Raw genomic sequence first — 139,228 nt, forward strand, 5'->3', positions numbered from 1 at the left:
AAGATGAAAAGAAACAGCCAACCAAAGTTTGGGACTGGAATAGGTCTCTTTCATCACTGAGATGACAGAGTTTGTCTGAATGAAAATCAGTGCCTCTAAGTCAGCATCAAATCTGAATGCAGAGTGGAAAAGTCCCAGGGTTGTAAAAGCAAAAGCTGTCTCTAGAAATGTATTTGTAGGGAGCTCACCAGAGATGGGGATGGGTACTGATGTAACAGGATGGTAACGGGATGATCCTTAAGGTCCCTTCCAACCCAAACCCTTGGCTGACCCCTCCTTCCCCCTCCCAGAAGGAAGAAGGCATGCACTGAAGGTGAGGAGGGCTCCTACTGGATTAATGAATAAATTGACTAATTAATTAATTTTTAATTTAACTGATCCTATACAACTTCAGTGATGCTGAGGAGGAGATGCCACAGCGTGAGTCCCTGGGTTTGGTGACACCTGGCTCCTGAGGGTGCTGCTGGGTCTGCAGAGCCATTCTGTGATTCTAAGGTACCATTGAGGGGACAAAGTGTCATCAAATGCCAACACATCCAGGTCTGGGTGCCTGAGGAATCTCAGCCAGGTAAAGTACTTCAATAGAGAGTACTTAAATAAAATACTCTCAGGAAAGACCAGAGCCAAGAGAAAGGGTAGGTTTCATTTCAAAAGGCTTTTGATAACCTTTAATGTTTTTTGTTGTTGTTGTTTCAGGAAGCCTTTTTTAGTGTCCCAGTTTCCTGATCTCTAGCTAAGAGAACGCTACGTGTCAGAATAAAACAAATCCTTTGGGGTAACTTCTAATCTCATGGGAAATTTTTTTTTTCTTTTTCCTTTTTTTTTTTTTACTTCAGAGCATTAAGAATTACAAAATAATTATTTGGAACTTGGAAAAATCTTGAAATCAGAAATTTCAAGAGGTACATTTTCTCCTCGGACCTTGCCTACGACAACTGCCAACAAATGTGTTCATGCCCCAATATAAACCATGGAAATTTTTTTTTTTTTTTTTGCCATTGAAATGTTGTGGTGCATCAGCCATGCTCAAATGCTAAACTATTCACCTTTCAGCTGCTTAGGTAACCCAAACCACTGACGCATTTAAGGTAGACAATTTAGGGTCAGGCTGGTTGAACCTGACCTTCCGCTGCCTTGTAGGCTTTCAAAAACGTATTTTGCTTCTAAAATTGGCAATTTAACTGACCCACTTTGAAAGGATATTTCAGTAAATTGCATTAGAGAAAACCCCTTCTGAGGGGACCATTTCCTTTAACCTGCACATCTCTAACCTGAAGAGGGAAACTGAAATATACATTTAATTTCTGAAACATCAGCATCTTTAAAACAAGCGGATGTAGGTCACGGGTATCCCAGAACCCGCAAACTAAATTCTACCCTTTTTTGTATCCTCCTTTGGATGGCACAAGGTGAGTAAAATTTGGACTTAGATATAAATATTAAGCAAATATAAAAAAAAAATCTGTACCTTCTCCACATCATTTTTATTGAAAAACCCACTAAAATTAGACCTGGGAATTGTTCTGATCAGCAGCTCAAGGATGTTACACTGAGAGTCACTTCATGGGGCACATCTGAGCTTCTTGAAACCCACTGTCAGAGCAAAATGATGGAAGTGTTTCCTAAAAAAAGAAATATCAGAGAATAAACTTGATGTTATAGAATCCTAGAATCATAGAATGATTTGGGTTGGAAAGGATCTTGAATATAATCCAGTTCCACTCTCTGCCATGGGCAGGGACACCTTCCACTATCCCAGGTTTTCCCAGCCCTTTCCAACCTGGCCTTGGACACTTCCAGGGATCCAGGGGCAGCCACAGCTCCTCTGGGTTGCCTGTGTCTAATGTCATTTTGCATCTCTCAGCCTTCAAAAAGTTTCTCTGGAACCCCTCTCTCCTCTCCCTAACTTAGGAACTGGAAGTGTAATCACACTTCCCAAACTCCTTTCCTTAGGAACAAAACACTGCCCACATAGCATGAGAGAAGGAAAAACTGAAAAGGTGGCAAGCTCAAAACAAAGTTCACTCATTTTTTTCGCTATGTGGAGAGTGACTGACCTTTGGGAGCTCACTATCACCAAGCATTCTGATCCACACTGAGATATCACACCTGAGGTTTAGCTGTGAATAGAAGTAGCCAGTTCAGAGGAGAATTGAGCTTGAGCAGGGACATTGCTCCTCAGACATCAAGAAAAATATGAGAATATGAGAAGAAGAATATAAGAGAGCAATTTGATGGTGGCCAGCTGTCCAACATCTGCCCAATCTGGGGTGAAAATACACCAGACCGACCGAGGACTGAACAGATCCAAACCTGTGCCAGCGACATTTGGGTTTGATCCCTACGGCATCCCAATTTAAAATCAAATACTTTGCACCACAGACTTGCAACGTTTGTGGTTTTGTCACCATTTGAGTGACATGGCTGAAGGAATGACATCATCTACAGATCTAAGATATATCCTCTATTCCACCTGTGTTAATGGAACCTATACGCATGCACTTCTTAATTTAGGTTATGGTCAGAAACCACAATTAAAGTTGGGGGAAAAAAACACCTACTCCAAATTATTTAGCACAGCCCAGAAACTCTTATAAAAGGTCCAGCAGCAGATGTGCCCAGACACCTTCAGCTCAGCAGAGCCCAGGACAAGCATCAGAAGCAATAAGAGAAGGAAGGAAGGAAGATGTCTCCAACTTTTTGCGCTTCTCTGGTAAGAACTTGAATTCTGAGTTTATTTTCCCCCAGTTTGACAGAGACGTATTTAAATCGTAATAGATGGAATAGGGATCTGCACCCACCTTTAAAATGCTTGTTTAAATCATTAATAATTAAAAAATTAAAATGTGAGAATGCTCATGGGGCAGCAATGAGACTGCACATCAGTGACATGGAGCTCTCGCAGCATTTTCTGAGGCAAGAAATTGAAAACTCAGAGTGTCTTTCTTTCTGTTATACCCTTTCTGCTTTCTTCTGTATTATATTCTTTTCTATAATTTAACATTACAACCAAATTACAACTGGGTGTAAAAATAACTGTCAGCACTGTGAAAATCAGTTAATGAGAAGAAAAGTGGATGTGATGTACAGCACATTTCTCCATAATTACTCCAACCTGCAGTAGGGCCTTTAACCACCAGTTAGGCTGACTGTGGATGAATTTCACACCTGTCTTGCATCCTAAATGTACCAATTCTCTCCAGCTCAGACCCCTGCTCCTCGTGCTGCTGGCCGTGCTGTCAGCCAGCAGTCCTGCCCAGGGGAAGGTGATCAAGCCTGGGCTCAAGCCAGAGAATCTCTTCAAGCAAGCATCTGCTGGATGCCTGACCCAAAAAGACTCACAATTCCCCCAAACTGTGAGAGTCAACCTCAGCATCAGCAGCACGAACCAGGACACCAGAACCAGTCCAGATGTCAGCAGCCGTTCTCTGGCTCCATGGGATTACAGGTATGATCCCTGTCCCTATGGCCTGGAAAAACACTGGATGCCCTGGCCAGGAAAAATGCTTTCATCTCTATTTTCAGTGCTTCACAGTTGAGACATTTTTGGAAATATGAGGGTATCCATGGCTGTATAATCCTCTTTGAAAGAGAACCAGTACAGAAAGCAGCACAAAAAAACCTGCATGATGTAGGCAATATACAGAAGGCAAAACAAACTACTTTTATAATTTACTAATTAATTTGTATACTGGGGCAAGCTTTGTCTTCTAAAGCATTCTTTATGTAAAATATCATTAAAAAAACACCTCAGAGAGTTAATAATGCACCAAATTCAACAGTGGTTTAACACCAGCATTTCACGTTTTGGGGAGCAACTGAAGGATTTAGGGTCTGTTAGTTGGAGTAACACATCAGAAAGCTCAAATAATTTCTGATAAGTCTTTCAAAGTCAGTGCCAGCTCAAAGCAAGTCCTTTGAAAGGCAGTTGCATGCAGCCACACATCCAAAAATATCCGATATTTAGTTACTCACATTTTATTTTGGAAAAACCTGCAGTCTTGGAGAATCTGCTGCCCCCCCACAGGCAGGATGCACAGGTTCCCAAGCAGGGAGCCCAGAGTCATCCAGAATACCCTGCCTTTGGGTTCAAACATTCCCTTTGCTGCCAACCCCCAGGATCGACGAGGACCACGACCGCTTCCCGCGGCTGATCGCGGACGCCGAGTGCCGCCACCGCCGCTGCGTCACCCCCGAGGGGCAGCTGGACCACGGCCTCAACTCCGTGCCCATCACGCAGGAGATCCTGGTCCTGCGCAGGGAGCAGAGGGGCTGCCAGCAGTCCTACAGGCTGGAGAAGAAAAAAATCACCGTGGGCTGCACCTGTGTCACCCCCTTGGTCCAGCACCAGGCCTGAAGGGAGCTGGAGGTGCAAGAGCGAGGAGCCACGGGGAGCTTCCTTGCGTGGAAAGGGCCTCCAAAAAGCTGAATCAAGCCATAAAATTTGTCAAGGATACATCAGAATATATTGAGAATTAGGCATCTTGGGTAAAAAATAATGTTTTCCCCCCAAAATCTTGAGCTCCACAAATTCAGAATACGGACACCTTCATGTGCCAGGCTGAAAAGTATTGGGAACTCTACCCATCCTTAGTTTACACTTTTAAATGTCTATTTATGTAAATGTATTTATGCTGGTGGAAAACATGGTAATAATGTATTATCCTAATATATATTTTTTAAATTATTAAGGTAATTTTTATTTATCTTTGTGTAATAAAAAGAAATCAGTGAAAATCTCTTTGGTATTCTCCTTTCTTTCTAAAGAAGTGTTCCTGATAAAGAAGGAAGGATTTCTTCCTGAGTGCAAGAAATCACTCTATCATGACCATAAAAGAGATTTACATGATGTTATATCCTCCAATTCTCTTGATAACATCTACCTCTGCAGCAGTAGAATGTATAGCTCATGGGGGGAAAAATAGGGAAAACACCATTTTACCAATAGAAAAGCTAAGATACCTGGAGGAAAATTATTTATAAAGTGGTATCAAAGAGATTCACATTAAAGACTGACAAGAAAAAAAAAAAAAAAAAAAAACAAAAAAAAAACAAAAAAACAAATTTCTGCTGGGTAATTACCCAGTAATCCACCTAATTATCCAATTGGAAAAGGATTTGTAAAGATGAGTTCAACACAACACTTTGAATGCTTCTTTGGGGGGAAAGAAACTCCCTCCCCTAAAACAGCGAGTTTTAGGAGAAAGATTTCCACTGCTGAGCTTCACCTTCACTCCAAAATCACCTGTGAATCTCAGCCCAGCCCCTTTTCCATGGAGCAGAGACACCACCTGGGTACACTGGGGGAAGCTCACAAGAGTCAGGCGGGTGACTGAAGCAATTAACCACATCTGGCAGATCGCAGTCATGATTGTTCTCTGTGTTCGTGCCTGTCCAACACGTTTTCAGCACTTCAAAAGTGGAGCACCCTGACGCAGCACTTGAGCCGCGGCGGATGGCGCTTGCGTGGGTGGGTGTCTGGCACAGCAGGTGGGTTTATTTAAAGCACACTCGGGTTAAAAGTGCCCCAGTGAACATGTTCCCTGGTTCAGAGGGCAAGGCTGGCTGGTTAAGACGCGGATGTTTTGTTTGCTGCTGTCTCAGGGAGGTGTGGCCCTGCTGAGGGGCCAGCAAGTGCAACAGCAAATACAGAACTTGTAGAGGAACAGAGCTCAGGGCTGAGAGTCTCTAACCAGAGGGAAGCTCCTCTCAGGTGAAAGCATCTTCTCCAGATCCAGCTCTGATCATCCCAACTTTTGCTACTGGGAATTACTCCCTCTAGCTGTTCCAGTGAGCCCAAACCCTCCCTAACCTGCTCCAGCTGGGTTAGCCTGTAACCTAAACCCACAGCACAGCCACACCATTCCCTGACCTGGCAGATAAACACTGGGCCAAGGAAACATTGATTAACTCAGGCTGATCCCAGTACCTGCAATCACAGCAGTGGACTCCTGTCCACACCTTCAGTTACCTTCAAACATTTATATAACTTTGCCTAAACAGAGGAATCTAGGAGTGTGTGTGATCCTAACTTAGGTAGTTTCTGATCTTATCTCCAGTTATTCTTCCTTAAGCTCTCCTGCAGGTCCTGAAGTTTAACCCAGCTGACTGTCCCACAAGTTATTAAGCAAGAATGGACTTCAAAAAAAAAAAAAAAAAAAACAAAAAGCATCAAGGAACACTCATCCTTCAAGGTTTTCAAAGATTGATATAAATATTAGTCCAGGAACATTGAAACAGAACTGACTTCCTTGTTGTTTAGATAATCTCTTAACATCCTACCACTCCTAGAAGGAGTTTTTGTCAAATGATCTGCAATTAGCCCAAGTAACTTCCAACAGTTAAAATGACAGAAAGTCCAACCTTTTCTTCCCTGGAAGTCATGTGCCACTAGCTGGAGTTGGCACATGTGTAGTGGGGACTGGAAAATGCTGAGAGAGCTTTGCTGAGGTGGAAAACCTCAGAAACAGGTCAGAAAGAGATGACACAGCTGGAGCATGGAAAAGCCAACAGCTTTTTGCTGACAAACTTCACAGATCAGCATCATCATCATGGAATAGAATGGGCTGGAGGGACCTTAAAGATCATTTAATTCCAACCCCCCTGCCATGGGCAGGGACACCTTCCACTACCCCAGGTTACTCCAAGCCCTGTCCAACCTGGCCTTATGGAAGATACACTCCCTTGCAAAAATCCAGCATGATTTTTGTTGAACCATTTACCAACCCAGCTAAATCTGAGCCTTAGGACAGAATCACTTTTATTTATTTGGACAACTCTGTGCTCACACCTACAGGCTGCTTGGGTGCTCTACATGCTCCTGCAGAAGCATTTAATAGGTTAATTAATAAACTGGATATATAGGGCCAAAGGACTGTCTTCTTTCCTACTGCAAGGAACTCCTGGCACCATGAGCCAAGAGATTTTCCTTCCTGATTTCCTTCCTTGCTGTGTTCAGTTGGAAAGGTGCAGAATAATCCCAAACCATTGCATCCTGACAAGGCTGACCTCATCAGTGTCCTTATCCTTCTACAATCAATAATGACACAATGAGACACCAAAGAGAGTAGAGCTCCTCTTTCACGCATGCACAGCTCTTATCAGTTTGAGGTTCAACAGGTAAAGATTGTTCCTCCTTGTTTTCAAGAGTTTCAGTGCAAATTTCTGCTAATTTGATGCTCTTCAGTGATATTGTCATTGGAGGGAGCGGGGCGGAATTGCTGCAAAACCCTCTCCAACATTAAAGTTTCCAGTCCAGCACTGCTCCCCATCTCAGCTTCATGTCAGTTTGCAAAACCTGAGCAGCAGTGTCTTGGCAACCTGTGAGTGAAACCCAGCAGAAAGGGAAGTTTGAAATTGGATTTTTGCAGATAATCACGCTCATCATTGCCAGTTATCAAAGCAATCTGGATGGAAACCAGATTCTTCTAAAAGGTGCTGCAGATTCAGCTGTAATGAGGGCCAAGAACATAAGTTTCAGAAGTCTGAAATAAAAAGCCACCCTTAAAAATTATAGGGTCACGTTAGAGGGGAGATAAACCATCTCTATTCATTTACCAGAACTGGGAATCTTGATCATGATATAAATATACTGTGCTTACTAAGAATGCAGATAAACAGAAACATGATGGTTTGTACTGATTTTACTCACTCATAGAAAGCTGTGCCCAGAAAACAGCATTTTGTCAGTCTATGAGCCCCAAAGTGCGTCAAACATATTTTTAATATTTTGTTGAAGTTATAGGAAAAGGTAGAAAAGCTGAGCCACTTTTCTTAAGGAAGAATAAATAAACAATTACACCAAAAGCAAGAAGGGATTTCTCTGAAGAGGTAAGGGTCTGAACCTCCTCCCCTATCTAGCCCTGGAAGTATGGGGAATAGTTAGAAAATATGAAAAATGTTTTTAATCCTAGAATATCCTGAGTTGGAAGGGACACAGAAGGATCACTGAAGTCCAGCTCCTGGAACTCCTCTTTGTGAGCAGCAAAGGCAGAAAGTGTAGTCTGTGTCTAGTGCTGAGCCTGGCTGGCATCTTCTCAGCTCCTGACAGCCAGCACCAGCCCATGCCATCCCCACCAACATCTCTGGCTTTGCTGAGTGGTACCAGACAATCACACACATTTTAAGCAGGTTTGGGATTTTTTTCGTCACTGCCTTGCCACAGTGCTGTAGGAAATGCAGAATCAGCCCACTCATTCTTCTTGAGCACGAGGTTAAAAATAATATCAAAGCAGGAAAAGGGAGAAGGAGATGGAAACAAAAGGAGATTGTGGCATTATAGAATGGTTTGGGTTTGACATTAAAGATCATCTCATCTCATCCTCCCTCCCATGGGCAGGGACGTCTTCCACTATCCCAGGTTGCTCCAAGCCCCATCCAAACTGGCCTGGACACTTCCAGGGATGGAACAGCCACAGCTTCTCTCTGCCACTGCCTCACCACCCTCACAGGGAAGGTCAAGGAAAGTCTCCTGTTTTGGAGGTGATGGTGGCACAGGAGCCACCAGGTTTCTGGTCTGGTCTCTCGGGCCATCTCCAGAACCTGCAGCTGATACAGAAACTCATCCTATCATCTGTACCCATCATGTTGGCACCAACCCACAGATCCCCACAGGACTGATCAGAAAATTGCCCCTCCAGAGCATTTCTGGACTGATCAGAAAATTGCTCATTACTTTAAAATTTTGCCTGTAATGTCAAACTCCCAATAAACCACGTCGACTTTCCAGCCGTTAACCCTCTGCCTTACCAAACAGATAATTCTTGGTTTTTTCCAACCTTTTCACTTGCAACCTTTCCATTCTTTACATATTTAATTTTGTAACACTTTCCAAAGCAGCGATTTTTGTGGAATAGGTTGCCATGGCCTGCAGTCCCTTTGAACACTCCCAGGAGCACCTGCCTGTGGTCAGGAGTCCAAAGAGGCCTGAGATACTTTTTAGTCAACATGTCCACAGGTCACAGCACAGGTCTGGGAGGAGGCATCTACCTGTGCTGGGTCACTGCTGTGCCCCCCAGCCCGTGGTAATGCAGGGGGCTCTGCCCATCCAACATCCCACAGGAGCTGCCACCCCAGGATCAGCTGCCAGAACACACAGCCAAGGGGAGCAGTGAGCTAAAAAACAAATGTAGGAGGTTAGGGAGAGGAAATCAGAAGAGAAAAGGAATGGGAAAGGCCACGAGGCTCAGATACCAACCTGTGACTGGAGGCTGCTTAGCCCAGCAGGTTACAAGACGACAAGGTGGCACTGCTGCTACACCTCCAGCTGTGTCTTCTCCTCCTCCTGGTAAAACAGCCCACCCCCTGGAGGATGCTCCAAGCCCCATTGCAGAGCCAGAGATGCCCAGCTAGGCACCCAGGGTCTGGGGCCACTGCTGCAAAGGGAACAAACCAAACCAAGCCTTTAGCAAAGGCTGTGAATTGCACTTGCTCTCGGTGCTGATATGACTGTGCTGTTTATAAGAAGCTAAAATTTGTTTGCCATGTTCGCTGATTCATAGAATCACAGGGTGGTTTATGTTGGAAGGGACCTTAAAGATCATCTAGTTCCAACCCCCAAATTAATAGATTGCTGGCAGCAAAAACCAGTGCCCAAAAAACAACCAGGCTTGTATTTACAAGCTGCTGCACTCTAAGAATGATGCCATTAGGAGGAAACAAACCCCACATACAAGCAATGCCTCCCTGAGTGGTGTGTGTGGTTTGCAGCTGAGAGCTCTGCCTGCAAAACCTCATAACCCATGGGTGAAACTTCTTTAATTAGCCATATATTTTGTATTTTCCTAATTAGCCACTTCATTATCCATCCAGTTAGGGCCACTCTTAGGGTAAGCTGGTGGGTGTTTAGGAGCATCAGCGCAGGATGATGCCACGAACCCAGTGTCAAAGTAATTATGACTGAGAGGAGAGATGTAGGGTGGTTTTCTCCCTGAAAAAACAAGTGAGGGCAGCCCCAGGAGGCAGGTTTGTGGAGAGAAGTAGGTCAGGAGTAAGAAGAAGGTTGCAATTTCCTGGTCAGCGGTTACCGAGAGAGGAGAGCAGGAGACGCCTCCCTGGGCTGGCTCTGCACCACAAGAAGAGCTCAGTGGTCATAACGAAACAGCTGCTGCCACAAACTGGGGCAGATGCTCCTAACTGAGTGAGAAGGGCACCCACGGATGGTTGGAGAGGCTCCCAGTGACCCACGGGGCACAGAACACACCTGACTCAACAAAGAGCACCAGAGGATGTGAGAGCCTGGATGAGAGATGCGGGAATTCAAAACGCAGTTTGCTGTATCCAACGTGTTACAACAGCCCAGGGTGGTGGGTGACAGAGCCACACCTACAGCTGGCAGCTCCAGCTGCAGACAAGCCTGAAGACCCTTTAATTTTTGTTACAATGCATTATATACTTTCCTTTGCTGAGCATCTTAATACTGAAGAACCAATCCATACCTCTACTCCTACCTATAGCCTATCATAACTGCTATAATTACCATATTCATGTTATTATTCTCCAATCACAAAAAGTTAGTATGGTACCCTTTAAGATAAAAGTTGCTTTTCCGTTTTCTTGCAGCGGAAAATTCTGAGATCTTTTTTCTACTTGCAACATTGGCAGTCTTGTTTGCCTGTGGGATCTTTATGCTCGGTAAAAACATCCTCTGTTTGTGGTGGGTTTATCCTTTGCTCTAAGCCATAAAAACCCCTTCTAAGTAAAATACCCTTTGCCTTCCTAGTTATCCAGTAAGACTGGCTCAGCAATTCTTTTCTTCTATATCAAAACTTGCTTTCATTTCTATTCCTTCTTCAGATTCTACATTCAAAAAAATCTTTCTGCCAAGCATGCCTATCTGTTAAACTTTCTTGTCAAACTTTCATCCATCCCAACAAGAGGAGACATCATAGAATTGTAGAATCACAAAATTGTGGAATGTTTGGGGTTGGAAGAGAACTCAAAGACCATCTCATTCCATCCCCTGCCACCTTCTGCTATCCCAGGTGGCTCAAAGCCCTGCCCAACCTGGCCTGGATTCATTTAGACCCAATAACTCACCTCCCACCCTGGGGAGGAAACCCAGGGTCTACCTGCACCAGGTGGATCTGATTTAAAGTGGTTTCTGTGCAGTCAAAATGAAATACTAGAATGTTTGCATGGGTTTGTCCTGATTTAAATGTAAAAGGAAATGGAGGCTTAAAACCTCCTGCAACAGAAACCAAACTCAGAGGTCTGAGAGCCTGGCTCAGATCTGGATGAAAGAGGAGCAATATCTAAAAAAGCAACATTGCAGTAATTTGATAAAATAGTAGATAGTTATAGGATCATGGAACATCCTGAGGGACACACAAGGATCACCCAGTCCAGCTCCTGAGCAGTGAGCTGTGCCAGGCTGTGCTCCTTGTGCAGCTCAGGGAGGGACAGGGCAATTCCTCATTTCCTAAGGCAGGACACCTCAGCCCAGCAGCAAACCAGGCCCTGCAGGTCCAGCTCCTGGCTCCTGGATGTGAGGAATCCTCATCCACCACTTCAATCCCATCCAGCACCTGTGAATTACCTGGCTGGGGAGCAGTGAGATGAAGCCATCTGGCATCTCCCTGCATTCCTGCTCAGCCAACCATTCTGCTGGGGGAGGAGAGGGCTGTTTATAGGGGTTGTTTATAAAGCTTGCCTGGAGGAGGATAGGACAGAGCTTTCCCATCCCAAATTCTGGCTGCAGCCCTGGAATGTGACATCTCCTGTCTCTTTTCCCACCATCCCTGGACACCATCCCAGAGGTCTAAAAAACCTCATTCCATTGCCACCACTGCCTGCAGAACCTCCCTTCACTGCTTTCAGCCTCTTCTTCGTGTCTTTTCATCTATTTAGGCTGCAAGTTCTTTTCTGCTCCCTCTTACTCATCTCACTGCACAGGAAAATACCCGATCTGTGCCAAAATCTCTCAGTGCTACTGCAGCACAAACCCCTTCTCTGTGTCTGTTGTCATTCTGAACTACCATGAAAAACCATTTTTTTAAATAAAATATTATTTTTATTCAGCAGATAAATTATTGAATAAATACAGATTAAATTTATCAATATTTTTATACTCTGAGCACACACAGAATCATAAATAGAGCCATAAATAGAAGACATAAATAGAAATATAGATATCTGTTGGTTCTTTACCATTTTAGCACTCAACAAGTGGAATCAATTGCCTCCCAAAATGTTTTGAAATAAATCAATTGCAGCAGTAACATAAACCCAGACTGTGGTGACAACCAGGCCTGGTGGCACCAATGTCTGACTGACACCAGGAATATCGCAGTGAGCAGGGATGGCCAGAGAAGGGAAATGGGATAGGGATGAAGAAGGGAGGGAGGAAGGTGCGGGATGAGGAATGTTTTGTGGCAGTGCTGGTGGGCATGTATTCAATTAGGGCAATTTACTGCCAAGGACAATTTTGGAAACTATAATTAGTTTGATTCACCAAACTGATATAAACCACAAGGGAAAAATAAATTTTTAAAAAGCACTGCTTTCCCCTCTCACTGCTTGGGGCCACAAACAAAACTCTTCCTCCCCTCCACCACCAGCTACCAACGATCCCCATCCTGAAATCCATAAATGAACAACAGCAAGAATCACGAGTTTCAGGAGACAATTTGAAAGGGGAATGACGACTTGAATTCCTGGAGTGCGAAGCGGGCAGCTGTGGGATTCCACCAGAGGGATTTTTATGGGATTTACTCCCTCTTTCCAACGCTGCCTGCCCTGATGGCTGCTGCTAGGACTGGTGCTGGATGACGGGGGTGACACAGGTGCAGCCCACAGTGATGATTCTCTTCTCCAGGCGATAGGAGGGGACGCAGCCGTGCTGCTCCCGCCGCAGCACCAGGATCTGCTGCTGGATGGGCACTGAGTTGAGGCTGTGGTCCTCCTGCCCCAGGGGGGTCACGCAGCCCAACAGGCGGCACTGGGCATCGGCAATCACCCGCGGGAAGCGGTCGGGATCCTCGTCCAGCCTGGGAACAGGGACACAAAACTGATTTAAGCGCCTGTGTTACACTGTTATATTTTTCTGGAAAAATTTCTTCGCCAGGATTTTTTTCTCCTGGGAAGCTGAGAAGCCTCAGAGAAAAAGGAAAATAATATTGTCCTGGATTGTCAAGCAATTGTATTCTATTTGCCATCTATATGGCAGGTGTCTTCTGTTAAGTGGGCAGTTTTCCTTATCTCTTCCACAACTGGGGAGACATCTGATAACAGCTATTGAATGTCACTGCATGACTGATAAGGACTACACCATCCTATTGGGACATGCTCTGCCCAGAGGGGAGAGCCAAGCATTCCTACCCAGATATAATCTGGAGATTCTGGAATACCAACACAGCTTCTCCATTGGATTTCCCAGAGGAACACTTGCTCTCTTCCCCTGGATCGTCAGAGGAAGACTGCACCCTGCTCCAGCAGAACCACACCTGACACTCCAGGAGGGCTGCAGCCACATTTCCAATGGGACTGCTACCAACACCCTGACCAACAGGGTGTCAGGTTGTGTCCTGACTCTGTCAGTGTTGTTTTGGTTTACTGCATTGTTTGTCTTTTTATTTTCTTCCCTATTAAAGAACTGTTATTTCCTGCTCCCATATTTTTTGCCTGAGAGCCCCTTAATCTAAAATTTATAGCAATTTAGAGGGACGGGGGGTTTACATTTTCTACTTCAGGGGAGGCTCCTGCCCTCCTTAGCAAACACCTGTCTTTTGAAACCAAGACAAATATTATCTCATTTGCTTCTCATGTGTTTTGCTGCTTTGGAATTTGTTTGGAGATTGTTTATCCAACATGTGAATTGTTTTGACTTAATAGCCAATCATGGTTCAGCTGTGTCAAGGCTCTGGAGAGTCTCAAGTTTTTCATTAGCATCTTGTTAAGCCTTCTGCAAATATCCTTTGTCTATTCTTTAGTATTGTTTTAGTATAATATATAATATAATATAATATACCATAATATAATATATACCATAATATAATATATACCATAAAATAATATATTAGCCTTCTAAAAACATAAAGTCAAATTCATCTTTCCTCCCCACGACAGGGAACCCCAAAAATACCACACACTTGGACATCGTGGTTTGGTAGGATCTTCTAGTTTAAATCTCCATCATCCTATTTAACCTGTGCTTTCTCACTGTGAGACACAAAGGATTTCCTTATCCCCAGTGGTTTCACAATGATTTCCTAGAAAAGGAATATTGCTAGAATACTGCTGTACCATTCTTTAGAAGCTGATGAATGGAGTGGAGCTGGGTTAAATAATACAGAACTCACAACTGGCCTATTCATTTTTGTTTGGTTTTAATTTCTGCATTTGGATGTTTCTTTCTGTTAGGAAAATATGAAATGTCAATGTACTCACATCATTCTTTTCCTAGAAGAATAATTAATTTCATTATTATTTCAACCCCATGCAGCACTACCAGCTTGCGGCAGAGGGGTTAGAAAGGTACTCAGAGGAGCTGGGGAAGGGTCTGGAGTACCAAAAGTAGCTGAAGGAGGTGGGAAAGGGGCTCAGCCTGGAGAAAAGGAGGATCAGGAGGGACCTTCTGGCTCTGCACAACTCCCTGACAGGAGGGGACAGCCAGGGGGGTCAGGCTCTGCTCCCAGAGAACAAGGGACAAGAGGAAATGGCCTCAAGTTGCTCCAGGGGAGGTTTAGATTGGATATTAAGAAACATTTCTTCCCTGAAAGGGCTGTTAAGGCCTGGCACAGCTGCCCAGGGAGGTGTTGGAATCACCATCCCTGGAGGGCTTTAAAAGTCATGTGTGTGTGGCACTTGGGGACATGGGTCAGTGGTGGCCTTGGCAGTGCTGGGGAATGGTTGGACTCAAAGATCTCAGAGGGCTTTTCCAGCCTCAATGATTATATGACTGATAAAGACTGACAAGATGGTTAAAAACCATTCCAGTTATAGCCCCTTGCACTGCAAACAGTTTCTCTTGAAGAAATCTCAGCCAGCATCAGAACCATATTCAAGGTTCTGGGCATACAATGAGAATGAACCACAGTCACCACAAAAAACCATTTGTGGTGTGGCACAGCCCTCACGATTTAGAGAACACCAGAACAGTTACCTGTAATCCCAAGGAGCAAGAGACCGGTTCCTGACATCATGGACCATCCCAAAGGCTTGATCTGAGTTGCTGATCCGAATGTCAACGTTCACTGTTGTGGGGAATTTTGGATCCTTTTGGTTTGGGCAGCCTTCCCTCAGCCTGGCAGAGGCACCAGCCTTTCTGTGGGGTGAGCTCCTCACAGTGAGGGCTAAAAGCAGCACCAAAACCAGTGATCTGAACTGGGAGGGAGAAAGGTGTCATTAGTCCTGCCCAGTCAGGAAAGAGAGAGCACAAAGAGCCAAGTCTTGGTTAGACTGGACCATCTTCATACTTGTGTTTGTGTGAAATAGGCCGAGATGAGCAAATAGCAAAATGATGTTAATAAAACTCATCATAACTGATGCTAAACTCTGATTTAAATTCTGGTTCGTGGTTGATTCTGCACAAGGAAGAGCATCTGCCCAACAAGCTATGAGGATCCTACTCTGTGGTCACACAGCACCACCTTTTTATCTAAAAATTGGAGCAAGGACTCAGCTGACCCCTGTGCCTAAGCTTAAAACCTTGCCCAGCCATGGCTTTCTCAGGACAGTAAAAACTGGCCACCCACAGCCATCTGCTGGAAATAGCCCTTTTCCCAAGAAAATCTGGGATTCTGGGGCCATTTCCAGCAGGCAGAGTTTTAGTAAATAATAGAATCATGGAATATCCTAAACAGAAAGGGAAACACAAGGATCATTAAGCCCAGTTCCTAAAAAGAAGGCAAAATAAATGCAGGGCTTTTAAGAAAATCACAGAAGCTGACAGTGCTGCAAATGCTACCCAGGCTGAAATTCAAATGCATCCACAGTGAAATTTCAGCAGTTTTGATAACATGTTGTCTGCAAAAAGGACTCTGCCAATCCCACATCAGCAGTGCTGATGAGTGAGAGATAAATAAATAATGAGTGACAGATAAATAAATAAATAAGTCCATCACACCCTTGTCACTCCAGCACCAAGCAGCTGCATCAGACACACCCAGCATCCCATTCAGCTCCCAGCAAGACTGAAAGGGTTTCCTGCACAAATCAGGAGATCTGCACCCTGCTTTTCTCTCTTGCAGCAAATACATCTTATCCTCTCTTTTAGATATAGGTACTTACCCCAGCAGAGCTGCTGAAAGCCATGGTAACCTCCCTGCTGCTCTGGGTGGATGTTAGGGACACAGGACAAGAGAATTCTCCTTCTCTGAGACCCTTTCCACCCTGCTTGTGTCTCAAAACCAGTTGTGCTCTCCATTTTATAGCAAAGCTGAGGCACTGCCACCCTTTCCATTGCAGCACAGCTGGCTTACCTGACCCGAGGTTAGGAGCTGATATTGCAATTTTTAGCCCACTTCCTCCCATCTACCTCCAAAAAAGGGAAGGGCAAATACTACTACCAGCATCCCAAATCAGCCAATAGCATTTATTTAGGCAGATCAAGAGATAAGGAAAGAAAAAAAAAACCAAATTGTTTAGGCAGGTGGTTTTTTTTTTCACTCCTTTCCACCCCCTTCTTTCTAATAATAGAGTTCTTTCACCACAAACTCATGTGGATGCACTTCCACGTGCCTCAAACAAGCCCAACAGCAGAGATCAGAGAGCTGCCAAGTCAGGCACCCAGCAGGGGTCTCAAAATGAGGGCAGGACATGGAACTTCACCATTTAACCTCCCTTCAACTGCACAATCCACACCCAGACCGTTTTAGGGATCTCTGTGTCCAGCAGGGAGTGGGCAGGGGAAGAATAAGTGCCATGGGGAATTCCTGCTGGGGGATATCAGGGCACCAGGAGCTGGGATGCCTTCCCTGCTGTGGTGGCACATTGTGGAGAATTCTGAACACTCTTACATGCCCTGTTAGGGCCCTGACCACCTTCGCTGGCCTTGACCACCACCAGGAGCCCCATTCTGGCTCAGCTTTGACTCCCAGTCCCTGCCTGAGCTGTGCTGTTGGAATATTGGTCTTCTATCCTTTCTCTGGCCCTGTAAATTGGTGAACCTTGGAGCAGCGTTTCTGCTGTTGGGCTCCTTGGACATGCATGGTGGGGAATGGAGCTGGAGCACAAGGAGGGGCCCAGATTTATGGAATAATCTGGAGCTAGTCCACTTTGATATCTTTAGTGTGGGAACCTAGGAAATTCCTCTGACTGCCCTGGAGGACTTGAGACCCTGGCAGGGGGCTCAGAGACCTTGGCATGGAGTCAAAAACGCCTGTGCCTTTGATTTTAACCCATGGAAACAATTACCAACTTTGTGCAAGGAGTTACAAGCCACAAGAGCTTGAACGGAATGATAGTGAATTATCACAGGGTGAAAAAGCAGAATTTTGGTGTTTTTAGAATGGGGGTTCAGGAGGCAAGATGGAGGAATCTGGGCATGTCCTGTCTTTCTCCTTCTTCTTCTTCTTAGCCTCCATCTTCTGCTGTGATGTTGGCACTTTTAGATTGGTTTAGAGTAGAGAGGAACTGTCTAACATAGGTAATAGGTATTGGGAAATTATTGTAAATAAAGTAGATGTAGTTTTTAGTATAAAAGATAACACTGCCCCGAGGGCGGTCAGTGTGCCATGAGCCAACCTGCCAGACAGACCTTAGCAGGCCAGAGAAAGAATGTTGTAGATAAGAAACAATAAACAACCTTGAGAACGAGAACAGAAGAATCCTGACTCTTTCTTTGGCTGCTGGGCTGGAAAAAGAGACTCTCTGACACATCTTGGGGTCATCATGACCACAGAGACCCCTGAGACTTCAGCACTCCCATGCACAGTGTCTTACTGATCACCTTTATCCTTCCCTTTGCACACTTTGCTCCTGCACATCCAAAAAGTCTTGCACAATCCCAAAACACTCTAATAAGTCCCATGGCCCTGTAGCCAGCAAAGTGGTGTGAGGAAAGCCTCTCCTGACTTGTCTGGTGGGACTCATGTGAGATATGGTGGGATTTGGGTTGACCATCATCCTTGAACAGCCCTGAAAGAGCTGGGTCAGAAGCTTCATTTGAATTCCTCCACCTGGTCCTGTTCCTTTGTGTTCAGGGAAGATTTAATCCCTCTCAATCACACAATCCTTACTTAATAATTAATAGGAGAGGCAGGCATGGAAATGGAAGTGGAAACAGGATTCTGCAGCCTGTGAGCCAGAAAGGAGCAGCCACCAACTGGAAAGTTGTTGCATGTGGCGTCTCCCTGGAGCACCAGCAGGTCTCTTTGGGAGTAAAAGCTGTTTTTATGGCAGAAAAAAAAAACAACCCACATCACAACTTGATGAAGCTTATTTGTGGAGAAAAGCCCTGAGAGAAACCTTTCCCAAAGCTATGTAACCAAGCTGGAAGCAAAGGACTAAAGTGTAGGACTCTTCATACAAATTCATCTGAAGTCATCCAGGAAATCAACAGATTCATGACATTTTCAGTCCTACCAAAAAGAAATCACAAACCTCTCACAAATTCACAAAACTTTCCAAGGAAAAGAGACTGATGATGCCTGCTCTGTCACCTCCCTTGAATCACAGCAGCAGAAATCTCCAGTGACTGATGATTTACATCTCTGCAGGATGTTGTCATGACTTTGTGGTCTGGTTCAACTGACAGCTCAGAGCCCAGCCACTCTCCTCCTGTACGTTTATCACATTTCAGGTTACCCAATCCACCTGAGGCAACACCACTGCTGTGACACATTCTGTTCCTATTCTGACTGTCCCAAATATTCACCAGCGCATCTACTGAGATGCGACACAGAGCATGGAGGAGCAAGAGAGGGTAGAATTACCAGAAATCCACTTTTTTTAGCCCAGAAGCTGACCTCCTTTTTTCCCCCCTGAGCGTTCACCCTGAAAGGAAAGGGCACTGCCATGAAAATGGGTTGGATTGTGCAGGAACGGGGTGGAGTGGAAATGGTTACGTGTGATGAAGCAATGATGTTGTCACACCCAACACCAGGTTGTGAACCCCCACCACCACTTTCCACTCACTTCTTGTGTCTTCAGCACCTTCTAACTTCAGCAGGGATTCCCTCTTTGACCAGAATTTCCTATAACTGAACTTGTCTTGACGAGTTGAAGTTCGCTAAAAAAAAATTTTGTCAAAAAGAGGCCACCAAACATGAATCATCACAAGGGAGGAAAAACACTTTTATTCCTAGAATCACAGAATTACTCTGGTGGGAAGGGACATTAAAGATCATAGAGTTCCAATCCCCTGCCATGGGCAGGGGCACCTTCCAGTATCCCAGGCTGCTCCAAACCATGGCCTTGGACACTTCCAGGGATCCAGGGGCAGCCACAGCTTCTCTGGGCACCCTGTGCCAGGGCCTCCCCACCCTCACAGGGAAGATTTTTTTCCTTATATATAGGAATATAAAGTTATCTCAAAAAGCTTTTCCCTCTCACACATTAAGGGCTTGGAGCAGGGGTGGGGACTTGGAGATAAAAGAGTATTTTAATTCCACTTACAAGAACTCTTCTACTCGAGTTCCTATAAGGAAACAGCACTGCAGGATATGTTACACACTTAGGCTTAGGTTTTCATGGATGAATCACAGAATAACATGGGTTGGAAAGAACCTTACAGACCATCCAGTCCCACCCCCTGCCATAGGCAGGGGCACTTTCCACAAGACCAGGTGCTCAGAGGAGCTTCCACAGCTGAAATCACAGCCACTGAAATCTCCAGATGACAGGGCCAAATAAAAATTTCAGCCTGTACTTCCAGCAGATTGCTCCTGCCTCTCAAGCCACCTTGGGCAATTTTTCCCCCTGTCAACAAAGATTTCTCTCCCAATTGCAAAGGATGTACCGAGGTGGGCACCACCACACGGGGATGGGAGTCACCCACAGCCTACAGCCAGCCCCTGGCTACAGGATAGGGAGTTACCCAGATTTCTCTACCCTGGAGCTCCTCCTGGTGTCCTCTCACGGGAAATTCAGTATTGGTTCCCCAGCCGTAAGGGCAGGGAAAACACAAAACCATGGAATTACGGAATGGGCAGGGACACCTTCCACTAGTCCAGGTTGCTCCAAGGTCCATCCAACCTGGCCTTGGACACTTCCAGGGATCCAGGGGCCTCACCACCCTCATAGGAAAAAAATTCTTCCCAATATCCCATCTATCCCTGCCCCCTGGCAGTGAGAAGCCATTTCCCCTTGTCCTGTCCCTCCATCCATTGTCCCAAGTCCCTCTCCAGCTGTTCTGGAGGCCCTTTAGCCACTGGAAGGGGCTCTTAAGTCTCTCCAGGCTGAACAATCCCAGCTCTGCCATCCCATCTCCAGAGAAGAGGATCTGTGTTTAACTTTTACCAGTTTTTGCAGTTTTGAGCCAGACCTTGCCTGAAGGTCCAAGGCTGCTCTGTACAGCACAATACACCCACCCAGAGATCTACAGGCTGCAAACATGCCAACTCCCCTCCAACCCTGCTGTCATGGCTGTGTTGCATGAGAGGAGCTCCAAAATCTGGCATTTAGAGCTCACCAGGCAGCTGAAGTCCCTCCACAGCAGCACAAATCCCACCTGTGTAAGTGCAGCTGTAGCCCCACAAGTGGGAATCCTACATCCCCCCAAACAGCCAGTCATGGGGTGAACAGTGGAGACATTTTTATAACACAAATAAAGATTTATGGCACCCAGAAAGAAGGGAGCTGTGCAAGTGTCTGGAGATAGGCAGTGACAACAGCAAGCCTGTTCAGGGGTTTCTCCAAAGCTCAAACTCACAAAGACAAAAAGAAAAAGAAACTAAAGAAAAACCCAAACCTTCAGCAGCTCTGGACCACGTTCGGCCAGAACTGGTCTGATTGTGTGCTCAGCTTTTCTTGAAAGTTTGCCATCCCCAGGACACGATCCCAGGCTAAAGGCAGGAGCAGGAGGAGATAGAATCCATCTGTGCCAGGGACACATTCCCTGGGCAGCTCTGAGACCTTCCAGGTTCCTTCCCTGGGGACAAAACCCCCATCAGGGGTGTGAAATCTGGAAATTCAAGCTGACCCATGGGCAGTGGAACTACATCTGGCCCTCCATTGCCAGGAATTATCCTCCACAAGATGGGTGGGAAGGGCAGAACCAACAGGACAGACTTTAGGCACCTTTCCCTGTGAGACAAGCAGATCTAAGCTATATAATAGGGGCAAAATGGGAAAAAAAAAAGGGGGAAATAAAGGTTTCACTAACAGTGGAGTTCTCATATTGCTTTTCATTACCACTACTGAATGCTGGATTCTTAAATCCAGATTTTTTTTATTTAAAAGCGGGAACTCTTTAACACCAAAGCTAAAAACAATACATTAAAAACACTGAGAATTTGCTCCTAGGTTTTTCCTTTCGTCTCCTTGCAGAAACCTCTTCCCAAATACTCCACTCTGAATTCAGCAAGAACTTCCAGAGCTCCTGGCCAGAAATGCACAGCAAGGAAATGCACAGCCTTCAGCTCCCCAAAATCCAGCTCAGCCACATGAAGCATTCAAACACAAAGAGTCTCCAGGCTGAGAGTCCATGAAAAACTTGGGCTCCTCCACCCAGAGGCTCAGATTAAGAAGATAATGTCATCAGACACCATGATCTGGTTGTCATCCTGCATGTGGGCCAGGGCCACCTTCACCTCGGCGGCCGAGAAGGGCTCGGGGTTGTCGCGGTTGATGGATTCCATCACGTTCTTCAGGCCCACAGACTGGGCATGGGAGGCTTTGAACACCTCCAGGAGAGCAGCCTTGAATGCCTTCAACCTGGTCAAAGGAGGAGGAATCACCCTTGGAGATTGGAGAATAGACACAAATCCTTCCACTTGTTCCCAGCCCAGGATGCCTCAGCCCTTCCCCATTCCAGCAGCAGCACTCAGTAGGAAAGGCAAAAGCTGGAGCTGGGAGCATCACAGATGCATCTCCAGCATGGGACAACAGCCTGGAAACACTGGGGGAGGTGGGACACAAAGGGACAGCCCCCACTCACCTTGGCTCAGACAATTCCACCTTCTTCCCTTCACCATCTCCTGAGGATTCAGGTGTTTTCGGAGGGTGTGCCTGAACTGGAGCAGAAGGAAGAGTTACCTTCACCCTGTGCCTGTTAACCAAGTACCCAGTGAGCAAAAATACTGGACTCAGGATGGGGGGTGATGCCAAACTGCCTCCCAACACTGTTATTTATGCTGTGGTTTGGAGGTGGATGGAAAAAATTAATCAGCAATAGAATCACAAAATGGTTTGGGCGGGAAGGGACTTTAAAGATCATCCAGGTCCAACCCCTGCCATGGGCAGGGACACCTTCCACTATCCCAGGTTGCTCCAAGCCCCATCCCACCTGGCCTTGGACACTTCCATGGATTCAGGGGCAGCCACAGCTTCTTTGGGAACCTGTGCCAGGGCCTCACCACCCTCACAGCCAAGATTTCTTTCCTAATAGCCCATCTATAACCCTGTCCCATACGGATCTGTGGCTCTGAATGGTACTGTACCACACCAGGGACCACAGGTGACAGCAGCATTGCTGCTCCCCAGGCTGTGCAGACCCAGCAGCACCCTCAGGAGGAGCCAGGTGTCACCAAACCCAGGGACTCACCCTGTGGCATCTCCTCCTCAGCATCACTGAAGTCGTACGGGTCGTAGGAGCCCTCCTCACCTTCCGTGCGCGCCTTCTTCCTTCTGGGAGGGGAAAAGAGAGGTCAGCCAAGGGTTTGGGTTGGAAGGGACCTTAAGGATCATCCTGTTCCACCCTCTGCCATGGGCAGGGACACCTTCCACTATCCCAGGTTGCTCCAAGTCCTGTCCAGCCTGGCCTTGGACACTGTCAGGGATCCAGGGGCAGCCACAGCTTCTCTGGGCACCCTGTGCCAGTGCTACCCAGCCAGCTCTTTATCCATTAAATAATGAGGTTCCTCTACTACAAATGGGGTGGGACAGATCACCTGGGTGAGCAAAACATGGAGTATTTCTCCATGGCAATCCCAGAAGAGGCTGGTGACCTTTGCACCACGTCCCTCCCACTCCCTTGCTCTGGCTCCTACCTCCTTGTCCTGCGCTCCTCCTTGTCCTGTGACTCCTGATCTTCCTCTTTCTCAGTCTCTGAGTCATCCTCCGCTGCCTTCCTGCGCTTTTTCTCCTTCTCCAGCACCTGTGTGGCAAAGGCAGGATGGACTCAGACCTCATTTTCACTCAAGCTGCTTTTAAGGACCAACTCCAAGCACCCAAAATCCCAAAGTGATGGCTTGATCCCACACTGTGTCCAGGGAAGTTCACACCAGCAGCCCAGGGTGCTCAGCTTGCACCAAGCCCAACCTTTTCCAATCTCAGGATCCCCTGGGAACAGAGGGACACTTTCCCCCCACCTTTTTGAAGTAGGCAAACTGCACCAGCTCCAGAGCTGCCTCAGCATCCTGCATATCCACAGTCTTGTTCATCCTGGCCTTGGCGTGGGCTGTGGAGAGGCGGATCAGGGTCTCCAGGGTCCGGGCTGTGATGGGGGAGGTCTGGGGAGACAGAGAGAGGTGTCTGTGTGACCCTCACAAGGCCAAGGTGGAAAAGACCCATAAGAAGAGAGGCCTGTGCCTCAGTTTCCCTCCTCCTGGCCCAAGAAGGAGCTGCTCCCAGGGCTCACCCTGGCCACATCTGAGTTCATCTGGCTCTGGCTGCGCAGGCGGGAATACTCCTCAGCGATGTAGCTCGCCGCCTCCTCGGTCAGCACGGGCTTGATCATCTTTGCTACATGGATGTACTTCCTCATGAACTCCATGCTGACAACCTTCTCCCTGCAGGAATGCATGTATATCCATATTATCCACAGTGGGGATGGGCTTCCCATCCATTTATACCCCCTCCAGGTGTGTAGGGAATTCAGCTCCAGATGTTCCCCACCTGCCTGGCACAAGAGATCAAGCAAGGTTCCCTTAGCATCCTACCCATGGATCAGCTGGAGCATTGCTGGCACTGTCTGGACACTCAGGCCAAACCCATGAGCCCACAGTGCTGGACACCCTCAGGGAGCTGCAGGGGATGAAGGACTCACTTGCGGCGGTTGGGCCCGTGCAGGAGGTCATCGTGTTTCTCATAGACCTGCAGCTCCTGCTCCTCCTCCTGCATGAAGTCAGGGTCATCCGTAGCCAGCATCTCCACGGCACTGCCTAGGGGCATGGCTGGAAGGGGGAATGAACAGGATTTTACCCTCTGAAGCAAGAGCTGCCACCGAGGGGCTCATCCTTTGGCTGAGGAGGGGCGGGACTCACCATCCCCATCCTGCTCGTTGGGGTTGCGGTAGCGGTGCATCCGCAGGACGTGGTCCGAGATCTCCTTGTCCTGCTCAGGGTCCATCTGGTCCAGCACGATGAAGAGTAGGTCAAAACGGGAGAGCAGGGAGTCCTGCAGGCCAATGTTCTCCATGGGAGTCTTGTACTGGTCATACTGGGGAAGGACAGCATGAAGGGTTACACGAGAGCCTCATGGGTGAGCCCTGGCTGCCAGGGAGATTGGGAGGACCTCCTTAGACCAGGCCTAAAAGGATGGATGGATGGATGGATGGATGGATGGATGGATGGATGGATGGATGGATGGATGGATGGATGGATGGATGGCCACTTTCCCCTCCTACAAGGCTCTTATTTCCAAGGAAAACAAGTATTTTTTTAGATCCCTGATCAGACACCAAGACTGAGGCTCATCACCAGCATAGGGTCCACTAGGCTGCCCAAACACCCAAAACATGGTGAGAAACCCCAGGAGCTCCTCTCTCCTTCAGCAAAGCCATGACCACAACAGACACCAAACCAACAAGGTCTTTGCTGTGCCACGCATCCAAGTCACTTGTTTGGGAGTATAGGAATGTGCCCCCTGTTGACAGAGTGACAAAACTGTCCTTTGTCCCCTCAAAAAGAAAAGAAGGCCAGAAGTTTCTCTCCTCAATTAGGTAAAAAAGACACTTCATAGGACCTTAGGGACTTCACCTCAAACTTAAAGAGAGCTAACTGGACAGAAGCCAAAAAGTCCTGCCTAGGCAATTAACTAGAAAAAGAAGATAACAAAGAAACTAATCGCTTTTGTGAAGTGTTTTACCAGGAGCAAAGACCTCCTGCACCTGGTTTGCTTTTTCTCTGTTTTGTTATTTTGCTTTTTATTAAACCTTTTTGTTTCTAATGCTGCAACAGAAGCCATCCTGCTGATTTTTATGCCTCCAAGGGTAGCTGAGCTATCTTGGGTGTGTTATGGACCTCCAAGAGCTTATGAGACCTAGCTCAAGGAGGCCATTATAACATGGTGGATCTTTTGGAATTGACCAGCTGCCTCCTCCCTTCTCCAGGGAAGGGTAACAGCAGCACTCACCCGGCCGTAGACGGGGTTGGCGGCAGCCAGGACGCTGCAGCGGGAGTTGAGGCGGGCCTGGATGCCAGCCTTGGCGATGGTGACCCTTCCCTGCTCCATCACCTCGTGGATGGCCGTGCGGTCGATGTCGGACATCTTGTCGAACTCGTCGATGCACACCACGCCCCGGTCGGCCAACACCATGGCTCCCGCTTCCAGCCGCCGCTCCCCTGGGATGGGACGGGGGAAAAACAGGGTCAGCCACCCCCCACTGGCCCTACACATCTCCTGCCCTGCCGCACTCATCACCCCGGGGATGAGGGTGAACCTCAAGGAGCTGCAGAGTCCTTCTGGGTTGCTCTGTGACCCAACTCTACAGCGGAGAATGCTTAGGGAAAGGATCAGGGTTAGGAATGTGTTCCCATGAGGAAGGCTGCTGCTAGCCTGTGGGAGTACCAGTCGTTGGTTTCTCGGGGTCTGGATTGAAGGCACTTGAGACACTAATTCGTGTTCAGACACAAGTGTTTAATATTTCTTATCTGTAAAACAGTTTCATTACTGTGAGTTCAGCAGCTTTTCATTAGAAGGCACAAAATGGCCAACAATCTCTTGTTACAAGGTCTTTTAAGACTGAACTATCCATTTAAGAACTGACGCCTGGATTATTTTCCCTTTTAACCCAATAACTGATCCCAAAGAGCCCACAATGTGGATTTTTCTGTCCAATTACAAAATTCCACCCAAATCCATGAAGAAGAAGGAAGCATGAAGAAGAAGCATGAAGAAGAAACCCAGGATGACACCCTGTGCCCTCCATCTTGCTTCCATCCACAACATTCTAAAATTACCAAAACCTCACCAAGTGATACACCTACACTGCTCTCTATAATCTATTTCACACTTTTGTGGATTCCAGTCTATCTTGAAGTCTAGGAAACTTTCTCCATGAATGAGGGTCAAAGTCAGTGCTCCACTGGGGGTCAGGGCACCCCAGAGCAGACAGAGAAATATTCCCAGTGCCCTGGGTTTCCACACTAGCCCTCAGATGTGGCACCAAGTGGAAGAAGGGTAAAGAAAACCACCACCTAAGAGAGGTGGAAAAAAATATCCCAAAACACGGGATCCCATGATCCTGAATGATCATTAACATAAAGCTTCTGGTGGAGCAGGTCCTGCAAGTGTCACTGCAGAACAAACACCATAAAATCACTAAGGCTGGAAAAGGCCTCCCAGATCATTGAGATGAGCAGCCTTGGATGGCACAGAGTCCCTGCCAGGAGCTGACAGCCACCACCCCAGTGCTCCTCACCTGTCTCCTGGTCCGTGGTGACGGCAGCGGTGAGGCCGACGCCGGAGGAGCCCCGGCCGGTGGTGGGGATGGCCCGGGGTGCTGTGCTCAGCACGTACCTCAGCAGCTGGGACTTGGCCACAGAAGGGTCTCCTGGGATGGAGAATGGCATGTTTAGGAATAACTCATCCCCTGGATACCAACTGCACCACCACCCTGTGTCTGGTTTGGGGGTGTTTAGAGAGGGGGGAGGTGGAGGGGAAAGGGGATAGAAGGGGTTTGTTCAGACTTCATAACATAAGGAAAGTAGATGTTCTTCCTACTATCATCAATAAATCCATGGGAGGAATAGGGAAGATGGAGATAAGAGACTTGGGGTGATGGGGATGCCACAAGAAGCAATGGGGACAATTCAGAATACAGGAAACTCCAATGGGATATCAGAAACAAAAAAAAAAGTCTCCTTGACCATGGGCAAACACTGGGATAATGGCTCACAGAGGTCATGGAATCCCCTACAACCATGGAATGGTTTGGGTTGGAAAGGACATTAAGAGTCACTTCATTCCACCCTCTGCCGTGGGCAGGGACATCTTCCTCTATCCCAAGTTGATCCAAGCCCCATCCAACCTGGCCTTGGACACTCCCAGGGATCCAGGGACAGCCACAGCTTCTCTGGGTACCCTATGCCAGGGCCTCCCCACCCTCAGAGCCAAGAATTCCTTCCCAGTATCCCATCTAACCCTGCCCTCTGGCAGTGGGCAGGCATTCCCCCTTGTCCTGTCCTTCCAGGCCCTTGCTCCAAGTCCCTCCTCCAGCTCTGCTGAAGCCCCTTTAGGCACTGGAAGGGGCTCCAAGGTGTCCAGGCTGAGATTTCTCCAGGCTGAACAACCCCAGCTCTCCCAGCCTGGCTCCAGAGCAGGGGAGGTCCACTCCTTGCATTCCTGTCCAAGGTTTCCTCTGCACTCCTTCCAACAGGTCCACATCTTTCTTGTGCTGATGACTCCACATCTGGACACATCTCCATACCTGGACATGTTCAAAACAAACTGGACATGTCCCAGAACAACCTGACCTACCAGTGACACCAGCTCAGCCCTGCACACATCCCTGAACCAGGAACCTCCAGATGTCCTTCTAACCTCAGCTATTCCACAAAACTCAATCCAGAACCTTCCCTCACCCCCAACAACACCAACCAAGGGTGCCTCTGCCCAGCCCTCCCAGACCTATCAGCAAGATGTTGATGTCTCCTCGGATGCGGCTCCCGTTGTCCAGGATCTTCTCCACCCCTCCCAGCAGCATGCAGAGAATGGCTTTCTTGATGTACTCATGCCCATGGATGCTGGGAGCCAGGGATCTGGCCAGCTGGTCAAAGATATCCTAGGCAGAAGAGGCAGAGCATGGTCTGTCACACGGGCTGGAGCCAGCAAGAACAAGCAATACTTCAAAATACTTCATTTCAGCCCAAATTTCAGCTTATTTCTATCACAGAGCTACATGGATGAAAATTATTTGGAAAGGAGAAGACTGTTGGCCAGAGTTTTCTTTCATAGTGGGATTTGTCTGAACTCCAGGACCATCTTGTCGCTGTCACCCAAACAAGCATTGGAAGCAGGTAGAGCAAGGCTTGCTACTCTCTGTGCTACAAAGGAAAGCTCTGAGCACGAGAGGCTGGGGCAGAACTCTATTACCTCAGTCTGGGGTAAGAAAAGAGGTGTTTCTCCTGCAGAGCAAATTCCCTGGAAACCTGCTGGTAGGGTCAAGACACAGCAGAGCTGCCAGGAGGAAGGATGCTCTGCAAGCAGTACAGAAGCAGCAAGAAAAACAACAAAGCCTGATCACAGTCTAAACAGAAACTTCAAAGAAAATTAGTTAGATAATCCAACAACCTCCTAAGAGGGTTGAAGAGTTACTTGCAACCCAACAAGAACCTCCTTAGCCACATGCCAAGCTGAAACTTCATGCCTGGACACAAGATTTAGATACCTTGGAGCGGCTCTTGCTGAATCTCTTGATCTTGGCCACATCTGAAGCAGAGTAGAGAGGCCGGAGGTCTTTGCTCATCTGCTTCACGTGGCAGGCAATGAGGATGGTCCTGGAGAAGGGACACAGCTGTGGTCAGCTCTGCAAACCCCACAGAGACAAAGGAGAAGCTTCCACAGGGCCATCACCTGCTCTAGGAAGCCCTGGAAAGGGGTGGGAAGCTTTGATAGCTGTAGCACCCTTGATCTGACTGTGCTGGACCATCAGTGGAGCATCTTTTAAAAGCATCCAAAACCTGGGCACAGCTGGAAGTCACAGCTGCATATTGTGAGGGGAGGCCTCACCACAGTTTAGAGCTTCCTCACGAGGGGAAGTGGAGAAGTGGCACCAATTGGGTGCTCTGGTGACCAGTGACAGGACCCAAGGGAATGGCTGGAACAAGGTCAGGGGAAGTTCATTTTGGATATCAGGGAAAGGTTCTTCCACCAGAGGGTGGTCAGGCACTGACCAGGCTTCCCAAGGAATGGGCATGGCCCCAAGGCTGCCAGAGCTCAGAAGAGTTTGGACAACACTCTCAGGGCTGCACAGGGGGGCATTACTGGGGTGTCTTGTGCAGGGCCAGGAATTGGACTCAGTGATCCTTGTAGGTCCTTTCCAACTCAGCATATCTCATAAATAGGATCAAGGTGCAAACCACTTCCAAGTGATTTAAGCCGCTGTTTGACCCAACTCTCTGATGGCCACCTGCCAGATCTCACCTTCCAGAGACCCAGCCAAACAGGGTGAGAGGGCTGAAGCCCCAGGAAGACCCACCTGAAAGTGCCTGAAGTGTAGCCCCCTTTCTTCCCTGGCAGGCAGCGGTATGTCCCCACCACCTGGATGCGGTCCCCAGGCTTCACCTTGTCCACCAGGTCATCGTCCAGAACCACGTCCACCGAGCGTGGCAGCTGCCCTGCCGGGGCCTTCTCAGGCATCTCCTGGATGGTGATGGTCTGGTGGTCCTTGTAGACTGAGAGGCCAAACTCTGTCTCCAGCGGGTTGTTCTCTTCATCCTAAAGCAGGAACCCAAATTAAAAGATGAGCACCATTTTTCAGGAGAGCAGGGAGGACATGGGGTGCATCACCCACCCTGCACAAGGCTGTTCAGCAGGACTGGAGGCTGGGGCTCAGCAGCTCCATCCTGAAGGTGGCACATTTTCCCTAGAGGAACATGCTGCTGCTTCACCTCACCTTTGTAGGGTAGATGGAGCTGGATGGGAAAGCATCCAGGGAGGTCATGTCTGTGTATCGGCGCTCAATTGTTTTCTTGGTAGCTGGGCAATAATGGACACTCCGGACAACTTTGGGACGCACCAGAGAGCCTGGGATTGGAAAAGAGAGGAGTTGGGGCTGGGATGTCCCACCCCTCTGTCAGCAGACAGCCCCCAAAAGGGTCTCCAACATTAAAATTATTTGGGTCACAACTCATTGTCAAACATAGGCAGGACTGGCTGATTTTAAAGACCATCCCAACACTCAAGACCTTCAGCCAAGCTCCTTGGCCCAGGTTGCCAGGGAAGGAACATTTGAATTGGAAGGAACATTAAAGATCATGTTTCACTCCTTGCCATGGACAGGGACACCTTCCACCTTGCTTCAAGCCCCATCCAACTTGGCCTTGGACACTTCCAGGGATTCAGGGGCAGCCACAGCTTCTCTGGCCAACCTGTGCCAGGACCTCCCCACCCTCACAGCCAAGAATTCCTTCCCAATATCCCATCTAATCCTACCTTCTGTCAGTGTAAAACCACTCCCACTTATCCTCTTGTCCTGTCCCTCCAGACCCTTGTCCCAAGTCCCTCTCCACACCACAGCTCCTGGAGGGCTCCAGCTCCTCCACACCAAATCCCCAGCCCCTCCACACCCACAGCCCCTGGGTGTCCCCCAGTCTCACACTTGGTCACGATGCCCTCCACACAGACAATGCAGCTGAGGAAACAGGCTGTCAGTGTCCGTGGGGACACGTGCTTGGAGCCAAAGCTGCCCTCCAGCCCAATGTAGAAGTCCTCGTACTGCTTGGCGTAGGTGGCGTCAACGGAGGCGACGAAATCCTTCAGGGCACGCTGGAAGGCAATCAGCTCCTCAAAGGCATTGCTCAGGAGCCTGCAGCACAGGGAGGTGACAAAAGAGGGTCAACCCCTTCCTCATCAATGCTTTTTCACACACCCCTGCTTGCTCCACAAGTTTATCAGGAGATGAAAAAAAAACTGAAGTCTATCACAGCTCTGTGTGAGGTGCACTGGCACCAGCAGCGAGGAGGAGAACAATTCCAAGCACATCTAGAAATCCTCACATGACCCTGGCCAGACTGGCAAGGCTGGTCAAAAATATCCCTGAGCATCCTCAAAAAGGTTGAGAGAAGTGGGGTTGCTCAGCCTGGAGAAGAGAAGACCTTAGAGTCCCTTCCAGTGCCTACAGGGACTCCAAAACAGCTGGATAAGGACCTGGCACAAGGGCATGGAAGGAGAGGACAAGGGGGAATGGCTTCATGCTTCCAGAGGGAAGGGTTAGATGGGATATTGGGAAGGAATTGTTCCCTGTGAGGGTGGGGAGGCCCTGGCTTTCACCAGAGGAGAAGGTTTGGTGCTTTCTTGTGACAAATGACCTGCAGAACCAGGGCTGGACCTTTGAAACCCCTCTCAAGCCCAGTGCCCCAGGTGTCCCCTGGTGCCCCACACCCACCTGCTGGCTCTCTTCTCGTTCTTGCGCCGCAGGTCGTTGATGTTGACAATGAGCCGATACTGGTTCTCACTGATCATGTCCCTGACCTTGCTCTGGTAAATCCCTTGGTCTTCCTGCAAGTGGGAGTGGTGGAAAGAAACCCAAAAAGCAATTCACTTTGCAGGTTTTTTCACTTCACTCCTGTGTGAAAAAACCCCCAGGAGCCCATTCCTGCAGAGCTGGATGCCCTTTATCCCACCAGCTAAGCAGGAAGGGGCAACACAGGGACCAGGTGCTCCCTAAACCCTGGTAGGAACGGGGGGGACACAGGGACCAGGTGCTCCCAAGCTCTGGTAGGAATGGAGAGACACAGGGACCAGGTGCTCCCTAAACCCTGGTAGGAACAGGGGGGACACAGGGACCAGGTGCTCCCTAAACCCTGGTAGGAATGGGGGGGACACAGCGACCAGGTGCTCCCTAAACCCTGGTAGGAATGGGGGGGACACAGGGACCAGGTGCTCCCTAAACCCTGGTAGGAATGGGGGGGACACAGCGACCAGGTGCTCCATAAACCCTGGTAGGAATGGGGGGGACACAGGGACCAGGTGCTCCCAAGCTCTGGTAGGAATGGAGAGACACAGGGACCAGGTGCTCCCTAAACCCTGGTAGGAACAGGGGGGACACAGGGACCAGGTGCTCCCTAAACCCTGGTAGGAATGGGGGGGACACAGCGACCAGGTGCTCCCAATTCCCAGGAGCATGGATTAGGGGAGGCGGACGGGCACAGGGACCAAGTGTTCCCGAACTTCGGGAGTAGACATGGGGCGGGGGCGCACAGGGATGAGATGCTCCCCAATCCCCGAGGATACAGTGGGGAGGGGACATGGGGACACAGATCAGGTGTCCCCCCACCCCAGGGGACATGCAAGGGACGCAGCACCCGCGCCTCCCAGCTCGTCTCACCTCATCGTCCAGGAAATCGAGGTAATCGCGCTGCGCTTCCCGCAGCTCCGCATCCTCCAGCCCGCCCGCCGGCGCCGCCATTCTGCCGGCCGACCTGGGACGGATCCCGCCGCCGCTGCTGCTGCCGCTGCTGGTGCTGCCGGGGAAGGCGGTGAGAGCCGAGGGAAGCCGGCTGGGCCCGCGATCAGATCAGGGCCCGCGATCAGATCAGGGCCCGCGATCAGATCAGGGCCCGCGATCCGCCCCCGCCGCGCTCCCGTTTCGCGCCAAACGCGGCTCCTTTCCCGCCACAGCGCGGGAAACCCGCCCTCGGCCCGCCCCTTACCGTTGCTGATTGGCTAGCAGCTCCCAGCGCCAGCCAATAGAACGGCGAAATAGTGATGGACATGACGTTCATCCAATCAAAGCGCGGGGGCAGTGCACGGGCGGGGCCAAGGCGGGGTACTGGGGATCGGATTTGATCCCGGTTCCGGCTCTTGGAAGTCACCGAGGGGCTGAAAATGCCGCTTTAGGGAAAAAAAGAGTATTTTAAAAATCAATCACGAAAACAACAAAAAACAACCCAGATAGAATCCCAAACCAGGAACCCCCCCCCTAAAATAATTAAAAACTAATTAAAAACTAATTTAAGGTATTGGTTTTTATATTGTATTTTGGGGAGCCCCGTTTCCGGGTGTTTTCACCCCGTACAGGCTGGGTGGGCGTTGCTTTTTCCTTTCAGTGTGATTCCAGCAGTTTGGGGGTGACCACACAAAACCGACCGGTCTTGTGGTATTTGGGATGGAAAAGGCGATTTTGGATGTGTCTTAGAATCCCAGAATAAATGTTTGGGTTGGACAGGACCTTAAAGCCCATCCCATTCCACCCCCTGCCATGGACAGGGACACTTTCCACTGTCCCAGGTTGCTCCAAGCCCCATCCAGCCTGGCCTGGGACACTTCCAGGGGTTCAGGGGCAGCCACAGCTTCTCTGGGAATTCCATTCCAGGGTCTTCCCATCCTCACAGGGAAGGATTTTTTCCCCAATATTCCACCTAACCCCACCCACTGGCAAGTTAAAAACCAGTCCCCCTTGTCCTGTCACTATCTGCTTGTGTAAAAACTCCCTTTCCCTCTTTTTTCCAAGCCTCCTTTAAGCCTCCTAAGAGGAGGAAGAAATTCCTGTTGTAGGCACGAATCAAAAGGTGCCGCTGCCTACAGGGAAACCTGCTGCTCCCCCTTAAAAACGATCACAGTATCCCTTAAAAATATTTATGTAAACTGTTTAAAAATAGAAAAAGAAAAAAAAGCATGACAAAATATTTTGTTCAGCAGGGCACACCGCGCACACAAAGTTGGCCGTGTCCCCTGGATATTGTAGCTCAGAGCAGTTTTTCCAGGGTAATCCTGGGAATAAATATTCACCCCGGGGTCTGCTGGGCTGTGCAAACCCTGAGGCACAGAATTCCCGCTGCCTGATCTCTCCAGAGGGAGCAGCTGCGATTGGTGCTTCGGAAGAGGAGCAGGAAACAGCCTTTGCCCCGTTTCCCATTTTCTGCTTGTGTGCCTGGATCAGATCCCTCACTGGAAATGCCTGGCAATTCTGTGGCTTGGGATACGTGCAGCCCAAGTCCTGGCTACTTGTCCTGCTCCTGAGAGATTTTTTTCACATTGCTCTGTGTCAAAGTGAAAGTTCAGAGTTTCATTTTTAGGTCTTTTAGCCCTCTTCTGGAATAATTTGATGCTGTATTTAGTTTGGCAGGTTGGCATAAATAAAGGATCTTCTGCTTTATTGCTGCTTTCTTACTTTTTCTCTTCTTTTCCTTTTCCTTTTCATTTCTTTTCTTTTTCCTTTCCATTTTTCTTATTTTTTCCCCTTTAATCTTCCAGGTTGCCCTACTAGCTCCAGAGATGTTCCCTGCAGCTGGAATAGCTTCCAGCTTCCCTGCTTCTGCACACTCAGCAGGACCCATTTCCCTCCAGCTGCTCCTCAAATCCACCCCTTCCCTGGGATTTGTTGGACATTTCTTGTTTTCATCAGTGGAGAAAGCACAAAGAATTAACAGAGAAAACCTTTGATGTGCCCCTGGCACTTCTATTATTTCTATTTCTATTTCTATTTCTGTTTCTATTTCTATTTCTCTTTTTCTATTATATTTCTGTTTCTATCTCTAATTTATTTTTATATTTATATTTATAAATTTTATATTTATATTTATATTTATATTTATATTTATATTTATATTTATATTTATATTTATATTTATATTTAATGTTTGTATTTCTAATCTTTTATATTTATATTTATAATGTTTGATATTTATATTTATAATATTTAATATTTGTATTTGGGTTTTGTTGTTGTTTTTTTTAATGGGCACATTATCCACTGAGGATCTAAACTGGCTGAAGGAATCCGTGTAAGTCCCTAAAGGAAATATGATTTATCCCATATAAATTGCCAGAACCCGTTTCAAGATTTCACCTCTGAGATGCTTTTTCTCTCTGTGCAACAGGCAGAATATTAAATCCAGCAATGGACACTCTCTGTGCTCCACTGCAGATAAAACATAGGTGGAAAAAATAAAATATGGATGCAAAGCACCCCATGAGTAAAACACAGAGCAGTTACCAGGATGAGATTTAGGCACATTTATGTGGATTGCACAAGATCTCACCCATTTTTGGGTGGTCAGAATGAATCCCAGCCCATGGACACGTTGTGGATGGCTGCAGTTTTCCTCCTGTCGGGAGCTGGCAGGGCCTCACTCGCTCCTGGCGAAAGGTAACAGGAGTGAGGGATAAAAATAGCGCTGTTGTTATTCATGACAGCACCTATAGCAACTGCTGCCTGAATAATTCATGGGGCAGGGCAGGCCGAGGAGGAGAGAGGGATGGAGAGAGGTGGAGAAGGCTGGGAAGAAGGCAGAAGCCTTCCCTGGCTTTTGGGACTCCCCAGGATTGTGCCCAAGGTCTCCCTGGTTTCACCTCTCTGCTGAATTCTGGAGGTTATGGGGTGAAAAGGCAGCAGAAGCTCACTGGGACATTTAGCACTTTCTATCCACTGGAAAAAACAGGAATTAAGCACTTAGCACACAGAGGGCTGGGTCTGGAGGGCTTGCAGAGAAACAGAAGGATCAAGGGTGGATGCAGGAGAATCCATGGTTGAATTGCACATGGAGCTCTTTAACAGTATTGAGTGTGGATTTTCTCATCCCTTCCTCACACCTCTGTGTGGCAGCATCCACCTGTATGTGGGGTTTCTGAGGTTTAAAGGTACCCTGTGACCCTTCTGAGATTCTGGGATGTTGTGGAGTTTTGTTGTTGTTGCTGTAGTTTTTGTTAGTTTTGTTTTTTTTTTTCCTCTTAGTTCAACTAAATGTCAATTTTCAAGCCACAGTTCAATTATCAAGTTGCCATCTATTCACTTTCCTGACTGCTGAGTAGCCTTGCCTCACCCATGAAGGGCAGGGGAGAGGCTTGTGGCTCATTCACAGCTCCAAAAATGGGGGGAGAATATCCCAAATTCGATGGAGTGTCACCTTATCATCAAGCAATAGAGTGGAGGGGAGGTTTCAAATCTGTTTGTAATAAAAAAGAAGGATAATAACATGGAATGCAATGTTTGGAATGGAAAAAAGTCACTTTTTAGAACTGAAATTATGTGGAGAAGTGACACCACCTATGAGATATTTTTATCAGGGTAAATTCTATGTTTTCCAGGGGATTAAAGGGATTTCTATTTACTGGGCTCACCTGAAGCTGCAGTTGCAGGAGCTGAACCCTAACCAGGGAGTGAATTCACTCTCACAAGCAGAGTGTTGTCCTGATTCTCATCACAAATAATTTAATGCTGAAGGAGCCCTTCTTAATCCTCTCTCCTCACCTCTTCCCTAACATAGGCTGGAGAATTTCACCCCACTGCATCTTCACCCAGCTCAGGCATTTCTGACATAATTTTCTTGAAGTATTTGCTATTCCCACACACTCTGGGTAAATCTTTAAACAGTTCTACCTCTTGTGGCTTTTTCCTAATTGTGGAGAAGAATAAAATGGAAAACTACTCTCAGGGTGTATAAATGGAATTTCTTTACTGAAAGACACAGGCAGCTGCTGGTATCTCACCAGGAGAGCACAGGAAAGTGGGTAAGGAGTTAAAGGTCTGTCCTTCAGTGTGTTTGGATGGGCTGTAACCACCTTCTTTCTTCCCAGAGTAGGAGCCCAGAGCATATGGATTTGTTTTTCCTCCCAGATGCCTCTAGCATGGCCCTAGCACAGTGATGGGAACCTAAAATCTTGTTGTGGTCCTGCTCCTGAGATGCACAGCTACTCCAGATCCCACAGGGATTCATCCTGTTTTCCTGCTGTGCAAGAGGAAAATACAGCAATTAATAGAAAACCAAAACAAACCCACACAGGCCCTGCCTGCGGGCAGAAGGAAAAATGAATTCCAAATGAAACCAGAGGAGAGGCTGAATCAACAACAAAGCTCTGGAATGGGGCAACCCAACCACATTTGCAGGGAAATCTGAAGGGCCCAGACACGGAGCTGAGGTTTTGATGTTGCTATTTTGGTCTCCTCATCTGCTCTCATGACTTCTGGCTGTTACTAAAGACAGTGACAGCTGGTTCCCCTTTTTTTTTTTTTTTTTCCTATTCTTTTATTTCTCTCATTTTCTCCACCCTCAAGCCTGGAAATCATCCATTTCTATGCAAAACCTCTCTGCCTCTTCCTCAGGATCTCTGGGAGCTGCTTTCAGCCCTGGGGCAGGATCCACTGGTCACTTCAGCAAGTGGTGTCCAGCTTTAGAATCACAGAATCACAGAACTGTTTGGGTTGGAAGGGACCTAAAAGACCATTCAGTTCCACCCTCTGCCACAGGCAGGGTCATCTTCCACTATCCCAGGCTGCTCCAAGTGCTGTCCACTGGCCCTGGACACTGCCAGTGTACATCATCCTTATTATAAAGAATTTATTCCAAGTATCTAATCTAACCCTGCCCTTTTTCATCCATTCCCCCTTGTCTGTCATTCCAGGCCGTTGTCCCCAGTCCCTCTCCAGCTCTCCTGGAGCCCCTTTAGGCTCTGGAAGGGGCTCTGAGCTCTCCCTGGAGCCTTCTCCAGGTGAGCACTCCCAGCTCTCCCAGCCTGGCTCCAGAGCAGAGGAGCTCCAGCCCTTGGAGCATCTCTGTGGCCTCCTCTGGTCTCTCTCCAGCAGCTCCACGTCCTTCTGCTGTTGGCCCCAGGGCTGGAGGCAGCTCTGCAGGTGGGGTCTCACCTGAGTGGGGCAGAGGGGCAGAATTCCCCCTCCCCTGCTGCCCCAGGCCATGGGGGGTTTCAGGGATGGGTCAGGTCCAGCTCTCACCACCCGGCACCCCCAAATCCTCCTCCCCAGGGCTGCTCTGGATCCATTCCCTGCCCTGATGGGGAGCTGGGAAGTTGCAGCACGCCGTGTAAGGCTCATGAGTAACTCCCATCAGACTGTCACAATGGGCTGTCACTGCTGCGGGCAAACCACGAGAAGGCAGGAAAGTCCCGACCCCAAATTGCTACACAATCCTTGTGCAGCACGTGGGGAACAGCTGATGGTGCCGAAATTAACTGCATCAAGTGCTTCCTTCTGAGAGGCCAAACTTGGTAACCCAAGGCTTTTATGGATATTCTTTTCTGAATTATTTGTTAAAGAAAGCCTTCATGTTCTAATGTCTTCTTACTGTTCTAATTCTGCATCTGCAGATTTTTTATGTAAAACTTACCAAATGTATGATGAGCATCAATTCTTGCCCCATGGGAAGGAGTTCCATGTGGGCACAGACAGGGCAAAAAATTTTCTCTTTTACCCCAGTACAATAACAAGTCATTATTCTTTATTACAGGCAAATACAGGGAAAAGGTAACTCTTACTTCCTGGATTACATTTGGTGCTTGGAATACCTCAGTTGTCTTTGGTGCAAAGCTGCTACATTGCTTCTCAGCAGCACAGTGTAGACATGGTGGGTGTGGAGGCTTCTTGGTAGAGGGAGACCCTGATCCACAAAAGATCCTTTTATTGAGTAATAACTCTGAGCACCTAAAAACACTAGGACAACCTTTTGCAGATCCCTTCCAAAGTCCCTTTTCTGTCCCTCTTAGACATCTCCTGAAAGACCCATAATACTGCACCCTCCTCCTCCTCCATTCCTGAAACTGGGAGGGGATTCTGCCCCTCTCCTACATTCTGGTGAGATCCTAACCCAAACCACTCTATGATGCACATTTGGGTGGGGAATTAAGGCATTCAGGACATGTTTGAGGGCACAAAGGGGTTTTGAATCATCAGATAACTGTAGAGGGTAGGGAGAGCTCAGCCTGGTACAACCCAGTCTTGACTCTGGGACTAATCTCCAGGGCAAACATAACCACACCTGGGTTTTGACTTGGAGGGAGCTGGGTGATTCATTTCAGGGTTTAAAATGTCAATGGTAGGGAGTAACAGCAGGGTAAGTTTGAGCACAGCAGGGTATGTTTGAGATGAACGGCAGAGCATGGCTTGGTACCACTCACCTGAGAGCCAGGGATCAAAGAGCTCTCACTGTGCAGCATCCACCAGGCTTGGGGTGCAGAACAGACTGTCAGCACCCCCCTAGGAGAGCGGTTATCCCACACAGAGCTGTCCTCTGCCCTTCCCATGGCTGCCCTGGGGCATGCCTGGAGGTTAAATGAGGTAAAAACCTTTCACTTGGGTAAAACAGGTGCAGGTGGCCTGGCAGCATTGCAGTGTCCAAGTTGCAGCAGGGATGTCACCTCCCCCCATCCCCATCTGCCTGGGCTGTATTTTATGTCCCACCTCCTACCACTGTCCTTTGTCCTGTCCCTCCATGCCTTGTCCCAAGTCCCTCTCCAGCTCTCCTGGAGCCCCTTTAGGTTCTGGAAGGGGCTCTGAGCTCTCCCTGAGGGAACACCCCCAGCTCTCCCAACCTGGCTCCAGAGCAGAGGGGCTCCAGCCCTTGGAGCATCTCTGTGGCCTCCTCTGGTCTCTCTCCAGCAGCTCTACGTCCTTCTGCTGCTGGGGGTCCCAGATCTGGAGGCTCTGCAGGTGGGGTCTCACCAGAATGAAGCAGAGGGGCAGAATCCCCTCCCAGTTTCAGGAATGGAGGAGGAGGAGGGTGCAGTTTATGGGTCTTTCAGGAGATGTCTAAGAGGGACAGAAAATGAGTGCAAGATGTCACTGGGGGGGTTGATAGCTGCCGGTTGTATCTCTTTCACATCCCTGAGTGCAATGACAGGGGAAAATTGAGGTTCCTTCCCACCTTCTTCACCCTGGATGTTTTCCTTCCTCGTTTTGGGGGCACTGGCTCTCCCACATGCTGTGAGGTTTGTGCTGGGATGTGCTGAACCTTCACCCAGACTGCAGAGATCTTATCACAGCCACAAAGTCACATTCCTGGGCTGCCTCTCTGTGGATCCTCTCCCTGCAGAACAAGCAATCCTGTTTTCCTCATAAACCCATCAAAACCCAGCGGTTCTGACAGGCTGGAGCAGCAGAACCTGCATGAACCAGCTGAGGCAGAGCCTGGAGAGGGCAAACTCTGTAACTCATAAATTAACCTGCTCCTGGGGTCACGGTGACCCTACAGCTGAACCCACCACTGTGCTTTTGGCACAGCTCCATCCAGGATCCATCAGCCTCTCCCACACATTTCCCAGGCACAGCTCAGGAGCCCTGAGCTGCTCCTGAAAGGCCATTTGGGTGCAAATACCTGTTTTTTGGAGCCCAAAGATTTTGGTGCTGGCAGCTAGCTTGAGGCCATACTGCTTTTAGCCTGGAAATCTTGTAGAAAATCATCTGCTCCTCCACACTTGCATGTCCACAGCATTGAAATCAGGGGATTCCCCCCCACTCCATGGAAGTCATCTGGTCCAGCCCCCTCGCTCATTTAGGGCCACACAGAGCAGGTTGCCCAGGTCCTTGTCCAGATGGATTTAAATATCTCAAAGGATGGAGGTACCTCTTGCTGGGCAACCTGTGCCAGTTCTTGGCCTCTCAGTAAAAAAGCGTTTCCTGATGTTCAGAGGAATCTCCTGTGCTTCAGTGGGTGCCCATAGCCCCATGTCCTGTGATTTTTACTTTAAATGTAGAATCTTCATCTTTGAGAGTGATCTCTGGGGCTGAACCAGGTGACCTCCAAAGGTCCCTTCCCATCCCCAACCACCTTGCAGTGACTTGTAAATCCTATGAGGAGCAGCTGAGGGACCTGGAGGGCTCAGCCTGGAGAACAGGAGGCTCAGGAGGGACCTTGTGGCTCTGCACAACTCCCTGACAGGAGGGGACAGCCAGGGGAGGGTGGGCTCTGCTTCCAAGGAACAGGGACAGGACAAGGGACAGAACCTCAAGCTGTGGCCAGAGGAGGTTCAGGTAGAACATGAGGCAGAACTTCTTCGTGGAAGGGGTGGTCAGGGGCTGCCCAGGAGGTGCTGGAATCTCCATCCCTGGAGGTGCCAAGGAACAGCAGGAGGGGGGCACTCAGTGCTCTGCGCTGGGGACCGGCCACAGGTTGGACTCCATGACCTCGGAGGAACGACTCTGTGAGTCTGCGACTTTACACCCCTCTCACGGATGTGTCACTGGGCTCTCCTCAGCACTCACCGCTGGGGTGACGCGATCTGGGTGGTGCCGAGGGGTCGAGCCCCGCTTTGCCCGGCCGGGCTGGGCCGGGTCGGGCTGGGCCCGGATCGCGGGGCCACCCCGGGGCGGGGCGGGGCGGGGCGCGCATGCGCGGGGCGGCCGCGGGGGCTCCCGGAGGCGGCGGCGCCGGGACTCGGCAGCGGCAGCGGGACAGGGGAGGGGAGAGCGGACACCGAGGGGACACCGAGAGCGGGCACTGAGAGCGGTGAGTGCGGGACGGGAGAGCCGACACTGAGTGCAGGGGGTGAGTGCGGCCACTGAGTGCGGGCGGTGAGCGTGGACATGGAGAGCGGGAGAGGGAGAGCGGGCACTGAGAGCGGACACTGCGGGCGATCCCCTCCCTGCGGTCCCCTCCTCTCCCGCCGGGACACCCGAGGGTCCCCGGGGAGTTCCCGGCGCGCTCCTGCATCCCCGCCGCTCCGGGAGCATCGTTCCCTGCGGAAAGAAGCGGGATGCGGGATGGGTGCGGGGTTGGTCGGTGTGCGGTGCCTGGTGCTTGCAGACACCCCTGGGATGCGGGGGGATGCGGGATCTTTCCCTCCGTGCCACGCACAATTGTGGTTCATCCACCCGGGGTTGGTCCAGCGGTCAGGTGGGTGCTGGAGAAGAGCTTAAGGAGGGCAGGGATGAGCAGGGAGACGCGGATTTTGCCTTAAATTCCCCCGTTACCGCTATCTCAAGGGCTTCCTGAAGAAGAGAGGTGGGCAGCGGTTTTCCTGCGTGTTTGTTTGAAATGGCTGTGGGCGGATTTTCCTTTAACGACTTTGACACCCGGGGAGCTGCGGAGGCCACGGGAAGGAGATGCATAGTTCAGCCGTGAGCTGGGAGAAGAACCAGCTCCCGGTGTTTGCCTTGGAGCTGCCGCCTGCTCCTTGCGCAGACACGAGAGAGCTGGGGCGCGTCTCCAAAGGGTCACCGAAGGATTGTTCCCTGCTGATCTTCTCCAGGACACTTCGGGGTCATGTCCCTCCCCCCTGTTTTCCTGGCTGAAAACACCACAAGCATCTCACTTTTTTTTTCTTTTTTTTCTTTGGTTTTTTTTTTTTTTTTTTTTGGTTGGTTGGTTTTTTGTTTGTTTTTGTTTTTGTTTTGTTTTTTTTTTCAGGAAGTGGAGGGAAATATTGTGGACAGTCTTAAAGTGTTCTGGTTTTCTTGAACACAAATATATAGATATATAAGTTCAGGTAAACATTTAACGGTTGTTTGTTTTGGTGCCAAACCAATTCCTCCCTGGCATGAGCAGGGTTGGGTTTGGAGCATCCTATTAGCTGTGCCAGGGTGACACACAGGGGCACACAGGTTTTTACTGGGATGGAGAGGTGCACTTGTTGTGGGATTGTGGCTTCAGAGCTGGGAAATTATTTAAATATCGCTAGTTGGAGGATTTTTGGGTGGGATGAGGCTTGGAGCAACCTAGTCTAGTGAAAGGTGCCCTGCCCATGGCAGGGGGTTTGGAATGAGATGAGCTTTAAGGTTCTTTCCAACCCAAAATAGTTTGGGATTCTGGGATGGTTTGCTGCAGATGAGGATGAGGAGTGTAATGCTTCCCTGGCAACAGTCATTGAAAAAGAGCAAAGTTACAGAAAGGTCTTGAAAAAGGATGAATCCAGCAGGTCTGAAGTCTGGTTTTGCCCTCTGCCAGGGGACAGGCAGCCATGAATTCTGAATTCTAGCAGCAGACTGTGCTCCTGCCTTGGGGTGCTGTGGTGATATGTGCTGCAAACAGTTCTTAGAAAGCCACTCCAGGGCTCCTCAGGCCAAACCACACAGTTGCACATTCCCTCCCACGCAGCTGGGGAAGGTGTGGGTTAACAGCCCTGCACCCTGCAGGATTTTCTGTTTCCTGGACATTAATTGCTTTTATTTGTTTATGCTGAAGCTGCAGCCGCAGCCTGTGGCCGAGCTGAGGGCTGTGTCCCTGTGGATGCAGGGAGGGATGGCAAGGAGGGATGGCCACAAGGGAGGGATGGCCACAAGGGAGGTGCCACCACCAGGTCACGTGCATGAGCTTGCAGCTACTTGCACATCTTGAGTCAGGCACCAGCTTAATTTTTTATCTGCCAGTTTATGGGGTAACCCTTGCTCATGGGGTCAGACCAGTGGCCCTTTAAGTGCATAAACAATTAATCATTAGTAAATTTCAGATGAATAAATACCCAGGGAGGCTGCTGGAGGCTGCAGCTGTACACATGCCATACCTTATAAGCTTCATCCTTCATAGCATCATGGAATGGTTTGGGTTGGAAGGGACGTTAAAGATGGTCCAGTTCCAAATCCCTGCCATGGACTGGGACACCTTCCACTAAACCAGATTGCTCCAAACCCTGTCTAAGCTCACCTTGGACACTTCCAGGTAGTAAGGGGAAGCTTGCTCCCATCTCCTTCCCACCCTCCATGCCCCACCAAATCCTTGGGATTGGGTAGGGTTCTAAGCAAGTGAATGCAGCACAGCCTGCATGCCTTTTGGGGAGGGAATCTGCCATCTGCCTCTTCCTTGGAGCTTTGTAGCATCACTTCTGTCACTGCAAACCTAGAACCTGGCTGGGAGAGGCCATGGGGTTAAATGGGACGAGGTCCAGGATGGGGACAATGACTTTTAGTTCAGGGGAGAGGAGAGCTCCCAGGTCCATGGGGTTGGCTCAGGGCTGCAGTCTCTCCCTGGCAGTGCCTCCTCTGCCCGCAGCAGCCGCAGGGCTCTGCATGATTTATATACATTTTTTTCTAGTGACCAAAGCTCTAAAATCCACAGCCTAAAAAAAAAAAATGATGGTTTTTGTGCAAGAGGCTTTTGTGGATGACAGCAAAGCTGAGCAGCTTCAGCCCAGAGGTTTTTTGGGGATGATTTGAACCCACAAACAGCACATGGGCAGTTTGGTTTGGTTGCTCTGCCCGCAGATGGTTCCAGGGTTGTCCCATCAGCAGATGGATCTGAGCAGGGAGGGATTGGCTGGTTTGTTGAGGTTTCCCTGTGCTAGCAGGAGTTCCCAGTTCTGCACTGAAGGAAGATTAGTGCTAAAGGAAGTTTAGGAGGTGAGAGTGGGATGTCACTGTGACAAATCCAGGCTCCTTTTTCAGTCAGTGCAGGGGGAAAACCCCCAGGCACTTTGCTGACACAATTCCAGTTTCTGGAAAGGGTCAGTCCCAGTCCATCAGATGGTTGAATACAGCTGGCAGGGACTGGTGGGGGTGGCAGGACCAAAACCATGCCCAGGGGTGTGCTGACAGTTCAGCAACCTGATGGTTACAGTTTGGGACTGTGTCCCAGTCTGGTTTGATTCCTGGTGTACTCATCCAGGGATTTCACAGCCACCTGAAATCCAGCCCCAAAGCATCAGATGCTGTGTGTTGTTTGTGTGTGGGAAAAGAAAGTGGTGAAGGGATCAGGAAAGCACAAACAGCAAAGGATTAGTGAGATCAGGAAGAAAAGCTGCAGAATATTACCTTGCTCTTGAGCAAATTTTGATACAGAGGGAGTGGATTTGCCAGAGGAGGGAATCCTCAGCCAGGAGAATTTTTAAATTTTTTTCCAGGAATTATTGGCTGTGTTAGCAGCAGCATCACCGAGCTCTAAGCTGGGTTAGGCATGAGGAAACTGCAGCTGTGCTATCTCAGCAAACCAGAACTGTGCCATTCCCTAACATGGTTTGGGAGATAGCACAGTGCAGGAGTTGTTCCTGGCTGACAGTTTGTGTGTGGCCCCCCATTTGAGGGGTGCAGCAGCACAGGAATTGTCAAGCCAGCCCAGCTGATCTCTGAGAACCTGATGTTGTGAAAATCAACCCCCTCCTTGCACGTGATGCTTGGATTCTCACAATAAAGCCACCAGCCACATCCAACCTTTGGTTTCCTAATTTTGGGGTTCCATTCCCCTGCTTTGGTCCCCCAAACACCACAGGGCCTCAGGGGTGCCCCCCTTGTTGGGATGCATTTGCAAGCAGCTTTGTTTTTGCTCTGTGCCCTCCGAGCACAGCGTTCCCTGTGCTGGCTCCACTGCTGTCATCCCCTGGCCCCATCCCAAAGCTCAGGCAACGCTGAGCCCATGTCAAGAGGCACTTGCTGCCCAGCAGGGCTGAGCTGGCTGCTGGCCCAGCTTGCTGCCAGGCCAGGAATTGCAGGGGAGCTGACACTGCCGTGGCTTCCGTGGGGGATCCTGCCACCTCCCACTGGCTTTCATGGCTCGTCTCCCAGCATCACGGGACGTTCGTTTCCTGAGGGATACAAGCTTGGACAAACCCTGCTTGGGCTGCACTCTGTGTGTGTGTGTGTGTGTGTGTGTGGAGAAGGGGAGAATTTGAACCATCTTCTTTTATTTTAAATTTTCCACAAGGTTATTTTGACCTTTTTTTTTTCCTGAAGAGGTCAGGTTGTTTTAAGTTGTGCCTTTCAGTAAATCACATGGCACCACCTTTTACTTTCCAGAGCATCCCAGCCTGTGCAGGTCCCTGTTGGAGGAGTAACTGGGCTGATGTAGATCTAACAGGGTACCTAAGTGCCTTGAGGGAAATAAAATCTTCTGTGCAATTCACTGTTAAGTAGTCCCAGCACTGCCCAGTGCATTATGAGCATGAGATCTCATTTCCATCAGGCAGATGAGGACTGATATCCCCATTTCCTTGATGGGAAAGTGTAAGCCCAGTTTAGAAAAGCCCCAAACACCTGGCCCCTCTCTGGTTGTGGGGATTTCCACTTCTTTGATGCTGGAGAGTCAATAAGTTCTTCACACCCTGCTGCCTGTCCTGGCAGGGCTGGTCCCTGGCACAAACCATCAAATCATGGAATCACAGAGTAGTTTGGGTTGGGGGGGACATTAAAGCTTACCCAGTTGAACCCCCCTGCCATGGCAGGGACACCTTCCCCTATCCCAGTTTGCTCCAAGCCCTGTCCATCCTGGCCTTGGACACTTCCAGAGATCCAGGGGCAGCCACAGCTCCTTTGGGGAGCCTGTGCTGGTTGTAAATCCCATGTAAATCTCAGTAACTCCCCACAGAAGGTGTCTGAGCTCTGGGTGTTCCTGCTGCAGTCTGGAGCAATGTTGGTCCCTAAATGGGTGGCAGAAGGAAGCAGGTAATACCAAGACTGCACAGGAACTGCTTCTTGAGCCAGTCCATGGTCTCTTATTTTCTCAGCTCTGGAGGGGCCTTTCCAAAACATGGGGCAAAAATAGGATGGAGGAGCTGGCACTGTGCTCCCAGGATGGTCTTTCAAAGTTTTCTCCCTCTTTAGTTTTCTCCCTCTTTCTCCCTCAAAGTTTTCTCTCTCTTTAATTAAACTATGCTCAGGGAGGACCAGCCTTCAGACAACAGGGTTTGGGATTGGGTTTATCTAGTGCATCTGAGCTGGGTGCAGCCCTGGTGCAGCCTCTCCCAGAGCTGAGCTGCTCCCTGCCATCCTGGTGCACTGGGAGCTGTGACACCAAAGTCAACCCCATGTAGGAATGGCTCACAATAAAACCCCAAAAGCTTCAAAATGACCTGGAGTCCCCCCTAGGACTTTTGCTCAACTGCCAGAAGAGAGGAATTCAGGCATTAATCACCTGCAGCTCTCCAAACCAGTCTGTTATTTTCATGCTGTCCACAACCACTATTTCTTTTTTTCTTTCTCTGTTTTAAATGCCACGCATTTATTAAAGACTTCCCCAAAGCAGAGTACCCCCGGTCCTCCCTGCTTTGTTTACCAGGAATTACTGCCTTTTTGGAAGCCTGTGTAAACCTCTGATGCCTGAATACCAGCCTGCAAGTAAATCTATCACATTGGTCCAGCCTCAATCCCAGACAGTGAACTCGGGGGCCAGACTGGTGGGAAAATCGACCGTACTCTGTAGGAAATTTTCTCATTCAAACCCTTCCATCAGACTGTGACCAAAAAGCAAAAGAGCTGGGAAAAAGCTCGGGTTTCCAATTACCCTCTTCAAAAGGGAGAGAAAAATTGGAACAGGATCGTTCTCCTCCTGTGCCGGGAGTTTTTATTGTGGATGTCATGATCCAGCCTGGCCATCATCCACGCCCTCCTTCTCGCCTTGCAGCTCCCTCCCTGAACAAACGATACTTGGTTGCTGTTAATTGGGAGCAGCCAAAATAACTGAATCCCCCGGAGATGGGAGTGAGGACAGAATCTCAACGAGACACCCCGCCGATGAATGTGGCTTTCAGCTGCTCCTACGCCCCCGTGAAGGGAAAAGAATAGGGGCTCTGTGAAAGTGAAACAGCCAGTGCTGACCTTGGGTTTCTGGGTTGGTGTTTTTTGTTGTTTTTTTTTTCTCTTTCTCTCTCTTTTCTAACGTTAATTGCTCGTCACTTTGTCCCATCACATGATCGCTGGAAGCTGCCAACTCGTTCTCACTCACTCATATCACAAGGTTTGAAATAAGCAGGGTACCAGGTTCCCGATTTAGCATTGCTCAGTCCAGTATCAGATGTGTTTCTTGTGATTTCGGACTATTATTTTGAAAATCTCTGTCCCTCGCAGCCTGTTTAAAAATGGCATTTTCCAGCTCTGAAAGCCTGCCTGGAATAATCTGTGCTGTCAGGGAGATGTGCAGTGCCCAGGCTCTCTGAGGCGATGCTCGCTGCATGCACTGAGCTCTGGGGATGAGAGACCTTGGCAAAATCCTGGCACGAGTACGAGCGGTGCAAGCCAGAGCCAGGCTGTGCCTGGGACAGAAGCTGCCTGTCTCTCTCACACCCTTGTCAGCATGCAAAGCAGGCAGGCCATGGACTGCATCCCCATCCATTCCTATTCCCAGGCTCAGCTGCCACCCTCCCATGTGTTGCCTTTGTACTTTACGTGCAGTTTTCAGCAGGTTTCTCCACAGGAGATGAGCATCTCTGCAGGTCTGTGCCCTCTTGCCCTATGCTTGCAGCTGTGCCCTCTTGGAGCTGGTTTTCAGTTCCTCTTCTGCTGGGATTCACTCTGGCATTACTCTGTTCTCTCCAAGATGTAAGGAACTTCAGCATTGTCCTTTCTTCTTCTGCCTCACCATCATGATCATTGAATCATAGAATCCCAGGATGGTCTGGGTTGGAAAGATCATTTTGTTCCAACTCTTCTGCTATGGGCAGGAAAAAATTCTTCCCCGTGAGGGTGGTGAGGCCCTGGCACAGGTTGCCCAGAGAAGTTGTGGTTGCTCCATCCCTGGATGTGTCCAAGTTTGAATGGGGCTTGGAGCAACCTGGGATAGGGGAAGGTGTCCCTGTCCATGGCAGGAGGTTGGAATGAGGTGATCTTTAACATCACTTCCATCCTGAAGCACTCCACAATTCCATGATTTATGAATGAACTCCACTAGCTACAAGAAGCCAGAACAGACTGGCTGTGCATTGGAACAGGGCAGAGTGAGTGTTGCCTCCAGTTCACACCTTGCCCTCACAGGACTGCCCCAAAGTCAAAACTTGCCTTGCCTGCCTAGATTTTGGCATGTAACTCCACGGGAATGCACAACCTGCTAAATTAACTGCATGTCCAATCATAGATCAGGACCCTGCAGACCCTTAGAGAAACAAAATCTTAACATTAAGAACATTAACTGCCCAGCAAGTGTGCTCCCTTCATCATTATACATTTGTGAAACTAAAACAGCATTTCCAGGGACCACTTTGTCTTCTGTGGCTAAGGCAGCTCCATCAAACACAGCAGACAAAGTCCCCTGTGACAAACAGAGGAAAAAACCTCCAGCCCTGAGAGATGCTAAGGGAGAAAGCCAAGGCAGTGTAGGGCAGAAAGAATTTTCTGGAAAATGAAACCTAATTATGACAGCTCCCCTCTGCTAGAATACAGAAGCAACGTGAAAATATTTTGTTTCTTATCAGATGCTTTGGGTTTCTACAGGAAGTGAGACTTGCTGCCTGCTTGAGAGTCTGCTCTGACTTTGCTCTTTGTGCTGTCTCACCCTGGGACTGCCAGGTCCCACCTCCTTGCTTTCAGAAACTCTCTCATGGTGTTTAACACTGTCCTGTCCTCTGTATCACAGCCTAGCCTGCATCATGGAATCATGGACTGGTTTGGGTTGAAAGGGATCTTAAAGCTCCTCTAGTTCCAGCCCCCTGCTATGGGCAGGGACACCTTCACTAGACCAGGTACCCACACAAACTACTGGTGTCTCACCTCTGGACACAGCTGGTAGGAGAAAAATTGCAGCAGGAGAAAAATTGGCTGTTTTCCACACTCAGGCAAAATACTTACTTGTGGGGTTTTTTCTTTCTTTTTTTTTTTTTTTTTTTTTTTTTTTTTTTTTTTTTTTTTGCTACCTCCATCCCCTGCAGCTCCAGTTGTGTGCATATAAGCTTAGGAGACAGATTCTGCTCCTGAAAACCTTTGTGCATTGATTTCACAGGATTAACCACAGCCCTGCACAGTCTGGTGGGGCCCCATCAGCACCAATTTCAGTTTAACATGGGCATTTGTGATGAATTCTCCTCTATTTTGTATGACACAAACAGCAGCAGGGAAGAGAGCTATCTAGGTTATTGGGAAACAGGGGGTACTGGGAATTTATTTAATGCCAAGAGTTGTTCTCCACACATCAGGATCCTGCTGTGCCCTGAATCTGAATCTTGCCAGCCAGAGCTTAGCAAGTCTAGAGGTTACCAAGGAGCAGAGCAGCAGAGGAGTGCCCAGCACAGGGTTTGGCTGCTCTGAGCATCCAGGGACTTCTCTGGCAGTCCCTCAGCATTGGCTCCATGGATGCTCCCAAGGCTCTGATGCTGTACCCAAACTGCAGCCAGCTTGGATGTGAAGCCTCTCATTTCTTCAGTCCCTCTCAGTCCTGATGCTTCTTACTTGTGGAGGGATGAGGGCTGCAGGTTTGGTACTGTGGATTTCTCCACTTCTCCCTCTGCCATACTCACTACAGTAATCCATGGGCAAGCTCTGTGACAGGGAAGGTTGAGTTTCTTTGCAACCTCCATGATTTGTTTGGGACCCTCTTAACTCATGTGCAGACAGGGTCTTTATCCCTTAGATGAGTAATTTACATCCCAGTTTTGTCCCTGAGCATTTTGTTCTGCGGTAAGGGGTGAAAAATCACCTTCATAAATCATCAGATGCTTTCTTGCCAACTATCTGCTTCCTGCAGCCCCTTGTTGGCAGCTTGTGGCTCCTGAACACGCTCCAAGCTGAGTGCCTGAGGAAGTGGGGAGGAAGGGCAGGCTTGTGACATTGCTGTGCCCATCTGATGCAGGCTGACCTGCAGGGACAAAGCTCTGCCATCCCCCTCTGTGCTGAATTTAGGTCAGGGAACAGATATCCCTGGGAATCTCATGCTGCCTCAGACCCTTCTCTAACTTCCCAGGAGATCTGGTACCCCTAAATTTGACAGTATTCATAAAATCATGGAATGGTTTGGGATAGAAGGGACCTGAAAGACCATCTTGACCCAACACTCTGTCATGGGCAAGGACAATTTCCACTATCCCAAGTTGATCCAAGCCCCGTCCACCCTGGCCTTGGACACTTCCAGAGATTCAGGGGCAGCCACAGCTTCTCTGGGCACCCTGTGCCAGGGCTTCACCACCCTCAGAGGGAAATATTCCTTCCCAATATCCCATCTATCCCCACCCTCTGGCAGTGGGCAGGCATTGCCCCTTGTCCTGTCCTTCCAGGCCCTTGTCCCAAGTCCCTCTCCAGCATTCCTGGGGCCCCTTTAGGCACTTGTGGGTGCTCTAAGGGCAGTGTCTCCATGGTGCCATTGTTAATCCCGCCGGTAATGGCAGCATGCTCTTCTCCCCGGTGCACCACCATTAACATTTCCTCTTTCTCCCATCCCCTCAGGGCAGGAAGAGGCGTTCCCTGGTGCGGGGCTGAAGGATGACAGCCATCCTGGAGCGGCTCAGCACGCTGTCCCTGAGCGGGCAGCACCTCAGCCGGCTGCCCCGGCTGCTGGAGGACGGCCTCCCCAAGATGCCCTGCACGGTGAAGGAGTGCGAGGTGCCGCAGCTCTTCCGCGAGCCCTACATCCACAGCGGGTACCGCCCCACCGGCCAGGACTGGCGCTACTACTTCCTCAGCCTCTTCCAGAAGCACAACGAGGTGGTCAACGTGTGGACTCATCTCCTGGCGGCGCTGGCCGTGCTGCTGAGGTTCAAGACGTTTGTGGAGGCCGAGCAGTTGCTTGTGGATGCGTGGTCCTTGCCATTGCTCATCTTCGTCCTCTCTTCTGTCACCTACCTGACCTGCAGCCTCTTGGCCCACCTGCTGCAGTCCAAGTCGGAGCTGTACCACTACACCTTCTACTTCGTGGACTATGTTGGAGTCAGCATCTACCAGTATGGCAGTGCCTTGGCTCATTTCTACTACAGCTCTGACCAAGCCTGGTATGACAAGTTCTGGCTTTTCTTCCTGCCAGCAGCAGCTTTCTGCGGCTGGTTGTCCTGTGCTGGCTGCTGCTACGCCAAATACCGGTACCGACGGCCTTACCCCATCATGAGGAAGATGTGCCAGGTGATCCCAGCAGGGCTGGCTTTCATCCTGGATATCAGTCCCGTGGCTCACCGGGTGGTTGTGTGTCACCTGGGGGGCTGTGAGGAGGATGCTGCTTGGTACCACACATACCAGATACTGTTTTTTCTTATCAGTGCTTATTTCTTTTCCTGCCCTGTCCCTGAGAAATACTTCCCTGGCTCCTGTGATATTGTTGGCCACGCCCACCAGATCTTCCACACCTTCCTGGCCATCTGCACCCTGTCACAGCTGGAGGCCATTCTTTTGGATTACAAGAACAGGCAGGAGATTTTCCTGAAGAGACATGGGCCTTTGACCGTTTATCTCTCCTGCATCTCTTTCTTTGGCTTGGTGGCCTGCAGTGCCATCACAGCTTACATCCTGCGATGCAGGATCAAGGACAGCCTGGCTAAAAAGGACTCCTGAGAGTCACGGACGTGACAGGCATGACATCACCAGAGAAAATCAAGAAAAAGGGCATAACATACTAGAGACATGACTGTCTTACTTGCCTAACACGCCGTGACTAACCAGGACCCTGGATTCAGATGAAGGGCTGGACACTTCATGCTGGATGCATTTTCACAGCAGGGATTGCCTTTTGCCATCCAGGGGGGGACATGGAGTGTTTTAAGCCAGAACAAGTCACTGAACCAAGGATGCTGAAATAGGCAGAGGTTCCTTGTTCATTCTGGTAGAGCTGTGGGTGAGACCTTGCTGAAGGTCAGGGAGGGCAGCCTGGAGGCTGTGGGACTGCAGAAGGGTGTGCCAGGGCTCACAACACCATGAGGAGCTCAGCTGGATGTGATGACCTCTCTGGGTTCAGCCATATCTGTGTGAGAACTGTTCCTGTCAAAGGCAGTAGGAAGGTTTCAGGAAGTTTGTGTTTCTAGGGTTCGGGTGTGAGGGCACATGTGGCACTGTGGCTGCTAGAATCCTTTTCCTGTTCCAGCCAGGCTCTCTCTGAGCTCCCCTTGTCAAGGGTGTCAATGCCAGGTCACTTAGGTGGCTTTGGGAAAACATCTTTGGAGATCCTGGCTTGACCTGGGGTCCTCTGGGACAAACTGGGTCTGTGTCATCTGTCCAGGGAGTCTGACCAACCTCTAGCAATGTCCATGAAATGTGGACTTGGATGGGATCTGTTTGATACAGGAAAGGCTCTGGTCCTCCAACAACACTACTGTGGTCATGGCCAAAAGGGTGTGAAGGTGAAGGAGTCTTATTCCCTTCTTAATGGTGCTTTGTGTCCTTGATGAGCATTGTGGGAAAGCTGACCTTGGAGCTTCAGGGTTGCTGTTTTATGATAAGTGGGGCTGTGACTCTGGCAGGTTTTTATCAGTATTAGATGAAGGTGGAACAGCAAAAGTAAAGGAGAGTAATGACATTAGAGTCCTGCACAACCTGGGGAAGGCTTGGCCTTGGGACTTGGTGATTCCTGTGGGGAGTAGCAAAGATAGTGGTCAGGGTCACTTAATGTCCATGGGTCACTCCTGTCCAAGGTAACAAAGGCTGGATTACCATGTCCCCCACTAGAAGAATCTATTCTGTGCTGGGCTTGGGGGAATATCAAACCTGGAGCCACCAAGGAGGATTAAATCCTTGCTAAAACCAAGGAATCCATGGGATCTATCCCAGCCACGGATTTGTCTCATTGAGCCCAAGGGCAGGCAAATGAATTGTGATTGCTGGTTCTGAGCAGGCAGAGTGTAGGGTTGGGGATATGGTTGGTGAGGACAAGCACTGATTTCTGCACTTCATCTGTGTTTCAGCTCTTGAGGTGTGTGTGTGTTTTCATGTTCCATGCATGTGCATGGGACTTGTTATCCAGAAGGGCTTTGCCTTGGGATTTTAAATCTGCAGAGCCTCCTAGCTGGGTTAAGATTAACCTGAAGGAAACAGTGCTGTCCTGCTGGAGGAGCAAGGTGGGCTGGACAACAGATTTGTTAATAGGTGGTGGAAAACAGACCTGTAGATTGGCACTTTGCTGGTCCTGTGTTTAGTAGGTAAATTTGGGACTCATGGCCCTATAGAAAATTAAATACAAAGGGAGAGGGAAGTAAGTTTGGTATAGGAGTATAGGAGAGGAAGTCATAGGAAAGCCTTCACGAGGTCATCAACTCCACCCTTTCTCATCAGTCCTGGTCTGAGCTTAGAAATTAATTACTTGATTTCATAGGGTGTTTTTGATGGTACAGATGGTACAGCCATGCTGACCTAGAAGAAAATCTGCCTCAGGGGAGATGCCAAGCAGGGGTGGTCCCACTTGCACCTCGTTCAACCTCTTCCCATGCACAGAAGTTCATCTCACCACAGAGTGAGCCAGTGCCAGGAGAGGGACCTTTGGGAAACCAATCCTACTGAAAAAATGTCAGTAATTTTCGGCTGGTTTTAAATCTGAGCCAACTCACTTGGACAATGCAGCTGCTGGCAGGGAAGGGCTGGATTGGAGGCCAGCAGCAGTTCTTCCTTGCATGGCAGCTGGCTGCTCAACTCACTCAGCTGCACTGATGGACTGCTCCCTCCATGGCCTCTGGCTTTGTTTGTGGGTCTCCTCCCAGTTTGAGAAAAGGCTTCCAGTGCAAGCAGCTTTTTCTTGCAGCCTAATTTGCCTTGGTTTTGTGGTGGGTAAGGCAGCACAAGGCACTGGGTGTGGAACTGACTGGATGGTATCAGTGGGTTCCTGTGCAGAAACAAAGGTAAATCGGGCTGGTCCAGAGCTCATTTCTGAGATAAAATTAAGAAGAATTGGGCATGGCTGGTAATAGCAAACCTGCTCTGATGCTACCTGGAGTTACATTGGTACCAAAGGAAGGGATCACCCAGGTGTCCCCTTCTCTGAGGGTTTGAAAACAGATGACGTGCCCTGCCCTTGTTGAAGGAGGGTGAGTACGGTAATTCTGTCTCATTCAGGGACAGGGAGAGGAGCCCCACATGGCTCTTCCAAGGTACTTCTGATCATATCTGGTACTTCTGATCATATCTTCTCCTCCCTGGCTGAGCAGAAGTGGGCAGTGGAGCAGTGGTGTGACAGTGGAGGTGGTTTTGCACACTCCCACGTTTCCCCTCAGGTGAAGCCGAGCCCATCTCCGTGTGGCCCTGCACTCCCACCTGGAGCTGACTCCTGGTTACGATGATGGGTGGAGTGAGCTGGGATCTACAATACAGATCTGTGCTGCTGTGAGGATGCGCCCTTGTGTCACAAGGGGCTCACCAACACTGGAGCTTCCTTCATCCCTGTCTCCATCCTCCTCTTCCTCCAGCCAGCTTCTTTCTTTCCTTCATCCTTGTGCCTTACGCACCTAGCTGCCTTCCTGGGCAGACTCCACCTGCAGTCTCAGCTGCAGTCTCAGCTGGGAAGTGGCTGTGGAAGCTTTGCCAGTGATCCAGAGGACACCAGGGCTGGATCTGGAAAAATCCAAAGTGCCTCTTTGATAAATGCTCAGCTTGTCTGAGCCCCGCCAGGAGCTTCTCCTTGGGCTCACTGCTTGGAGCAGGTCTCCACCACCCTGGTGTTCCTAAGGAGGCATGCCTGGGAAGAACGTACCAGTGGCCAGGCTTGGTGAAGAGCTGACCACCCGAGATCCCTCAGGGATCCCTGAGGTCACAGTCCTCTCCCTCAGGAATCTCTGGTCCTGAGCAAGTTCCTTCAGATCTTGCAAACCAGGACAGCTCCTTAGAATTCATCCCAATGTGCCTTGTGCTGTTTCTTTTGGGGATTAATCCTGAAGGAACCTGAGGATCAAGGGCAGCCTCTTCGCTGTCTGCTCCATGCTCCATGGTTGCTGTTAACAACAAATTCCCACTGACAGGATTTGCTCCGTGTACAGAGCAGGAGGGGAGGATGGAGACAGGTGCCTTCAATTTGTATTTATGCCTAATTTGTGTAACAAGGCAAGGACAGGTTCCTCATGTGCCTTGCAATTTACATCTTTTACTGACAAGATTATTTTTAAGCACTGTTCATTACTAAACAGAAGTACAAAAGAGTTTGTATTTTTTTCCTTTGGGAAACAGGGAAGGATATGAGTGTTCCTTATTAACCATCCCCTTCCCAACTCCCACCTGCTGACTTTGTATTGTTGAAAACATTGACAATATTTTAAGCTTTGTACTGTACTGATCTTTATTTAAAAACTTTAATGGGAAAAAAAAATCTGTGAAAGCAAAACAATTGGTGTGGTGTGAAATTCCCAAATGCACAACTGCACAGCTACAGAAGGTTATGAGTCATTAGAAAAAAATGGGGATAATAATTACAGAGAGGATATATTAGAGAGATAATAATTACAATAATGAACAATAAGGTGTGGTTTTATATGTGCATCTCAAAGCACTTCCAAGGTTTCTTGTTACCTTTTGGATTTCATTCCCTTTTCACAAGGGAAGTGCAGAACTGCCCTGACTCTGATTAGAGAAATTTTAGTTCATCATCCACAATCACATAAGGGTTGAGTTTGGAAAAGATCTCTGGGGGCCACTTGATCCAACCCTCAGCTCAAGCAGGGCCACTCAGAGCTGGTTGCCCAGGTCCATGTCCAGATGGATATTGAATATATCCAAGGATGGCAACTCCATCACCTCTCAGGACAACCTGTGCCAGTGCTCAGCCACCCTCACAGTAAAAAAGTGTTTCCTGATGTTCAGAGGAACCTCCTGTGTTCCAGTGTGTGCCTGTGCCCTCTGGTCCTGGCCCTGGGGCCTGGTACAGAGCCTCATCCTGTCCACTTTGCACCTTCCCTTCAGGGATTTATATACACCTTTAAAATCCTTTAAATATTGCCTGACATGATCCTCTTCCACCAGGTACATGTTCCCTGCTCCAGCCCTTCTCCCTGCTCTCAGGAACCAGGGATTCCTGAAGGCTTATCCCATTGGTAAAGACTGAGGTGAAGAGGGCTTTTCCATGTTCTCTGTAACCAGCTCCCACATCTTACTGAGCAATGGGCCCACCACATTTTCCCTACTCTCCCTTTTGTCACCCTGTAGAAACCCTTCTGGTTGTCTTTGGTTTTCCCAAACAGATTCCAGTTGGACTTTGCCTTTCCTCATCTCCACACACTCAGATAATCTCTGTATTCCTTTCTATCCACGTCCTTGCTTTCACCTTCTCTCTGCTGCTTCTGTGTTTGAGTTTTACCAGGAGCTCCTTGTTTATCCATGCAGGCCTGCTGGCATTTTTTCCCAGCTTCCTGCTCATTAGAATGGATTGTTCTTGAGCTTGGAGATGACTCCTCCCAGGCCTCTTTATCCCAGGGGACTCTACCAAGCGGATAGAGGCCTTTGAAGAGGCCAAAATCTGAAGGCTAGTGTTTGATGTTTGCCTTCCTCCCTTCCTTCAGGATACTGAGCTCCTCCAGCCAGCTCTGCTTTTGACCCCCACATTTCCAGTAAACCATGAGTCTGACGTCCAGCAAAGCACCTCTCCTTGTCAGCTCCTCCATCACTTGGAGGAGGGAGTTACCACCACTGCATTCCAGAAATCTCCTGGACTGAAAATCACAGAATCGTAGAAGGGTTTGGGTTGGAAGAGCCCTTAAAGATCATCTCATTCCAACCCCTTGCCATGGCCAGAGACACCTTCTACGAGACCACGTTTCTCAGGGCTCCATCCAACTTGACCTTGAATGTTTCCATGGATAGGGCATCCACAGCTTCTCTGGACAACCAGTGCCAAGGCCTCACCAACCCCACACTAAATAATTTCTTCCTAATACCCGATCTAAATCTACTCTCTGGCTTCACTTTGAAGCCATTTCCCTTTGTCCTGTCATTACATGTTTTCTAAATAGTCCCTCTCCATCTTTCCTGTAGGCTCCCTTCAGGTACTGGAAGACTGCAATTAGGTTACCCCGAAGCCTTCTCTTCTCCAGGATGAACAATCCCAATTCTCTTGGCCTTTCCTCTTAGGGGAGATGCTCCATCCCTCTTTTCTTGTCCTTCCAGCAGGTATCAGGGTGGCTGAAGTCCCCCATGAGGAGCAGGGTCAGTACAATATCACCAAAACTGGTTATCCCTTGAACCCTTCCCCTGTAAGCTGTTGGCTCATCATCCACTCGGAATTCCAGGCACTCCAGCTGCTCTCTCACTACAGGGCAGCTCCCTCTCCTCACCTTTTTGGCTTGTCTGTATCCCTCCATTGCAACACTCAGGTCGTGGGAGCCATCCTACCACATCTTCCTGATCCCAACAAGATCATGGCCCTGCAGATGCACCCAGATCTCTGCCTTGTCAGTCCCCACACTGCTGGTGTTCTCTACACACACTCCAGAGACACACCCCAGCACACTGACTTCCCGGATTTAGGGATCCCAGTTTTAGGGATTTCTCCATCATGGTGTTTCGTTGATTTTCTGATCCCTTTCTGTCATATTGCCCCAGATCCTCAACTCATCAACCTTATTTGGGAGGGTTGTGTGTGATCACATACATAATTCATCAATTTTTCCCTGAATTTCAGAACTTAAAACCTCTAGAATATCATTTATTTTTCCTTCCAATAACCAGTAATTTTAATTATTATTTCTTAATACACCATGCAGACGAAGACTTCTGCAGGTTGTGTTTTCACCCACCAGAGGGCGAGATATCTCCGTCTGTGTCCTCCACTGCCACGAAAGCAGAGCCCGATAAAGAATTCCTTTTGCCTTTCATGAGTAGATAGCAGGGATGTGGGAAGCTAAAAAGCTCATCCTAACCTTGGCAAGTCAGACTTGTCTGTACAGAAGTTTTCAAGGATGAAGCTTAATCTATATCTTCACTTTAATTCCTCGTTTCTCCTTTCTCCTGCTTTACAGTCACTATTACTAAACGCCACATTCTGCTACAGCTTTTCTTCTACTTCCTCCTGTGGAATCCCAGAATAGTTTGGGTTGGAAGGGACATTGAAGATCATCTCATTCCAAACCCGTGAGCAGGGACACCTTCCATTAAACCAGGTTGCTCAACCTGGCCTTGGACACTTGGAGGGACAGTGCAGCCACAGCTTTTCTGGGCAACCTCCCCACCCTCACAGGGATGAATTCCTTCCCAATATCCCATCTAACCCTGCCCTCTGGCAGTTTAAAACCACAGCCCCTTGTCCTGTCACTGCATACCCTTGTAAATAATCCCTTTTTGGCTCTCTCAGAGCCCCTTTAGGCACTGGAAAGGACTTCCCAGAGCATTCTTTTCTCCAGGCTGAACATGCCTAGCCTGCCATCTTTACAGGCTGTGCCACACAGCCTTGTCACAAATTTGCAGTTACTGTCCTTGTGGATGATCCTTGGCACACAGAGCTGGCTTTCCTTCTCTGAGACAGGCCCCATTCCCTGTTAAATGCTGCCTGGATATTGCAGCTTGAAAAATCAGAGCAAGGGCTTGATCAGGGTCCTGCTCCTAAGTCTAAGTCAGCCATCACACCAGCAACTTTGCTGTCTTCCAGATTCAGCTCTTCTAGCCCTGCTTGGCCTTCAGTTCATTATTTTCCTTTGTAAGCTCATCAGCCTCATTCTTTATCTCCCACCGTCTGGCTTTTTTCTCTCTCCCACACCGTGCTCAGACAGACGGTCTGGCTGCAATTCTCCCTGCTTAACTTGTGCTTACAAAACCCTCGGATCTGCCGCCTGCCCTTGAATCACAGCCTGGCTTGCCTGGTGTAGTGGTGATAAAGAGAACAAAGCAAAGATGCACAAAAATCTTCTTTTTCATGGAATCCTAGAAGGTTTGGGTTGGAAGGGACATTCAGGATCATCTCATTCCAACCCTCTTGCCATGGGCAGGGACACCTTCCACTAGACCAGGTTTCTCCCAAATCCTGTCCAACCTGGCCCTGGACACTTCCAGGGATGAGGAATCCACATCTTTTGGGGAATCCACGATATCTATAGGCAACAAATAACTTCTGTTTTCCATGGTGATAGATTTAGCTGTTTTCTCTCTTGCATTTGGGAGTGACTTTTGCAGATCCACCTTTTCCTTGATGGTATCCTTGATGCTTCTTTTTGCCCCTTCCTCCAGAGATAAAAACCGTGTTTGAAAGAGAGGAATTATATCTGTGCTACATGTGAAAAATACACTATTTCACAACTATATACATTTTTATACATGTATACATACATCATAAACCAGCACAATCACTTCTGTTAAAATATTTCAATCACTCCAGGTATGGATTTGTCCCTTCAGAGCTGCTCCTCACTCTGGGCACTGCACAGGGCAAGGAAAACTCCCCGAAAAGCAGCAGTCCAGATGCCACCACCCATTTGGGAGGCCAAGATGTTTTAATGTAAGGGAGTTATGAGGGGCCACGAGGGAGATATGAGGGGGCTCTGAGGGGCTGGGAGGGGTGTAAAAACGCCAATCACTTTTTTTTTAAATTTTAAAAATTTAATAGTAATAACATGGTTATATAAATAGTAATACAATTAGAGTAATAATAATTTGGACAATTTGAATTAGGACAATATGAGACAATAAAGACAGAGTTACGGACGTCCGGGTAACTTTTTCTGGGCAGCACGATCCCGAACAAGGACACACATTAACAAAGGATTAACCCTTAAAAACAACAGCCTGTTGCATATTCATACAACTCATACATGATGCATAAATTTCATTAAAATACAGGATTCTGTCTGGTCATCGTCAACTTCTTCCTCTGAATCCTAACAGTGCCTTCGAGGCAGGAAGAAGTTCGTTTCTTCTGATAAGAGGGCAATAAATTCTTTTTCTCAGAAAGATTTAGGTGTCCTGTGGCTGCTGTCTCAGTGAGTCCTTTCTTTAAAAAAGTATCCTACATAGCATAGTTTCTATTTTAACATGTTGTTATAACCTAAAACCATATTTAACACACTACTTAAGAGAATTAATACAGCATAACTTTCTGACATAACACATATAATATTCATTTTAATATTTGTGAAAAGCCAGTCATAAAATGCGCATTTTTCACTAGGGGAAAATCCCAAATAAAACAGGATTAAGACTTTCCACGTCTTTTTTTCCACGCCGCGGGGTCGGACTCCCCTCACAGCGCGGGGGGGGAGGGGGCGGTTCGGCCCCTCAGAGCCCTCCCCGTTGCCACGGCAACCGCGCGCCCCGCGGCGCTCAACGCGCATGCGCAGAGAGAGGCACAGCGAGAGGTGCGAAGGGCCCTGCGCATGCGCACTGAGCTCGCGGGAGGTTGCCGTAGAGACGCGTCGGGCAGGCCGGGCCCGGAGCGCCGCCGCCGCCGCCGCCATGAGCTCGGGGCCGGGGCCGGGGACACGGCCGGCGGCAGGCACAGGGCCCCCGATCGTGCCCGAGCCGGGGATGCCCTTCCTCCCCGGCTGCGCCATCAAGGACCCCACGGTGAGCGCGCCCGCCCACTGTACCCCCTTCCCACGGGAGCCCCCCCCGGATCAAGGTGGGCTGGCCTGGAGGGTGCCCCCTGAGGGGTGACCCCAGAACGGGCCTCTGCACCTCCCCGCACCCGCTTCAGGTGGTACCTGGTGTCCCCTGGAGGCACTGTCTGGGAATCTGGTACTCCCTCAGACTTTGCTCTAAATCCACGGGAGTCTTGGGACCCCTAAACTCAACAATATTCATAGGATCATGGAATGGTTTGGGTTAGAAGACCTTAAAGCTCATCCCAATCCACCCCCTGCCATGGGCAGGGACACCTTCCACTATCCCAGGTTGCTCCAAGTCCCATCCACCCTTGGACACTAGCGGGGATCCAGGGGCAGCCACAGCTTCTCTGGGCACCCTGTGCCAGGGTCTCCCCACCCTCACAGGGAACAACTCCTTTTCAATATCCATCTAACCCTGCCCTCTGGCAGTGGGAAGCCACTGCCCCTTGTCCTGTCCCTCCAGCCCTTGTCCCAAGTCCCTTCCAGCCCTCCTGGAGTTCCTTTAGGCACCAAAAGGGGTTCTAAAGTGTCCCTGGATCCTTCTCCATGTGAACAACCCCAGCTCTCCAGCCTGGCTCCAGAGCAGAGGGGCTCCAGCCCCCAGAGCATCTCCATGGTTTCCTCTGGACTCACTCCAACAGGTCCCTGCATTTGTTGTGTTTTGGGCTCCCAACCTGGATGCAGCACCACAGGTGGGGTTTCACAAGAGCAGAGTATAGGGGGAGACAGTTTCTTCAGGGAACATGAACCAAGGGAACCTGCTGTTCCTTCAGATCACCCTGTAATTCCCTGCCAGACCAGGGGCCTGGTACATCCTGTATTCACCAAATATCCCCCAGACAACTTGGTGTCCTTTAAACTCATGTCCTGGGAACTTCAAACTCACCAGAACCTGGACATGACCTTCAAAGTATCCCCAAAGAACCTGGTGCTCTGTGAACTCATTTGATGCTCCCCAGAAGATTTAATATCCACTTAACTCTCCCCCAGGGACTTGGTGTTTCCCAAAGGCACCAAATACCTGCTGGACTCATTTCTGAGGGATCTGAACCCTCTGTACCCACCTGGTATCTCCTGATCCCACCCACAGCAGACCTGGTACCCCCATAATTCTTCCACTGTTATTGAACCTTGCAATCTGTTCCCAAGGGGCCAAGTATCCCTGAACTAACCTTCAAGGGGACTTGGTACTTTTAATCTTCACCCCAAGGAATCCGTTGCATCATGTACCCATTTTATAACCCTGAATTTGTCCTGATTTGGAGAGACACACACACACCCCTCCTCCCCCTCATTCATGAGCCTCATTTGAAATTCCAAAAGCTGTTTCCATAACTGCAGAACTCCTGTCTGCAAACTCACCCCTGTATATTCAGTTCCCCTGAATCCATCCAATAATTCCCCTACAGTTCATAAGATAACCCAGGGGAAATCCCCAAATCACTTTACAGTCCTGAAACCTGATTCCCTCAGGAAAGCTGCTGTTTCTCTGAACCATCTGAGTTTTTCCAAAGCAAAGTCCTCTGAACTGATACTGATACTGTCCTGAACCAAGTTCCTTAAATTCACCTGATACCTCCTCAACTGGATATACCCAGGAGAACCAGTATTGATCAAACCTTGAGCATTCCTCCACTAGGAATTAATCCCCCAAATCATCCCAATATAATTATTTCCCAGACATAATTTATCTATTACATGAAGTCACTAGTCCCATTGGCAATCAACAGCTTCCTGATACCCCTTCCTCCAAAGCTCTGATACTTCCAAAACTGCTCTCCTGGTGTTGCCTGGAGAGCTGAATCCTTGACAATGCAGGTGTGGAACCTGATAACCTGATGAGAGAACTGGTATCCCACCACAGAACTGGTGTCATCACAGCTTCCAGGACCATCCCCAGGAAGTGACACATTCTCAGCTGTTCCCAGGTTCCCTGGAAAAAGCATTCTCATCCTCATCCTCCTCCTCATCCTCTGCATCTGATACCTAAATGAGGAACAACCTCTCCTTTTCTCCATCCAATGGTCCAGGCCCTAAGGACCTGATAACCCCAAATCCTCCCAACATCCTCTTGAAGAAGTGGTGCTACAGAGAACAGATGCTTCCATTTATTTCTCTGATATACTAAAAAATTTCCCCCAAAAAGTCAAAAAGGGGGTTGTTTCATGCCTGGTTTGGGCTCACCAGGAATTTACAGCCTTCCTGGAGAGCATCTTTAACAGAAAACATTCCTGGCTGCATTCAGCTTTGTATATGAAAATTCATTGTCACAGAATGATGGAATGGTTTGGGTTTGAAGGGACCTTAAATGTCATCTTGTTCCAACCCTCTGCCATGGGCAGGGACATCTTCCACAAACCAGATTGCTCCAAGCCCATCCAGCCTGGCCTAAAATCAGTGACAACTGAGTTCTCCGATAGGTAAATAGAGTAAATTGCTCATAACAAATAACCATCCAGCATTAAATGTTATCTCAGAATTATCATCAGATAATATTTCCTTGCAATAATTTATAACACCTTGGAAATCTGCAGTTTTCCAGTCCATAAAACTGGCATCACAATATTTGGTTTCCAAGTGAATGCTGAGAAGTTCTGAAGAAAATCTCTGTGTTCAAGTGAAGTGCTGTTACTGCTTAGTGCTCACGGGACAGGGAAACAGACACTGAGAGAGGGAATGGTGTTTGTGTGAAGTGTTACAGACTTGGCAAAAAGAAGGACTTAATTCAGTGGAATTTCTTCAGATAAACACTGCCAGCAACTGAGATTAGGAGTTTACATTCTGGGTTTTCCCTTTTAAATTTTCATTAGTCACCTAAGCCTGGAAGATGTTATCTGGCATACAGACTCACTTTGGGAGAGCTTATCCACTCAGAAGCCTTATGAACCAATGAGGTGCTTTCTTTAGGCAAATGTGGGCTCTTAAAAGCCTGCACACTTCTGACAAACACTGATATTGCTCAAATTAAAGACAAACTTCCTGGTTTTCCCTTAATATTTTCCCCCACAGCATTCCCTTGGTGTTTATTTAACAGAAGGAAGTGGCAGTTCTGTGGCAGCTTATAAAATGTTCTGCTAAAATGTCTTCAGACAAATCTTGTTTTCACCTGTTTTCCTCACTGCTCTCTCCATTGCAAGATCTATAGTAGCAGTTTAAAGAGAAAACAGGGAATTATGTGGAATTCAAGTGGGGCCTTGAAGGCATAAATAAGATTAGAGGCTTAACCATGAGGGGCAAGGGAGGGAGTGCAGTTTGCATGCCTGAGGTTGGACTGACTGCAAGCCTGGGGCTGGAAAAGGAGCTGGAGCTTGTTCTCTCAGCACTAGAAATGCTTACAACTCTGTTTTACTTGGCAAAAGTCAAGAGATTTTACTATCAGGGACTCATAATTTCCCCTCCTTTCTCTGGAGCTGTAAGTGCTGAAAGCCCAGTGGGACCAGGCAGGCTCCTGCAGTGCAGGTGAGGTGCCATGTGTGCTGGAGTGTGCAGCAACTGGAGCAGTTTGGTGTCACTCCAGTGTGACCCTGCTCTTCAGTGGTGAAGAGCAAGAGTGGCTGGCAGAGATCAGGTCCTGTGCACAGCTCTGGTTGAATGCAGCCCTGGGAGAAGGACTTGGGGCTGCTGATGGATGAGAGGCTGGGAGCCAGAAACCCCCACAGTGTGCTGGGGTGATCCCCCTGTGGGCAGCAGGGGAGGGGGTGATTCTGCCCCTCTGCCCCGCTCAGGTGAGACCCCACCTGCAGAGCTGCCTCCAGATCTGGGGTCCTCAGCAAAAATAGGACATGGAGCTGCTGGAGCAAATCAGAGGAGGCCACAGAGATGCTCCAAGGGCTGGAGCTCCTCTGCTCTCGAGGCTGGGAGAGATGGGGGTGTTCACCTGGAGAAGAGAAGGATCCAAGGAGACCTCAGAGCCCCTTCCAGGACCTAAAGGGGCTTCATGAAAGATGGGACAAACTTTTTAGCAGGGCCTGTAGCAATAGGACAAGGAATGATGATTTTAAACTCTAAGAGGCTTAGTTGAGATTAGATACAAGGAAGAAGTTTTTTACAAAGAGGGTGGTGAGGCCTAGCACAGGTTGCCCAGAGAAACTGTGGTTGTTTCATCCCTGCAAGTGTCCAAGTCCAGGTTGGATGGAGCTTGGAGCAACCTGGTCTAGTGGAAGGTGTCCCTGCCCATGGCAGGGAGGTGAAACTGGATAATCTTTAATGTCCCTTTCAACCCAGGCTGTTCTATCAGTCTATGACCATGTAGAGAGGAGATAAAACAATCAGCGTGCTTTTGCACATTTCATAATTGCAGTTCTGTGAGCATGACATGCCTTGATTTAACTCAGCAAAGAAAATCCTGTATCATGCCCAAGGGAGGGTTAAGAAAATAAATAACAATGAAATGCACAGAGGGTGCACAAGAGTGAAGGGAGCACCATAAGGCAGCAACTGAGGTCCCATGGTGCTCTGTACTGCTGACAAATAGGGTAGGGAACAAAGAGCTGGTGAGATAAATACCAGGGCAGATAAAGTGCTGACACACTGTTCTAGGCACTGACTATGGTGGCAGTCAGGAAATTCAGTGATTTAAGTTCTTCCAGAGCCTGTGGCAGTGCAAGGATCTGAGTTCACTCTCATGCCTTGTACATCCACCACTCCCTGTTTTTTTCCACTGTTTTTTTCTCTCAGTACAAAATGAGATTTTAAATAACTGCAGCAGTAGTTTATAATAAAATGCTGGGGATGTGTGTGGGGTGAGACATTCTTGATATTGCACTCTCTTACTGGGTTTTTTTTTGTGCTTCCAGTAGCTATATCTGCTAAATTCATGCAGTATTTTGATAGCTGGATTTCCTTCCAACAGAAAACATCTTTTCATCGGTGCCAGACAATGGACTTCAAAAATGGATATGCCTTTTTCCGGCTGCCAAGAGAGGGGGTTGGTGGGGACACACTCTTTGCAAATCAGCTCTCTCAAGATGAATTAGATGATTTATGCACCAAGGGAGCCACACTGACCTATGGGCAAGTCAAGAGGCCTGCACCTTCCCGCTTCACTCCAGCATTCGTGGCTTATGACAAAAAGGTATAAAGAAGCTGATTCCAGGAATATCACTGGCCAAATTCGGAGACATAAACAGTCAGCTCCAGGGTTCACGGGACTGCATACAGCAGTTTTCAGATGCCAGAGCCCTTAGTCAGAGACAGCTGAATCCCAGACTGAAAGAGGCTTTCTTTGCTCGGGAGGAGGATTATAATATGTAAACGATGTAAGACATTCCCTGCAAGTTACACTTGAGCATTTCCAGCAGATGTTGGAAAAGAGGTTTGATTAGCTCTGGAAAGCTCCAGCTTAAAAGTATTGCTCTGCAAGCCACAGCCTGGAGTTCTGTGTTTCCACAACTATATTGAGGTTGTAACTGAGCTTTAACTGGAAAAGTGAGTCTGCTGTGGGAACCCTGGTAGCCAGTTTGACCGTGGTCTATCTGTTGGTGCTTGTGTTGTCACCACAGCGTGTCACAACCTGAACTGCTCCATTAGTGCTTCCCATGTTACATCTTGGTCATCATATCAGACTGGGTGCTGGCTCTGTGTCTGCTTGGAGCAGCCCTGAGCTGACCCTTGGTTTTCAGTGTCCCAGTGGCCCAAGCTCCAACCCACAGCCATGCATGGAGCAGCTGCTGCAGTGGGAGCTGCAGGGCTTGGGAGCTCAGCACGTGCAGGCTCCACACGCTGCCAGCCCTGCCAGAGCAGTCTGCAGCCAGCCAGCCCTGAGCCTGGCTGTGACACAGGCTGGGGAACAGATGTGCTCTGTTAATTGCTGAGGCTGTTCCTTCAGAGCAATGTAAATGTTGCTGTTTAATCTGTCAGATCCTTCTCTGCCCCTTCCTTCAAGCCACAGGAGCAGCAGGGGCCCCAGTGCTGCTGGGGATGTCACAATCCCTTGTGGGGCACTTTGCTGACTGATAGGAATTTGCTGGCTTTATCATCTCTTAATTATCCAGGCCTCTGGGCTGGTGTAGGCTGGGCATGCAAGGCATGATTGGCCACCTGCACCTTCTTAAGGGCATTGAATAATCTTGGAGGGAATATTCCTCCTGCTTCTGCCAAGCAGACAGACTGGCTGATTAGTTTCCTTGTTTCCCAAGCACAAATCAGTTTTTGCTGTCAGTGCTGAATAGATGTGACCTCAGATCATGGAAAGGGACCTTAAAGATCATTTTGTTCCAGCCTCCGTGCTATGGGTAGGGATACCTTCTGCTATCCCAGGTTGCTCAGAGCCTGGCCTTAAAATGATGACCCCTTTCAGATGTGGTTGAACTCTTTACTAAAATCTGTGGATAACTTCCCTAAATCAGGGCTGTAAAGCTGACAAATAAAAAGCTGTGTGTCAGTAAAGTAGATTACTGTCAGCAGCCAAGCACCTGGAAGTAGGTGAAACAGCAGGTGATCAAGAAGTAGGGAAAAGGCTGTATTTTTACACTTGTCTCAGGCACACCGAATTTGCAAAAGACACATCTTAATAAAAGCACTCCTGGTGCCTCTGCTGTCACTCACAGATTAGGCCACAGTTGTCTCTGAAGACTTTTAGAATCCAGTCCGGTAATTTCACACCACCAAAGCAAATTACAAATAAATTATTTGCCTTGATAGACTAATCATGGTGTTCAAATTATTTTTCTCTCTCCCTTTGCTGTATTGTGCCTTGGGCAGGTTTTGAAGTTCGATGCCTACTTCATGGAGGAAGTTGCTATCTCCGCAGAGGAGCATTACCGGATCCGCCAGGTGGGCATCTACTACTACCTGGAGGATGACAGCATGTGCATCATCGAGCCCAAGGTGAAGAACTCGGGTCTGCTCCAGGGCAAACTCATGAGACGCCACCGGGTGCCCAAGAACGTGCACGGGGATTATTACCACTGGAAGGATCTGAACCTGGGCATGGACCTCACCATCTACGGCCGGACCTACCGCCTGGTCAACTGCGACTCCTTCACCAAGGTGTGTGCTAGGGAGAGCACTGACAGAAACGCTCCCAGATCCTGGGAATGCAGGGTTTAATTGCCTCTTAGGGTCCAGCAGTTTGCAGCTGTAGCTTTTGTCGTATGGGTGCTCACCGACTTTCATTGTGCTTTTTTGTGTAGCTTTTGTCGTATGGGTGCTCGCAATCTTTCATTGTGCTTTTTGTGGAGATTTCTTTTTTCAGGCCAAAGGGGGCTTCAGGGTATGACATCTGCTGAGGGCAAGAAAGGTGCTCAGGATTTTTGCTCCAGGACTGCTGGAAGTCCATCCTTTGTCCTCAGGGCTTATCTTTACAATACAAATTCTAAGTTCCTGTCTGGGCAGTTTAAGTGCTTGGAGTCCAGATGAAACATTGTGCATACATGAGAGGGAAATTAGTGATCCTGACTCTTTTCTGATTTAATATTCCTCTGTTAGGAACAGTGGAAAGGAATACAAGCAGTAACTCTGTACACATCCACAGCCAATGCATGATCCATGGGTTGAGAATCATGGTATGAACTGACCTTTCTAAGAAAGCTTACTCATTGCCCGCTTTTCTATTTCTGGCTATTTCTGTACCAGTAAATGAGATAATAATGATCCAATAACAAGAAATAAAAATTACCAGTTTGCTGGTATCCTGCTAGATTGTCCCCAGTAAAATCTCAGCCCTGGTCAGCTACTATTCTTCCAGGCCAGGAGTTAGACTGCTCCAGGAACCATTCCAAATATGTGAGTTACATGCAGTCTACCTGTCCTGGAGGCTGGAAGAGTTTAGATCCAGGCTTTTCCTTGCCAGTTGGCCTCAGTGCCCAGGAATGTTCCCAAGCATGTATAATACATTGATATAAATGTGGCTGTGGGGCCAGCTCTGCTGGAACTGGTGACTGTTCAAGTCAGTCCACATCAAATAAAGAGCTGGTCCTCATGTTAATATTGATGGAAAACATGGAATGAGCTACATGGGTCTACATCTCAAAGCCAATAGTGTATTTCTCATTTACTGGCATCTTCCAGACCAGGAAATACTGAGTCTGAAAGTGTGAACTTGCCTTGTGAGTCTCCAGGGGATCTCATATTCCTGTGGGAGATGTTTGTATAGGTGCTTCCTGGGCTGAATGTTTTCATGGACCACTTCCCAAAGTCAAAAAGCGAACAAATCCCTTGACTTCAGATATTGTTTTGGGTGACTGATGCAAGTCCATGAGTAACACCCTGGATTTTGTTCATGGTCCAAGGTAAGCAAAAAATCCCTTTATAAGCAAGCAGATTGCACTCTTTCTGTGGGAAAAGTACTCCAGAAAGATGGAATGAAGCTGCCAGTGACACAGATCCTTGTGTCTGAAGGCTCTTGATGTGCCTAGTGTGGGTGACACTAGCTTCTTCTAACTATCTGACACAGCCCTAAATTATTGCAAACTCAGGCTAACTACATCTGTGTTTATACAGCAATTTAATCTTTTCCATTTATATAAAAGAGAACAACTGACAGCTATCTTCCATTTAAAGCCCTAAGGCCAAGGAAAACTGTGCTCAAGTGAAATCTGAGTTAGGATGTTCAGGACAAAACTGCTCTGATTAATTAAAGGGTAAGCAAAGATAAGAAGCAGCTTAAACAAATGTGTTTGTCATCTGTTGTATTTTGCTGTTGCTGTAGAAGTCTCTGTGAGGAGTAAACTTGCAGAATTCTGACCTCACACATCCCAGCCCACCTGTAACCTCTAGTCACCTCTTACCTTCAGAACTCCTGGCAGCACTAACACCTCAGATGACCTTCCTAGGTGTTCCTGGAGAGCCAAGGAATTGTAGTGAACCCCCCAGAGGAGCTGGTTTCAGATCCTTACACGGAGCAGCATCGGACGCCTGTGCAAAAACGCATCGTGCCTGCAGGTCCCGACCCCTTCAGGCAGTTCCTGGCCTATGACACAAAGGTGAGAGAGCTGGGGATTACCCTAATTATTGTATAATTACCCACACCACACAGGTGAGGCACCTCCAGTCCTGGTCCTGGTCTGGGACCTTCACTTTAAGAGAGACATTGAGGGGCTGGAGTATATCCAGGGAAGGGGCTGGAGCATATCCAGGGAAGGGGCTGGAGCACCAGGAGCAGCTGAGGGAGCTGAAAAGGGGCTCAGCTGGAGAAAAGGAGGCTCAGGGGGGACCTTCAGGCTCTGCACAACTCCCTGACAGGAGGGGACAGTCAGGTGAGGGTCAGTATCTTCCTCCAGGCAACCAGAGAGAGGGCTGGAAATGGCCTCAAGTTGTGCAAGGGGAGGTTTGGGTTGAATTAGGAAGAATTTCTTCACAGAAAGGGTGATTAGACATTGAAACAGGCTGTCCAGGAAGGTGGTAGAGTCCACATCCCTGGAGGTGTACAAGGAATGACTGGAAATGGCACTCAGTGCTCTGTGCAGGGTGACAGGGTGGGGGTCAGTCAGAGGTTGGTCTCAATGGTCTTCCAACCTAAAAAATCCTGTGATTACAGTGAATATGTGCTATTAAAACCCAGGTCTTGTGAGTGTCTGCAACCTCACTTATTCTAAATTGTCTCAGTCTGCTGAACAGACTCCAGATTTGCTCCTTTCTTGGCTTTAGTGAGAAACAAAACCTTTTATGCTTTTTTCTGGGCTTTGTGCCTTGTAAACAGCTCCTCTTTGGATTGCAGAGCCTGTGCTCAATATCATCCATTACTCTCTTGCTTTCTGTTGGGATGAGATAAGCCACCTGCCTCTGGAATTTAGCAGCCAGATGAAGTTCTATTAGGAATGGTCTTACTGCATCCACTCCTCTGCTCCCCCAAAATATTGATGCCAGGTGCCAGAGCAGACAATTTCAGACAAACACAAATGCCCCTTGCTCTGAATAAAATCTCCCTGTGTCTCTCCTCTCTCTTCAGAAGGTGAACCTTGGGGAACTCTTGAGCATCTCACTGTGATGAGTTTGACTTCTGTGGCACCAAAAGATGATTCTGATCCATGTTTGACTGCTTTTTTTCCCTCCACCCCAGGTGCTGCGCTTCTATGCCATATGGGATGACACCAACTGTGCCTTTGGTGATCACCATCCCTGCATCATCCATTACTTCTTGGCAGATGACACAGTGGAGGTTCGGGAAGTGCACAAGAGAAATGATGGGAGGGACCCGTTCCCGGTACTGATGCGACGCCAGCGCTTGCCCAAAATCTTTGTGGACAAGAACCGTAAGTTTACATTGACACACCCATCTGTGCTAAGGTGTCATTATTTCTTGGTCAAAAAAAAGTTCTTCAAATGGTTACTAAATTCTTTATCTTTTGGGAAACAGTGGCAGGACAGTAGTGCCAGCATCTCCCTGTAGCTATTTATACACCTTGCTTTTATATCCATTTTCACAAGGAAATGTTAACATCTCCCTGATTAATTTATTTTTCCTTCTGCTCCCTTGTCCTTAGAGAACTTCCCAAGCTGTGTGCTGGAGATCACTGACCATGAGGTACAAGAGTGGTACTCACCCAAAGATTTTGCTATTGGCAAAACTGTCACCCTCCTCGGACGCACCTTCTTCATCTATGATTGTGACAAGTTCACCCAGGACTTCTATCGTGAAAAATATGGCATCACAGACTTCCAGCCAGTGGATGTAAATGAGAAACCACTTGAAAAGGTTCCACAGGTACTGCAATTTCTCAAAAGAAGGGAGGAAAGGAAACAGTTGATGTTAGATCTTATAGTAAAGTAGAGATTCAGCTTAGTAAGAACCTGTAGAAAACAAGTTCAGCTTAAAGAAAAAAATCTAATTGAAAAAGACAAGGCAAGAATGGTCATAATGGATATAAAAATGAAAGTCTGGCTGCACTCATACTACTGAACTCTCCCTCACTCTTCAAAACAGTGTTGCCAAGTCCAGACTACCTACTGAGGATGGTCACAGCCCTTGTTACCTCCTAAACTGAGCCCAGAAATTGTTTGGAGTTGTGGCTTAGACCACAGGCATGATGGGGATTAGGTTACCAGTGTAACCATTCGATGGCTGAGTTCCTGTGCATGGGAATGTTTAGTTGGAACTGGATGATTTTAAGGTCCTTTTCAACCCAAACCATTCTATGGTTCTTTAATATAGCCATAACCTCTTAAATCAGAGAAATTACCTGGCTTTCTGAGTTTCAGATTTGCTTAATTCTCTTATATTTTCATAAAATACAACACATGGCCGGGCTGGTATCAACCATCTCTACTGGGCAGGATGTCACAGCTCTTCCTACCTGGTGGCAGAATATTTCCTTCCAAATCTGATGGGCTTTGCTAAGTCTTGTAAACTTTGTCTTGTTCTTAGTTGCAGCTGTTTATGATTGATTATCTCCTCTGCATGCAGGTAATTCCTCCCTACAATGGTTTTGGCATCCCTGAAGACTCTCTCCAGAACTGCCTTAGTCTGTTTCCAAAGCCTCCACGGAAAGATATCATAAAGATGCTGGAGAATAATCTCAAGGTCCTGCGGTACCAGGTGGCCCTGGTAAGTGTTTTCCTTGGTGGAATAGTGCCAGGAGGATGGGAGGAGCAGCCTGCCCAGACAAGGCTGTTGGCAAACTCTCCTTTGTGCCAGTGGGAAAAGAGAGCTCCCCAAGCCAACAGGACTGTCCCTGGGGGGGATGCTATGGGGTTGTTGTGTGCTTGCTGTGACAATTGACAGCTCAAAAAACTAGAAAAAAAAAATAAGGCCAGAAAGTACAAACCAGACCTGCTACAAACCCACAGCCATTTATGGAAAAACTCCCTCTGCCACTGCTGCATGCCAGATGGCCCTGGCTGAAGCAGCCTGCACTGGGCACTGTGCCTCTGCCTGCCTGCCACTGCTGCCACCAGCCAGTCCTTGATGTCTCTGCTGGCTAGTCCTGAATGCAGCAGCCAGCAAGGAGCTGTCCTAGCAGAGCAGCCAATGCTGTGCAGAAGCTGGAAAATCCATGAGAATTGTGTTTTCCACCCTTTCCAGCACCCAGGCCCTGGCCTTTGTGCCAGCTTTGCAGCTGGTTTATGCAAGGAGCCTCTGGCACATCCAGCAGCAGCGATGGCATTTCCTGTGCTGCCTTGTGCCTGCCCTCTCCAAACACTCTGGTTTCTTTTCCCCATTGTGCAGGAGTTCCCTAAAGTCACAGCTGAGGAGTTAAGATCCACTTAGCTTTAAGCTAAGCAAGTAAATCCACTGGTGTGTCAGGGGAGTGACTTCCTGTGACTAAGGGCTGAAACAGCACCAGCCTCTCTCAGGCACTCAGCATAATGAAAAAATGTAATTTAAAACTGAATTTTACAGCCTCTCTGGGATGAATCATTCCATATAGGATAGAGAAAGGATTTCTCTCAGATTACTCAGGCTGTGGAAACACTGAATATATTTGGTAACTTCAACCCAGATTCTGCTTCAGTGGCTTGAGTAAAGCAAGTAACCTTTGAAATTCAGATCCTGAGTGCTCTCTGGTGCTTTGTTATGCTACGTCAGCACATCAAGTGCTTTGTTTAGTCAGCTGTAAAAAAAGCTCTGGGTGCTTATGAGTGGGTTACTAGGTACTCCTAAGCACCCCAGGCAAGGAAAACCTGGTTCAAATGTTCAAATGTTCAAACCTGTTCAAATTCTGTTCCAAACCTGCTGCCTTTCCTGTAGGAATCACCAGTGCCTGAGGACAAAAATCGTCGTTTCATCCTCTCTTATTTCCTCGCTGATGACACAATCAGCATCTATGAACCCCCAGTCAGAAACTCTGGCATCACTGGAGGCAAATACTTAAGAAGGACCAAAGTTACCAAACCAGGATCTACTCCAGAGAATCCCATATACTATGAGCCCTCTGACTTCACCATTGGTTCTACAATTGAAGGTAAGATCCAGCCTGGATTTATAATACTCTGCTCTGATATGTCATTTATTGCATATCTCTTCCTTCATTTGGAAGATCTGCTGCTTCTGGGTTTCCTCACATTTGTATTTCCAGATTAGCAGCTGGTGTACATTAATATAACTTTGTTACTGTCAATGTTTAAACCTTTCAATCAGTGAAATTATTCTTGCTTTAAGAACTGAAACAAGTAGCAGAGCTGGCTCAAAGCTGAGCCCAGCCACAGAAGAGGAATCCTGCTCCCTCCTGGATGATGAAATTACTTAATTAGCTAACACTACTTCTTTAATGTTCCTCCCCTAGTGTTTGGCCACAGGTTTATTATCACTGATGCTGATGAATATGTGCTTAATTATTTGGAGAGAAATGCAAAGAGTTTCCCTGCAGCCACAGTGCAATCCATAAGGGATCATTTCCTCCCACGGAAGGTGGTGGTGGAGACTACTAGCAGGTAGGCTACAAAGAATGGGGTGGTGGGGCTAAATAAGACTAAGGTGGACAGCTAAGAGCATTTTCAGCAGCCTCCCTGGGCTCCAGCCTCCTGCTCTGCTGGTGGTTCTGATGCTCCAAGGGGCTCTTTGGGCACATTCAGAGGGTGTGAGGTGTGTACAGTAAAATGTTGTGGCTGCTGCCAGCCCCAAAACCTCCTGGAACAGCTCTGCCTCAGCAGCACGGACAGAGAAGTGGTCACAGCACCAAGGCTGAGTTCAAGAGGTGTTTGGACTTCCAGCCAAAATCACAGAACCACAAAATGGCTTGGGTTGGAAGGACCTTAAAGATCAGCTCAGTCCAAGCCCTGCCACGGGCAGGGACATCTTCCACTACCCCAGGTTGCTCCAAGCAACACTTCAACACTTTCATTTTGTGGAGGGACATCGTTTTCAGATGGTGGACACATATTTTCCAAAAAAGCATCACTTCACTGTAACAGATGCTGCCAACTTGAGCTGCTTGATGGTTGCAGGCTCAGCAGGTGGTGAGAGGAGTCTTTTTTAGGGCATTTATTCCTTCTTATCAGTCCATCAGAGCCTAGACCACATCCTCCTTTAGTTGTCTGGACCCAGTTTGTGTGACCCAGTAACAACTCTGTTATCTCAGAACATGGTTTCAAGACAGTTATATCATGGCTCTGGTTGAAACTTAAGTTTCCCAGAGTTTCTGACTCTGTAGAGCACGCAGGGAAATGCTCTTTTTTCACTCAAGTGTCACAGCAAGGCTGCCAAAATGAGTTTTTACATGAAATCCTATTATTGTTTTCTTCTGCAGTGGCTTCCCCAAGAAGGACCTGGATGATTTAATTGTGGAAGTTCAGAAAGAACTGAAACTTCAAGAGCCCTTTGACACCAGGCAGTTTCATGAGGCATTTCATCATTGTGACACGGAGGGCTCTGGCTTCCTGGATAAAACAAAATTTTTAACTCTTTGTGACAGGTTCAACGTGCCAACCAGCACCATTCTTCTTAAAAAGGTCAGATGGAAGGGGTGCTATGCATGTGGAATTCCCCTTCTATGGCTCTTCCAAAAGATCTCTTCTAAAAACCAACCCTGACCAGCTGCTCTAGCCTTCAAAGGGGAACAAATTCAAGAAAAGGGCAAGAGAGTCCCAGTTTAGAAAAACTCCTGAGCTGTTGGACTGAGCCTGTATCTTAGAGGAGATAATAATTGCTGTCCTCTAAGGAAAAGGGAAAAATGTTATCCAGGTGGCCCCCCATGTTTGGCTGCACTGTAATGTGTGAAAATTCCTGCTGGTTCAGGCCTTGGATGAGTAGAAGAGATCATGTATTGTGATAGAGATCAGGAATCATGACAGAGATCAGGGACAGGCTCCTGCAGAGCTTGGAGTGTCTGTGATGGCTTAAGCACAGCTGGGATTGAGTAGAGGTGACACTGAGGTGTTCAAGGAATGTGCCTTAGGAAAGCTTAGAGACATTCTGGATTCAACAGCAACTGAACTGAAGGTCTAAGAACTAAGTATTTTCCAAAAAATATTAATATTAATAACTATAATATATAAAAATGCATACTAATATAATAATATAATAATATAATAATATAATAATATAATATTATAATATATTGTATATAATAATATACAACAATATATAATATATAATATATAATATATAATATATAATATATAATAATATAATAATGAAATATTATTTTTGTTATTAGATATATTTAATAATTATAATTGTTATTAAAATGGCAATAAATAATATTATTGTAATATATATAATATATATAATATAATAATATAACAATAAATTGTTACAAGATATAATGTATAGTAAAAATATAATAACATATAATGTAATGTAAAATAATAATAATAATAATAATAATAATAATAATAATAATAATAATAATAATAATAATAATTATTATTATTATTATTATTATTATTATTATTATTATTATTATTATTATTATTATTATTATTATTATTATATCATAAGGCCCTGGTTAGCACTTGCTGGGCACTATGAGCAAACAGCAGCACATGGAGATCACAGTCTTTGCATAGTCTACAAAGCAAAAACAGTGAGGGAAACTGAGGGAAAAATTCCTGCAGTGAGGATGGAGGAGGAATATGACTGGCAAGGATGTTTCCTTAACATCATGTGATGGGCTGTAGATTAGTGGCCAAAAAGGGGGGGTCACACTTTAGAGAAATCTGGAAACCAGAGGGAGATATTTCTCCTGCTAAAATAAAACTTTTCTAAAGCAGTCCACTGTGAGCATCACAGCCATGGTTAGGAAGGTGCATGGGCAGGGGACTTGTGTCTCTGAATGTAGGATGAATAAAGGCCCTGACAAGCACCCAGGGCTTTGCTGTATCAGAGTTCATCAGAGCTCACTCTGCCCTGAGGAATTTACAGTGGGGTGACAATCCCCGCTCCACTCTGAGAGTGGGAGAGAACATTCTCAAAATTATGTGGAGAACCTGTGACAATTGAAGCTAAACTCCCATGTTTGAGCCCCAGTCTAGGACCTATGCACTAAAAACATCCACCTCCTCTCCTGAAATCTTAATCCCAGTGTTCCCAGAGCCCTGGGAAGTGTGGCAGGGCTATAAATTAAACATATGGCAGAGAGTTCAGTGCCTGGAGAGGAGCACAGCTGTCAGTCACAGAAGCAAACCCCAGAGAATCTGTCTCCAGGTGACAAGGAGAAGAGGAATCCTTTCAAGGAATTGCGATATTAGACCTTTTCCATCTCGCTGGTGTCAGAAGGAGATTAGTTATGCAATTAAAGAAACAAAAGCCTTCTTTGTTCCCCTGAAGCACACAAAGGCTGTGGCTCTGTAACACAATGCAGGGTCAGGCACAGACACCAGAACTGGCTCATTAGTGGGGCTGTCACCAAGCTCAGTTATCTGTGTCTCCCCTTTATGCCATGTGCACACACCAAAGTGGCACCAAGGAACAGTGACTATTCACATACATGGCCTTCACCCCACTTTTGGCAGGAATTTCTGCAAGATTTCCTGTGGCCCATCTCAGTCTGTGGCCATGCTTTGTATTTTTGTGGCTTTCTTGCCACTCTGGTGAAGCCCAGAAAGAAATAAAGATTAAACTCAAACACTTTAACTTTTCTCCTTGCATAGATTAGTGTCATCTATAGGCATTTAAGGCTGGACTTGAACCTTTAGATCATCAAGTCCAATCTTTAGATCATCAACTTCAATCCTTAAATGGTTGGACTTGATGATCCAAAGGTTGGACTCAATGATCTTGTAGGTCTTTTCAATTCTTAATTGTTCCATGATTCCAATTTTACCTGTGATTCGGGACTACCAGGATGGGGAAATCCACATGGGGGAGTAACATCTGCTCTGTCACACAAGGAGAACTCTGAGCAGTTTCCCCTAAAAACAACCCAAATTTTGCACCTTTTTCCATCTTTTTATGATGTTTTCTGTGTGTTTTGTCCCCACAGCTGATTGACTACTGTTCCTGTGATGAAGACAAGGTAAACTACCGTGACTTCCTTCGAGCCTTCCCTAGTGATCTCTTCCCAGAAGTTGAAGGACAGTGTCAGCAGTTGAATTCGCAGCTGACTTGAATATATTGTACTTCAAAAAGGATGTTCTGGTTTTCCCCCTTGCTTCACTCTCCCCCTCCCCCTTTTACAGACCCAGCTGATTCCACCTTCATGTTAACGTTTTTTCCTTCCTAACCTCTCCCTGTCCTTTTAGCTACTCCTAAACTCAAACCCCACAACTGCTGGATGTTGAAATGAAACTTATAGGAGAGAAAAAAATAATTCTGAGAACCAAAGTCAGGTTCTTCTGTTGTTTTCTCAACCTTTTAGTGCAGTACTTTAGAGAGCTAAAAGCTCTCTGGAGCCTGGAGTGAAAACCACTCCAGGTTTCTCTCAGATGGGCCTTTCACCTTCAAGTAGTGAAGACTGCCAGTTTGTTATTAAAATTGCAATAAAACTGCAGTTGCTATAAACGTGTCAAAAATTCTGTTTTAAATAGAATGGCTGGAATAGCTAAGGATTAAAATAAGGGTGAGGAGGGAAACCCACAAATTGTCATTCTGGGTCTACTCAAAGTAAGGTAATGGTGAGTTTAGTTATCTAGAGGGAACAGGGGACTGGACACAAATCTGCTGACAGCAGCTCTGCATTTTTCAACAAGAAGTTGGGGGAATGGTTTTAGGACTCAGATCCCATCTAAACCCACCTTATCCACCTGTCATCTCACCAGACAGGTCTCCAAGGAAAAGGGAACATGGGAAGTTGGCATGGCAATAGTTATGACACCCGTGCTCCATTACTCATCTCCCCGTGAAGGTAACGAGGCAGGAGCCCTCTCACCCCAAGTGACACCTGCCAGGTGTTGCCATGGAGCACCCAGAAAAGGCAGCTGTCACACACACAGAGAACAAAGCTCTCTGGAACAAAATGTTGCCTTAAATCAGCTTTTGTGCCATGGATTCCCACTTGCCCTCAGACAGCTGAGAGTCTCCACGTGACAGCTCTCTCCTGTCTCCCCTTGTTTGGAAAGGTCACTGCTCTTCTCTTCTGGGCCTGTTTTGTGCTGCTGCTCACCCAGACCAAGGATCATTCCGGGGATCTCTGGTCCACCTCAGATTTCAAGAGACCAAAAACTTACAGATGAAATGACTTGAGCTGTAGAAAGTAAGAAACTATTTTCTGCACAGGCTATGAAACCATAACCTAACCCTCAGCCAAGTGATGTCGTGTGCCTGGGGCCAGCTGCACAAAATATACAATATAGCTCACCAAAAATATGTGCCTAAACCACATCAGATAAATCATCTCCTACAAATACCCTTATCCTCCACTCCCTCTGATGAAAGCAGCCACGAATAATGAACTCTGGAGCAGCTGCCTGTGCTGTGGACATGGGAAATGTGGGAAGATGAATCCCAGCTGTAAGGGCTTGGGGTGACAGGATAAGGGGGCATGGCTTTTAACTGAAAGAGGATTTAGATTGAATATTGGGAAAAAATTGTTCCCTGTGAGGGTGGTGAGGCCCTGGCACAGGGTGCCCAGAGAAGCTGTGGCTGCCCCATCCCTGGAAGTGTCCAAGGCCAGGCTGGACAGGGCTTGGAGCAACCTGGGATAGTGGAAGGTGCCCCTGCCACATGCACAGCTTAGCAATAATAAATCATCAGTGGAAACAGTACTGGAAGAATCTATGCCTTTTATTTATTTATTTCAGAAAAATACTTCTGCTGAGTTTATCACAAAAGTCATTGAACAATGAACAACAACAAACAAAATCCATACAAAAACTGAAGTGACAGGAAAAATGAAACAAATGGGATAAAATACCAGAGACTGTTAATCCCCCCACCCCCTCCAAAATCAGGAAATTTGCACTAAAGCATAAAAATGGAAGAACAGAATTTTTCCTCGAGTTCCTTTGCTGAAGTTTGATCAGCTGAGTTCAACATTTTTGAGGAAAAACTACACACCTCTCCCTGGCTTTTCCAACAGCCATTCTTCCCAGAAAAACCCCACACAGCTCCAAGGAGGACGAACATACCTCACTGCTGGGCATAAAACCTTCTAAACCAACCTTTCATCCCCCATGACGTTTCCTGGAAGGCTGTAAATCAAACCCAAGCATCTCCACCCACTGCTGACACAACCTGGGGTCCATCTACCAAAGGCAAGAGTCTGAGGCTGCTGTAAAGCCCCAGGCACTGCAGCAAAGGCAGGATGGCTCCAAGCTCCCAGAGTCAGTGGGAGGCAAGGAGGAGACATCCCAGAGTGACCACACTTCCCTCCAACCAGGAAGCTTACCAAAAACACCTTTTTGTTAAGGTAAAACACTGAGTTGAAGGTAAGGGGACCTACAGGGGAACTGGAACTTGGCTACTATTAACCCAAACATGATGAGTAAGAAGAAAGAATCCTAAATAACAACAACAACAACAACAACAACATAAAACGCAACTGTAATGCCCCATAATGTAAGAGTCACTCAAAAAACTGTATGTGAAATGCTACATCTGTTTTTCCTCCACCCCTTTCTCTTCCCAAGCCCATTTTCCAACTACCTAAGACAAGAAAAGAGAACTAGTGTTGGTATTTCACAGCTCTTCTAGGCTAGGACAGGAAAACACTACACTTCACCCCAAAAACCACAGGCTACTCAATTCCTGACCTCCTTAGGTTGGATAATGGACACAGACTACTAAAGCAGCCTCAAGCCCATGGGAAGAGTGCAATGAATCATGTCCCACTGGAAGTTTTGGATAATCTCCATCACCTTCTGCACTGTGGTGGACAAGAGCTCCTGTTCGGGGTTGGATCTTGGTGTTGGATTAAAGGTTGGACTTTGACGAGTTTGGAGGCATTTTCCAACCTCACCCAACAATTCCATGATGTTTTCTGCAGATGACACAGATGGGGCACGAGAAGAGCATCCAGTAAAAGGAAGTGAGCTCGTGGCATTTCATAGGCAGAGAGGCCAAGGACAGACTGACCACTAAGGGCTTGCAATGAAAATGCTCCAAGAAAAAGCTCTTTGGGCTGAAAGGAAGGCTGGATTTGCTGAGAAATGACAAGGACACAGGAAAAACAGCAGCAGTTACTGCAGGCTTGCAGCCCAGGGATTGTGCTTGCACTACAACACAGGGATAGCAGCACCCCATGGCAGCCCCTCTGATGGAGATGGGATTGCAAACCTCCAGGATGACAGTGGATATTGCCTCACAACAAAGGCTCAGCTCAAAAAAGAACAATCTGCCAGGTTTGGGTCTAACAGAAAAGTGGGGATTTCTGAGGACTATATAAGGGAGGGCTAAAAAAAAAAAAGCCTCATTATCTATAGGTTTAAAAAACCCAAAATAATAAAAAGAACACATGGAAATGCTTCAAAAACAAATGTCCCTTTTCCTGGTAGCTCTATCAAAAAGGAAACAGAAAACACATAAATGTAGCATATGTTGTACATACGTAGTAACAAAGGAGGGTCTTCAGCTACTGCTATAGTGCACAGAGAGGCTACAACATAAGGCACTTGGGATACAAAGCATCACCAGCTACTGTACAGAGATAGGATTGTGCAAGTGGAAAAGCTGCCTGAAGCCAAGCAGGCAGGAGGAGGAATCAGTCAGCAGCCGTGGTTTTGGGGGGTTCTATGTGTCACCTGCTACCAGAGTCAGCAGCTCGCTGCTGCAAGGCACCGGCACTGCAGAAAGGCCTGGCTGAGGCTCTGGGGAGGTGCCAGCCAGCAGTCACTCCTGGAGGGCACTGGCAGGGCATGGAAGTGGATGGGAAGAGGCAGGAGAAAGGAAAAACCTCTCACATTCAACCTTTTCCATGCCCTCCCCAACATAAAGCTCTTTTCCCCCCGATCACGCTGCAATGTGGGTCCTGTTGTTGCCTCTGAGGCAAAAAGTGTCTTATCCTCCCAGCACAGGCTAGGAGGAGCAATGGCAAGGCACCACCAGGGGCTCTGCTCCAGCCTCCTTCCCCAGATCCCCTGAAAACAGGGGGAGCCCTCTCCTGCCAGCATCTCTCACTTGACACTCAAATGTTGTGGGGATTGAGGAACAAGTGGAATTTGACCAACTGTCCTCATGTCCCTGCATGTTTTCTTCCTCCAGTGCCTCCTCAACAAGGAGAGGGGGAGGAAAGGACAAAAGACACCCAGAAAAATGGGGAAAAAACCCAACTCAGCTCAAAGAGGGGCAGAAAATCAACTGTCACCCATTCCTCAAAACACGACTGGTGTGAAGGACAACAGCACCAGCCTCAAGCTGGAATTGCACTTGGAGAGAGAGGAGTTCAGGTGCCCCCAGGGGCTGAGCCAGGGGCACACCAAGGATCAATCCTGGACTGCACATGGACAGCAGCCCAGCTCTGTGTCCCTCTCCTCACCCAGCCAAGGGGACACACCACGAGTCCCCTGCTCCTGCTGTGCCAAGCAGAACTAAAGCTACGGCCGACTTCACTGCACAAGAGGCACCAACAGCAAAGCCCAGCTCAGGAACTGCCCCAGAGGACAGTGTGGGAACAGAGGTGCCACTACTGCTCACCTGCCAAACCTAGCTTGGCGTGGCGCCCCAAAAAGAAGCCCAGAGAGATGGCACTGACCCACGAAACCCCAAGCAGAGGCTGCTCCCCAGCAGACTCAGCGAGGGGTGAAGCTGGTGGGATCTGGCTTTCCACAAAACCTCTTGCCAGCACGTGGAGGTGGCAGTGGGCAGAAGCAAGAGGGGAAAGTGGTCTGCAGCAACAGATGGCCTCTGAGGTAGATTTGAGCCAACTCCATCTGCCAACAGCTACGTGTTACAAGCCAGGCTCTTCCTAAATGCAAGCTGCTCCTTGCAGCCCCGGCCTCCTTCCCCTTCCTTCCCTGTCATCTCATTCACAGCTCAGAAAGGGATGAAGGGGCTAGGATTTTTGGAAGAAACCCTGGATTTGATAGCACCTTGGGTAGATACAAGCACTGTATCCTTTGGAAACAAAGAGTGAAGCTGGTGGCTGCCGATGGCATGGCTGGACTGGTACGGTAGGGACGAGGAAGGCTGAGGTGACAGCATGAGGGGCACTGTCCCAATGATGCAAAAACCCTTTGCAGCCACCCATTGTCACTTGGATGTGGTCACAAGCAACAAGAACACCAGGTCCAAGAGGCACAGACAAGCTGGCAAAGGGCTGAGCTGACAAAAGCCAGACCAACACTCAGAGCAGGGCAGGCTTCAAGGATTCACATGGAACTGAGGATGCTGCTGCCCCTTAACAAAACACTGAGAGCTGCAGAGCCCTGGGCTCAGAACAACCACGGGGCAGCCAAGAGAAACCCAGCTGGGGCAAGCAGAGGCTGGGAGGTGGACCTTCCATATGAAGAGGGAAGTTCGCTCCCTTCTTTGCTGCCCAGCTCACGAAAATTCTCAAAAACAGGGTTCAGAATACCCCAGTTAACCAGAGGTCCACCAGGAGACAAAACAGGGTTGAGCTTCCTCCATCAGACCCTGGTCTCTCTTTGCAGCATCACCATCCTGCTGAGTGCTGGCCAGTTGTGCCCCATCTCACCTGAGAGCACCCCTGAGCCTCAGATCTCACAGCCCCAGCACATTCCCCCAGGAATCTGATCCCATAACACACATTTGGTGCCTTCAAGCTGTCGTGGCCCTGTCCCAGGGGCTCAGGGAAGCACCATGAAGAGAGGGGAGGAACATGCTGTAGGAGAAAAAAGGATTGTTTGGAACCATCTATGATACATTTGTAACCATTTAACCAAAATAACTAAACACTAAAATAGAAAAGGGAAAAAAAAAAAAATTGCACGCTGGTTTATGATCAGAGGAAGGCAAAACCAGGAGGGCTGGAAAAGGTTCCTATGAGGGGGATGGGAGAAGGGGAACAGGGCCTTTTTGGTTTTATTGCAAACGGTTCATGAGAGCAAGAAAGGAAGGGAGGAGAGCGAGAGACACCTTGGGAAGATGATCCCGAGCCTTTTGGGACGCCGCTCGCTCGTGAGGAGCAGGAGGAGGGGCTGCTCAGTCCTGGTATCTCGCCCTCCTCCCCAGGAGACAACCCTTGGCTTCTAGGGAGACTTGAGCTTCTTGGTGCGGGGTGAGGTTCCGTTCTCTGCTTTCACCACTCCGTTTTCATGGTAACCTGGGGGTGGCAACAAAGGGACACGGAGCTGGTGAGGGCTCTGGAGTGTAATCTGAGGGAGCTGGGGGTGTTTAACCTGGAGAAAAGGAGGCTTGGGAGGGACCTTCTTGCTTGATACAAGTCTTTGACAGGAGGGTGCAGCCAGGTGGGGCTTTGCTCCCAGGGAACAAGGGACAGGACAAGATGAAATGGCTTCAAGCTGCTACAAGGGAGGTTCAGGTTGGACATTAGAAGGAACTTCCTCATAGAAAGGGTGATTAAACATTGGAATGGGCTGCTCAGAGAGGTTTGGAGTCACCACCCCTGGAGGTGTCCAAGGAATGACTTAATGTGGCACTTAGTGCTCTAGTCTGGTTGACACCGTGGTGATTGGACAAAGGTTGGACTCCATGACCTCAGAGGTCTTTTCCAACCTAAACCATTCTGTGATTCTACGGAGAAAGAAACTTTGTCCCTTGCACAAGCCAAACCCTTTATTCTCTCACGATTGTCCCACAGACACGGGGAAACCCCCACGACATCAGGACACGGCTGGGGACACCCTGCACAGGCAGCACCATGCTGGGGGGATGCTGAACCCCAGGGCTGACCCCTCCACAGTGCCACCCTTCCAGCACTCACCCGAGTCCCTCTTGAGCAGCTTGGTTTGCTGCCTGGTGCCAGCAGCGGCGGCGGCGGCTCGCTTCCGACTGCTCTGCTCGTTCCAGTACTCCCTCCAGCGCCGCAGCTGGAAGTGGATGAAGCGCCACATCACCGAGGCCTGGAAGAGGCACACCAACAGCAGCACACTCATTCTGCCAGGGGTGGAGAAGAGGCAGGCTGAGAACACAGCAGCGAGGCCACCCCCAGCCCGGCCTTCCCCCCACACTGGGGGTGGTGGCCGAGGTCCCCCCACGTGGCAGATGCCATCCCTCCAGCCACCATCTCTCTTTTCTGCCACCCCTGAGCCCAGAGCAGCCATGTTCCTTTTCCTCCATGTCATAAAGTTCTCAGGTTTTGATTCATTGATTCTTTCAACTTTAGGGCAGAAATGGATGTATCGCTGGTCAGGGGTACATGTACAAATTACAAATGGGATGGGACTGCTGTGGAACGTGCCTTGAGCTGTTTTATTTTTCAGCATCAGTCTCATTCCGTGGTTATGACAATGGGAAGATGCCACCAGCTCACATCTCAGGCAGCAGACTAAGAACTTAATGTTACAACTTACTTTATAAGTTTTTTGACCAATCACACAAAGCAAAAGCACATTGACAGTAGTTCTATCCAACCACTATAAGCACACGTCTCTTTGGTCAAAACAATGCTTGCCCACTTCGAACACAATACCTACTTGTAAGCCTGCTAGCTTAGCTCTAATCACAGCTCTACTGTCTCTGAAGCCTGCCTTTAGCAGCTTTCCCAAAACCCTCTAATTTTGTAGATTCCCACAGGATGAACAGGATCATCTCAACCAGCACTACCCAAAACACAAAGTGACACAGTCAAGATACGACATCCCTGGATGATCTAAAGGATCATCCATCATTACCACCTGGAAGGGAGGTAAGAAAGACCCTCAAATCCTCAGGTGTGCCAGCAGTCCTTGGCTTCAAAAAGCTTGAGAATGACCATGCCTGGCAAATTCTGAACTGAAACCACAGCTGCTGCAAGGGTGAGAAAGGCTCCCAGACTTGACAGACTGCAAGGGATGAGGAGCCCATTCCACTCTCTGCTTCCCACATCAACAAGCAGCAAAACATGGCCAAGCAGAAGGGAGAATGCCTTTTCCTTGACCACATCCGTGTAAATGCACTTACAGGTAAAACAGGGAAAGCCTGCAAGCATTTCTCCAACATAGGCTTGCACTTTATAACTTCACTTGATTAACACTTAATTTCCTGACTTTTCCCCTCCATTTGGGCTCTCCGTAGCCTTTAAACCCCTCCTTGCTTCCTTCACACCCCCTTCAGCTCACTAAGACCTTCCCTAAATGGAATCAGGATCAGATCATCACTGTCTAGATCCCATTTGGATGGAGCTTGGAGCAACCTGGTCCAGTGATGGTATCCATGTCCACAGTAGGCATTGGAACGAGATGATCTTCAAGGTCCCCTCCAACCCAAACCATTCTGGTATTCCATGATTTACAAAATCAGAAAAACCCATGCTGGGATAACACAGAGGGGGAAGACACAGAGGACATTCCTACCTGAAGAGAATATTGTTGAAGAGGAAGCTGAAGAAGTTCCCTCTCTCAGGGTCCAGGGCCTGGCTCTCCACGCGTGGCAGCCCGAAGCCGATGACCAGGATGTACAAGGTGAGGGTGAAGAGCCTGGTGACCACAAACACCACGGCCCAGACATTAAACCTGCAGGAGGGCAAGCAGAGGTGTGGGCAGGAGCAGCCCCAGTGCTGACCCAGGAGGAGAGAGCAAGATCCAGACTCTCCTGGGCTCCAAAGGAGGATGGGAGGCACAGGCAGCTCCCCTGCTTACAGCTTCTCGTTGTTCTCGTCCGTGAAGTAAACCAGCCGTGCCATGTGGAAGAAGAACTCGGCAAAGTACTGCAACAGCAAGAGGATCAGCCCCAGGCGGGTTAAACTGGCAGAGAAGAGGAAAAAAAAGCATCACTGGGATGGTCAGACTTCATCTTTCAACCTTCATCCTTCAACCTTCATCCTTCAAACTCAGCTGCAGCCTCAGCCCTGCTGTCCATGAGCTGCAGCGCCAGCCCAAAGCCAGACCTCTGTGCAGCAGTGGGGGTAGGACTGCAATAGGAGAAATCTCTGTCTACAAACCATCAACAACATCCAAAACACTGGCAGAGCTGGGATATATCCAACACAAAACCCTATGGCTGGCAAGGCTGCTCTACTTTTTAGCAGAGAATGGTTTGAGTGAGAAGCGACCTTAAAGATCATCTCACTCCAACCTCCTGCCCTGGACATCTTCCACTGTCCCAGGTTGCTCCAATGCCCATCCAACCTGGCCTTGAACACTTCCAGGGATGGGAAACCCTCTGGACAACCTGTGCCAAGTGCCTCACCACCCTCATAGAGAAGAATTTCTTCCCAATATCCAAATATCTTCTAGTTTAAAACCATTCCCATTGTCCTATATACCTGCCTAGGTAAAAAGTCACTCTCCACTGAAACAACCCCTCACCCTACTGAGGATTCCCAGGTGTCCCCCAGGGCAGAAGCAGCTGCCCAGCCCCATCCCTGGTGTGGGAGGGGATGCTGGGGCAGTGACTCACTTGAGCAGGTAGGCGCCGGCGATGTGCAGCAGGTAGAGCGCAATGCAGCGCAGCTGCCGGGGGATCTCCTCCTGGCAGGGGCAGAAAAGCCAAATCAACCTCTCAGCCCTCTCCAGCCACCCTCCTTCTCCCAAAACCTCCACCTGGCTCTCACCTTGCGGACTTTTTGGAAGTAGAGCTCGGGCAGGGCATGCAGCCAGTAGGCCAGCTGGCACAGGTAGAAAAACTTCACCTGGTACCTGAAATGCAGGGAGGAGCCACGTGAGCCAGCCCAGACCAAGGCAGGACCCCAAGAACCTGAGTGCCAGGGCAGCATTGGGCAATCCCTCCACTGTTTTGGAGCCATGGGATTTAGGAGAAATCATTTCAGGGCTGAAATTATTCGCTGAGCCGAGAGAGCCACACACAGAATTTATCCAGATGCTTGTGCTGTGGTCTCTGTGCTCTCAGCAAACCTCACTTTTGTTAAAAACCAAGAAGGAAGGGTCATCTCCCTCTGCATTTCTGCTGTGAAAAAAGGAACTGCAAAGAGACTTTCCCAAGGTGATGTAGGAAACAGGCAGGATGAGTAACGAAGCCCACAGGGCTTTCCTCATGAAACCCTCTGGAACACCCCTCCCCAGGCTCACAAGTGAGATATCCCCACTGCCCACGGTCTCACTGCAGCATCCTTGCTGCAGGGTGCATGCAGAGGGTGCTGTGCTGTCAGCACCCCACTCCCAGCAGGGAAAACCATGGAGAGGAAGGAAGTGGCCAGCCCCAGAACGAAATGCCCTCACAAGTGCTTACGGCAGATAAACATGCGGGTAGTTTTCCCACAGACTCCGGGGGTTTGAAATGTATCCTTCCTGAAAAAGAGAAGAGAGGCAAGGCTTCACCAAAACAAAACAGGTTATGAGAGGGTGAGCTGATGGTACAGTGAAAGGAGGAACTGGGGATGACACCCAAGCCTTGTCACAGCCTACAGGAAAAATCATGTTCCCTGTGAGAGCCAAGGCCAAACTCTGCATCTGTGGGTCTCCAGCAACCCTCTAAAATTTCACCAGGCCCCTTGTTTGGGGGCTGAAAGCTGCTTGCTCAGTTGCACAGAGGGTCCCAAGTTCAGGAGAGGATATTTTGGGGTTTGGAATGCTCTGGAGGTGTAGGGGTGAGATTCCTGTAGCATGGCTCAGGCAGCCATGTGCATGGTCCAGAGGCTTCTTCCCCACTGGCATTTCCAACCCCAGCAGCACTTAAGCAACAAGAAATGCTTCTGAAGAGAAAGAGGAACAGAAAACACCAGCAAAAATAACTGGATATGAATTGGATAGTTTCATTTTCCACCTCTTGCCTTAGAGAATGGGACTCCTTTCTCACTCCTGCCACATGGATGCTGCCCTAGGCTTTGCAAGGAGATGCTGGAATTGGAAATTTGTCCTGCCCAGTCACCATCATCCATTCCCTGGCTGTGCCAAGACCCTTTTTTTCAGCTAGAGAAGGCCAGGAAAGCACAAGAGTGACCTGCTCTGCACATGTTGGGTGTTTGGGGAGCACATCACACCAATGTGGGTTATACAGGAGGTTCCAGCCCCACAGCTGCTGAGGGATGGGTCTGGCACTGGGCAGAGGGAGCCCAAAACCAGCAGCATCAACTGTTCTGCCAAAGTTTCCCTCCTCAGAGCCCTATGGGGCAGAGGCAGTGCCAGCAGTTCTCTAGAAAAGCTGGCCTTGAAGGGAAAAGTAGCTCTCTAAGAAGGGCTGGCAGGACCCTCTGAGCAGTGGGGAGGGAATCTGCCCCCAAGGATCCATCCCCAGAGCCACTGCAGTCCACAGCTGGACCCCAATGGCTGCAGGTAGCAAAGCATCATCACTTCACACTGCCAAAACAGTCAGATCTCTCCCACACCACCTGTTCTTCCCTCTCCCTTCCTTCCCAAAATGACAGTTTTCCCTCTGAATTCTTTGGGTTGACACCCAAAGGAACAGCAAGGTTTCCTTGTTTTCAAAGATTCCCTCACCATCAGCTTGCCAAGGAAGGAACAATAAAGAGGGATCCCAAAATTCTGCCCATAAGCCCCATGAGCCCACAAAAGGCACCCAGAAACCTCAAGGCACTGAATGTAGACAAGGAGGAAAATAAGCTGAGAAAGGCATCAGGTCCTGAAGCAGAGGATGGAGATGATGGGGCCAGGCAGGATTTCTGGGACCCAGCTCCAAAAATATTTCACAGCCCATTTACCTGTGCCTTGTACAATACAGGAGGAAAGATCTCCCAAAACTGCCTTCAGGAAAGATCCACCACAGCTGAAAACTAAACTGGCTGAAATGTGCCTGTTTTGACCCAGAAGCTGGCTGGGGACTCTGCTGCCAGTGGGATTTTGTGCTCCAGAAGCCACAGTTCCCCCTGGAAACCCAAATGCCAGGCAGCCCCGCGCCTTACCGTCACCACGACGTACAAGCACCAGATGACAGAGGTGAGGTGGAAGGCAACCAGCTGCCCTGACTCATTGAACTTGCTGTGCTTGACCTTGGAGAGATGCAGACGCCTGTTGATTTTCTGGGAAGGAGCAGAGGGAGAGAGAAACAACAAGAAAACATCAGCCACCATCAACTCTGTCTCTCCTCCTCATCCTGAGCAGCCTCCAGGGATGAAGGCTCACTCATCACCACCTCAGCCCCCAGACCACCCCCAGAAGAGCATTTAAGTGCAGAGCCCCCCGTGGGATTTGAGGTATTTTGAGGACACAGGACAGGGAATGGTGCTCACGTCCAGGGCGTATTCCTGCACCACCGCGTGCAGGATGATGGCGATGAAGATGTAGAAGAGGATGGTGACCAAGTCCTTCAGCCCATAGTGATACTGGACCAGCTCCCCATCTGCAAAGACACCAGAGCATGGGTCAGACCCCCGTGGCCCAAAGGATTTCCAGGTGAGGGCTTAGTGGGGAGCAGCTTGGATGGGGACACCAGAGAGAGGTCATGACTATGGCAGTGGCCAAAGGGCTCTCTCCAGGGGTAGCTCGTGGCAGACATTGGTGGTTTCCCCTCTTACAGGTACACACCTCAATGGAGGGGACACTAGGGACACTAAAAGCATCCCCCTGCCACTGGGGACAGCTCAGCTGTGGAGATGGGAATTTATCACCTGGAGGGATGAAGACATGGGAGGCTGAAGCAGGTCACGGGATCAGGGATGCCCCACTAGGAACATCAGGGCTTGGGATAGGATTTCCACCCCCTCAGTTATGATTTAACATTTCCTTATGATCTCCCACTCCTCCCTGAAAACTGCTGGAGCAGGATTCAGACGCCTATGTGCAGATGCCCTCTGCTATTCAGGGATCTGAGGCAGCAGCACAGGACTGGTGGATTAGATATAAGACCCACAGGGGGCTGTGCTCTTCTGGAGCAACAGGAGACCCAGCAGCACCCAAAATATCCCAGACATCTGCATTTAGGTGACTATTTTCAGCCCTGAAGCTTATGGGAAGAAGCAGAGTTGAAAAGGCTGCAGTATCATCACAAGAAGCTCAGCCCACTCCTGGCTGCTGCTCTCCCTCACCCTGATCCAGTCTGTCCTCTCCTGATACCAGTGCTGGGAAGAGACTGCTCTGTCACCAGCCCTGCCTACCCTAAACAAAGCTTCATTCCAGATTTCTAAGATTTGAACAGGATTTATGAACACACCTGGCAAAAGGATATGAAAACACTCTGCCCTTAGGAGCCCCCAGTGCTGTGCAGACCCAGAGGTTAAAATGGTGCCTGCATCCCAGAGCAAGGTAAAAGACAAAATTGCAAGGCCAAAAAAAATAATATCATATTCATGTGCTCTGCCTCCTCTCTCCAGGGCACCTCTAGCAGGAGCTGTGGGGGATGTGGGAAAGCCTTGGAAAAATTTAGATTCCTCCCAAGAAGCCGCTGCAGTAAGATCTCTCTCCCCGCTAGTCCATGCCCCATATTGATACCCCAGTACCTGGTCCTGGGGAGGTGTTTCTGTGCCCTCTGGGACTTCTAATATCATGAAAGAATATATCCCAAAAAAACAGCAGCAGAAGTTGTCTGGACTGTGCCACGGGGGAGAAGGGACCACAATTTAATCTGGAAGCTGGATGATTCCTTCAGCCATAACCAAAGCCTTTAAGGGCAGAGCTTTTATCTTCCACATGTCTGCCTCTCTGCAGCTCCCCTAATCCCAACCCTGCTCTTTCTCTGGATGATTACTCAAACACTCCCAATTAACTGCAGTTTTCTGCCACCAGTCCAAGCTTTGTGCCCCAGGCATTTGGCTCATCCCGAGCCCAGGCCTTTACCCAAAGCACCTCCTGCTGTCTCCAGGCCAGTGCCCAGATCCCTGCCAGATCCAGAGGGGCTCTGAGCCAGGAAGGCAGAAACCAGCAGCCAAAATAGGAATAATAGAGGCTGAGCCTCCTGGCTGGGAGCTGGGACACCTCCTCTGGTCCATTCACTTCTGAGCTGCACCAGCTCACAGCCTCCTGGAATTTACTCCCTGTGAATCAGGGATGCTGTGCACTGTTGTAGACATCTTCTATGAAAAATCCTTTCCTTAGGATTTTTCCTCCTGAGAAGCTGAGAGGCCTCAAGAACAAAATGTAAACATTGATTATCTTCTGCTGTGGAATGCAATAGGTGGATTTTTGATTGGCCCATGTTGGATGTTTCTAATTAATGGCCAATCACAGCCCAGCTGGCTCGGACAGAGAGTCCAAGACAGAGCCTTTGTTATCATTCTTGCTTATTCTATTCTATTCTTAGCTAGCCTTCTAAAGAAATCCTTTCTTCTATTCTTTTAGTATAGTTTTAATGCAATATATATCATAAAATAATAAATCAAGCCTTCTGAAACATGGAGTCAAATCCTCGTCTCTTCCCTCAACCTGAGACCCCTGTGAACAGGGTGAGAGTGCACCACGTCCATCTCCACACCCTCCCCTCCCTCCAGGTGCCATCCCCAAAAATCAGCAGGACAGGGGTGACATGCACAGCCCCTGCTGCTTGGCAAAGAGGTAAATCCCTCCTGCTCCTCAGGGGGACAAGAAGCTGCTCCAGGCAGGCAATCACACAGCTGGATCCTGCCTGGAGCAGGCTTGGGGCAGCACCCTCATCCTGCAGGGAGCAGAGAGTGGCCTGGCCATGGCAGAAAGAGAGAGGAAGCCCCCAGACTCCCTGGAAAGATTTCTTCCCAACCCTGGCTGCATGAGACATGATCAGAGTGCTCTGAGCCACTCAAACTTTGTTTCTTCCCAAAATATCTTATTTTTAACATCTCTGTCAGACTGCCAGACAAGACCCTGAGCAGTTGATGAGTCCAGGGTGAGCCCAAGGCAGCTGGAAGTGAGGATGTGGGGCAAACCAGACTCCTCCCTCTTCTTGGGAAGAATCCAAGCTTCTTTGTGGAGCAGAGGCATCTCTTACCTGCTGTAGGCACACTAACATTGTACTGAGGTAAGATGAACAGGAAGGCAGTCTTGGCTGTGACCTGTCAAAGACACAGAGGGGAGAAGAAGCAAATCAGTTGTTAAATCCATTCCTCTGGACCAGTTGTTTTTTTCCCATCACAATGGGAAAGGTAAATCACCCAGGGAGATGTGCCAGCACCAGCTCCACTTGCAGAAACACAGAACCTCGTACTGGTCACCCACAAGATCCCAGCATGGGATTTGGCATGGCCAAAAAGAGAAAAAAAAGCCTGGGATGAGGTATCAGGACATCCAAAACCCAGGGCTGTGCTGCTCACTTTTCATTTATTGAATCATAGAATCGAATCATGGAATATCCTGAGTTGGAAGGGACCAAAAAGATCATGGAAATTCCACTCCTGTCCCTGCACAGGACACCCCAAGAATCCCATTCTGTGCCTGAGAATGTTGTCAAAACCTTTCCTGAACTCTGTCAGGCTTGGGGCTGTGAACATTCCCTGAGGAGCCTGTTCAGTACCCAGCCACTCTCTAGGGTGGAAAAAACCTTTTCCTAATATTCAACCTAAACCTTTCCTGACACAGCTCCAGCCACTCCCTCTGATCCTGTCATTGATCACCAGTAAGGTGGCCATTGACTAAATTGCTTTGAATTCAAAGGAATTTAATTTTGCTGCTCCTCCCCAGCAGCAAAGCAGGAGGCTTTGTAGGGATGGGGCAGAGCATCCACCCCACAGGACACCCCAAAACTGCATTTCTGAGACCAAAGCATCCTCAAACTGGGGCCACAGTAAAATCCAGTGCACAGACACCCAACACCAAACATGTCTGCATCCCATCCCTGGCAGCAGGTCACCAGATTTTCCCTTTCCTGTGGCTCCCAGACAACCCTCCAAGGCTTCACAAGCACCCATCCTCAAACAAAACCATTCCCAAAAAATCCTGTGCCTGTCAAACACTGACAGAGATGAGCTGCATTTCACACAGACATGGCTGCCACTGCTTCAGAGCTGCAGGATATTAAAATCCCAGCTGGAAATTGCTCCACAGCTTGTGGGGGAGACAGGGGGACTTTGCCAAGCATTCCCATCCTGCCACCATCAGCATTGAGCAACCAGTGCAGGCAGCCCCAGCTCAGGGACAGCAAACTCCATGGTGTGTTTTTGTGATGTTTGGGCATTTTATTGCTTTTTCCACTGAGAAAAAAAGAAAAAAGAAAAAAAAAAAGGAAATCCCACATGTAGTGCTCTGTTTGTGGAGGAGTAGATGCAGGAGATGGAGACCATGGGCAGAGTTTGGGGTGGGAATGGAAAAAGTGCATCGCCTGGCCTCAAGCTGGCTGAGGGAGACACTTCTGGCTCCTGCAGACCTTGCTGGCTGGGAAAGCCAAGTTGCTTCATCCTAGAGCTGTAAAGCACATCCAGGACTGGAGTTTACATCCAAACCTTGCCACAGGCTGGCACAGGGCATGAAACAAAAGGCATGGAGCCAGTGGTGGCTGTGGTGCTGCAGGGATGGGCGGCCGTGTCACGGACGTGCTAAAGGCAGCAGGCACTGATGGATTTGCAGCTCCCTGAGTACCTGGCTGACATCCATTGCTATAAACAGCTGGAATCAAGACATCATCTCCAGGTAAAGCTTCCTAACCTGCAGGAGAGGACACAGGTCAGAGCTGTGAGTCCAGGAAAATGGCCCCAGAGAATCTCCAGGGTAGGAAGCAATGCCTGGACAGAGCTCAGCCCCAGCACAGGTTCCAATCCTGATCTTCTTTTTCTTTTTCCTGATCTTCTTTCCCAGAGCACCTGGTAGGAAGGTTCCTCCATCAAGCAATGCTTTGTCCCATCTCCACACCTGCCTTTGCTTCCTGTGGGCTGCAGAACCACCAGGATCTTTGGAGCCATCCCAGCACCCCCACCTTTCCTTACAGAGGGGTAGCAGGTTGCTTCCTAAAGCCTCAGTGAAATATTTTGACAACCAAAGACAAATGTAACCTCCTAGATGGAGGCACCTGCAAGGCAAAAACCAGGTTTCCTTGGCTTGGGAAATAGGGATGAGCACCAGGGAAGGCAAAACCTTTCAGAGCCTGCCTTGAGCATTTCACAAGCAGCCAGGGAAAGCAGAAGTTTGGAGTGGGAAGAGCAATCTGAGGATTATTCAGAGGCACAAGACTTGCTGTCTGTTTGCTCTGAAACTGGATGCTGATATGGAAAAAGAAGTGCTGGGCACACTTCTGCCCTGCAGGGCAGTGAGTAGAGCCAAAGCTCCCCCTAAACTGCTACTGGCAGGGGCACAATTCATGGAATCATAGAATAATTTAGGTTGGAAAAGTCCTCTAAGATTATGGAATCCAGCTGTTCCCCCAGCACTGCCAAGATCACCACAAAACCATGGCCACAGGTGCCACATCTGCAGAAGTTCTGAACAATTCCAGGGATGGTGACTCCATGACTTCCAGCCTGTTCCAATCCCTGACTGCCTTTCCAGCAAAGACATTTTCCTCATATGCAACCTAATCCTTCCTGGCACAACCTTTTAGAGGGTGGGGGAGAGATTTGTCTCCATGGGACACACAGAGCAGGGACCATGTAGCAAACACTGTATATTTATTTCTCATCCACTCCCTGGCCTGCATGAAGGGCACCTCTGTGCAGAGGGAGATGTTCCTCATCCCAGCCTCATCCTGCCTTACATGAGGGATGTGGCACTTGGGGACATGGATTAGTGGTGGCCTTGGCAGTGCTGGGGGAATGGCTGGAGTCGATGACCTTAGAGGGTTTTCCCCACATTAATGATTTTATGGTTCTGTGTGCCTGAACCAGGTAAATTTGGGAAGCAGTTGTTCTGGGAGCTCTCTACAGCCATGAAAAAGGAAAACCACATCCTCAGCAATGAGTGGCTTTCTGCTGGTTAAAGCCACTAACTCATGGACCAAAGTGCAGATGGATGATAAAGAGGCAAAACTCAATGTGTCCACCAAGACCAGAGTTTCCTGAGATGCCTGGATCAGGCAGGATAGGGATGAGGCAGGATAGGGATGAGGCTGTTTCTCATGGCCAGAAACCAAATCAGCACATCCACCTTGCAGCCCAGGGTGGCAGAGCAAAAGATAAAGCCAAGTAATCCCAGCACTACCACACATTTACTGTCTACCACCAGGCATTTAATCCCTGATAATGTGGTGATTGGAAAAATCCACCTCCCTCCCTAGCCTGGAGATTGCTGCCTAATACAGAGCAGCAAAGCTCTCCCCATCCTTTTTTAGATCCCAGAATGGTTTGGGTTGATAGGGACCTTAAAGATCATGTTCCAACCCCCTGCCATGGGAAGGGAGACCTTCCACAGAGCAGTGGATATTCTGAGCAGGGTGCTCAGAGCCCCACCCAGCAATTTAGAAGATGCTGTTTTTGCCCCGGCCATGAAATGCTCCTCATCAAAATCCCAACTCCACTTGTTCAGATGTGCAAGTGGCTTTTAAAGAGGTGTCTAAGCACACACATCCAGGCAGTTTAGCACTTCTCCCAGAAATTACCCACTGCAACTCTCAAACACTAATATTTTCAGGAATGAGGGATAATTTTTGAGCATCCTTCCCTAGCACACTCCATAAACTCCTGGAACAGCTTGCCCAGATTGGTTGTGGACTCCCCATCCCTGGAAATGTTCAAGGCCAGGTTGGACAGGGCCCTGAGCAATCTGGTCTAGTGGAAGTTGTCCTTCCCATGGCAGAGGGTTGGAAAGAGTTTTAAGGTCCCTTCCAACTCAAACAATTCCAAGATTCTATGAAATACATTTCCCTTCTCCAAAACCTCATCTCAGTGGGATTTGTCTTCACCACAGCCAGGAACCCCCAGGCATGCCACCCTCCCCATGGTCCTGCTTGAGTTAAAGCCATTCTAGAAGAAAGCAGCAGCTCCAAACCTCTGGTGGGGGAGGCTGGGGGAGTTTTCTGCAGTCTGAGCTGGGAAAGTATTTCCAGGGCTTGAAAAACAACTCAAACTAATTACAGACAAAATGCTGTCCAAAGGCTTTTCTCACAACTTTGGGTTTCTTTTTCCCAGAGTTTATTGAAAGACAAACTTGCTCATGCACAGTATGGATTGACACAGGCCCTATATGTAAACTAAAGCCCAAACTTTGGACCAAAGCCTTTCAAAGTAAACATCTGGCTTTGACAAAAAGCCCTTCCCAAGGGCGGTGCAGCCCCTCTGCCCCCACAGACAAACTCATCCCCCAGCATGACACTATTTCCACTGCCTCACCCTCCCTCCTGTTTATTCCCTTTTTAAAAGTAAACCTAAATACTGTGCTTTTTTACCTTTTTTCCACTCTTCCCAGCACTCAACACTTACATCCCCCACATGCCTCAGCTCCTACATCTGGCAAAGACCAAGGGAGGCAGGAATGCATTTTGTTTTCCCTCATTAACAATGGGAAGGCCTTAATTTTTAGAGTACTACAGAGGGGACTGGGAAGGGGAAAGTATATTTAGCAGGAAGCCTGGAAATAGCAGCTCATTCGTCAGCTGCCTTCTCCTGAGTGTCACAACTCTGAGCCTGGGAGCCCGTGACTCACATCCCACGATCTGCACAGAGGGAAAGCCCAGCAAGGGCATGGAACCGCTGCTAAAACAATGGTTTATAGCTTTATTTCATCACCCCAGGCATAAGACTGAGCCTCAGTTTCCCCACATTAGAGATTACAACAGCAGCCCTCATCTAATATAGAAACTTCTCCAAAATCAGCAAAGTTTTCCCCAAACCTGACCAGGCACCACCCCTGGTGGGACACAGGTTAAACCCAGACTGGCCTTTGCTTCATTTTTCTGCAAAGCAGGGTGGAAAAAGATATGCAAAGTAATTTCTGCATGAGGATGGGAAGCACCTGTTTCGCGTTTCTATACAGACTCACTAAAAATAGTTTTACACAAAAAAATAAAAAAAAAAAAAAGAGGTTTTTCTTTCTGGGCTCCAAAGCCACAAACATGCGGCAAAATCCCTCTCTGGCATCAGGAAGCTGCACAACCAAGTGTGTTTTCACACCCTGAAGGCTTAGGGCTGGCTGGGAAATAAAAACCCTTTGTAGTGCCCAGCTCAGGACAGCTCTCTTTGGGGAAACTCCCTCCAAGCCTGGGGCTTCCCTCCCTGAGCAATGCAATGATCCCCAAAAACACACACAACACTGAAATAATCAAATTATCTGGAACAGCAATGAGCAGCCTCATGTCACCAAATCCCATCATGACTGGCACCTGCTCCCTGCCACAGAGGAATTACCAGCTTGGAGAATCCATGTGGATGGGGAAAGGTTGTGCATCCAAAAAGATGCTCAAGGTGCAGCTTATGCTGTGCTTGAGCAGTGGGAGACCCGTGGCAGCCCCACAGCATCACCCCAAGCAGGGTGCTGGAGCAAGGAAGCAGTCAGCTCCTGAGGGATGCCTGGGAAAAGGTTAAAAACCTTATTTGTGTCTTCCCAAAAAAACCTCCCCTGCAGGAAACGGCCTATTGTGAGCAGGATTCGGTCTCTTCCGCTGGGCCTGAGCTTGGCTGTGGCCACTGGCATTGGGGAAGGTGCAAGCCTGGCTGCAGGGTGGGAAGCAGGGATGACAGGAGAAGGAGGGGAAGCAACAGTGACAGGTCCTCCTCAGCATGGCAAGGGATCAGAGCTGCCACCAAAACTCACCAGAGGTGGCACAAACAGGCACGGATGGTTTGCAAGGATGGGCAAGAGCAGAGGCTGATCTCCCCTCCAGGGGAAAACAAAGCAGAAGGAATAAATGTGATAATAAAATAAAAGTAAACTGAAATACCCACAAGGACCAAGAGCTGTCCCAAACCCCATGCCAAGGGACGATGCTGCCAGCCACAGGGAGCACTGGAAGCCACCCTGGCATGGCAAGCTCTGTCTCCCTAGGTCTGCTGGAGAGTAGCAAACTGCTGCCTTCAGCATCCGAGGGAGATTTAATTAAAATACATTAAAAAACCACAGATACACCACAAATCCCTCCCTGCTGTCACCTCCACGGGGGGAGGTTCATAATTTTTTAGAACTGCCCTCACAGCACCATATCAACCAAAAGCACCACAGCAGCAAGCCCAGGTACCACTTCACCAGGACAGGGCTCCCAATATGCAACAAACCCATCTGCAGGGAGAAACCCAGAGACAGAGATGCAACTTCAGCAGCATTTTCTTTTTAAAGTACGAGTACGAAACTTGCAGCCCAACTTTGCAGCATTTGCATGTGGCTTTGGAATACAGTTGGCCCTCCTGGGTCGATTTTGAAACCCTTAAATAAATATACATACATGCACAAGGACGTCGAGAAGGGTTCGAGTGCTGTAAGAGACTCGTTCATTCAATGAGTTTGCAGTAAAAAAAAAAAAAAAAAGAGGGGGATAGAAAAGCAAGGGGGTGCCAGCGGGGAGGAATTAAGGAAATGGATTTCCTCCTCCTGCGATTTGCTACAGAAGGAGCCTTTCCTCCCTCGCCAGGCCCCCCGGCCACCCCTTTCCCATCCGGATTTGCTTTGAAACGTGGCAGTGCCGAAGGGGAGGGTTCAGCGGGGGAGGCGGGGGGGTCCCGGCCGGCGGTGCCGCTGACCAGGGCCCGCTGCTCGGTGCGGGATGCCCGGAGCCAGGCACGGGGAAAGCGGGCGGACAGGGAAGGAGCCGGATCAGCGGGAGGGACGGAGCGGCATTCCCGGCATGGCCGTGGTGGGACAGCGGCCTTGCGGGGGTCTGCGGCCACCCCGGCAGGGGGAGGAATGCCGGGGATGCCTTCCCGTGGCTCAGCGGGATGGGAAAGGCCGGGGAGCCGCTGCCCCAGGCCCGGGAGCCCCCGGCGCTCGTCCCACGGAGCGGGGATCAGCGGGCTGCGGAGAAAACACCTGGAAAAGGGCTACTGTTAAAGAAAAAAGGGGGAAAAAAAGGAAAAAAATATTTCTTCCATTTCCAAGAGCTGGGAATATCAGACAAGGCTTGGCTTCTCGCTTGATGCGCCCCTCAGCGCTCGGGACATCCCGGCAGCTGCGGTGGGTTCGGGGCAGGGGTTTTGACACCCCCTGTGCTCCCCCTCCCCAGGCAGGGACCCCCGGCAGAGCTGGAGCGGGGGCAGAAGGATGTGAAGGATGTGCCACCCCTAAAGCCAGCAGCAGGCTGGGTGCCCGCGGCAATGTGGGGAACCGCTCCGGTGCCGGGTGAGCGATGGGGAATGAATGGGGCGGCACTCTGAGCCCAGACCGAGGGGTCCCGCACCCCACAGCCCCCTCCCCGGACGGGATGAGGGCACCTGGGCCGGGTGGGGACCCTCCCGAGCTGGGACAGCCCCAGGAGGGGACACCCCATGCAGACCAAGGAGGGGGTCACCTCGTCCACGGGGTAGGGACACTCGGACAGCCGGTCCCGGCGGGGGGCGATGGCGGGGGCGTCTCACCTCGAACATGAGGGCGATGAGGACGCTGAGCACCAGGCAGAAGCCGATGTCGGCGTGGTTGTGGATGAGGAACTCCTGGCTGAAGAGCGGGTGGCTCTTGGCCCGCCGGCGGAAGGCCATGGCCGGGGCCGAGCCGAGCCCAAACTTCCCCGGGCCCCGCGGAACTTCGCGGAGCGCCGCGATGGCCCCGCGCAGGCGCCGCCGCCTGAGCCCTCCCCGCGCCCGCCCGGCTCCGCTCGGCCCCGGCGGCGACCCCGCCCCGGCCCGCACCGGGACCGGACCCGGCACCGCCCCAGCCCGCACCGGGAACGGCACTGAGACCGCCCCGGCCCGCACCGGGACCGGACCCGGCACCGCCCCGATCCACACCGGGAACGGCACTGAGACCGCCCCGGCCCGCACCGGGACCGGACCCGGCACCGCCCCGGGACCGGACCCGGCACCGCCCCGATCCACACCGGGACCGGACCCGGCACCGCCCCGACCCACACCGGAAGAGCACTAGCACCGGCGCCGCTCCGACCCACACCAGGACCGGGCCGGCATCGGCACCGACCAGCATCGGGGCCAGCACCGGGAACCGGCACCGCCCCGACCCGCATCGGGACCGGCACCGGTGCCGCCCTCACCAGGACCTGGCCACGGAGCCGGATCTGCACCCAGCCACGGACCCGCACCCAAACCGAGACCCAGCACCCGAGCAGGACCAGACCTGGGCACAGACACGGACCTGGACCCAGCCCCAGTACCGGCACCAGACCTCAGCCCAGCCCTGGACACGGACCCGGCACCGGCCCTGCCCCGGGACTTGGACCCAGCACACGATGGAAAGCTCGGATGTGGACCCAAACCGAGAGCTGAGACCTGGCACTTGGTGTGGACACAGACATGGACCTGGACCAAGCCCCAGACCTGGATCCAGCCCTGCTCCAGCTCAGCACAGCCCTGGACCTGGCACTGAACTGGGACCCAGCACCCAGCCCAGTGCCAGACAGAGAACCCAGCTCTGGTCCCAGCTCCTGCTTGCCCCACACACACCCCAGCACTCCACAGCGGGTGGAGGCACACACTGGTTTTGGCACCCAGCTCACATCTGTGCCCTGGTGCTGTGCACATCTGGACAGCCACCAACGCTTGAACCCACGTGTTGTCAATGTGGGGATGCACACCTGCATCTGCACCCACCGACTGTTTGTGTGCAGACAACCTCCCACCTCTGCACCCACCTCTGCACCCACCTACCATGCACATCTGGGCTCCCATGCACCCAGCACCCACCTGTGTCCCAGCACCCACCCCCCTGTGCACACCCTGCAACCCCCTGACACCTTGCTCTGCATCCCACAGTCCCCGTGCTGAACCCCAAATCTCCCTCATTAACCAGGGAAAGGCCGGAGGTGCCTTCTCTATCCCACCCCCTTCCCAAAACCACACCCCAGCTCGATCTGGGGGTGTAGCAGTGGGGACAGAGACCATCTGAGAGGTCTCCATGGCAAAACAGTGGAACATTTGGTGTTATTTATTGAAGTCAATCCCTAAAATCCCCCCAAAGCTCTTCAGGGAGCTCCAAGGACATGAGAGGAGCAGACAGGGCCCTTTGGTGGCTTTGCTTAGGAAAATCAAGGTATAAACAGTGTTTTGATTTGAAAGATCTCCCTGCAAGCAAAATATGGATCATTTTGCTTCCAGAATCTTGTTCAGCTCCTCCAGCATCCCTGGATCCCCACAGATCCCTCACAGATCTGTCCTGTGTCCAGTAAGGATGGATTCACAGGAGGGAGAAAACACTGTTCCAGCACATCTGAGAGAGCTGAGCCATCTCAAACCTGGTGTTGAGAGCACAAAGCATTTTCCTCCAGCCAAATCCAGCTGGGGAAGCAGAGTCCCTGGGTTCTCATTAAGCACTCAGTCCTATTAGGCAAGTCCTGATTAGCTGGGCTCACCCTCTGCTTCCCCCCTCCGTGGTATTGTTTAGCCTTGGAGCCATGGGCACAGAGCTGCAGCCTGGGCCCTGCCTTTTACAGGAACACTGAAGGCACCAGAAAGGGATTTGCAGCAAACCAAATTTAATTAAAGGGGGAAAAAATAACCAAAGTTTCAGCTTGGGAAAAAAAAAAAAAACAGACAAATAACAACAGCCCCAGGGCAAATAATTCTATTTTCTTTAAGGTCCAAGTATTGTGGCTCAATGTTGTTGGAAGTGAAAAGATGGTTTTTCTGGGGAAATCTTTTTTGATGAGGGGGGTGGGGAATGGGGTGGTGTTACATCATTTTGGAGATGGAGGGAATGTTTTTCTCAAAACCAGGCACCCATGGACAATGCTCAGAAATTGGGCTGCTGGAAGGTGAGATCCCAGCAGGGCTGGCTGGGCCAAGGCTGCTGCTCCACACTGTTGGTACAACTCCATCCTGCTTTATTTTATTTCACCTTGAAAGAAGGACAAGAGTGACAAGCCAAGGGGACAGTGCCAGCAGTCAGGACAGCCACGTTCCCAAGCCCAGGCACTCGCCTGGGTATTGTTTAATTTCTTAGGGACGTAGACTCTGTTCCTGCCTGATTGCTCCTTTCTCCAGATCACCAGAGTGGCACAGCCAGTTCTCCTGGGGAGCCCTTGGGTCACTCCCTGCATTGTCAAAATTCATGCTTGGTTCCTGCTCCCATGTTGCCCTTGAGAGCTCCTCTCACCTGTGGCATTGAGCTCTCCTGGGCTGGGGCATGACCCTCCACCTCTCTAAAGTGATGGAGAGGGTTTCCTTAAGAAACAAAATGGAAAACAAAAGGTTCACAGGAGGCAAATGAACAGAAATTTTCTATTCCAGAGCAGGCAAAAGCACTGGACAATCTGTCCAAGTGGGATGGATATATCCCCTTGCTCAAGCTCTTCTGGAGGGTGGTTGAAGCCCAGACATTGGTGATGAGACCCCCAAAAGCTGGGCAGATCCTGGTCTAGCTCAGGATCATTCCTCATCCGAAAACAGTTTCATGGCAGATGCTGCAGAAGGAGCAGAGGATCTGCCCAGGTCTCCTCAAGCATTTGGGACATTTGAAGATAACATCAGCAGGTAGCCTGGAGCAGCTGGTCCATTGCCCCTCTGCCAGCTGCAGTTTTCCAGGGTTTGAACTGGCCCAGGCATCCGTGTTGCTCCACAGAGAGCAGTGACCTGGGATTTGTGGGATTTGTGCACCCCAAGGCTTGATCTGAGGACAAACCAGAGTGTGGAGTAACCAGGTCACCCCCCTGAGCACAGCTCCAAGGATACAGCACCAAAATCAGGACCCAGCACCATGGTGGTGACAGCTGGAGCCACTTCTACCAAAGCCCCAGGGTCCCCTTGTGCATCCAGCGTGATCTGGGGCATCTCCCCTCACACACACCTTTGGACATGAAGGCACCATGGGATATTTACAGGTCAATGACTCTTCTCCTGAAGAGGGCACGACCCTGACAGTGATTTTCAAACATTCCCCGTGGCCCAGTGATGCCTGGGAAGTAAAAGGAGATGCCCACAGCCATGGTCTCATTCCTCCAGGAACTCACTGTGCACTCCACCTCCAGTGTCCCAGAGCTCCCCATTTCATTCCCACTGGCTCCCAGTGCAATGCCACAGCAGCATCAGTCCTGCACCTCCCTCTCCTCTCCACTCATCATCCCTGGAGGGACTCAAAAGTCGTGTGGATGTGGCACATGGGGACATGGGTTAGTGGTGGCCTTGGCAGCGCTGGGGAATGGTTGGACTGGATGAGCTCAGAGCTTTTCCAGCCTTAATGATTCCATAACACAGGCACTGGAGGTGTACCTGGAGCTTGGGCAGCATCTCCCTCTGGTGGCAAAGGGACAAGAAGTTTTGGGGAGAAACTCCTCCCCAGTGTGATTTTCTCAGTCTGGCAGCATTGGGAAAATCTGGAAGTGCACCAGGTCATTGGGCCACAGAAGATGGGAAGGGTGGGGGAGGGTGTCTGAAACTGTGATTTGCTGCTGGAGTCCTCCTACTTCAAACAGGGCTTTAGAATTCACTAAAGAATAGGTTTAGATGGGATACAGGGAAGAAATCCTTCCCTGTGAGGGTGGTGAGGCTCTGGCACAGGGTGCCCAGAGAAGCTGTGGTTGTCCCATCCTTGGAAGTGTCCAAGGCCAGGTTGGATGGAGCTTGGAGCAACCTGGAATGGTGGAAGGTGTCCCTGCCCATGGCAGGGGATTAGAATGAGATGATCTTTAAGGTCCCTTCCAACCCAACCCATTCTGGGATCCTCTGATTAAATACAGGTTATTTCTACAGGCAGAGACCTGTGGCTCAGTGCTGGGACTGTACCAGCAGGCAGGACTTGGACCCTGGGTGCAACAGGGCTCTCACACAGGCTGGAAGCCCTTAAGGACAGACAATCCATATTATCCCACCTGATTTCACATTGCTCCCAAGGAGAAAGTGGAGCATGGCTCTCCTGTGACCAACTCTCATCATCAGGGAGCAAAGCTGTGGGAACACAGCCCTCACACAAACACCCTCATCCCTACCCCAGTCCTCTGCACCCTCTGTCCCCAGATTCCCCCTTTCTCTTTTGCCATTCCTTGATCTATCCAGGATTTCCACAACCACCTCATCTGAGGTCAGAGGTATCAGCTCATGGTGCACCCCTGCACTGTGGATGTGCTCTGAGAAATCAAATCACATTTAACCACATTTATTCCTGACTCCTGTGCACAAAAGTATTCTTTACTTTCTCAAAATTGTCTGTTTCTTTTCTGACTGGCCTGTGGGACAGTTTCATGATGGCTGAATCTTTTTCTAACACCCAACCTTAACCTTCCCTGACACATTTTCATGCCATTCCCCCAGATCCTGTTGCCCAGGCCCCTTCTTCACCCTCCCACTGGAAATCCCGACAGGCAACTCATCCTGGGGCTGCAAGAGCCAAGAGTGGGAAGCACTCAGAGCCCTCCACACTGATTTTCACCCCCAACACGAGACACAGACACAGCAAAGGCTGGTTTGGGGTATTTTCAAGCATAATTATATATTATAAAAAGTAGAAAACCAAGCTAGATAAAAATTCCTGCAATGGCCCGGCAGCACTGCTGCCTTCTCTGTGATCCACACAATGAGAAGGGCTCTGGAAAAGCCTCTGGAATTGCTCCTGCCTGCAGAGCACAGGCACAGCACAGGGGGCTGGGGTCCAGATGGAGACAGGGAGCCTTCATCTCCTTGGAATGTGGCTTCACTCCATACTCAGCACCAGCTGGGTTTTCTGTGCCCCAAGGGAACATCTGGCTGGGTCAGCCCTGAGCAGTGAATGCATCATGAAAGCTTTTTTTTAACAATTAATCACATGCCTGTGCCCTCCCTGCTGCCTTTCCTGCCCTGTGGCAGCAGCAGAGTCCTCCCCACAGTGGGACAACAGCTGGAGAGCACAGCCAGATGTGCTCCAGATGGCACTCAGGAGCTTGGTGGTGAATCCAGCAGATCACACCTCAATTGACATGTTAAGCCATGTCCTAGGCACAAACCTGTGCCCTGGGCACAAATCCATGCCCAGCCAGCTTGGTGGGAAGCACTGGCTATTTCTGAGACCAAGGTATTGATGGGTTTAGTTCCTGGCACAAATAAACCTTGCCTGCACTGTGGGTTTTATGGTGGGGGTAGAACTGGTTTGAGATTTGGCCTAAGTTTAGGTGGAAGCATCCAGGTAGATGTGGAAAATAACCTGGTAACCTGGTCTAGTGGAAGGTGTCCCTGCATGTGGCAGGGCTTGCAACTGGATAAGATTTAAGGTCCCTTCCAACCCAAATAATTCTGGGCTCCTGTGATCTGCAGCTGGAAGGGGACAAGGAGGAGGCTGGAGAGAAAAGACCACTTGAGGAGGCAAGACAGTAGGACATGGCTTTTGGTAGTAATTCCAGGTTCTGAGGTTCTGGTCTGCAGCAGGAAGAGAATCTGCAACCCTTTGCGACTCCCAAAACTGGAGTTGGCAAAGGCCTCAAGATAAACCTGGTGGGGAAAAACAATCAAGCAATGCTGAGCCTTACTTGAGGCCTTACTCGAGGCCTTACTCTGCCCAGAAAGGACATCCAAGAGTAAAACCCATAATTTTTCTGATTTAGGCACTTATTTGTCCTGAGAAAACTGCTTTGGCCAGCACTGCAGCCCCTGGAAACAGCAACCAGATCTCCACACTGGGACAGGCCAGCAGCTCGTGCAGGTACTGGTTTAAGGACACACCTCAAGTCATTGTCACAAATACACCAAAGGCAGAAGGCTCCAGCTGCCTGGCAGGTCTGTGACATAAATAAGCTCAATAAATAACCAGCCCTGGACTTTTAGGGCTTTTTAAGGCTTTTGAAGTTCTTCAAGACTGCCTCTAGAAGATGTGCTGGGAGGGAAGGTGATGTCCCAGTGATGGAGGAGCACTCTGCCCCATGGCAGGGGCACTGTGGGGACAGTCTTTGTCCCACCACCTCCTGCCATGCCCTGTTGATGAGACAGTCACCCCAGGGCTGGCCCAAGGTGACATTTACAGGGTCACTCTGGTCACCCAGACAGGTCTGTCCCCTCTCCCAGCTCCCCCAGTCCTCGCTGGGAGCATTTAGTGCTGGCCTTGGGGGTGGAGGTGAAGCATGGTGACCTCAGCTTGCTCCTCACCACAGTCCCCTGCAGGCCACAAGGGTGGGTGTCCCAAAGGTGATGGCACCCCACGAGGGCAGCCTCTGTCCCTGTGGGCTCTGAGCCCTCTTTGGGGAGACCTGTCACCCCACAGCTGCCCGTGTTGCCAAAGGAAGAGCTTCTCTGCAGACACTTGTGGGCACAAGCACCCAGGATTGGGCTGATGCTGGGCATCCCAAGGGACAAATTCCCTCCTCTTCCTCCTCCTCCTTCTCCCAGGCAGCCTGGGGGAGGCTGAGCTTTGCTGTCCCGTTGCACCAGGGCCATGCTTGTGGCTGTCCCTGTCCCAGGGGAGGTGATGCCTCCTGCACTTGCACTGAAATACACAGAGGAGCTCTCGGTGGAATCTGGGGAGAAGCCATTGGGGTGGGACGTGGATGGGGGAAAATCAGGCTCCTGCCCTGCTCCATCCTCCTGTGCCATTCCCAGAGCACCAGCACTGGCTTTGATGCCTCCTCCATTCCCCACTGCCAGTCCAGATGGATGGATGTCCCTCATGGGGAGGGAAAGGTTTGCCCCAGGCTCAGCACCAGGGGGTTTCCCCATCATCCATCCTCCAGGAAAAGCCTCTCCCACGCCACCATCTCCAAAAGCTGCATTGATCACGGACAGATCTCCTGTCTTCAAGGCCAGCTTCACCAGCAGCCAGTGGTGATGGTCTGTCCAGCTGTCCTCCAAACCCCCTTTGGACTGCAGCAGTGATGAGCTGGTCTCCTTTTTGGGTTCTGTCTTGGTCCCTTCCACTGGCAAGGACTCCTCATCTCCCAAAGTCCCTGAACTCTGCCCAGCTTGGGAGCTCTCTCCAGACCCCTCCTCATCCCCAGCTGCTGCAGAACTGCACATTGTCTCCAGGAATCCCTGCCAGATCTCTGTGGACTTGGGGTGGAGCAGGCTGTAGTAAATCACCAGAGCCGTGGCACCTGGAAAGGAGCAGAAAAGTGTCACTGAGGAGTCCCAGCAGCATTTTGGTCAGCTGTGGAGAAGAGGACAGATCTTGAGGCACCTCCAGATCAACAAGACCTTTGCAGAGATGCTGCTGAGAATCAGGTGTGTGAGCAGCACATCTTTCCAGCATTTATGGGGATGCAAGAATCCCACTTGAGCAGATTTGGGCAAAGGAAATGCACACTCAACCCCAAATTTAATCGGGATTAATTTGCAGACTGAAAGTTGCCCAGCAGGGAAATGTGTGCTGAAGGAAACCTTCCATGTCAAGCATCCTCTGGACTTTAAACCAGCAAGTTTTTAAGAACAGCTTCCTACTTATACCCTAAACTCATCCAAGACCACAGGAATTGCTCCTTTTCCATCCCATTTCTTTAACATGGTTGATCTGAGGGTCTGAGGAGTTGCACAACTTCCCTCTGCCCCCATCCCTCTGGGAAAATATGACCCTGCTTGGCACAAAGATGCTCCAAGGGCTGGATCCCTTCTGCTCTGGAGCCAGGCTGGGAAAGCTGGGGGTGTTCACCTGAAGAACAGAAGGATCCAGGGAGAGCTCAGAGCCCCTTCCAGGGCCTAAAGGGGGTCCAGGAGAGCTGGAGAGGGACTTGGGACAGGAGTCTGGATGTTCATTTCCTGAAACTACTCTCAAAATGTGCAATCCAGGCTCTGAAATCAATGTTCTTACCTATTAAAGACCCTGACATGACAGCCCCAGTCACAGTCAGGCTGTTCCTCAGCTCTACCTGCAGGAACCGGGTGCCCAACAGCAGCAGGAGCGTGTTCTCCATCAGCATTATCTGCAAGGCAGAGGGCAGAGACTCATCACTTATATCCTTCTGATGGCTTTAGATGTGCCTCTCACAACAGAAAACACCCATTTTCTAGATTTTCATAGACTTTTAGAATCACAGAATGGTTTGGGCCAGAAGGGACCTTAAAGCTCATCGTATTACACCCCCTGCCATGAGCAGGGACACCTTCCACTACCCCAGGTTGCTCCCATCCCCATCCAATCTGGCCTTGAGCACTTCTGTTATATTTTCCACCTAATTTATCACTTAAAACAAAGAAATTGTCAAACTGAACTTTCTGGAAGGTCTTCACCTACTTTTTACCACTGACATTGTAAGGCTGCCCCTAAAGAATCAAAGCCGGTGCAGAAGACACATCCACCTTGGTGACCACGCAGCTTTGTCAGGACACAGCAAAACTCTGGATTTTGAGCAAGTGGTGATGTGAGAGATGAAAACGGAGAGTCTGAAGCTGCTGCTCATCCCCAGCAGCTTCATCCATGTGGAATACAAAACAATTCCAGGTACTCACTGCATAAAACACGACCACCCTGGTCCTGGAGGGGCCGGGCCGGACGTTGATGTAGCAGAAGATGTAGACAGCTCCCAGCAGGCAGTTGAAGAGCCTCCAGCGGCACGGCTGGGCCACAATATCTGTCTGCTGGGCCCCCAGCCAGAAGGACATGAGCAGCCAGTGCACCCCTGCAGGGAGAAAGGACTGGATTTGCAAAGCCATGCCCAGGGGAGGCTGCAAACCTGAGCATGGCAGGGCTGACATTGTGTTGGAACCCAGGACATTCCTCTGACTGCCCTGGATTCTGAGACCATGGTATTGATGGGTTTAGTTCCTGACAGGGGGCTCAGAGACCTTGGCACAGAGTCAAGAACACCTGTGCCTTTGATTTTAACCCATGGAAACAATTATCAACTTTGTGTGAGGATTTACAAGCCACAAGGGTTTGAGTAGAATGTTAATGAATTTATCACAGGGTGAAAATGTAGAAATTTGGGGTTTTTAGAATGGGGGTTCAAGAGGCAAGATGGAGGAATCTAGGCATGTCCTGTCCTTCTTCTTCTTCTTCTTCTTCTTCTTCTTCTTCTTCTTCTTCTTCTTCTTCTTCTTCTTCTTCTTCTTGCCCTCCATCTTCTGCTGTGATGGTGGCACTTTTGGATTGGTTTAAAGTAGAGACAGACTGTCTAACATAGGTGATAGGTATTGGAAAATTATTGTAAATAAAGTACACGTAGTTTTTAGTATAAAAAGATAACACTGCCCCAAGGGTGGTCAGTGTGCCTCAACCTGACCTGCTAGACAGACCTCAGCAGGTCCAAAAAATAATATGATAGATAAGAGAAAATAAACAACCTTGAAAACCAGAGCTGAGGAATCTCAACTTCTTCTTTGGTCATGGGGCTGGGAAAAAAGACTCTTTAATACCTCGGGAGCCATTCCAGCAACACAAAACCTTGGGAGAACATTGGGGTGGGATGTGAGGAACAGGATCTCAGGTCTTACCTGCCACAGCAAAAACCCAGAAGGAATAGAGCCTGGCAAAGAGCACCAGGGCCAGCACCCGAGTCCCCAGCATCCCTGTCCTCCAGAGCAGCAGGCACAGGATGACAGCAGCTGGTGGGCTCAGGTGTCCAGGCTTCAGCAGGAAGGTGAAGTGGCTGTAGGAGACCAAAGCCCAGGCCAGGGACAGCAGGGACAGCCCTGCACTGACACCTGTATGGGGACAGGGGCAGTCAGGGCTCTGATGGAGGCCCAAATGCACAGCAGGGCCAACTCTCTGTGTTAAGGAGGTGTTGGTAGCACAGCACCCCCACACAAGCCAGACACCCCTTGATCCTGCCAAGTGAATCACAGAAAGGACCTTAAAGGCCATCTAGTCCAGTCCTTGCAATGAGCAGGGACATCTTCCACCAGACCAGGTTTCTCAGAGCCCTGTCCTGTGGTCGTGACAGTTTGGTCAGAGGCAGAAAGTCAGATAAACTTTCCCAGGAATTCTTATGGGGACTTTTGAGAAGGCCGAGAGAAAGAATTAAAACAATCTTGCAGCTGGTGTTTTGAAGAGTTGTTTTCTCATAAGATGTTTACCAAAGGGTGTCTTCTTAATTAGCCAATGGTGATGGGGTGTTGATTAAATGACCAATCAGGTCCACCTGTATCAGAACAGTGTATAAAAAGGAATGGGTTTCCAATAAACTTGGGATTAGTCTGCTGAAGGGAGTTACAGTTTATGTGTCACTTCACTTCATTCCTGACTCAACAGTCAACCGGACTTGAATGTTACCAGGGATGAAACTGGAGCACTTCAACTAAATCCTGCTAAATCTAGTCTCTGCGTGCTCAGCATCTCCCTGTGGATACCCTCTGAGTATCCAGAGTACCCTCTGAGTATCTCCCTGTGGATACCCTCTGTCTCCATGGACAGAGCTCTGCAGCCCCAGGGCAGCTCCAGCCCGGTCACTGCTATCGGACCAGAGATGGACAATGAGCAACTGTGACCTTGCACATGCCATGACTCCACACTGCAACCTCCCTCTTTGCACACCTGAAAGTTCACCTCTGGGGCAAAGCAGCCACCTTTGCATTCAGCCACAGCAGATCTTTCAGCCAGGCTTTTCCCTGCTGCTTCTCATCGAGGCTTCCCAGTCCCTCTGCAGCACATCCCTCCAGGGAGAACACGCACATCCCTCACCCAAACGCATCACCCCTGAGCCATCCTCCTGGGAACTCACCAGGGATGAAGCCTGCTGGGTCCACGGCCACCACGACATAGGTCTGGAGCAGGAGGTGAGGCAGGGTCTGCAGCAGGGCCTCCAGGAGCCGCAGCACACAAACATCCCCGAGCTGAGCCAGCAGCTCCCCGGCACCGCCGCCCGCCTTGGCCGCCGCCCGCAGAACATCCCAGTACCTGCGAGAGCCACCGTGACGGGATGCCCACCCTGGCTGGAGGAAATCTGGGGCTGCAGCCGGGTTGTGGGGGGTGGGTGGATAGCGGGGAGCGTCTCTCACCTCTTCCAGAGGCCGAGCTGCAGGAGGTGGAGCGCCAGGAGGCAGCAGCCGGGTGCGTGTCCGTCTGCCCGGAACCAGAGGATGCTGAGGAGCTGAGCGGCGTAGCCGGGCACCAGGCAGGCCATGGTCAGCCCGAACCAGCCCAGCTGCCCCCGGACAAGGTAGTGGATGATGGCACAGAGCCCTGGAGAAGGGCAGAGAGGCGGTGCTGAGGGATGACAGAGCCACCCCCCCCCCCCCCCCCCCCCAGCAACTGAGCGGTGCCATTCATAACCAGAGAATCCCAGAATGGTTTGGGTGGGAAGGGACCTTAAAGCTCCTCTCATTCCACCCCCTGCCATGGGCAGGGACACCTTCCACTATCCCAGGTTGCTCCAAGCCCTGCCCAACCTGGCCTTGGACACTTCCAGGGATCCAGGGGCAGCCACAGCTTCTCTGGGCACCCTGTGCCAGGGCCTCCCCACCCTCACAGGGAAGAATTTCCTCCTCATATCCAATGTAAACCTGCTCTCTGTCAGTTTAAAGCCATTCCCGCCATAACTCCATCTCCCAGCCCCTCTCCTGGGCTTATCTCCAGCTGCCGGCTCCCGGTGGCTTTGTCAGCTGAGGCGCAGCCACCGCCACCGAGGGGCCCGGCCCCCAGGAAGGCTCTGATAAAAAGCTCGGGCTCCAAAATAAACAAATAAATAAATAAGCGGGGAAAAAAAATTCCATTTTTCAAATATGAAGAAAAAACCAAAACCAAGAGGACTGTTGGGCCCGCGGGGATGCCGGGAGCAGAACCGCGCATCTCCCTAAGCGCGGGGCGCAGGGATGGACCCCCCCTCTCCCCGGGACACGGAGGTGATTCGGGATGGCCGCAAAGGCGTCACTGCCAGCATCCCATCCGCCTTTCCAGCATCCCATCCGCCTTCCCCCTCCCCTCCGCCGGAGCGCAGCCCCGCACGCCCCCGCGCATCCTGCGCGCATCCTGCGCGCTCACTCACGGGCGCCGCTCTCCGCCGCCAGCAGCGTCAGGCTGAGCCTGGGGACGGCCCCGCGCATCCTGGGCGCAGGACGGGGAGGAGGAGGAGGCGGAGGAAGAGGTGGGAGGAAAGGGAGGAGAAGGAGGAGGAGGAGGAGGAGGAAGAAGAAGAAGGAGCCGCCGGGGCCGGTCCCGCTCCGCCCGCCCTCACCGGGCACCTCCCCCAGTGTCCCCTCCCCGGGCAGTGTGACATCACGGTGCTTGCGCCACCCCCGGGGGCTTGGGGACACAGAGACCGAGCATCCGAGACCCCTGGAGCTGCTGTGCGCTGCCACAAGCCCATCCCGTATCCCCCAAATTGTTGTGCGGTGGCACAAGCCCGCCCCGATGTCCCCCGGGCTCCTGTGCGGTGTCACAAACGCACCCTAATGTCCCCCGGGCTCCTGTGCGGTGTCACAAGCCCACCCCGATGTCCCCTGGGTTCTTCAGCACCCATTCGATTTTTCCTCAAGCCCATCCCACTGCTCCCTGTGCTGTTGTTTGCTGGCACAAGCCCACCCCGATGTGCCCCAAATTGTTGTGCACCGGGGCACGGCCACCCCGATGTCCCCCGTACGATGTCCCCGTGTCGCGGGGATGTCACTAGGTGGCAGCTGGGACATGGCGTGCACAGAGCCATCGACTGATCCCGCTGTTTTCCCGCCTCACCACAGAGATGAAACCGCTGTGAAATGGGATCCCGAGCATCGGAGCTTGCAGGAGCCCTCTGGTGTGCATTTGCTTTTTATCCCAATTTCCAGCCCTGAAAGCCTCCAGCGATGATGCTTTTTAGAGAATAAATTCCCAGCAGGTCACTACAGGAAAAGCCACAAAAAAGGGGTTTAATTAAGGCAAAATATCACCTCTGGTTTTGGTGGTTTTTGCAGTATGCTGCAGGAAGCTCCCAGAACTTTGTACATCAGCTGGGATGTTGGATGTACCTTTGTTCCAGGACCTTCATACATTTATTGTTCAGTTTTTAAATTTTATTGATTCTTTTTTGCAACTCTGTCAATAAAACCCAGGCTCTGCTGTGTAACAGTAGCCACCAAACTGCTCAGAAATTTCCTTGCCTGGTTTTCCTACTTGTGGGAGCATCCCCAGGCTCTCCATGGGTCTCCAGCACTGCTTTTTACCAGGAACTTGGCATCTTTGCAGCCTCAACTCCATCTGATTGGGTCTGGGGGCCCTTTGGGTGTAAAGGACAAACCACTTTTCCTCCTGTCCCACTGCCCTGCCCCTATTTGTGTTTCATTAATTAATGATGTTGGACTGCTGGGCCCAGCTCCAGCGAAGCATTTTAATAAAGTCAGGGGTGTAATGAGGGCTCTGGAGCCAAGTGAAGCTCAGCCTTGGCTGTCTCTGTCCTCCACAGCAGCAAATACCACGTGGCCCATTCCTAGAAAACCCAATTTTTAACATACAAAGCACAACTCAGCCTCTAATGGGCACCAAAGCCTCTTGCAGACCTGAGAGTGGGATGGGGAAGAAGCATTTTTGCAAATTCAGCAGTGAGGATGCTGCCAGGGTCCATGCAGGCACAATGTGACCTTTCTTGTCACCCACAGAAGATGTGAATCTCATAATCTCATCCCCCCTGCCCTCCAACACCCCCATTCCCTCCCTGAGGAGTCTCAGCTGTCTCTCCTGTGTTCCAAGCCAGGAACAAATCCTGTGCCATCATCACCCCGGAGCTTTGCCAGGCAGAGAAGGAGGAAGCCAGAAGATATTCCCAGAGCTTTGCCAGGCAGAGAAGGAGGAAGCCAGGAGATATTCCCAGAGCTTTGCCAGGCAGAGAAGGAGGAAGCCAGGAGATATTCCCAGAGCTAGCCACCCTCCCCAGCTTCTCTGCCAGATCCCAGTTGCTCTGGCTGCCTCCCAGCCACTGGTTTGGCTGCACTTTTCTCTGCTGGATTTCAGCACCCAGGAGCCTCTTTTGCTAAAAAAACTCCTCGTGTCTTCAAGAAAGTGACATCCTGGAGAAGAGAAGGATCCAGGGAGACCTCAGAGCCTCTTCCAGGGCCTAAAGGGAGAGCTGGAGAAGGATTTGGGACAAGGGATGGAGGAACAGGACACAGGGAATGGCTTCCCACTGGCAGAGGGCAGGAGTAGATGGGAATCTGGGAAGGAATTCTTGGCTGTGAGGGTGGAGAGGCCCTGGCACAGGGTGCCCAGAGAAGCTGTGGCTGCCCCTGGATCCCTGGAAGTGTCCAAGGCCAGGTTGGATGGGGCTTGGAGGAATCTGATCTGAACCTGGCCCTGGCTCCAGTCCTTGGAGCATCTCCACAGCCCCCTCTGGACTCTCTCCAGCAGCTCCAAGTCTTTCTTGTGCTGGGGACCCCAAGACATGGGCTTGGTGCTCCGGGTGAGCTGCCCACAGGTGACATCACACAGACCCAGCTGTTCCTCACTTGCTGAGCCATTTTTCAGCCCAGATGTTTGGCTGCACATCTGTCTGCAAACACAACACCTCAGGGAAGGGTTTACAGGAAGAGCCCTGCCCTAAAGGATTTGGGGACCAGGGCGCATCTTCTGCAGATCCTTCCCTTGCCTGAGGCGATGCAGCAGAGCAGATCTGACAGATGATTGTGGATGATGCCAGGCAGTGCAGACATTAGATTTTTCCTCTGTAAAATGTACATTTCTCTTACTGTACAATGGTGATTCTTAGAGCAGCTGGTCCTGGCATCCACAAGAACATTTGCCTTCCTGGATTAGGTGCAAATTCCAATTCCAAAGCTGTTTGTGGGAGCTGCTGTCTAAAAGTGACCACAGCACAATTATGTGTAACCACGTTGTGGGACCAAGCACGTTCGACATGTATTTGACCACAAAAAAAAAAAAAAAAAAAAAAAAAAGCAAAAATGAGGAAAGAAAAGCACCCAAAGGAGCAGCCCAGAGAAACAAGAAGCCTGAGGGCAGGCTGAAAGCTGCTGACAAGGCTGAGCTGGAAGCCTCCGTGAAATAGTTGCTTTGATTGGGAAAGAAAACAAAGAGATCTAAGAAAAATCCCTGCAGGGCACGAAGGGCGAGCCCAGGGAGGCTCTCGAAGGGATGAGCTCAGTCGTGCCCAGAGAACAGCACCTCCCACGGAATGGGGCCGGATTCAAGGAGGAAAGAGGGATAAAAGAGAAGTGAAGATCCCTTTGCAACAGGCACCTGAACTCGTAGAAATGTCTGTAAAAAGCAGGAAGCCATTGGAGTAATCCTTGGTGAGTAAGGAGGATGCTGTGCTCAGAGAACTCTTCTGTCCATGCCAAGAAAATAAAGACAATAAAACTAAAATTGGTGGGCATGGGCTGTAATAATTTCCATAAATAGATATGGCATAAAATATCTTATGTGCCATGCAGGTAACCTAGTAATGAAAATGTTTTGGTGAAAAAATGTGAAAAAAACCCCAAACCACTTTTTTCTTTTTTATTCTGAACTCTTCAATTTCTCTTTTCCTCTCTCATTTTTTCCCTACCATTCCCTAGTGCAGATCTTTTTCATGTTCTTAATTGTCCAGATTTTCCCTCCCAACAGCATTAATGATGTAAAATTAATGACAGCCCATTAACCCTCTTCCTGAATTTCCAAAGAACTGACTTCCCATTTAACATAGGTTCAGTGGGTTTTATTTTAACATTCCAGCTGATGATTATTTTACTTCTATGGTGATATATTGTTCATGTTTGTAAGGAAATATAAAACCTCTGAGAACAGATGGAAACAGATCTTGAGTGAGCTGCTGTGGCCAAAGGGTTGCTCAAAGGGAGGAGGCCCAGGGTGGTTTTTCTCATCTCAACACATTTCCCGAGGCAATGCTGCAATGTTTTGAAAGCCAGACCTTGGTTCCTCTTAGGACAACAGCAAAGAGGATTCACTGGGTGCCCCCAGAGCTCCCCAAAGCCTCATTGGCCACCAGAAGGCTGTGGAGGTCAAACATCCCTCATCACCCTCCAGGAACAGCACAAACCCACGCTCTGCTCCTTCATCTTCATCCGGGTGGCTGACGCTGGTCCTGGGACTGTTCCAGCCTAGAGCTCCTCCTGCCTGGTAACAACCAAAATATTCTCATTATTCAGCCTCTCTCAAAAGGTTTTGTCCTTAAATGGGATGGAGACTTCATGTCTTTCTTGTTTATCTGCAGTTTGTTTTATAGTCTTAGCTGTGCAGTGGCTCCAGACTGTCATGAGCCAGTTCTAGAGGTGTCAAATGTTGGTAAGGGAGAGGAGGTTTTGTTGGCTGCAGGAAATGGAAATACTCAAAAATTTATCCTGGAAATAATGTAATTCTTGAGGGGAAGAATAAACAACAGCATCCAAGCAGGAATAAGGAGAAGCTGGATTTTGAGTTAATTGGGAAGAAAATTGCTTTTTCGGCTCTTTTTTCCTAGTAGAAAAGCTTGAGATAACCCATGGGGGTTTTTTTGTATAAACATAGTAAAAATTGTCTAATTTTCTGAATTAACAGCTTTACCTTCCATAAGGCAAATCAAATTCATTGCAAGGCATTGCAAATTATCGAGAAATTCAGGACAAATTGCTGGCCAGTTGATGCATTAATTAAAAGGGCATATAAAACTGAATTTTTTGCATCATATGCCATGATCTTAGGTGCGCTCCAGGAAAATCTTAGGACAATAGACACAATCATTACAAAAATGTGTAATAACCTCATTTAGGTAACTTCTAGGTCTTGAAGAACATTTCTCTGTGTCACTTCTGGGACTATGGAGGGACAAGGCTCTAACCAAAGTCCTGGTCTCCTTTCTCTGCAGTGACCCAGGATCCCAGCCCACCCTCTGCCATGAAAATCCTTCCTTTGCTCCTTGTTCTCCTCTTGGTGGCATTTCAGGGAGCTGCAGGTAAGTTGAGGGACTGAAGAGAAGGTGTTGGTGTCTTGCAAAGGTCTCCTGTCCCCTTTGGGAGGTGACCAAGCTGCATCCTGCAAAGAATCCTCACATAAATCATCAAAGCTCATTGGAGATTACAGATGAGAAGTGAAATTAGCAGGCAAATACTGGCAAATACTCCAAGCATCACTTTGAAAGGGGCAACCCAAAAATTGTCATTCAGCACCAGTGTTTTCCCCGTTAAACCCTGAAGGCTTGTACTTAAATCACTTTGCCTCTGAGTCACCCAACACACAAATTAAATCATGATCAAGTAATCTTAAACCACACAGAAAAAAAAGAAAAAGGAATCTGACCCATGTTCTTCAAATATCCTTTGCTTTGGGAGCTGGGACATAAGGTGGAGAGGCACAAAATCATGATGCCTGTTGGGGGGTGCAAAGGAGTCTGCAATCCCAAACCAACTCTATTATCCAGAAAAAGGGATTGTCTGGAACCCCAAACCAACTCTATTATCCAGAAAATTGGATTGTATTTTAATATCAGCCCTGAAAATGGCACAGCTACATTTGCAGGGTGCTCTGTGCACAAGCAGGGGCTGGTGGAGTTTTGATCTCTGTGGGAACAGGGTGGAAAGTGTCCTCTAGGGAAGTTAGGATGGGAAAAGACTGTGATGAGCTGCAGCAGACCAGAAATGTGGGAAAAGTGTCACAGATATATCCCTGGAGGGATTTAAAAGCCATCTGGATGTGGCACCTGTGGACATGGATTAGTGGTGGGCTTGGCAGCACTGAGTTAACAATTGGACTTGATGTTCTTAAAGTTCATTTCCAACCTAAATGAGTCTGTGATTCTATGATTTTATGTGGTTGTCTGGTGTTATTCTTACCTGGGTCTCTGCCTGTGCCAGTTCCCAGAGGCAAAGAGTTCCTTTGGTCTGTTTTATGTCCTTATTTAACACACAGAGGACACTTGGCCTGTTATCAGTAGGACCTTCTGGGTATATTAAAGCCAGAAATTTTATCTGTATCTGGGAAGAGAAGTGTTCCTGAGAGCTCAGACTGCTCACAGCCACCTCTGCAGTGCCCCACAAACCACAAGTTTGAGATCAGGAGTGTTTTATTCACCCTTTAAACCACTCTTTTATTACTCCCTGGGACTTTCTGGGTGTGTTTGTATCACTCTACTCACATGCTGGGAATCCAGCCCACCAGGGATATGCTGGATGCACTGTCCATATTTAATATCCATTCCCTGTTTGCTGGAACAAGCTCCCCTCTCTCTGAATACTTTGCAATGTTCCATGGATGAGCTGGAAACTGGAATTAATTGGTTCATGTGCACTCAGTCAGGTGCATCCAGAACACTTCAGCTGCCAGGCTTGCATCTTTATTAATCGACCAAACAGGGCCGGGCAACCTCCTGCCTAATTGCTGGTCTGCTCCCTGGGGTTGTTTTGATTCCTGACAATTAGCACCTTCATGGATAAAACCTGTTCTGGGAATAGCACAGGCTGCTGCCCGTTCCCAAAAGGCAGTTTGAATGTGGGTATCCTATTTTGGCAGGGAAGAAGGAATTAGAGTGTTTTGCTTGGTCGTTGTGCCCACAGGCCTCCTCCTCTCAGGACTGAACCGTCACGTCCTTGTCAGCTCACGGGGATTAAGCAAAATGCAAATCCCTGCTGGAAATAAAATGTCTCCCATCTTTGTTTATTTGTTCTTTTTTTAAGGTAGAAGCTTGGCAAGACCCAGGAGACCTTACATGGAGTGTGGGTATCGTGGGACCTTCTGCCACAGGGGGAAATGCCCTCGTGGCAACAATTACCTGGGCTCCTGTCGTTCTGGGTACAGTTGCTGCAGGTGGTAAGTTTAGGACTTTTCTGGGGCAAAGATGACTTCCCAAATCATCATTTGAATCCCAAGCAGCAAGATTTTCCTTATAATCATAATTCTGGAGATCCTTTCCTTTGTGTAGGTTGTAGTGTGTCTAACTGTGGAGAATCTCCAGGAGTGATCGCTTTTGACATCGTTGGATTCAAGGAATTGTTGCAGCAGCCACCAAGGATCTGTCATTCTTCTTTCAATAAAATCAAGATGTGGGGAGGTTGCATGGCTGCCCTGTGTGGTGTTGTCATTCATTTCCAAAAGTAATTAATTTCCCATGTCTTATTTCCATTAAGAATTTTGAACAAGAATTCTGAAATTAATTTAACCCTGCAAGGAATGTGTAGTTCACAAAAAAAAATTAAACAAGAATTCTGACATTAATTTAAACCTGCCAGGAATGCGTAGTTCACCAAAATAATTACCCCTCTTGGGCTGCTGATTGAATGAGTGTTGGCAAGTTCTCCACACATGCCTGCTAGGGAATTCTCTGTCATGACTGAGATCAATCACCATTTCCACTGGGAGCACAAAAGTCTTCTCCCATGTGGCATTTCACAGCACCTCTGCTCTGAAAGCCTGGGGTTCCCACCTCCTGATCCAGAGCTTTCAGACCTTGGAACAGTATATTGTTTTATTATGAGAACTACAGTCACACTGAGCAGGACAAATTGGTAATCTGAAGTCTGATTTTACCCTTGCCATTTCTGTCGGCCATAAATTTGGATTGAATCTGCAAAATTTATATTGGCTGCGGTTGCAAATCAGGAGATCAGAGTTAGACCTGTGACATTGCTTGAGGCAATTACAGAAACATGTGTGAGAGGCCAACCCCACTGTGCCTCTGATCACCTCTCTTCCAATAAATTCAGCCTGAACTGCCCTGACCACAGCAGAAAACCCAGAAGGTGCAGCTTGCTCAGAGAGCTCCTGTCTCTGCAGGAGCATCCTGTCTCAGTCAGGAGCATCCTTGTGCTGACAAGGAATCCTTGGTGCCCAGAGAAGCTGTGGATGCCCCACCTCTGGAAGTGTCCAAGGCCAAGTTGGATGGGACTTGGAACAACCTGGGATAGTGGAAGGTGTCCCTGCCCATGGCAGGGAGCTGGAATGAGATGATATTTAAGGTCCCTTCCAATCCAAACCATTCTGTGTTTCTGTGAAGGAAGGAGCAGTAGTGGCTGAGTTTTAATAGAAGCAAGCAACTCAAGAGCAAAGGACTGACTGGAAACCCTGAGCTGCCCATTTGTTGCAAAGCACTTGCCCACCCTCACAGAATCACAGAATTGTTAGGGTTGGAAGGCACCTCTGGAGATCATCACCCCTCTGCCAAGGCAGGGTCACCTGGAGCCTGTGACACAGGAACACATCCAGGTGGGTTTGGAATGTCTCCAAAGAGGAAACTCCACACCCTCCCTGGGCAGCTGTTCAGTGCTCTGCCACCCTCAACATAAAGAAGTTCCTCCTCAAGTAGAAGTGGAATTTCTTGTATTTCAGTTTATGGCCACTGCTCTTCATCCTGCAGCTGGCCACCACTGAATAGAGTCAGTCACCATCCTCTGACACCCTTGGAGATGTTTATATGGATTGTTGAGATCCCCTCTCAGTATTCCCCAGACTGAACAGGCCCAGCTCCCTCACTCTCTGGGTCTGTTCAAAGCAGGTATTTCTGCAAATGACTCTGGCACCATTGAAACCACAGCCTTGTGCAGGGCAGGAAGCTGGGCCAACAGCCTCCTCCAAGGGATCTCCCTGGATGGAAACCTCAGGAAGTTGCCAAGTGGAGTCAAACCAGCAATTTACAGTTGATGTCCTAAGAGATTTTTGCACAATCCACACTAGGTGATTGTTTCACAAACTGGAATGGCACAAGATTTTTGCTCAAGGACTGAGGACTTTGCGGGGAGGGTTCGGCCCCTGTAATTTTAGATTCATCTGCCTGTAGCCAGCATCATGCACATTCCATTCCCATCATGCACAATCCAGTCCCATCATGCTTTAACTCACCACCACAGAGATCTGTCCTTGCCTTTATGGATGGGGAATGGCTTCAAGAGCCAGTTTAGGGTGAAACAGGCTGAAACCCCAGGGATCCATGCTGCACATCTCCTCCCTGCTTCTTATCCCAATCCCATCTCCCCAGCACTCTACACATTCAAACTCATAGAATCAGAGAATCATAAAATGGTTTGGGTTGGAAGGGACCTTAAAATCATATAGAACCAACCCCTCACCATGATCAGGGACACCTTCCACTATGCCAGATTGCTCCAAGCCCTGTCAAGCCCGGCCTTGGACACTTCCAGGGATTAGCTGATGTCTGTGCTAAAGAGCAACAACACAGAGATGCAGCTAATTGCCCCCTTAATGAAGCCCTGTAAGGAATCTGACTACTGGACATAACTGCTCCCACTCCCTTCTCTCTTGAGGTTTTGATGCTAAGAGAGCTCAGCAGATATTAAAAAAGAATTGAGGCATGGCCTTTTCCCTTTTTCTGGCTGCAGCTGTAGGATCAGGATTTCCTTCAGTGGTGAAGAAAATAAGAAGCTGCCCTGAGTGCTCTGACTACCATGGCAGAGTAGTAGCAGTGATCCCCCTGGGTACAGATCTGCAAATAGTTTGTACAATGTCCCTCACTGGGGAGTGACAAAACAATGAAATATGGTGAGTTGTTTGGATCAAAGGTATATTCATGTATTGTCCAGAGAAGCTGTGGCCGCCCCATATCAGAAATAAGGTACTTCCAATGAAGGAAGGAATGATGAGGAGGACTCTATTTATTAGAAGGTCAATTAATTATTATATTATATTATATTATATTATATTATATTATATTATATTATATTATATTATATTATATTATATTATATTATATTATATTATATTATATTATATTATATTATACTATATTACACTATATTACACTATATTACACTATATTACACTATATTATATTACACTATGTTACATTATATTCAAATTGAATTTGTTAAGTATTTAACTGCACTCAACTGCACAGGATCTCATGACTGTCAGCTGACAGTCCCGACACACACATACTTGGATTTAATTGCTTAGTGAATTAAAACACTCACACTAGAATTTAATTACCAAATTTTTTTTAGGTAAACAATTTTCTACAATGTATTTTACTCTGAACAACACAGGCGCAGCAAATGAGATAAGGATTTTTTTTTTTCTCTGATGTTCAGAGAATATGAATCTCAGAATATTTTTGAGAAGTTGTGCTCTGCTTTTCTCTGTGAAGAGAAATGTGGCGACAGCCCCATCCCTGAAAGTGTTCAGACAGGTTGGATGGGGCTTGGAGAACCTATTGGAAGGCATCCCTGCCCATGGCAGCTGGCTGGAAACTCCTGGTCCCTTCCAAACCAAATCATTGTGTGATTCCATGATTCACGTGAGCGCTCATGAGTGTGTTTTTAACATCCATCCCCACACACGTAGCATGTTGGGACTCAGGACATTCCTCTGGCTGTCCAGGACTGCCAAGACCCCTGCCAGGGGGCTCAGAGACCCTGGCACAGAGCCCAAGATCCCTGTGGTTTTGATTATGACCCATGGAGCAAGTTACCAACCTTAGATGAAGATCTGCAAGCCATGACAAATTAAGTAGAATGATAGTGAATTTATCACAAGGTGAAAAAGTAGATTTTGGGGTTTTTAGAATGGGGATTCAGGGGGGCAAGATGGAGGGATCCGGGCGTGTCCAGCCTTTCTTCTTCTTCTTCTTCTTCTTCTTCTTCTTGGCCTCCATCTTCTGCTATAATGTTGGCACTTTTGGATTGGTTTAGAGTAGAAGCTCACTGTCTAACATAGGTGATAGATATTGAGAAGTAATTGTAAATATTGTACACGTAGTTTTTAGTATAAAGACATAACACCACCCTTGGAGCAGACAGAGTGCCTCTGACTGTTGTGCTGAGCGGACCTCAGCAGGACAGGAGAAAGAATTTTATAGATAAGATACAATAAATGACCTTGAAGACCAAGAAATGAAGAGCCCTGACTCTTTCTTCAAGCGCCCTGCTGGGAAAAGAGACTTTCCAACTTTTCTCGGGGTCACTCTGACCAGCTAGAGACCCCGACAGTAGTCCTTGATGAAACTGCAGCAAGGCTGAAAATGTTTATGAAGATGCTCCATCAAACAGCAAAGGGTTACACACAGCAAACTCCAGCAAACAAAGCCACAATTAAAGCTTGTCCTTCCTAGGACTGTGGATGTCATCCCAAGTGGCGTCTTCCCAGTTATTTTCAAGTGAAGCATAGAGAGCTCGCTGACCGCGGGGGGAGGAGGACAGAGCTCCTTTGTGTGGTGAAAGCTGAGTGTTTGCCAAGGCCCAACGAACAGGGATGCTCTCTGTGTGCGTCCCCAGAGCTGTCCAGCAAACCACAGCACTGAGCAGCCCTTATGCAAGGCAGGATGACACAAGATCCTGAGCTGGAAGCCTGGGAATCCTTCTCAGGTGTCAGATGAGGAAAGCTCTGCTTGTTTTTCTCTGTCAGGGCAAGGGACAGAAAAAGAAGATTTGGGGCTGGACATTTGGAGGACTCAGCCATCCCAAGGGATATTGTGACAAGTGGAGAGACCAAACTGCTGCTACTGGTGCCAGGAATCTCTGAATCCCGGGCTGCTGAGTGCATCCTCCCACCAGTGACTGGTCAGATCCCCTCTGCTCCGTTCTGTCCCCGTGCAGGTGCTGCACGACCCGCAGGAAGGGACCCTCCCACTCACCTCTGCCTCCTTTCTCTTCCCCGCAGGGCTGCGACTCTGCTGGTGACTCCCAGGCATGCGGATCCTGCCCGTCCTCTGTGCTCTGCTCCTCCTGATGCTCCAGGGAGTGACAGGTAAGAAATGTGGAGGGTTTGTCCTCTGTCGGTGTTTTTTTAGGGAGGATTTGTCACCTGAGCTGATGAGTCACGGGTGAGTTCTCCTGGTGGCTGTGCCATCCCTGCCGGGGTCCCTCTGACCCCACACCTTTAAGGAAAGACTCCAGCTGCAGGTTCTGCTGCTGGCACCAGAGCTGGGGCATTGTATTAAAGCTCTCATCCTTCCAAATCTGGGATTTGACCCCTCTCCATGCCTCCTGACCCTTGCATTTCTGAGTCAGCAGCACTGGGCACAGCAGCCCTGCTGGAGAGGAGGAGGAGGAGCGGGGAGGAAGGGAAATCCTTCTTCTACCCTTGGAGCTCTCCCTTGCTCCAGGAAGGAGGCAGCAGGCACGATGGAAACCTCTCACAGAGCCTGCTTAGGGGTGTGGGGACTGCTCCCATCCAAGTGCCACAAACTCACCTGGATTTCTGCTGCAGGCACCTGCTCAGCAGCTGTGCCAGGGGACAAGCAGAGCTGGGCTGACGCTGACCGTGCAGGGACCAGGGGCAGTGCTCAGCATCTCGGCTGAAAGTCTCCTTGTGACCGTGTTCACAGGGGTCTTAGGATGAGGGTAGAGACGAGGATCTGACTCCATGTTTCAGAAGGCTTGATTTATTATTTTATGATATATATTATATTAAAACTATACTAAAAGAATAGAAGAAAGGATTTCATCAGAAGGCTAACTAAGAATAGAAAAAGAAAGAATGATAACAAAGGCTTGTGGCTCGGACTCTCTGTCACAGCTCACTGTGATTGGCCATTAATTAGAAACAACGGCGTGAGACCAATCACAGATGCACCTGCTGCATTCCACAGCAGCAGATAATCATTGTTTACATTTTGTTCTTGAGGCCTCTCAGCTTCTCAGGAGGAAAAATCCTAAGGAAAGGATTTTTCATAGAAGATGTCAGTGACATCTCCTCTCTCCGTGCCCTGCAGGGCTGTCCCCGGTTGGAGCATCAGCCCAGGAGTGCGAGCGCCGCGGGGGATTCTGCTCCCACCGCTCCTGCCCGCCGGGGATCGGCCGCATCGGCCTCTGCTCCGAGCGGGAATTCTGCTGTCGGATGTGAGTTCAGGGCTGCCCGCAGGGCTCAGGCTGCTGCTGCTGTTGGGGTTCGGGGTGAGGCTGTTGGGGGAAAACCGGGGATTCTGCAGCCCGAGGGCACAGGGCACTGCTGAGCCTCACTGCTGCCCTGGTGGGACAGGCACTGCCAGACCTTTCCATCCCACAGGCGCTGGTATCCCTGATGGGCTCCTGGATCCCCGAGCAGGACACCAGCCCGTCGGGACGATGCTGCCCAGAGCAACCGCGCACAGCCAGACCTGGATCCCATGGGAATCCCATCCCTCAACGTCCCCAATATAAGGTGGTGGTCATTGCCACTGCCAAGATGTGTATCCTGGGTGTGCATCTCTTTCCTCTGTGTGTAGGGAAGGGCAGAGAGGATGGGGTGAATTCCTGGCAGACATGGACACACAAACACTGTCCCACCATCCACCCTCTCTCCATGGTGGCCTCAGCCACACCAGCATCTCCACCCGTGGTGGGAGGGGGGACACAGGTGACACTCACAGGGACCCCAATGCCAGTCTTGTGGCTCAGCAAGGGGACCCCAGCACCTCTCACACAGGGTGGAGGGGTGGCTGTGATCACCCTAATTTCAGTGGGGACCTGCTGGTTGTCCGCTGGCTCCCAAGCTGGGTCAGGAGTCCTTGTGGGAGTGTTCCACAGGACACACACTGGCCTGGTGTCCTTGGGTCCATCCCCAGCTGTGAGGTACCAGGGGTGTTGTGGGGTCCAGGGGTATCTGGGGGGTGGGAGAAATCATTCTGTTCCAGAGGAAATAGGGACTGATGGCTGTGCCATGGGGCTTCTCAGGAGCTTGGGATTGAGTTGGGGGTCAGTGCTGGGAGGGTTTCAAGGCCTGGGGGCTCAGTTAGGAGCCCAGGTGGGTCATTGTGGATGATTGGTGTGCAGATCCAGGATGCTCAGCTCAGGGGTGCCATGGGGGTGGCCCCAGCACTGCCATGGGGCAGTGACCACGGGGATGCTGGGGACACCCAGTGCTCCCCTCCATGGTGGAGGGCAGCCAGGGGTGGGAGCAGCCTCTGCTGGGGTTTTGGGCATTGCTGTGGGTACAGGCTCAGATCAGGGTGCCAGCTGTGGGTCCAAGTCTGGGTCTGGATCAGCAAGGCCAAGCTGCAGCTCTGATGGGGTCAAGCACAAGATTCCCAGGTCAGAGCAGCTTCCCATGGCAGGGCTGGCACCAGCCATGGCCTCCCTGCAGTGGGGATTACAGAAGTCACTTCCACACCATAAGCAGCAATCCCTGGCTGTGCTGGCTCTGGGCTGGTCCTGAGTCTGGTTCCAAACCTCCAGGAGCAAAGATATTCCAAGGACCCAGCAATGGGCACCTAGTCCTACTTCTACAGATTGATGCTCGAGGAATGTCCCCATCATGCATCAAGGCCAGGTTGGATGGGGCTTGGAGCATCCTGGGATAGTGGAAGGGGTTGGAATGAGATGAATTCTGAAGTTCCTTCCAATCCAAACCATTCCATGATCCTGTGCATCTCTCTGAGAGATGACACCAGCCCCTGTGTCCCTGATGTATCCAACCTCAATTTCCATTCTCCTCTCCAGGATCCAGCTCCAGGAGCTTTGGTGTCTCTGAGCAATGGACCAGCACCCTGGAGACACGGCACAAACTGTTTGTACAAAAAAGGGTTACAAATAAAGTTCACTAGGAATGTAGGACAGGTAATAAGAAGGATGTAGGGCATGGCCAGGAAGCAGCCATGGATACATTGCTTCTTTCTCTCTCATGATCTTTCCTCCACAAGCCAGCTTGATCTTTATCTTTCTGAAATATCACAGAATTCCTATAAATCCAAAACCTCTCCTGATCAAGCCCACACCTCTAAGGCCTGATAAGGCCCTATGCACCTTCCTTCACTAATCTCCCACAGATTGCCCATTTTTATACAGCGTTTTGCTGCTGCTGAACCACATTTGTGGATTTTGTACCGAGTAGGGCAGTTTCAGAAGCAGTGGATTCAGACAGAATGAGGTGAGGTGTGGTCTCCCCTGAGTGCATTTCCTCTTTGCACTGCTTGACTATTTGAGTAGATGTCAGAAAGGCATCCTTAGGCTTATCACTTCCTGGCAGGTGTAATGCAAGTCACCTTGGCAAGGATGAAGCTGTTCTTGTGATGCTAAAAGAGAAGGAAAGCAACATTTTTTGAATGTTTCTGTGTGTCACAAAGCACCAGCTCCCTAAGCAAACTGAGAGGACAGGAAGAGAGAGATATTTTATCAGAGAATCTCAGAATGGTTTGGGGAAGAAGAGGCTTTTAAGGTCATCCAGTTCCAACCCCCACCATGACCAGGGACACCTTCCACTATCCCAGGTTGCTCCAAGCCCTGTCCAACCTGGCCTTGGACACTTCCAGGGATGAGGCAGCAAACTCTGGGCAACCTGTGCCAAGGCCTCACTACCCTCACAGGAGAGACTGTTTGGGACAGGCTCCTACTTCTGCCTGCACCCACCAGGCTGTTTTGTCCATCCCAGGCAGTTCATGCCATGCCACCACAGCCTGGGTGCCTCTGTGCCATGGGTGTCACAAGAGGTGTTGCATGGGGACAACAGTGACATTGATTGCAACAGCCCCAGGAGGCCCCTCAGCCTCTGCTGTTGCATCAGAGAGGGAAAAGGAGAAGCCCCAGCATCCTCAGCATATGGATGGGTGGCTTTCTGATTGGCCAAGGGGAGATGTATCAGCAAAAATCAGTGAATGTCCCTATCTATGGTTAGCAACAATATAAAATCAGAGTGTTTTGGCCAAAAAAGTGCTCCTTGAACCCGAGGGCCACTGGACACAGTGATTGTTGTTGGGTTTGTAGCTGCCTTAACACCCAGATCTTCATCAGGTAGGTGACTGTGGGGTCTCCTGGAAAAGGATCAGATGAGGTAATGGATTTCCCAGAGACTGAAATATCATTAAATGCTCCTGAGGTTGTCAGGGTGGCACAAAACTAATAATTGTTTTTAAGAGGAGAGTAGAGGAGACATCATCTGTTGTAGCTGGAGGCAGCCCCTCTGCAGTTTGGTGAACCACAGAGCCCAGGCTCCTGCCCCACCTGGGGTCCTGCCTGTCCCCATTGCCTTGGTGTCCCCTCTGCACCTCTGTGCAGACCCAGGAGAGGCAGCAGCCATGAAGATCCTGTTCCTGCTCTTCCCCCTGATCCTCCTGTTGGTCCAGGGTGCTTCAGGTGAGAGGCAAAGTGGGGAGATGGGGAGAGGTGTGATCCTCCATTACTGGGGTTTTCCATGTCCTGGGAAGTGACCACTTTAGTGGGAGTGATGCAAAGGTAAGGGGGGATTGAGGAGAAAGGTATTTCTCCAGTGATAGTTCTATAGGACACAGACTTTGGGTGGAAAGAGCCCATGGAAATAGAATACTGGCTTCTTTGGTGGGTCAGGAAGGGGTTTGGTTTCAGGCTTCCACACTGAACCCAGCTGTTCCTCTTGGGGTGTCACTGAATGTTCTTTTGCCCTGTGTGTGATCTTTGCTGTGGGGAGGTTGGAGCTGAATCCATCCACTGGCCAGAAATGCACAAACACCACCAGCTTTTTGCAACCACACATTGCCATTACAGATGACTGCTTTAATTGTTCTGTATGTTTCTTTCCCCATGGAAACCCAAAATGCAGCTGGATGCAGGCAAAGAGGGGGATTCTGCACTTATGGGAGATGCAATTTCCCTGCTAGACCCATTGGAAGATGCACACTGTACAGTGTGTGCTGCAAAAGATAAGGTCTGGAATCTTGCCTGAGGACAGAGTTCCCTCTTTTGTCCACAATAAAATATGTAGCAAATTTATTTTTTGTGAATGTCTGCAACATAATCTGCTTATCTATTCCTTGTGGGAGAGATGCCAAAGAAGGGAGGGAAAAGCCTTTGTGGGTTTTGGAGCTGCCCTGGGAGTCAGACTGCAGCAGCCCCAGGTCAGCCAGGGCCTCCCCAACTCACCAAAGCTACCAAAGCAAGAAACATTCCCTGTCCTTGGGCAGCACTGAGGACATGATCCCGGTCTGGCTGCATCTGCAGAGCTCTGGAGCCAGGGCTATCAGCACTGAGATAGCCCAGGTGCAACCTGGCTGCACTAAGGACTGCACCTCACCTCCCCTGAGCCTGACTCTGCTGCACCTCAGCCTGGGCATTGCAGGGCAGGGGACACAGTGGCAGGGAAAGTTATACCTGGTGATGTGCTTGTTTCCTCTCTTCTTGCAGTCTCTGGGGTTGAGACCATGAAATGACATGGCCCTCACTTCTGGCTGCTGGACCCATGTGCTGATGTCCCCATGTGCTGATGTCCCCTGGCCTCGGTGGCTGTGCCGTGCCCAGCTGGGCTGGCAGCAGCAGTGGCAGCTGCTCCTGCTGGGTGCTGCTGGGCTGGAGCCCTGTGGTGCCAGCCCCGGTGTCTTTGGGGCAGGGGCTGCTTTTCCCAGCTTGAATAAAGACGAGCACTTTGGCATTGCAGGCCTGGGCCGTGTCTGTGTGTCCTGCTGCTGCAGGGCTGCTGTGCCTGCTGCCCCTGGGGCTGCCACTGCCTTGGTGGCAGCAGAAGGCCCTGGGCATGGAGCTGGGGCTGAGCAGCGCCTGTGTCCCTGGGGATGCTCCTGCCTGGCCGTGCTTTGGGGACGCTGAGCCTGGCCCTGCCTGCTGGGCCAGGCTGCCTGGGCTGCCTGTGCTGGGGCTGCCCTGCAGATGCTCCCTCTGGGGAATTGGGATCCTTATCCTTATCCTGGTCATTATGGGTGTCCCTTGTCCCTGGCAGCCTCAGCTCCATGTGCAGAGCTGTATTGGGGGCTGTGTCCCTTGAGTGGCCGTGGCCATGGTGACCCACAGGAGCTGTCCCTGCTGCTCATCCTTGTCCTGTTCCTGTGACACAGCCCTCCCTGCTGTGGCTGTGCTGCTCCACACCCTGTGCCACCAGGCAGGAGGAGCAGGTCACGTAGCTCCTGTAGCTCATGAGTTAGGGTGACCTCTGAAATGGCTCCAAATTGAGCATGGCCAGAAAATGTCCAAAATTGTACACACAGGTAATAAATGTGTTGTCTTTTCTCTGCCCATCTCAGGCAGTCTGGGGTGACAACACTGCTCCATCAAAATCAGTGACTTGTCCATGTCTGCAAAGCAAACCTCAGGCATTAGGATTTGAGTGGATCAATGCCTGTGTGTGTCCATGTCCACATGCCCATGGGAGCAACTTATGTCCCTGCCTGTTGCAGTGAAGACTTTCCCTCCCAAGAGTCATAGACTCAGAGAATTTACTACTAAAGTTTGTATTATAATGTTTTTGACGTAATGTAATGTGTTATAATGGGCTTTTTATTACTAATGTTTGGAAAGCCCTTAGAGATCGTTGGGTCCTACCATTCCCCCAGCACTAACACATGTCCCCAAGTGCCACATCTACATGGCTGTGAAATTCTACCAGCGACGGTTACTCCTTCAGTGCCCTGGGCAGCCTGACCCAATGTTTGACCTCCCTTTCTTCCAAGAAATTGTTCCTAATATCCAGTCTAAACCTTCCCTAGTGCTAATTGAGCCATTTCCTTGATAGTCTCAGCTGTGACTTTAGAGAAGACACTAACCCCCAAAAGGCTTTCTCTGCCATTGCCTTCCAGAAGTGGACATTTTGGTGAGGGATGCTCAGATGATCCCTGCCTGCCATGGCCCTTCCTCTCCCTGTGCTCACCTGTCCTGGCACTGACCCTGCAGCTGTCACCACAAGCTCCCCTCACCTCTGCAGTGCAGATCTGTTCCATGCCATCCCAGCCTGGTGCCGCTGCGCCTTGGGTGTCACAAGAGGTGTTGCATGGGGACAACGGTGCCATTGATTGCAACAGCCCCAGGAGGCCCCTCAGCCTCTGGCCCTGCAGCAGGGAGGGAGCAGGGCCAGCCCCAGCACCCCCACAGCCATGGGGCACTCCCGGCTTGGCCCAGGCCACTTGTGCCAGCAGCAACTGGGGCCTGTCCCACCCACCAGCACTGCTATAAACCCAGCCTGCTTGGGGCACTGCAGCATTGCCTGGCCCCAAGGCCATCTGCACACAGCCATTGCTCTTGGCTTTGCTGCTGCCTCAACACCAAGATCTTTGTCAGGAAGGTGAATGCATGGTCTCTCTCTGGAATCCTGCTCACTCAGGGTCTCAGCTCAAATCCCAGCACCACAGAGTCTCTAAAAAGACAAAATGTTGGAAGCATCCAGGTGGAATATTTGGCCATCAGAGATGGCTTGGTGCAGTGAGTCTAATGCTGGCCAAATGCCCATGCATCCACTAGAATTATTTACTCATTTTCTGCTGCTAAAACTTAAAAGGGTATAAAGAAAGATTTATTAACAGAATTAAAAGAAATAATATAAGAAATCAGAATAAATCCTCAGAATACTTCTCCCCCCACAACCTCTTTTCTTTCCCACTGACATTGTAATGAGACAAAACCTGGGACTTTCAGTCAGTTTACCACCTCTAAAATAGTCTTTCTTCAGTTCTCTTAGGGAGAGGAGTATCTCTTGCCATGCTATGGAGAGCTTTACACAAGAAACAGTTCTCTCATGGCTTCAATGTCACAGTGAATCAGCCACTCAGAAAAGAAAAATCTGTTTGCATTGTGAAAGTCCCTCCCAATGCCCTGCAGCTCTCCCACAGCTGATTTCATGGGCTGCATCAACTTATTGGGGTGATATTTTAAGGATGACCATTTCTAGCATAAAAGCAAAAGATCTCTTCATCCACCTCTGGGAAAACAGATGTTTTCTTCTTTTATTCCTAGGGCAAAACTTCTTATCTCTCTCATCTCTCTCTGTTCATTGGATCATAGCTACTGCAACATCTGCTTATTTCAACACTGGTGCTTCTGCTCATGGCTGTAGTTAGAATGGTACATCCATCCCCCCGATGCATGCCATGAATTACAGGGAACAAACTAAGTCTGATATATCAATTATATTTTCACCATAGAGAATTTCAGCCCAGAAACTAAGGCATCTCCTCAATCCCCTCCCATCTAGAATTTGAAGCCTTCCTCACTGACTTCTGTGTCTCATGTTGTTCTCTCAACGTGTCTTCACCTTTCCTTTTCCTGATTCAGCAGAGAACCAGTGTTTGTAGGCTCATTTGTTCTCAAGCTTTATCAATTTAAAAAGTTTTTATAGAGTTCTTCAGCGCTGAAAGGTTGATCCCATCCAGGCTCCATCAGGGAAATCGCTCACAGTGCCTCTCGCTCTTGGTCACGAGGTCTCTGCCAACACTGTGCGAGCCATGCTGGCCACTAGCTCTACTCAGCTTTTCTTCATGCAAAATGTCAAAACTTAGAAAAGCTGCTGCTTCCAGTTTTGTCCCTCTGTCTGCAGCATGACTGGCTAAAAGCAGTGTTCCAGATTGCAAGGCAAGATGTATTCTATTCCCATCTGTATGGCAGATTATCTTTTGTCAATGGGCAGTTTTCCTTATCTCTCTCTGAGTGATCACAATCACTACTCCATCAGGAGGGGGACCCCTGCTGATAACAGGCTATTGAATGTCAGTGCATGACTGATAAGAACTACAGCATCCCATTGGGAGATGCTCCACCCAGAAGGAGGAGCCAAACATTGCTACCCAGATATGAGGTCCAGGAGGACTGCAGCCACATTTCTAATTGGACTGCTACCAACACCCTGACCAACAGGGTGTCAGGTTGTGTTCTGACTCTGTCAGTGCTGTTCTAGTGTACTGCATTGTTATTTTTTATCCTTTTATTTTCTTCCCTATTAAAGAACTGTTATTTCCTGCTCCCATAACTTTTGTTGCCTGAGAGCCCCTTAATTTAAAATTTATAGCTATTTGTGGGGGGGCGGGCGTGTTCATTTTCTCCATTTCAGGGGACGCTCTTGCCTTCCTTAGCAGGCAGCTGTCTTCCCAAACCAAGACAAGCAGCTAAAAAAAGTTCATTGTGAGCCATGCTGAGGCAGCCACCGCTATTTGCCCTTGTCCTGGTTGTGCTGATTTCAATCACACAGTCGTGTCCACGTGGCTGCTCCCAGCCCAGAATGACAGCAGCCACGTGGCCAGTCCTGGCTCTGGCTGCTCCTGGCCTCAGGGCCACCCCAGAGCTGATGGCAGCAAGTGCTGGTCCTGGCTGCATGGTTGCTCCCAGTGCTGGTATAACCTATTGTATTTGCTGGGATCCCCAATGAAGGAAGGAATGATGAATCTGACTCCATGTTCTCAGAAGGCTAATTTATTACTTTATGATACTATGATATATTAAAGAATACTAAATTATACTATACTAAAGAATACAGAAAGGATAGTTACAAAATGCTAAAAATATAATAATGAAAACTCGTGACTCTTTCCAGAGTCCTGACACAGCTTGGTCCTGATTGGCCAATGAGTGAAAACAACTCACCAGAATCCAATGAAAAAATCACCTCTGGGTAAACAATCTCCAAACACATTCCACATATGAGCACAACACAGGAGAAGCAAATGAGATAAGAATTGTTTCCCTTTCTCTGAGGCTTCTCAGCTTCCCAGGAAAAAAATTTTGGGTGAAGGGATTTTTCCAGAGAATGCAAATGCCACAATAGCCCCCAGCGGGCAGGGCCCGGCAGTGCTGCTAGAAAAAAGGACCTGGGGGCTCCGCCAGTGTGAAAAATGTGTATTTTATGATTGGCTTTTCACAAATATTAAAATGAATATTATATTTGTTATGTTAGAAAGTTATGCTGTATTAATTTTCTTAAGTAATGTGTTAAATATAGTCTTAGGTTATAACGTAATGTTAAAATAGAAACTATGCTATCTAAGATATTTTTTAAAGAAAGAACTTGCAGTGTCAGGAGCAGCCACAGGACACCTAAGTCTTTCAGAGAAAGAGAATTTATTGCTTTCCTATCAGGAAAAATGAACTTCTTCATGCTTTGCTCAGCCATGAAGACACCATCAGGATTCAGAGGAAGAAGCTGACACTGACCAGACAGAATCCTGTATTTGAATGGAATTTATGCATCATGTATGAGATGTATGAATATGCAACAGGCTGTTGTTTTTAAGTGTCAGTCCTCTGTTAACGTGTGTCCTTTTTTGGGCTTATTTTGACCAGAAAAAGGTACCCGGACATCTGTAACTCTTTGTTTTTATGGTCTCCTATTGTCCTAATTCAAATTGTCCAAATTACTATTACTCTAATTCTATTACTATTTTTATAACTATTTTATTCCTATGAAACTTTTAAAATTTTAAAAACAAGTGATTGGTGTTTTTCACAGCCGGGAAAGAGGCCTGGCCCCGCTGGAAAGGGGCCTGAGCTGCCCCATCAGGACAGGGTCTGGCGAGCTCCCTGATGAGGGGCTCAGCAGCTGTTCACCACCCCCGAGAGGGCAAAAATCTCAGCAGCCGCTCACCACCCCTGAGAGGGCAAAAATCTCAGCAGCCACTCACCACCCCTCAGAGGGCAGAAATCTCAGCCTGTTCACCACCCCTCAGAGGGCAGAAATCTCAGCCATGCCATGTCCTGCTGTGGGCCGAGCTGGCCTGGCCACACAGGGCCTGCCGGGCATGGCCAGTTTCCCATTCAAAGGCCGGAAGCCAAAAGACCTTTGCAGCCCTTGGTTCATTTTCAAATGTGTCTCCAAGGAGGTGTGTTCAACTCTTTTAAGTGGTTGAATGGGGTGTCAATCTTCAGAACTAACCAGCTGATTGGCTCTGCTGGCTCCCCACAGGGAACCCCCACGGCCTGTGGACCGCGCCCCAACTGAAAACCAGACTTTGTTAAACTGTGACACTGGAAAGAGAATAAGAGCCTTCAGGTGAGTCTAAGAGACCAGAACTTGTGGGAAGTGGACCTGAAGTTTCCTAAGTACAGGAGAGACTGGAATGGTGCCTTGATGGTGCAGGAAGGAGTCAAGATCTTTGCTGGGGGAATGGGGACTTTCCCTAGGAAAGGAACGAGATTCTATTCCCACAGCAGTAGAGAGATTTCCCATGATTTCAGGCTTTCAGTAATTCCATAAGCAATTTTATCTCCCTCTCCCCAGTTTCACTGGTCATTTATTTGGTTTGAATTGGCAACTGTTGGTCTCAGGTCTGTGCTCTAGGGAAAGGTCTTTGGAAGAGCTCTGAGAAAGGTCATGGGAATGCATCCTCTTAGGTCAGTGATTTCCTATAGACCAAGACATAGCGTAATACCCCAGGTACTGAAGGGTGGCACAGACCTAAGAATTGTTCTAAAGACAAAGGTAGAGGAATCATCATCAACTGTGGCTGGAAGCAGCCACAGTTTGGTGAACCAGAGCCCAGGTTTCTGCACCACCCAGGGTCCTGCATGTCCCCATTGCCTTGGTGTCCCCTCTGCAGCCCTGTGAAGACCCAGAAGAGGCAGCAGCCATGAAGATCCTGTTCCTGCTCTTCCCCCTGCTCCTCCTGTTGGTCCAGGGTGCTGCAGGTGAGATGGGAAGAGGGGAAATGGGGGAAAGTGTGAGCCTGTACCAATGGTAATTCAATGTCCCTGGAAGTGACTGAGTTTGTAGGAGTGATGAGAAGGTAATGGGGTATCGAGGTCAAAGCTGGTTTTTGAGTGAGTTCCCAACTGGACACTGATGTAGGGTGGAGAGACCCCATGGGAAAAAAACCTGGCTTGTTCTGTGGGTTAAGAAGGGGTTTGGTTTTGAGGCTCCAAGCCTGCACCCAGCTATTCCTCTTTAGGAGAGTCTTGCCCTGCACAGGGATGGCAGAGAGCCCCAGGAGGTGTTTGGACAGGGGGGTTTCTTGGGGCACAAAGGTGACACTTCTTATCCAGTGGTTCATCAGACTGAGTGTCCCAAATCCTCATAACCCCAAGGGATGATCCCTGCAAGGGCTGGACAAGGACTACTCATCAGAGGCCCCATGAATCATGGCACAGGCAGGACTGCAAGCACACCCTGCTCTGCCAGATTACTGCTGTAATTATTCTCTGTGTGTCTTTCCCCATGGGAACAGGCAGTAGAATTCAATGCAATCAGAGAGGAGGGTTTTGTTCTTCTGTAAGATGTCGTCCCCCTCTAAGAACTATTGGAAGATGTTCAGACATGGCCGTGTGCTGCAAAAGGTAAGATCTGGATTTCCTGGCTGAGTTTTCCCTTTTTCCCACAGAAAAATATTTTTAATATTTCTTTCTTGACAATTCATGATAAATATTCTCCTGCAGTTATGTTTTGAGAGAGATGTTCAAAAAGGAATGGAGAAGTCTTTTCTTTGAGGGTTTGGAGCTGCCCTGGGTGGGGCTGAAGGGGACAAAGTACAGCCAGGGCCTCCCCACTCACCAAAGCCACCAAAGCAAGAAACATTCCCTGTCCTTGGGCAGCACTGAGGACATGATCCCGGTCTGGCTGCATCTGCACAGGCCTGGAGCCAGGGCTGCCAGCACTGAGATAGCCCAGGTGCAACCTGGCTGCACTAAGGACTGCACCTCACCTGCCCTGAGCCTGACTCTGCTGCACCTCAGCCTGGGCATTGCAGGTCAGAGGAGAGAGTGGCAGGGAAAGTTTCACCAGCTGATGTGCTTGTCTGTTTTCTCCTTACAGTAAGTGGAGTTAAACCCCTGAAATTGCTGAGAAGGACATCCCATTCGCTTCTGGCTCCTGAAAGTCAACTCCTGATGTCCCCATGTGCTGATGTCCCCATGTGCTGATGATCCCTGGCCTCGGTGGCTGTGCTGTGCCCAGCTGGGCTGGCAGCAGCAGTGGCAGCTGCTCCTGCTGGGTGCTGCTGGGCTGGAGCCCTGTGGTGCCAGCCCCGGTGTCTTTGCGGCAGGGGCTGCTTTTCCTGCCTTGAATAAAGACGAGCACTTTGGCATTGCAGGCCTGGGCCGTGTCTGTGTGTCCTGCTGCTGCAGGGCTGCTGTGCCTGCTGCCCCTGGGGCTGCCACTGCCTTGGTGGCAGCAGAAGGCCCTGGGCATGGAGCTGGGGCTGAGCAGCGCCTGTGTCCCTGGGGATGCTCCTGCCTGGCCGTGCTTTGGGGATGCTGAGCCTGGCCCTGCCTGCTGGGCCAGGCTGGCTGGGCTGCCTGTGCTGGGGCTGCCCTGCAGATGCTTCCTCTGGGGAATTGGGATCCCTGTGCTGCTCCTGCCAGTCCCACATGTCCCTTGTCCCTGACAACCATGGCTCCATGTGCAGAGCTGTGTTGGGGGCTGTGTCCCTTGAGTGGACATGGCCATGGCGCCCCACAGGAGCTGTCCCTGCTGCTCATCCTTGTCCTGTTCTAGCACCACAGCTCTCCTTGCTGTAGCTGTGCTGCTCCACACCCCATCCCAGCCTCTGGCCCAGGTGCAGGAGGAAGCTGTTCACATCTTGGGCTAGGTGACCTGTGAAAAGGTACTATTGCTGTGGAAAGGACCACATTTGTTTTCCCATGGGAGTATGCAGAATGTCCTGGCCTCTCTGCCCATCTCAGGCAGTCTGGGGTGACAATTCTCTGTTCCATGAAAGGCAGGGGCCTCTTCCTGTCTGCAGAGCAAAGCTCAGATTCTGGCATTTGAATGCTTCACTACATGTGTGAGTCTATGTACTTCTGGGTATAAGAGGAACTGGGGACCCTGCCTGGCTCAGGAACACCTTTCTCTCCCAGGAATCAGAGAGTCATAGAATTAGTGATGTTGGAAAGGCCCTTCAAGCTCATTGAGTGCAGCCATTGCTCCAGCACTGCCAAGTCCACCACTAAACCAAGTCCCTAAATGCCACATCCAGATGGCTTTGAAATACTCCAGAGTTGGTAATTCCACCACTGCCCTGGGCAGCCTGTCCCAATGCTGATTACTGATTCTGCAAAGAAACTGTTCCTAATAGCCAATCAAATCCTTCCCTGCTGCTGATTGTGGATATTTCCTCTGGTCAATTGTTACCTGTGAGAAGAGACCAACAGCAAAAACTTTCTGTTGACATTGTTCTCTAGAACTGGATAGTTTGGTGAGGGATCTTCATATCAAGCCTGCCTGCTGTGGCCTTTCCTTCCCCTGTGCAAAACCTGAAATTATATTTTGTCCTTCTTCTCTACAAACATGGAGACAAGGCTGTTGAGGTGAAATGAGAGTTAAATCTGTTCTCTCACCGTACAAAGCTGAGAACATTTGAAGTATTCAGACTGATCTTCCACATGCCACTATGAGTATTTATAGAACTGATAAAATGAGAAGACAGAAAGAAGCAAACCATTTCCTCATTTCTCCTCTTCCCAGCATGAACCACTCTGCCTTGTCCATCCCATCCCTCTCCTGCCCAGCCCGGTGCCGCTGTGCCGTGGGTGTCACAAGAGGTGTTGCATGGGGACAACGGTGCCATTGATTGCAACAGCCCCAGGAGGCCCCTCAGCCTCTGGCCCTGCAGCAGGGAGGGAGCAGGGCCAGCCCCAGCACCCCCGCAGCTATGGGGCACTCCCAGCTTGGCCCAGGCCACTTGTGCCAGCAGCAACTGGGGCCTGTCCCACCCACCAGCACTGCTATAAACCCAGCCTGCTTGGGGCACTGCAGCATTGCCTGGCCCCAAGGCCATCTGCACACAGCCATTGCTCTTGGCTTTGCTGCTGCCTCAACACCAAAGCCTTTGTCAGGCAGGTGAGTGTGGGGTTTCTCTCTGGAATTCTGCCCACTCAGGGTCTCAGCTCAAAGCCCAACAGAGCAGAATCTCCTAAAGGACAAACTGCAGGACCTACCTTGGTGTAAATTTGGCCATCAGAAATTTTACTGGGAAAGAAAACAAAAGCCTTCCTGTGAGTCTAAGAATATGTGGAAGGTGAAACTGAGGTTTCCTAAGTACAGGATAGTCTGGAACAGTGCCTTGATGCTGCAGGAGGAACCCAGGACCTTCTTTGCTGGGGGAATGAGGGCTTTCCCTTGGAAAGTCAGGAGAATCTTTTCCCTCAGCAGTACAGAGCCTTCCCAACATTTCAGGCTTTCAGTAATTTCACACATTGATTTCTGTTCCCATTTCTGGACACAAGTCACTTCCCAGGTCTCTGGCTGCTCCCTGGGTTGGGACTGGGGAATGTCCTTGCTGGGAGTCCTGGGAATGCTCTGGAGGTGAGGATGAACACTGCCAAGCTGAGCTGGGGGGATTTCCCTGATCCCATGGCAGAAGAGGGGATTGGTCAGGGTGTTTGGGGCATGTGTTTAATTCATGAAGCCTGAGGGAGTAAAAGCGCTCCAGTTCTGTAACTTTCTATGACAATATTTTTCTCTGATTTTCTCATATTTCACTGCCCGGTGCTTTGGTTTAATTGGCAACACTTGCCCCTTGGTCTCTAGTCTGTTTTTAGGGGAAGGTCTATGGAAGACAAAATAGACTGGAGAAAATAAT

General features: G+C 49.4%; 8 protein-coding genes across 10 annotated transcripts; 4 read left to right on the forward strand and 4 right to left on the reverse strand.

The window, feature by feature from the left end:
* Nucleotides 1-2,686: 2,686 nt before the first annotated feature.
* On the forward strand, nt 2,687-4,357 carry LOC136554145 (interleukin-17A-like). The gene is made up of 3 exons (XM_066545944.1): nt 2,687-2,713; nt 3,204-3,448; nt 4,120-4,357. Exons 1-3 carry the CDS (start codon nt 2,687-2,689, stop codon nt 4,355-4,357), a joined length of 510 nt encoding a protein of 169 aa, XP_066402041.1.
* Nucleotides 4,358-12,748: 8,391 nt separating this feature from the next.
* On the reverse strand, nt 12,749-16,251 carry LOC136554146 (interleukin-17F-like). Its single transcript, XM_066545946.1, has 3 exons — nt 16,228-16,251; nt 15,101-15,321; nt 12,749-12,986 (listed from the first exon to the last, which is right to left on the reverse strand). The coding sequence occupies exons 1-3, from the start codon at nt 16,249-16,251 to the stop codon at nt 12,749-12,751; spliced, it is 483 nt and encodes a 160-aa protein (XP_066402043.1).
* A 5,153-nt stretch (nt 16,252-21,404) lies between these two features.
* Nucleotides 21,405-30,637, reverse strand: MCM3 (minichromosome maintenance complex component 3). The gene is made up of 15 exons (XM_066545947.1): nt 30,579-30,637; nt 29,876-30,006; nt 29,459-29,697; nt 28,649-28,757; nt 27,889-28,042; nt 26,681-26,812; nt 25,393-25,601; nt 24,303-24,477; nt 24,086-24,212; nt 23,678-23,828; nt 23,409-23,549; nt 23,088-23,194; nt 22,643-22,725; nt 22,037-22,112; nt 21,405-21,813 (listed from the first exon to the last, which is right to left on the reverse strand). The coding sequence occupies exons 2-15, from the start codon at nt 29,921-29,923 to the stop codon at nt 21,615-21,617; spliced, it is 1,950 nt and encodes a 649-aa protein (XP_066402044.1). The 5' UTR covers nt 29,924-30,006; nt 30,579-30,637; the 3' UTR covers nt 21,405-21,614.
* Nucleotides 30,638-41,053: 10,416 nt separating this feature from the next.
* On the forward strand, nt 41,054-60,350 carry PAQR8 (progestin and adipoQ receptor family member 8). 2 transcript variants are annotated; one of them, XM_066547602.1, is made up of 2 exons: nt 41,054-41,156; nt 50,717-60,350. In XM_066547602.1, exon 2 carries the CDS (start codon nt 50,753-50,755, stop codon nt 51,809-51,811), a length of 1,059 nt encoding a protein of 352 aa, XP_066403699.1. In that variant the 5' UTR covers nt 41,054-41,156; nt 50,717-50,752; the 3' UTR covers nt 51,812-60,350. The 2 variants fall into 2 exon arrangements, with proteins under 2 accessions (XP_066403699.1, XP_066403700.1); XM_066547603.1 differs by lacking the exon at nt 41,054-41,156 and adding an exon at nt 41,157-41,195.
* A 234-nt stretch (nt 60,351-60,584) lies between these two features.
* EFHC1 (EF-hand domain containing 1) lies at nt 60,585-78,062 on the forward strand. Of its 2 annotated transcripts, XM_066545948.1 has the most exons (11): nt 60,585-60,712; nt 65,606-65,827; nt 67,456-67,743; nt 69,528-69,677; nt 70,754-70,946; nt 71,178-71,398; nt 72,098-72,238; nt 73,382-73,595; nt 73,917-74,064; nt 74,880-75,081; nt 77,556-78,062. In XM_066545948.1, the coding sequence occupies exons 1-11, from the start codon at nt 60,602-60,604 to the stop codon at nt 77,679-77,681; spliced, it is 2,016 nt and encodes a 671-aa protein (XP_066402045.1). In that variant the 5' UTR covers nt 60,585-60,601; the 3' UTR covers nt 77,682-78,062. The 2 variants fall into 2 exon arrangements, with proteins under 2 accessions (XP_066402045.1, XP_066402046.1); XM_066545949.1 differs by lacking the exon at nt 65,606-65,827.
* A 1,214-nt stretch (nt 78,063-79,276) lies between these two features.
* On the reverse strand, nt 79,277-99,941 carry TRAM2 (translocation associated membrane protein 2). Its single transcript, XM_066545950.1, has 11 exons — nt 99,810-99,941; nt 92,378-92,441; nt 89,712-89,821; nt 89,385-89,501; nt 87,755-87,813; nt 87,120-87,204; nt 86,966-87,036; nt 86,206-86,310; nt 85,921-86,079; nt 84,351-84,523; nt 79,277-83,729 (listed from the first exon to the last, which is right to left on the reverse strand). The coding sequence occupies exons 1-11, from the start codon at nt 99,927-99,929 to the stop codon at nt 83,656-83,658; spliced, it is 1,137 nt and encodes a 378-aa protein (XP_066402047.1). The 5' UTR covers nt 99,930-99,941; the 3' UTR covers nt 79,277-83,655.
* A 4,856-nt stretch (nt 99,942-104,797) lies between these two features.
* On the reverse strand, nt 104,798-112,265 carry XKR5 (XK related 5). The gene is made up of 7 exons (XM_066547604.1): nt 112,208-112,265; nt 111,222-111,405; nt 110,945-111,120; nt 109,719-109,928; nt 108,735-108,904; nt 108,097-108,208; nt 104,798-107,386 (listed from the first exon to the last, which is right to left on the reverse strand). The coding sequence occupies exons 1-7, from the start codon at nt 112,263-112,265 to the stop codon at nt 106,335-106,337; spliced, it is 1,962 nt and encodes a 653-aa protein (XP_066403701.1). The 3' UTR covers nt 104,798-106,334.
* An 11,062-nt stretch (nt 112,266-123,327) lies between these two features.
* On the forward strand, nt 123,328-124,908 carry LOC136554150 (gallinacin-5-like). Its single transcript, XM_066545951.1, has 3 exons — nt 123,328-123,623; nt 123,724-123,810; nt 124,778-124,908. The coding sequence occupies exons 2-3, from the start codon at nt 123,753-123,755 to the stop codon at nt 124,906-124,908; spliced, it is 189 nt and encodes a 62-aa protein (XP_066402048.1). The 5' UTR covers nt 123,328-123,623; nt 123,724-123,752.
* Nucleotides 124,909-139,228: the final 14,320 nt, after the last annotated feature.

Source organism: Molothrus aeneus, chromosome 3 (assembly GCF_037042795.1).
Source record: "Molothrus aeneus isolate 106 chromosome 3, BPBGC_Maene_1.0, whole genome shotgun sequence".
NCBI classification, from domain to species: domain Eukaryota; kingdom Metazoa; phylum Chordata; class Aves; order Passeriformes; family Icteridae; genus Molothrus; species Molothrus aeneus.

What these genes read in the sequence shown, in the direction of transcription:
- LOC136554145 (XM_066545944.1), top strand. Translation starts at nt 2,687, where the DNA reads ATGTCTCCAACTTTTTGCGCTTCTCTG. An exon ending in CAACTTTTTGCGCTTCTCTG is followed by an intron (nt 2,714 to 3,203) that starts GTAAGAACTTGA and finishes AATTCTCTCCAG; the next exon opens with CTCAGACCCCTGCTCCTCGT. An exon ending in CTGGCTCCATGGGATTACAG is followed by an intron (nt 3,449 to 4,119) that starts GTATGATCCCTG and finishes GCCAACCCCCAG; the next exon opens with GATCGACGAGGACCACGACC.
- LOC136554146 (XM_066545946.1), bottom strand. Translation starts at nt 16,251, where the DNA reads ATGGCTTTCAGCAGCTCTGCTGGG. An exon ending in CTTTCAGCAGCTCTGCTGGG is followed by an intron (nt 15,322 to 16,227) that starts GTAAGTACCTAT and finishes TCTCCCTCCCAG; the next exon opens with TTCAGATCACTGGTTTTGGT. An exon ending in CTTGCTCCTTGGGATTACAG is followed by an intron (nt 12,987 to 15,100) that starts GTAACTGTTCTG and finishes CCCTGTTCCCAG; the next exon opens with GCTGGACGAGGATCCCGACC.
- MCM3 (XM_066545947.1), bottom strand. Translation starts at nt 29,923, where the DNA reads ATGACCTCCCTGGATGCTTTCCCATCCAGCTCCATCTACCCTACAAAG. An exon ending in TACACTTCAGGCACTTTCAG is followed by an intron (nt 28,758 to 29,458) that starts GTGGGTCTTCCT and finishes TCCCTTCTCCAG; the next exon opens with GACCATCCTCATTGCCTGCC. An exon ending in CAACGAGCAGGATGGGGATG is followed by an intron (nt 24,213 to 24,302) that starts GTGAGTCCCGCC and finishes TCCCCCTTCCAG; the next exon opens with CCATGCCCCTAGGCAGTGCC.
- PAQR8 (XM_066547602.1), top strand. Translation starts at nt 50,753, where the DNA reads ATGACAGCCATCCTGGAGCGGCTCAGCACGCTGTCCCTGAGCGGGCAG.
- EFHC1 (XM_066545948.1), top strand. Translation starts at nt 60,602, where the DNA reads ATGAGCTCGGGGCCGGGGCCGGGGACACGGCCGGCGGCAGGCACAGGG. An exon ending in TCCTGGCCTATGACACAAAG is followed by an intron (nt 69,678 to 70,753) that starts GTGAGAGAGCTG and finishes CCTCCACCCCAG; the next exon opens with GTGCTGCGCTTCTATGCCAT. An exon ending in GCACCATTCTTCTTAAAAAG is followed by an intron (nt 75,082 to 77,555) that starts GTCAGATGGAAG and finishes TTGTCCCCACAG; the next exon opens with CTGATTGACTACTGTTCCTG.
- TRAM2 (XM_066545950.1), bottom strand. Translation starts at nt 99,929, where the DNA reads ATGGCCTTCCGCCGGCGGGCCAAGAGCCACCCGCTCTTCAGCCAGGAG. An exon ending in GACGAGAACAACGAGAAGCT is followed by an intron (nt 86,080 to 86,205) that starts GTAAGCAGGGGA and finishes GCCCTCCTGCAG; the next exon opens with GTTTAATGTCTGGGCCGTGG. An exon ending in GCTGCTCAAGAGGGACTCGG is followed by an intron (nt 83,730 to 84,350) that starts GTGAGTGCTGGA and finishes TGCCACCCCCAG; the next exon opens with GTTACCATGAAAACGGAGTG.
- XKR5 (XM_066547604.1), bottom strand. Translation starts at nt 112,265, where the DNA reads ATGCGCGGGGCCGTCCCCAGGCTCAGCCTGACGCTGCTGGCGGCGGAG. An exon ending in CTGGGTTTTTGCTGTGGCAG is followed by an intron (nt 108,905 to 109,718) that starts GTAAGACCTGAG and finishes TTCTCCCTGCAG; the next exon opens with GGGTGCACTGGCTGCTCATG. An exon ending in GGGTGGTCGTGTTTTATGCA is followed by an intron (nt 108,209 to 108,734) that starts GTGAGTACCTGG and finishes TCTGCCTTGCAG; the next exon opens with ATAATGCTGATGGAGAACAC.
- LOC136554150 (XM_066545951.1), top strand. Translation starts at nt 123,753, where the DNA reads ATGCGGATCCTGCCCGTCCTCTGTGCTCTGCTCCTCCTGATGCTCCAG. An exon ending in GATGCTCCAGGGAGTGACAG is followed by an intron (nt 123,811 to 124,777) that starts GTAAGAAATGTG and finishes CGTGCCCTGCAG; the next exon opens with GGCTGTCCCCGGTTGGAGCA.